Here is a 144,179-nt window from a genome sequence, read left to right on the forward strand (position 1 = left end):
CTATTCTCAACTCTGAGAGCTTATCCAACCTCTCTAAGTCTGGCAGTAGGCTAAAACACTTCGTGTTTTTTTCAACAAATTGCTTAATGTGTTTTCTTGAGGAAACACAAGAAGTTGCTGTTTTCAAATTTACCAATTATTTCTAAATTAAATTTGTCCTATTGCAACCATTAATATATATGTACAAATTTCTGTTTTCATTTTCTTTTTCTTCTTGACTGCCTATATACGATTTTCTCTTTTTGTACTGGGAGAGGACCTTAATTCTTTTTCTCACATGCATCCATTTTTTTTTCTGCAGATGCAGCATTTTATATATAAACAATATATTTTTTAAAATTACATTATTTGTATATTTATATTACAGGGGTTTTAGTTTTTAAATCCCTTTTGGTTCTTTTTCAGTTTCTTTTTTGGTTTGTGATAAGAAACTAATTAATTTCCCTCATTCCTGTATGCTTGAAATCTGCGTAGAGTTCTGTTTTTCTCTAAAAATAAAATGAGTTTTTATCTGATAACATTTCAAACACCCAAGTTTGTCATTAGGGAATTCTGCAGCTTTCAAGCCTTTCTAAAAGACCATTATTTTTCATTATAAATGAGAGTTAAAATCTTTTGTGCCTATGCTTGGATATAAGATATGAAGCTGTTACATCTGCTGCTAAGAATGATGTAACTGATCTGGTATTTAAAAATGCCAGAGTGAGTAGGTAGTTGTGGGAGATGATATGAACACTTTTAGCAGGTGCCTTGCTTTCCAGTAACCATGGACCTAAATGAATGTTTATAGATACTCGAATTTTTAGCATTTATAGGTTGTTTTTTTTCACCAGAGTCTTGTTTGAGTGTACACCTGTATGTGATGTACAAATATTCAAGGAAATAAACAATTACGTGTAAAAGTAGTTAGTTAACAGGCATATGAGGCATCAAGCCAAAGATAGAATTTGTAGTGAGTTAACATGGTACAGGAATAGCAATGTGAAGGTGGAGGAATCTATTTTGGAACAGGGAGTTGTTCTTGTGCTTTAAAAACCTTCAGGAACTTATAACAGGCTTTTTTGAGCTTCACAGCTAAAATTGCTTAGTAGATTTTACACCTTTCAGTATTCACTTTATTGAGATACTTTGTGTAAAAAGTTTTGTACCATAATACTACAAGACATTGCATTTGTTTTGCTTCACCACTTAATGAATTCTTTTGTTTGTTGGCTGCTATGATTTTGATAGTTGTCATCGACATGTGGGAGATACATACTGAAAAGAGAGTGTAAAGGTCCTTCTACCTTAAGGCTAATATTTGCTACTTTTACTGTACCCAAAGAAAAATATTCTATGAGAAAAAGTATTTTTGTGTTACTCTAGCATTAGTCATAAGAGCTAAAGCATTAACCAAAGGCTGCATGCTACACCTACAGTGTAGCATTTTGCTCTTCTGAGCTGGTACTGTTGGAGTCCTTTCCTCACAGCCTTGAATGCCTTGAATTCAGCACTGGATGCTGCAGTCTTCTATTGTGGTGCAGGTCACGTAGCAGTGAATGAACAAGGTTGCATGAATAATGTGCTTTTTATTCAGCGATTGGATAAAAATTAATGCCCTCAACACCTACGTACATCCAATCTCCACTGCTTCCTGTGTGCTTATTCTTCCAGAAGCTTTAATTATTTATCCTCAGAGAGAATTTGACAGTTACAAGTAGTCACGACTCAGCAGATTAACCATACAAACACCAGAACCCATCTCCATGTCAAGTACACTCAAATATCTCATGGAATCAAATGTTGATTTTGAAGTGATGTGACTCCTAATTAAGAGGGAAAAAAATGTCATCCCTAACTGCTGTGTATTTTTTAATCTAACATTGTCTTTAATTAAATTAAAGTTGGTTTAATATTCTTGCTAATTTCAAGAGGTAGTCTGAAGTGTGTGATATGCTCTAAATACTGACACAGGCATTCTGCAATGGAAGTATATTTTCAGGAGAGAATTGGGGGAAGCAACATTAATTAATAAGCCAAAATATGTGCATGGTTTCCCTTCATGCAGTATTGCATAGTGATGAGGAAAAAATTAATTACATAAGATACTTGCAGCATTTGCTACTTAATCTTTACCAAATATGTTCAAATTAAAGCAAAACTACAGGCATAGTAGGAGTCAGTATAGCTATGTACACTAAGAGGAGAAACAGCCTTGGAAATAAACTGTAACTTCTTTATACTATCTAGAGACAGAGAAAGGGAGAAAAGCATATGTTTGTGTATATATATATATATATATATATATATATATATATATATATATAAAATATAAATCTGTAAACGTGTTTTTTCTCCTTGCTCTGAGTGCAAGAAGATCACCAAAGAAACAGTAAGATGATTTCTCATGTGACTTTTTTAATGCTAAAAACATGATGTGGCTGTATTTTAGAAGGCAGTTCCAGAAAGGCCAATATTAGACCACCTTGCTGCAGCTTGTTGAATAATGCTAGTGTATTATCTGACTGGACTGCGTGAATCACAGCAGGTGGGAGCAAATCTGTCTGTATCGTCAGACTGCATAATGTAGGAGTATGCCCAGCACTGGTAGCTACTAATGATTGATTTAAGCCTTAAGAATTACCCAGAAAAACTATACCAAATACTGACCTTATCTCCCCATGCTAGGAACAGACTCAAAGGTGTAATGTGCAGTGGTTATCTTTTGTGCTTTTGCTTACAAACAGTAAGCAATTGGGTGACTGATTACAGCAGCAATTCACCCAGAGTTGTGACAGCCTCTATGAAGTTCTAATAAACACCAACTATTTTCCTTGAAAGTAACTGACTAGTTTAATGAAGAATTCACTCACAGAAGACATGTTCCTTGTGTTAAACAAAAGAATAGAGGAGATACTAACAGCAGCTCCTTTTTACCTTTTGTTCTAGGAATTGTTAACTGTTGAGCTTACTTCAAGCCAGTTGGTAAACTGCAAATTGCACAGTATCATATTTAGTTCTATTGAAATGAATGTGCAGCTGAACGTCTGGACCAGTGGTTGAGGTTTGCCTAACTAGTGAGAAATCATGTGATGTGTATTCTATCTAGGGACAATTATCATGATCATGATGAGATGAATGTCTGAAGGATTAACTGAACTGGTTCTAATTGCTTTTGTATGTGGAACTTGGCAAACTCAGATTTAAAATTTTTTGAGTGTTAGCTTGAGAGTTGCAAGATGAGATAACCATAATAAAAGCAAGTGTTCTGAAGTATGGTGATGTGCTGAGGTAATCTCAAGTGTCTCTTTTAAGAATTTGTAAGAGGTTTATCCCAGACTGCATGAAGATATGGGTGACAGGCAAGTTTGCATACTTTCTGAGATAGATCAGGGGCATTATAAACAGTCTTAGGATTTCAGAGAAAGGAAAATGTGTAAAATTTCAAACCTTTATTAGCAAATCATTAAACAGTTTATGATTCTTAATTGCAAAGGTAAACACTGCTCTGTGGTGTATCTTTTTCCTCCAGTCAAATGACAGTGAAACAACTCCTGCTCACCATATGGGTTGCCATTTATCTGTGAAGTTTTGTGATACTGGTAATACATCAGATAATATGTAAAGCATGTTTATTTAAAACATTAGACTTCAAGAAATACAGGCTAAATACTATGATGTCTCCCTCTCTGGAGACATTAGTATAATTTTACCTTTTCCTCTTCCTGCTTATCCCATGAGTGCATTGTTACTTAACATCTTCCAAACCTTTCCTGCTTTGTAGTTTTTGGCTGAATTGGTCAGTGGTTTCATTAGCTGTCCATCTAACAATGTTATGCAGGTAGAGGATACTAGCAGCTGCAGAGGTAACCAAGGAATGGAAAATAGGATAAAGGGTCATAAATCTCTTAGTCATGGTGTATATGTAAAGGAGGCTTTTATGATAGATGCTTTTTATGGTAGGAACTAATTTTAATTTTCTTTGGCCAAAGTTCTATTAAAAATGAACAAATTAATGACAGTTTATAAAATTAATATCTTTCTCAAAAAAAGCACTTAATAGCTGTGAAAAAGTATTTTCATTTGTTGAAGTTCAGGTACATCTCTAGTGATGCCAAATGAATATTCTGCTGGTTTAAACCAGTGCTTATTTATCAATAGGATTATGGGCATCTGTGGTACTGAGACGTTTCAATTATTTTTTAATCTTGAAGTAAAAATTTAATGATAAAATGGAAAACCTGAAACCGCCTCTTTATTTTTGATTATCTATGTTGCAGGAATTTGTCTTGGGGGGTTTTCAGTCATCCTTTTGATCTATTTGCAGTTTTCTGACTACGAGATGGTTTTTTAGCCATAATTACAGAAAGACCAGCCATATGATCCTCCCTACACTGCTGATATTTCATGTGCATCACCTTTCCTGGCAGTATATATCCCTTCTTTTCCTTAAGTGATGGAGAGATAATTTCTGCTTCAAAGGACCACCCCAAGGGTGAGCCAAGATGGTTTATCTGATTAAATTTTATAGGCTGCTTTTTTCATGAGCACAAAAAGCTGAAGCAGCAATAGAAATTGGGTTGCTGGTCATTACTCTGTGCTTCTGAACAGATGAAACAGGCAGGACATTTCTGCCCTTTGAAACTGTGGTCTTACTTTTTGATGAGATACCACACTCATTCTTGCTGCTGTAACATGGTGTTGTGGTTTAACCCCAGCCAGCTACACAGCTGCTCGCTCGCTCCCCCAGAAGTGGGATCAGGGAGAACTGGTAAGGCAAAAGGTAGGAAACTTGTGAATTGAGATACAGACTGTTAAATAGGGAAGGCAAGAACTGTGCACACAAGCAAAGCAAAACAAGCAATTAATTCAGTGCTTCCCATGGGCAGGCAGGTGTTCAGCCATCTCCAGCAGAGCAGGGCTCCATTACATTTAATGGTTACTTGGGAAGACAGACACCATCACTCCAAGCATCCCCGCCCTTTTCCCTTCTCTCCCGCTTTATATCTGGAGCATGATGCCATATGGTCTGGAGTATCCCTTTGATCACTTGGGGTCACCTGTCCTGGCTGTGTCTCCTCCCAGCCCCACATGTCTCCCCAGTCTCCTCAGCAGCATGGCTATAGGAAAAACAGAGAAGGTCTTGGCTCTGTGTAAACCCTGCTCAGCAACACCAAAACCATCTCTATATTATCAACCCTGTGTTCAACACAAATCTAAAACACAGCCTCATACTAGGCATTGTGGTGAAAATTAACTCTACCCCAGCCAAAACCAGCATGTGTGGCCTTGCAGGAACTTTTAAGTTTTTTATTCTCCTTACTCCATTTGTGAGTGTGATTTGCTGGGAGGTTGTGTAGCTACCTGTAGATACTATTGCTCTAGAGAGAATTAATGTGCTCTGTAAAAAGGAAGAGCTCCTTCCAGCTTTGTTTGCATCTTGGACAGCAGGGGGCAGGTGTTAGTTTTGTGTGACTGAAAGCTCGTGTGGAATGGTTGTGTGTACACATTTCCATCTGCATACTAGAAGGGGTTAGGAAGATGCAGTATAGAGCAATTAAATATAGATTATGCTTTTTTGTGTATGTAGGAAGTGGTTTTCTAGCAGAATATCCTTTTGCTTTTTCTTAAAAAAAAACCAAACTATTTTTTGGCAAAAAAAAAAAAGGTAAACACAAAATTAAAATGGTATTGGCAAAGCAAGAAAGAGTATCAGTCCAGGAACATTACCATTTATGCGTCACTATACTGAAACCTCCCAATATCCTTGTGTTCTCTCATTTGACTTTCATCACGGTGGTCTGTATATGTATTCCATTACAGAATACATAGGTATTCTGATACAAAATTTTATGTAGCAGACTTACTTTTGCCTTAATTGTTGAGTTTTCAATTTAATTGCACTTAAGGATTTTCTGCTTCATGAAGTCCTCATGGTTGTAGCTAAACAACAGATTTCTTCTGGTTTAGATATTCCAATCAAGCATATGTTGGTAAGGTGCTGTTCAAAAGCAGGCTTAGTATTTGCACACTGTTGGGTGCAAAACTGTGTTTTTACTGGTAAAGTTTCTTGCACTTGGTTAGAGGAGTAGCTTTAGTAGCACAAAGCATTGCTATGACACTGTCTTGGTAGTCCTAGACAGATAAAGTGCTTCTAGTTTTCAAAATAAAGTCTTAGTTTAAGGATAATTGCAGAATTGCAGTTCATTGTGGTCAGTAATAACTGTTAGAATAGACGTGTAACAGGTTACTTCAGTGGCACATGATAATTTCATAACAGTATGGATCCTTACTCTTTCATATCCTAGTCAAAGTGAATAATAACAGCAGACAATCAACATCCACGCAATGCTAACATTGACTGTAATGATAGAGTGCAGTCAGTCTCAGATGTGCTGTTGCTTTAACTTGAACTAACTGGAGACTACTAACAACGGCACTACTGTTGCTGCTGGGTAGTAAGGCTGATTGTTTTCAATGCACTCAGTAGGATTTTTCCTTCTGCTTTACTTGTTGTTATAGCAGACCTCAGGCTGTCTGGTGGCTTCAGCATCCCTTTTTCCTCTCTCTGTTCTGGAGCTGTGAGCTGTGTTTGTCTCTCTGCCAGTGGCATTTCTCCTCTACCTTTTCATCCTGGCACCAGGGCTTCATTGAAACCCAATTCAAAGTGAGCACTGGGCAGTTCTGAGATTGGGCTGTTGATGTAAGATTTCTCCACAGACCCTCATAGCTGACTATTTTTCCCCATTATGATATCTCCTCTGACCTGGATACCCATCAATTACCTTTTGCTTGGCCAGTGGGCTTTGGTTTCTGCTTGTCTGTACAAGCACTTGTCATGTTTTTGCTCCAGCCTTTCTGCTGTACGTCCTTGCTACATGTCTTTGGTGTTACTGAAATCTGGTCTTAGTGCATATGCGCAAAGTCCTTTGGAGAACTGCTGACCCTCAGAATACCAACAGTTTTCATGCTAACTCAGCCTTAATTGTACTGAAGCTTCTCCGGGGCTTGCCCTGCTTGAGTAAACAAAACACATTTTCTGAGGGTACCTAGAGAAAGTTACTATATATTTTTGCTACAACAAAGAAATATACAGGCTACTGTGTATGACAGTAGGGTGCTAAGCACATGTTTATCTCAATTTCTCTGCCATTCTAAACATTTTTTAATCTTGGAGACCCTTTAAGAGTACAGGCTGCTTGCCGCCGTCTGCTCTGCTTCAGATCATGGAGCTTAAAACAGAATTTCTCAGTCTTCACATCTGCAGCCATTTCACTGAATGCCTTTCCTTACATTACTAGCAGTGTAATTTGTAAACTTCAATCCATTTAAGTGAACATTTAAACAGATGTTTAAATCCCTCCATCCAGCCCTGCCTCATTATCTTGTCTTTCACAGATTTGCCATCCTGCTTTCCATATGTATTGTTGTGTCTAAGGTAGGCCAACTCAAATGCAAGGAAGAAAAGCAAGCCAACTAAGAAAAGAATTCATCCTTAATACATGCAGGCATGTGGGCATACCTGCACATATACACTTGTCTGCAGATGCCTCTTTCATTTGACTGTACCCAGAAAGAAGTGCGCCATTACTTCAGGTTGGATAACAAGTAATATGAGCATAAACTGGTATGGTGGTTCATATCATCTATGATATGCAGAAGTAGTCCTTATTTTTAATTCACTGGGAATGAGTGCTGTGAGTGCTGCTGTGAATAACCCTCCACTGGTGCTGTTATCCACTACTGCAGAACTGCCAGAATTTTTTAGTACTGAAGCTGATCAATAGCAGCTCTGTGTGTAGCTCCATGTTTGCCAAGAGCATCTGTATCGTTTGGTGACACAAATTAATGGGTTCTGTTTCAGGGTGAAGTGGATGCGAGTGGGTATTAGACACTTGTCCTGGCCTGTGCAATTCATTTCTTCTCCCTCTTCACTGTTCATGACTGAAGTGATTTGGAGTGTAGAACTGATCTAGCTGAAAGTAACCCCCAAAACCCCCTGAGAGTTTTTTCTGTGTTATTCTTCAGCCAGGTGCCACACACAGCATGCACTTTGTGGCAATGTGGCAAAGGTGATGCAGCCTGACCAGCTCTGCTGTCCCTTGATCTCTACACATGCTGCCAGAATTTTGGTCTGATGTGCCACCTAAGACAAAGATGGTAATTTATACTCTCTGTTGGTGTTTGGTTCATACAGTTTGGGTGACAACCTTTTAATTAGGGGAGGGGAAACGAATGTGTTTGGGAAAGTCTGCATTTTTTAATAGACTGTTGTCTGCTCAGACAAGGTATAGTTATCCCTTCCTGATGCCGAGAGTTGCAACAAAGTGCACTAGGCATTTTTTCATATATCCTTTTCATTAATGCTCTTCTTGCCAGTATTTAGCTATCCTAACAAATGAGTAGATACTAGAACATAAATTTTCTTATGGTGGTAAGGAACATATATATATATATATATATATATATATATGTATATACTGTATAAGCAATATTTTTTCACGGTTTTAAAAAGCAAAATATAAATAAAGCCATTTGCATTTTCATAAAAGTAAACATACTTTATGTGTGGCAAAAAACCTAAGAAATCTTGTACAAAAAGTCAGACACAATTAAAATTCCCAGACTTCCATTTGGATTTGGAAATGGAGAATGTAATTTGACTCCTCTTGGAATCAAAAGGAAATTTGTGAAGTCTGATTTCGTATACAGGGGGTTTTAAAAATCAGCTGTGCAAACTATCCTAGGAAAATAAGATATGAACAAAAGAAAAATAAAATACTCAAAAAACCTATCAAAACTAAAAAACAGACACCTTATTACAATGTAGAAAACTATTGAATTATTAAATACATTTAATGAATGAGAACCAAAAAGTTGCTAAGTTAAAAAATAACTAAATGACTGGCTTTCAGTATGAAGAAGAAAACAAAAAAAGTTGTTGCATAATTTGTCAGTGAACTAGAATATGCTAGTGAACTAGATTGCTGTTTGCTTTCTCCTCCAAATCACAGGTTTTTCTGATTGTTTAAAATAGAAACAGTTGGAGACACACGGACATTAATGCCTGTATGCCCAGAAGAAGCATAATTTCCATCAATATGAATGGATCATGGAACCATGTTATGGGCCTCTCATTACATTATTCACAATGCAGTACATTTTGTAGACCATGGGACGGTTTGTGGACAAAAAAGAAAATGTGACCGGGATGTATTTCTTAGGGCAGAGACCCTCTCTAGGGTGAGGCTCCAGCTAGAGTGAGACTCCTGGTGCAGAGGGTGGAAGTTTGGGACAGGGAAAAAGAGGAAAAGAAACATAGAAACAGGATCATTTAGGTTGGAAAAGACCTGTTATATACAAAGGTCTGTGGTAGGTGCAGGCAGCCAAACAGACGTGGCAGAGCTTTAGATTGTCTGTTTTTTAGGATATACAATTCTGTTACACTGCTGCTAACTATCTAGTTTCAATAGCTGAAAGAAAGAAAGAAATAATTAAAATCGGGCGGGTTTGTAAGAGTTGATTTAGTGTTTGTAGATTTTAATTCACATTAAAGTCTGATCCTTCCTCACAAAAACTCAGTGTCATGTTCAGATTTGGGTATTATCTCAGATCCATCTTTTCTGTGAACTTTTGTAGTGTGTTGACTTTTAAGAGTAGGCTCAGACACTACAAATGGAGCAGAAGAAATTACAAGTTTCATTTTCTTCCAAATATTTCATGTCATATTTCAATGGGTGAACATGTCTTAAGACAAAATTGTTTCAGTTTTTCCAACTAACAGAAGAAACAGCCTCCTGAGCATTGTTTAGGGTCTGCTTCTGGTTCAAAATATAAGCATCTGCTCAAAAATTTGTAGGCACATTTGAGACCTTGATTTTATACTTCACTGGTGTAATTTTAGTTGGAAGTTGATCATTAATGATTAATAATCACTGATCTTGAATAGTAATATTTTCAACAGTATGATTTTCCAGAGAAATAATTTGCAAAACCACAGATAATGCTCCCATTTCCTGGTGCAGCCCACCCTTAGCAATAATGTTGCCACGGAAACAGCAAAACTCTGATCCAGTGAAAGAACAGGGGGGAGGATGAAAGGGAGATGGGGACAATTTATAGTTTTTTGGTTTTTTTGAGTTTTTAAAATAAATTAACGAGAATTTGTTAGAATAGTTTTGGTTTCAGGTTGGGGTTTTTTTTGGGAAAGGCAACGTTCCTTGATTTTGGGTTGATTGGTTGGGTGGTTTTTCTGCAATGGGAAAATGGCACCCTTTAACTGCATGCCTTCAGGTTTTTTTTTTGCATAGGACAGTAAACTGAGGTTGAACTCAAACACCCATTATGGAAAAAAAAACCTAAGCGATGTGAACCCTGTCTATGTTTTGATTCCTGAAAAATGTTTTGAAGTAGAAGTATTTAGTCCTGCCACTGACAGGAAGTACAGTGCCTTTCAGTAATTCTTGCAGCTGTTGGATGAGCCCCCCCTTGAAACCACAGCAGGATGCAACTGAGCTCTATGTGCAGGTAGATCAGAGAAACAGAGGAGTACAGAATATGATATGTTAAGTGTGTACAAACAGAACATATAGAATTGTTTAGGAATTTAGTTTTTGAAATTAAAATAGCTACATCCTTCTTAAGAAGGTTAGATCATAATGCCTTTTAGCTTATCCTGCTGTTATCTTGCTTTTCTGTTAACTATGTCATTTGAGCCTGCCTCACAGAAAGAAAGCTGACTTAGGTTGATTAATAAATACATGGATAAGAGATTTCTGATATATGTCTATCTTGTGTTGTGGAAAGAATGCTGATATTTTTCCTTCTTAATTATCAAAAGAAGACATGTCCCCACAGGGTACTAGAAATCTTTGTATTATGGAAATGCTATCTTTTTATTTGAGGAATTGACAGTTCGTTGATATGGAAGATTCACCAAGAACATTTGCTAAAGCAGATCATTAACACTTATGTCCATCATATTGCAATGTAAGGAATAGCATCCTATTTGCTGATGGCTTGATGTTACATCACACTAACAGCAGTTGTTTAGGACTTGTCATAAGGAGGAATATTACGATGCCCTATGGCTACATTTTTTGAATTATTAAAACTCTTAGCAACCTCTATATTTATCTTTGTCTTATATAGTCAGCTTATAAGCTGACTTAGCTATATAATTTAGCTAACCCAAATTCCATTTGGAGGGTTTTTTTGGTCCATAGTTAAGGCCTATCTCATTTGTCTTAAATTCAGTTTAGTCTGCAAGCAATTTTACTGCTACCAGACAACAGCTCTGAAAATGCAAATATTTCAGCAGAATTTCCATGGTTTCTAGCACTTATTTGTTGTATAGAGTATGAACTTGACCACAGTGTGTTGCTGGAATGAGGTATTTTTGCCGACTGTGATTATATGATTAATATTTCTCTGAATATTTCTCTGAATATGATCACTGAAAGTCACATTTTTTGCATTCTGGAGAGTATTTTTACTATATGTCAGGGAACATAGTGATGTTTTGATGTGTTTCCCCTTTATGGTCACATCATCCTACCTGGTTTGGCTGGTATATTGGCAATGTCTCGTACATTTGCAGCAATTTAAAACCATTTCAAGCTCAGCAAAATGTACTTTCTTCCTCTAATCATGCCCCCAGCATAATTTCTTTTCTTACCCTTTGTAGTTAATAAAAATTAGTAGCTTCTGAAATACAGGCTGAAGAGGTAGTTTACATACAGAAGGAAAAAGGTGGCAGGTAAGAATAAGCCCCAAAGAACTGCTTGGCAGAAAAGGACATGAAACAAGAACTGAATTTGGGTAAGAAGATTATTCATGAGAAAATAAAGCTGAAAAAAACAACAGAAAAAGATTTCAAAAAAGAAAGAATGGTCTAAGAGCCAAAATTACCAGTAGTTTGTAAGAAATGCTGTATTTTGTCAGAGGCAGTGTACACCCCCTCACTGTGTATGTATTTCTAGGATAACATATTATTTTTCACTTACTGACATTGAATTTCCACCTGCCATTTTATAACTGGGTCGACAAAGGAGTAATTCTTCCGTGGCCATTTATTAATCATGTTGTAGTGTCTGGCTCACAGGTCTGCAAAAAGAAAAAAGAAAAAAAAAGGCTCATTTTCAATCTGGTTGAAATTCAACGTGCTGACTTAGCACAGGTTACTAAATAGAAGTAAGAAAAAAATAGTGCTCTGAATGTCTTGTTGTCTTGCAAGATAATAGCAGCAAAAAGCTTGTTTAAGGCAGGCATGGTAAAGTCAGTGTGCAAACTCCAGACACAGTGCTGGAAATGCAGAAGACATTATAAATGCTCTGGCAATAGCTAGAATGAACTAGATCCTAATTTAAATTGCAGTTTATGCCTATTACACAGTCTCCTAATTTCATTCATTATTTCCTGCAGTTGGATTTGAACCTGCTGCCTGCAGGGCAAAATTATGTACTGTTTCTAGTCCCTGGAACTATAAAAGTCAAGGTTTTGAAATGTTCAGTTCTCATACCCTAGGACTGGATTTGTAAGTGAGACAGTTTCCTGATCAGACACTGAAATAGGCACTGGATTTCAAGCACTGGGTAACTCAGTGGCCTCTACTTCTCTGCAATGTCTAATGTCAGATTTGCAGTAGAGCTCTGCATCCAGTGGATGCCTTGCAAGCATTTCTCTGTCCAGTGAAAGTTTCAAAATTAGACCTTTTGCTGGTGCTTGTGGAAGTTTTCATCCTCTAGCTTTCCCTTTGCCTACCATTCCCTGGAGTGATGATCATACTGCCTTTAAATAACTACTGTGCTAACAGAGTAAATAAGGGAGAAATAAGTATATGCAATTATTTTTCAAGGAGAGCTCTGGGTTTGTTTTTGTGGTTATTTTTATGGGGGGGTTGTTGATTGGGTAGGTTTTTGTTTGGGTTTTGTTTGTTTGTTATGAGTTTTTGTTTGTTTGTTTTGTTTTGATTTTGTCAGAGGTCTCTGAAGATAAACCTGTAAAATCTGTGAATCTGCAGGTGCACAGAGAGCAATCGAATATCAAACAAAATGTGCACATTCATGTTCCTATGCTGGATGTAAATGAATTGGCTGAATGAACACAGTCGGGGAGAAACCGAGATCTGACTCCACTGTTTTCCTCACCTGCTACTCCTGTGGACACCCCAGACATTTCTCTGGCAACACCCTGTCTTCCACAGGGGCTTCACAACCCACTCCCGTCTGCTGACACTCCGGCTTCATTTTCTGGTGTTGCCGCAAAAAAGGTACCGCCTGTGCTGGAAATGGGATCTTCCACTATTTAGCAAGGCTTTGCTGAATGAGTCATCAAAGCCGGCTGGTATTGGCTGGGCTGGTGAGCACCCAAGGGATTGCCTGGCAGAGGCTGCGAGGCCTCGCTTCATTCACAGAAATGTGGGGATGCTAGCCAGCCCTTTCATTCACTCGCGCAGCGTCTCATTCACATTTTGCATTCCTGCTGGCCGCTTCTAATGAAGAGAGCCGTTCGGGAGCAGTAGGGTTTTCTGGGCAGTAGAGACACGTAAAAATAGGCTATGGCGTGTATATTTGCTGTTGCTGTGCTAGGAGGATGACGAGAGGAGTGAATGCTGTGAGGATGCTGTAGCAGGTTTGCAGTGTGGTGCTGAAAGGCTCTTCTGCAGATCAGTAGAAAACTGCTTTACATTGACTAGGACATTGCCATTTTTCATTACTGCTGGGATAAGAGGTGCTGACTTAATTCAGTATGTTATGAATATACTAGTTAAATATCTGTATTTAAGCTGGCTGTTCCACTGTATTTGCAGTTTGTATACTGCAGCCTTTAGCTGTGGGAAAAGGAAGGAATTCCATAGGCTTTTTTCCTTTAAGTTGTGCTGCAGTTAGTAATTTATTTAAAAAATTTGCACTATGCAACTTCTCTGGTCTGAATTTGTTTATAATGCAGTGTGTTGTCCTACATCCAAAAAATGTTTTGCAAAGCAGATTGATTTATAGGAAAAAGCCATATGACTTGTGATGGGCATTGTGTATCACAATGCTGTACACATTTGGACTTCTAAAGAAATTGCAGGAGAAATGAAATACCTGTTTTCTGCATGTTTTGCTACTTCTTCAGATCAAGTGTTTGTGACTGACATTCATTCTTAATAAAGGCTTTTTTTTTTCTTTTTTTTTTTTTTCTCACTGCAGGGTGTCAGTTTGCTGCTACCTGGACTTTTTAATATTCTCTCAGGGTTTTTTCAGTTTTTCAGAATTGAACCAAACATTCCAGTGAATTGAAGACCCTCTTCATGTCTTTCTTCGGAGTGAAAATCAGTTGTGAAAGGAAAAACGTCTATTAAGCCTGGTTTTGGACATCAGAAAAATACTATTCTTCACACATAGGTACTTACATAATACCTGCATTAAAATAGAATGTTCTTGTGAAGTAAGAGGGAAAAAGGATTTCTTTCTCTGTCAAAATTTGAATGTTACAGTTTCTGTGAGGGACAGCATTCACAAAAAGGCACTGTTAGGCTGCTTTTGTGGAAAAAAATATATACATTCTTTTGTTCTGTTCATCTATTCTGAAAACCTTTAAGGTGTCTGTGTTCTGCTGCAGGGGCAGGAGAGGGGGATTATATATATGCAAATATTATCCAGATATTTGCTATCTAATTGTGATTTCTTTATAGATTCACAAATATGTGAGGTGGAAGAACATTTTAACAGATGAATAAAGTGTGGTGTTTCATAAAGGCTATTAATTCAGTTTTAAAGGTAATTGCCTTTGGTACTAAAAGGGTGGTGGGAGGGGATAGGAATTAAAGGTTGGGAGGAAGTATCTGTTTGAGAAGATAGGAAAAGGGAATTTGAGAATTGATTGGTGCTAGTGTGCTGTAAGTGGGTGGATGTGTTTTTTTTTTTCTTCTTCTCTCTCCTTTTTTTTTGGCTACAGGAAGTGATTTGCAGTGTTCACAGCCTTTTGTTGAAAAGGGTCCTTCTCATTTGTGTGAGTCATGCTTTTGCTGTGAGCGAGTTGGCAGCTCTAAGCAGGACTGAGATCTCAGTCACAGAAAACTGTTACTTCACCCAACCTTAACAAGGAACCAAAAGAAATTTCTTAAAATTATATATTTTTCATTTTTTCTTATACTCTTTTTCTTTTTTACCCTAAACTCTTGTTAACCATCCGTGCCGTTATGAATTGCTTGCTATGTTAGTACAGGCATCTCCTGCATTGGCATCAGATTTGCCAGAACATATGCAGGGAAGCAGATAGAAGGGCATGCTTCAACGTACCAAGTATAACCGCTTCAGGAATGATTCTGTGACATCTGTTGATGATCTTATTCACAATTTGCCCATGAACAGCAAGGTCTCAGCAGTTGCTACAACTTCAGCTTCACCTTCGTACCTGGGCTCACCAGAGGTTCTCCGCAAAGAGCAAGAAGATGGACCTACCACCCTGTGTACCCTCATCCATAAAGTGTCCCACTTGAAACTCTCTAGCACAGGCAGCCTTTTGGGTATCAAAAACCTCTCCTCTGCAGTAAAGGAGCTTGCTGTCTCCAAATTGCAGGGAAGCTCGAGTGCTTCTAGTTCAGCAGCAGGGGCTTCAGACAACACATGTAACCTTGTCTCTGCCACTTCGTGTTCTCAGCAGGACATGAGCAAGATGAGTATGGGGAAAAAAGCACGGTCAGAGGAAATGCACCTGGGAAGTGAAGATTGGAATCAAACTAGCAGTTTTGTCAATAAATCCTCTCGAGGATGGCTGCACTCGAGTGAGAAGATCCTGGGACCTGGTGTGACGTACATTGTGAAGGTTGGTCTGTTTTCTTTCATTCTCTGTTTTTATCAATGAAAAATTCTCTACTGGTTTTGCTGACAGGATAGTCAGGCTGAAAGGATCTCTATTTGTATTTTTTTTTGTGCATAATAAATTAAATGTAAATGCAGGAAGGAAGGGTTGGGAAGCTGTGTTAATCTGTTACATTAAAACAAACCTGCAAATATTGTTCTTCAGTCTTCAGCTGTATAAAAATCTTGTTCCTGAGCTAAAAGCTGATTTGATCAGGGTTTTTTAGCCTTCTTCTGAATTTAGGTTTTTAGTGTTATCTAGCATACTGTATATATCTTGGATACGTAGGCTTTCAATATGTCTGGTGCAATATACTGGAGGAAAGAAAGACTCCTTGATGTGAGGAGAGCTGTTAATCATGCATGAATTTTTCAGTTTTAAGAACCTCTAAGGGCAAGTGTTTTTTTAAAGTGAAATGATATTTGAAATCTTAGGGCAGTAAGGCAGAGAGCAGAATTCTTATTCTGTTTCACAATTAGCAATAATGTTGTGGGTAGAGCAGGAAAATGCAGCTTGTTTTACATAATGAGCATTCAGCCACTTTAAATGCTATTGCTCTTTTCAGTTCATTGATACAGCATGTCAAGAGCAGAGGATCTTAAGTTTACAGGGTAAACTTAATATTTCCATATGCTTTGAAAATATTTTGAGACCACCTGTTAAAGTAGACCCTCCAAGATAAGTGTATGTGCAATGTTTTTTGTACTTAGGTAAGAGTCTGGTTACACCTTTCAGCATAGTGTGCAGAAAGTGTAAAAAAGACATTATCGTCCAGAATTCATTCTTCAGTTGCCATATTTCATTTGCCAAGAGGCTTTTGTATCTTAAGTGTTAAACTGTTTTGCAGCAGGCTATTAATATTACAGGTCTATTTTTAGTGTCATCTTATTTTAGGTGTAAGAGTCACAGGTGACTTTATTTCAGGATGCTTTAAAACTGAGTGACACCCTTGTTACTTAACTCTCACTGCTTTTTCTCAAGTCTTATTATCAAAAGCAGAGTGCATATTTAGCTGTTGGGAGACTAGGAAGCAGTTTTCATTTCTTTGTGTTAGTGGTGATAATAGATTTAGCAGGTGGTGGTAGATTGAGTAAGTTGGCCAATTCAGAGCACTATTGAAATTGTACTGTCTTTTTTACTACTCTGAAATTTACTGGGACTACAAAGGAGTCAGTGTTACCTTTCAAGCCACAAACTGCTGTTCTGTTACTCTTCAAGAAGTGTCTCAACAAAAAAAAAAAAAAAACAAAAACAAAAAAAAAAAACCAAAAAAAAAACAAAAAAAAAAAACCCCACTGATGCTAGACATAGTGATCTTGAGACTCTGATATTCTTCTGCACAGAAATATTCTGGTTAACAGAAGGTCATTTACCATTTTCACATTAGCTCAGTCAACTCCACCATTTTCCTTTTCATTTTCCTTAGGATAGTATAAGCCCAATAATGACTGTGTGAATACACTGCTGCTGTTAGTGTTACCTGAAGTGATCATTATGGAAAAGAACAAACACATCATTCAATTTCTTAATCCTTCCAGTAGTTTACTAACTATGTGCTAAAGGAAGCTGATATCTTTGAATTGAAAAGAGAATTAAAGTTATACAGAAGTGAACTAACATTTACAGTTAGTAATTTACCCATACCTAACTGAGATAGGAGAACAAATATTTAATTAGTGCAATTGATGTTGGGTACATGAAAGTGTATTTATACACACTGTGTCTATCTGAATTTTCAAAATCAATCAAACAACTTACTTTTAGGTGTTTGTTTGTAGTTTATAAGTCATTAAAATGTATGAAATCTAGTTTATTGTTTCTGTTAAAAAAATACGGCGATTAACTTTATGGTTTCTGGCATAAGAAACACAGAACAGTGCTCTAAATGTAAAAACAAAAATTGAAAATAGATACCAAAATAAGTGGTTAATGAATGAATGAAAATAAACTGGTCCTGATGAGTTCCTAATTTGCCTGCTTAACTATCTCAGTTTTCCTTGGCAACTGCAGCATTCATATGGATAAGAATAGAAGTGCAGTTCCCAAATCCTTAAACATTGTTTGCTATCAAGGCTTTTATCCAATCAGACCATCAAATCAATACACAGATAATGTATACTGAGGGGAAACATTCCTAGGATACCTCATGGCTATACTTACTGTCTGGGGGACTCATACCATGTTTAATTAGTACCATATGCCTTTCAGAAAATTCCATATGCCATTTGTTAAATGAGACAAAAATTAGATTTGTTGTTAACCAGCAAAGCCTTTTATTTTTTTTTCTTTTGGGCAAATGTGCACTGGGTTACAATTTTCTCATTAATCCACATTTAAAAGAGGAAATTTGTCCTGGGACAGGGTTAGTTGTAACTACTGGGCAGTTTGATAGCTCACATTGGAATCTTCTGAAGTAAGAGAGACAAAATTCCTATGTGCAATGTATGAAAAAATCTGAAATTTCACTGCTGTTCCCACATTTTTGCATATTACTCATTTTTAAAATAGGCAGTGTAACTCTAATGCTTAAAAAGGATGCAGGTTTATGGTAAACTGTAGATATATTCTGATCTCCATGGTGTGCTGCAATGGAATTGTTTTCAACCATGAAACTGCTGCTACTTTCTCAATATTTTACTCCCTGTGGATTTCCTGTTGCATTTTTGTATATTATAACATAACATTTTTCACAAAAACAACCCCAAAAAACATTTTAGCAACAAATTCGACAATGACCATAACCATACTGGGGATATAAGGTAGTCAGATACTGATATCATACTTAATACTACTGCTAGACTGTTTAACAAAAAATGAATTAATGGAAAAAAAAGGCAGTAGTTTACTGTACTGGAAGCCTTTAAAGAGCTCAGTGTCCCTCCCTATAGAGGGACTGATTACTACAGGAAGAGATTAAAAATCTTCATGTTGTCAGAAAAACAAAGGCATAGAATAAAAACAGTATAAAAACCTGAGTAATGAAACAAAAGTTAAATGTTTCAATCTAATCTGTTATTTCAAATGATAAGTATCTACTGGTGAGTATCACTGGGTAATATTATAGACATTTTGGAGTTTGTTTTATTTAAGTAAGAGCACAAAAGTCAAGACGCAAATGCATTTTTGTCTTCAGGTAACTTGTGGCTGGATTTTGTAACAAGTGTCAATGAGTTTAAAATGCTGTTGTTCAGCAGTTCAAAAGCAAATAAACCAAAAATACTCTATAATTTTATATACCTATATGAAGTGTATCTGAAAAAGCCAATAAGATTTAAAGCCAACACAGTAGTATAGACCAGACCTGAGTAAATCTAGTGTTAAAAACCAGATAGAAATATAGTATCTAAGAGAGAGGAAGAAAGAACTGTTTCATCCAAAAGAATCACTGCAAGTCAGGCAAATAATATTTCAATAAAAATGTCATGAAATTATTATTATAATTATTATTATAGCAAAGTATTCAAAGAATATAATTCTAACTGATATTATTTCTTTAATATTCTAACACTTTCATTCTTTGTGAGGGAATAACAGCAGTTCATATCTGATGTGGAAAACAGACATCATTGTGAAGCTGTTCAAACACACCACCAAGTAAAGGCTACAGTTCTGCAAACATTCCTGCATGACACTGTTTACGAGAGCATTCTCGTTGAAATAATTGAGGCTACCTTTGTACACTGGAAGTTAAGTGTGTGCTTAGGGATGAACTGAATTGCTATGTCTCTTTAGTGGCTAACCCAGACTGCAAAGCACAGCCTTAAATGGAGCTAACAAAGTGGAAACTGCATCATATGTCGCCTTCTCCTAGAAGACTTCAGGGCTCTTTGGAAAAAATGTTTCTCTTTTGTTTTTTTTTCCCTTTCTGTTTTAGCTAGAATTTTTTTGCTCTTGCTAAAGAAGACCCCAAAAACATTACAGCTAAGCTTTTTCATTTCTCTTTTTGGTTAATTTTGTCTTCTTTATAGGAAAAATTTTTGCAAGTTTGTCTGGGTTTCTTTTAATCAGATTTAATTTCAACTTTTGTCAATCAAATTGAGGTAGTGGTGTTGGTTAATCACTGATCATTTGGCATGGCCTGACTAAAAACATACTCAGTAGGATTTTGTGCATATAATTCTAACAAAAAAAAAAAAAAAAACCCAAACCACAGTCCCAGAGCATCCTGTTTGTAATGAGGTTTACATGTTTAAGAAATGTGTTGTGTGTTTCAACCATATGGTAATAATAGGATAGAATACTGACTTTTTATTTCAGAGTCTGCTACACTCAACCTAGATACACAAACAGTGTTAAAAAAGACTAATGAACTGGCTTATCACTGTGGGTTTTAAAGATGCATGCATGCACATTAGGGGAGAGAGAAGTAAGTGACAAAGACAGCATTGGTTAAAGTAATCAATCCCTCCTATTGTACCATATTCCTGCGAGATCAGTTAGTATCCTCTCCATTTTACTTCACTGTTATTTGAATTATGAAAGAAGGGTATTGATGCCTGTTGCTCTGTTGAAAACCTTTCTTTTGATCTTCATGGACCTGAACTACTGTGGGTCTGTTTACAGTCCAATAATAGGAAAAGAGCATTTCTCACAGAAATTGGATCAGATTCTATGAACAGAAATAATATCATAGAGTCTTTAATTATAATATTATTCTAATTACATGAATCAGGTACTATTGCTGTACATTTGCACCCTTTTTTTTGTTTCTGAAGAAAGCCAAGCATGTATTGATTTCAGAGTTGAAGGATTCAGCTGTCAACATGAATGTATGTTCTCCAGTACATTTGGAGTGTTTGCATGGAGTATTTTTGTTTAAAAAAATTATACTCTTGCTAGTTATTTATCCTGCTAGTTATGTATGTCCTACAGTTTTAAAATCTCTAGATGAATTTAGCTGGTCAGTGTATGAGCTAACATTGCATTCAGGCAGAATTCCTTCTCTGTTTTTCCTTGGAAATTGGACTGTTGGTTTCTTTATTTGTCTTCCAACAGTGTTTACAGTAAGAATATCATGTGCCCAATGTAAATATCTGTCACTACAAACACAAAGAAAACACACAGATGAATCAAGATCTTCAGTGAAAACTCACGTCCTTCTGTGCTGCTGGAGACAAGGCACTCCTTTGTCCCAGTGACAGGGTGTTTTTCTCCCCTAGCCAAAGAGAGATCTTGTCTCCACTAAACCAACAGCTATACTTGTGCTGCAGCCTGGCATCATTTTACAGCTGAAAGTTCAAGTGAATGCACAAAGTATCAATCCTAAATTTTCTTGTTTACAGTGAGAAAAAGCTTGGATCTGCTTTGTTGTAGTGTCAGAGACAACGAGCCTTCCCACCTACTTATGCTCTTTCAAGGTGATTTACTCCCCCATGCAATGAAACAAATTTCATAGAGGAAGAGGGATTCAGTATTGCTTCTCTGCAATTCTGCATTGTCGTGCAATATTAATTTCATTTGAGCCTTTATATTTATGACAAAATGTATTGCAGCTCTACCTTTGTCAGCTGCAGGCAGGTCTGAGGCAAAACCTGTCCATTTGAGTTGTGTTGGGAGTAGTGATGGGACTTGGTGCAAGCATATTTCCAGTCATCCCTTGTTTTCTGGAGGGATTAGGCACAATTCAGTAAGGATAATCTAGAATGTTTACTTAATAAGTTAGATATTCCCCTTGATTTTTCAAATAAGTTTTTGCTGAGCCAGGTGAGATTTCAGTCTCAAAAGGCTGAACCAGACAATCCAAGTCATAGCTAAAAGTTCAAAGACTAAAAAAAACCATGTCTGAAGTTAGACAGAAATGGCAACCAAAGTCATAAAAAGTAAAAATAGACATGGTATAGGGTGACACAAAGAAAGAAATGTGAGGAAGACAGAAAAAGATAGGCTTTTTAGGCTTTTTTTTTTTCCTACAGCACCATCACATCGGATTTACTGATACAGGTATTTTTATCTTTTTTTTTTTCCTACCTCAGAATAAATCCTGAAATTAGAGACATAAGTTGAACAAATACCTTAAATAACAAAGACAAGACCTAAAGAGAGAGATTTTATCTTAAGATGTTGTCTAAGCTTGCTCAGCACCATTTTCATCCTTTGGATATGTTGTTATACTAAGATACCTTTATTTCTATTTTTGAGTCTTACTAATTTAGGAATGATACAAGGGAGAGAATGTCTCATGGGACAGTAACATCTTTCCTGACTGACATTTGACTGCTTACCTGTGATATTCACTTATACCTGTGACATTCACTGCTTACCTGTGATAAATTAATTAAGAAACATAATAAGAAACAGGATTGTCTCTTTTTTTATAGACAAACTGCTTTCATGAACCACAGGATATTTTAGAAACACCTGTAATTACAATTCCAAAGAATTTGAATGTCTCAGAAATACTGCCTTTGTCACCAAATGTAGGGGCCATATTTTGTGACCACATGTTGAATGCAGATGCTACACTTCTACTAACATTTTTGGTAAATTAATTGTGTAGAAAAGCTAAGCAGCAAGCACTAAGTAACTGGAAACATTTTATGAGCTCTCTCTTACAATATATTTACTTATGCTGAGGAAAGAAAAGATGGAAAACATGGGCAGGCAGGGCTGCTTGGTATTGGGCACCAACTGGCAGCTGCAGGTGCCAAATCTAAGCTGACCCTGGCCTTGGGAGTTTTAGGAGTGGTGGTAAAAAGGGGTCTCAAGTGAGCCTGCTTGGGGTCATTGGGGACCTGGTGGCACCCCTGCCCTCCCAGAGCTGCTCGGCCTCTTCATAGTCTTTATGCTGCAAGGAAACCTTCCAGAGATTTTTCATTATTTAAATCCAGCCTTGAAAATTTCTCCCCTTATCCCTGTTTTCTGCACAGGGGGTTTATCTTTTGGGCACCTTTTCTGACAAGACAAAAAACTATATCTTCAGCAGAGGAGAGTTAAATATTGATAGAGACTCAGAAAAAAAGATGTGGTTTAATTGCTGAACTATTTCGATGAAGACCAGAGGTACATATGGTATTCACATAAAAAAGTACTCCCTCTCCCTCCATGCATATTTTGGATTTTCAATTTTAACAGTGACAGGTCCTTCCTACATCACACCTCCAAATGCACAGTTTAGAAAGCAGAACAGTATATGCATTTCAGATGGCTTAACATGGGTTTGCGTTTGGCATACTGGAAAAGCACCTGTTAGATCTTTCGTCTTCTGAATCTGTGCTTTAATGATACTCCTCATCAAGGAGTTCTACTTGCTAATGACTCTCTTACTCTCTAATGACTGAGGAAGAACAAGTTCTTTAATAGAAAAATATATTTGCAGTGTCCATATTTACAGTTTCAAATGTCTAATTATGATTTTCAGCTATTGAAGCATATTGTTTTGCCTGCAGAAGCTTTTGTGTGTTTGTGTTCAAGGAATTCTGATGCAGAACATAAGCTGCTGGAACTAATCTGCATGGTGCTTTAAAGGGAAGTTTAGCTTAGTGGATATTCAAGGTAGCAGCAAAACAGTCTGGAAAGTGTTCACTGAATTAAAGTATGCAGCTGTGAAAATGAAGCAATTCATCTGTGCTACTGCAGTGCATACTCTAAGTAGTTCACACTGCAATAATTGCATTCACTGTTATTATGTATTTTTAAAATTAAAGATAAAATATATAGAACTAAACCTTGTGGGTTTTTTCCTCAAATGTAGCTTTTTCTAAGGGAAATTTATGACCCATACAAAAAAATTGAGGCTTAATATAGAATGTGTTTACACTTAGAATATATCACTGTCCAGTGTGAGCTTCTGATTCTAACATTCCTGAGGTTTTGCCTGCAAAAACATTTATCTGTAATATAAGAACATAAGAAGTATTGTTCATGCAAAACTACCGATATGGGATTTTCCTGAAATCTTGTGAAGGCTCTGTTCATTTAACATCTCTACTACATAAATATTTTTGGGCATGATGTTGGCAATCTTATTTCATCTACCTCCGAGTGAGAACTAAGAAAAAGGTATTTTATTTGAAGATGTTTTGTTTTCAACCCCATTTGAGATGGAGATTAGGAAATTGTCAAAAGCAAAATTTGTTTCTCAGTTATATCTTTCCCCTCTCTTGCAAGAAATGAGACCTCAGAGTTGACTTAAGAAATTGCTTTTCAAGATAAGATAAAATATCTTCTTCTTTTCCTAGCTGAATATTTTGCTTTTTAAAAGAAATTCTGAGTCCTTACTGTTGAGTTGATTGTGATATGCTGCCAGAATGATTTCACAGGGTAAGACAATTCACAGAAAGGGTTGGCTATCATTTGCCACTTAAGAATTGTTAGTCTGAATGTATAGAGACATATAATCTATTTTTGCTACAGAAACAAGTTAACATACGAGAGGAAACAGGAAGGTGTTGGCCAGAATTGGAGGTATTCTTGGGAGAACTGTGTTTTCATCCATTGCTGTAGAAGCAGACCACCTGTTTTCAAGAGTAATGCAATTGACAGTCATATCCATCATCATTTCTACTAGTATGAAAGCTCTGTTGGTTTACTTGTCTCATGGAAGATTTTGTTATGATAAATTTACACTGAGTGGTTGAGGCTTATCTCTAGTTGAAGCCCAAAGAAGATTTTCTTTTTCGTTTCCACTCAATCAATCCTCAGAGTTTTCCGTCTGGATTGGAACATGCATTCTTTAATGAGGAAAAAACCTTTGGGGGAATTATTGATTCACTGTAAAGCTCTCTACATGATTACTTACCAGTATAAAAATTACCAACTGCAAAAGTATGAAAGCATGGAAGAGAGCCTTTCTATTTTTCATGGCAGCATATGTTTATGACACATTTTTGGTGCCGGATTCTGATAGTGTCTAAATATAGGGCCTTTTCCTCATTCAGAACAAGGCTGCCAGAGCTTCTTTCATGCAAGATATCTGCTTCCACAACCAGGTTTGCTGTTCTACATACAGCAGGAAAGCACAGTGCCGAGGTACAGACTGGGAGCTTTGGCATGTACTGCTAGAGCACAGTCACCAGGTGCCCCCAGAGACCTGCATATATGTCTGAAGGTATGTCTTGCCCCAAGGGGAGGGAAGACAGGAGGCTGTGGCATGGCTGGGAGAGCATGTTGCAAGCACCATGTTAGCTAATCATTTTAATATGGTGTTACGTGATAGTTAAGCAGACGATTTACAGGCAAATATATTTATATTCCAAACTATTCATAGTTTTCAGAGAAACTGAAATTTCTAGCAACTCACTTAAAACTCTGTGACTAGTGCTTATGAAAATTTACTTCTCTCTGAATATCTAGCCTTGGTTCTGCCCACAGCTTTTTCTAATATTATAACTTACTCTACATTAGAAATGTCACAGAATAAATTTCCCATTCCATTCTTCTACTGAAAGTGCCCGGCATAAATGTGAATGGTTTTGTGCATGCAGGACCTTCTTTTAAGCATACTGCTAACTGTTCAGCTGATGGTAGCCAGCATTTTCAAAGGCTGCCTCTTCTGCTCATCAAGTGCTTTGTGTTTTTGACAGCACTTGAAGCGAGAGGGTGTCCAGCAGACTTCTGTGATGCCAGAGTTTGAGGGAAATATTTGCTGTGATAATGGCAGGACAGTGGTTCTCCACCTACCAGGAAAGAGTTTCCCTGACATTTGACAACACCCTTTTAGCAATGGGCAACTCTTAAGGTAAAAAAGAAGATGAACAAAGAAACAAACTCCCACAAAACAAAGAAGTGAAGCCCTACAAAGCAAGAAACAAACAAAAAAGCCCACAAAAACAAGGAATAAAGGTTTGTGCACATTGGAGTGCAGGTCTTGCAACCTGGAGTGCAGGTCTTGAGTCCAGAAAGATTTTCCAGATTCCCAGATCTATGTCTCTGTTGGGTAGCTGAGCCACATCCATGGGTTAATGATGAGTATGCTATTATAAAAGGCCTTTACATGCACATTTTTTCAGTATGAATGCAGTGCCTCTATATTTAAAAGATTTCAAGTGCTAATTCAATTAAATCATATAAATAATATACTTACAACTACCCTATGGTTTCCCTATGAAGTAAAGAAGCAAATGTATATTTTGGTAAGCTGTCTTCCCTTTTTGTACCCATATCTTGCTGATTAGCAGAGTTAAGTAATTTTGTAGTGCATGTCTCAGTCAAACTAGTCAGGTATTCAGGGTAATAAATGTTCTTGTAAAGCACAATTAAAAAATTAGGAGGCATTGTGGCACTTATTATTTTTCTTTAACTTAGTTTATTTTATCAAAGGGAACACTTTATGATTACAGCTTAAACTTGTAATTTTTTCTAGTTTTTAAGAAATTTTTTTAAAATTCTTTGGGTGGGTTTTTTTTCTCTACTTCAGTGGTTTAGAAAGTGGGTACTGTAAATTCAGTTAAGCTGGGAACTTAATCTAATATGATATAAAAAGGATTGAAGGATAGAGTTTCACATTAACTTGCTGAAATTCATTTTATAATATACTTTTTAATCTTGCAGTCTCTGGCTACAGCTTGGGCTGCTTTTTGCTTGGGCTGCTTTTGTGTTGGTTTTTTTCTTTTTTTTTTCCCTCTTCTCCTTTTCACACATCGATATTGCTACTAAAAATCCTGCCTGCATCCACAGTTACATGTGGACAAACTTACTATTTTGAAATCAAGTCCTGGGCTGTTACTATATTTGTATTATGGCTGCTTGTTAGTGGGCATCTGGATTTGAATCTTAATATGATTTAGGGTGGATAGCAAACCTGAAAGTAATTTTTCAGTTTTGTGGTACATTGGTGAACTCCCAGTGCACATTTCACAAGCTCCTTTAGCTGTTATTGGTGATACCTGAAATTAGAGGGAACTATCATTTTGATGAATGAATAAATGCATATTGCACTAGTAGCAATGCAATCTGAAATAAAAGCTCTTATTTTTAAATAAGGGAGTCCTCAACCATAGTTAACTAGCACTAGTCAATTCATACTAACTACTTATTTACTTCCATGGCATAATGTAATTCTGGACTAGCTCTTTAGTGAATGAGAATAAAATGTAAAACAATAAAACCCTCAAAACCAAGCAAACTAATTCCCCCATCCCTTAAGAAATGAAAAGAAAGAAAATGTAGGCGTATGACTTGAGATACACATAAGAACCAGATGTGGCAAGTAAAAAGATACTCACTTTTTCCCTTTTGCACATGCCAAGTAAAAGGACAGCCTAAACCCGTGGGTGAGAAAATTGCAGTGAATTGCCCAGCTTATTTTATTTCTATTTTTGAAACTTAGATCTCCATACAACACCCAGAACCTCAGGAATCAGAATCTAATTTTTGAGCCCCTAGGTTATTATCTGCAGCTGTGCAATGTTACAGCATACTTTGGATACATTAATATTTGAAGGCACAGGCTAATTTTCGTCTAGCAATGCAATTGTATGTCTGTTTGCTGATGTAACCCTGTTATCTCTCACGTGACTTGTACAAGGCAGGTACAAGCTGCAAAGTAGTGAACCACTCAGATCTGATGATGGTCATCTAGTTACATGGATTAAAACCAGTAAATCTCAATTTACTAAGAATACCCATGTAGTTTTGATGAGCTAATGATATGCAGGTAGTTTGGATTCAGAGGTTAGGAGTTCTTATTTTATTTGAGAGTAGGTGATGGGTAGATATGCTATGCACAAGGCAGACACTCATCTGCTAGACATGTATGTAGGTTGGACTGCTTCAGTGCTGTATGGAGCTACATCCTGATGGAATAATAAAATAAGTCTTGCTGCATCTTTATAAAAGTATTTCTTGCTATTGTTACTGCCAGCTTCTCAGTCCAACAACGAAGAATTTCTTGTCTTTTGAAGAGCTTGTTAGGAAGCACCAAACAAGGTTGTTCATATTTCTGGAGCAAAGGGCTTCTCTGACAGTGACTACTCTTTTTTCTTTCTTTTTTTCCTCTTGTTTTCTTTTCTTTTTTTTTTTTTTTTCTCTTGGCTTCAAGTACAGAAATGCACTCAGCCGGTGTTCATGTCTGTTTCTGAGAAGTGTTGAGAGATCTCAAAATCCTCTTTTACACAGGCTTCAGTTAAAAATTCTAGTTGCTCTACAGGAATTTTCTGAGTCATAAAGAATACAGGTACTTTAGGGAGTACACAACAAATCTTCGCATATGGGACAAACTAGAAATCTGAGACATATAGCCTTCTCTTACAGTAACCTGTCAAAATTGTAACTAATAAGGATATTGGAACCACATGGAATGAGAGCTACATGGTCTCACCGGTATGTGGCACTCTGCTTCCTGCAAGGTACTGTTTAGCATGCAAAGTACAAGTTATGAATCTAAAACCTCTGAATGGGAAGGTATTAATTCATATGAAAGTTTTTTTTTTTTTCCTTGGGACATAATACCCTTCAGTGTACACAAGCTGGAAACTCTTCAAATATTAGAAAGTCAACAGAAGGCAGAATGTTATCTGAGAAAGCTTGGAACTGGTAGTCCCAACTCCTCCTACTTCAAGGTGGGCTACATCTTGATATATTTGGTTCCTGAGCAATGAGAAGGAGGATGATAGCAGGAGCTCATAAATTTCACAGTGCACAGTAGCTGATTGGTTAGAATATACATTAAGTGCTAGGTGAAGAGGAGCTTTTTTTAGAAGTAGACTGTTTTATAACTATATTTTAAATGTTTCATGGAATGCCTAAAGCAAAAGATAGCATTTCTTTTTAATCAGGGTATTTATTTGTTGAAATAAATGAATAATTTATTTCCTTGCTATCTTGGTTGTATGTCTTCTTTCTGTGGATCCTTGTCAGGTTGTACTTCAAATGGATATTTTTAGACAGCAGTGTTGGTCTTGGGGAATAATTGAAGCATAGCAGTAGGTGAGTTATATGTCCCTGTAGTTGGCCTTTGGACCTTTTGAATGTCAGTTTTTATAGTAATTTCGTTACTTGAAAACATGCCATGGTGATTAAGTGTTCACATCTTTTATCCCAGCAAATCAGTTGCCATCTTTGCATTGATCAGTCAGGAACACTGCAAGCCTTACTATGTTGTGTTTAGCTGTCTTCGTGATATACATAAAACAAGTACAGGGTAATTTTTCCATCTGACCTTCCTTCAGTCTGATCTTGTCTCTATTTTTGTTAATGCAGATCAGGTAGTGTGATTCAAAGGGGTCTGAATGCATGTCTTCTAAGTATGTTTATGGGTTTTTGTCTACTTATTCGTCTGTTTATTTTGACAGTGGCTTGTGTGCACATGTTTTTGTGTATTTATTTGCACGCCTGCATGTACTTGTCAAAATACCTTCCAGAGTTTGCTTCCAAAATGCTGGACCTGGTTCTCAAACTCACGCAATTACTTTGTTTTAAAAGACTTGTGGCAAATATAGGTAAGTGAAGGAACAAGTGTAATCCAAGAGTGTTTTAGTATTGAGAGGTCTAAACTAACAGGTTGATGAAATAATGAAATTTCTTTAACAAAAAATCACAGGGATACCCTTGAATAGTCATACAATTTATAGCATATTTAATTACAAAAGCATCTCATATGAAATGGGCAAAATTAATCTATGAAAGCATCCTGGACTAAAACCAAAATGTCACAGAAAGAAAACAGGAAAATATTGATCATGGCTGTTTATTGGGATAAGTTAAATTATTTCAGCTGATTATCTCAAGGGATGCTAAAGAATTTAATATCCAAGAAAATGAAATCACCCTCTGAGATAATTAAAAATAGACTTAATGGCTTAACTTTCTTCATCAGAGCATGAAAATGTAGTTGTTTCTGTTTTAAGCACTCAGGAAGAAGTATATGTAAAAAAGGAATTTATTTCCAGTAAGGTACAAGGATTGCTTAATTTTGTACTGATAGATGACAGTTTGAGAGTATGATCTTTAGCTTGAAAGCTCCATATTCCAGGATCTCTTTAGACAAGAAAATTTTTCAAAAAACATAGATTTGCAGATTTCTAAAATATTCTAGGAAATGGATCTTGAGATAACCCTTCTCAGAAACTGTGTGCTATAATAATGCAAGTTCAAACAATTTTATGTATAAGAGCCAGTTGATGTTCTAGCTAATTTTATTCAATATTGTGATGACTTCGTAGCATTTGATAGAAATAAATTAAGTAATAGTGGATATGTGAAAACAAACTAGATATTCCCTCAGCCTGTAAACATTTTATGACATATATGTTTCTATGGAAAATCTTAATTGAAATTCTACATTTTACAGTTACTAATCAAGTCATTCTCTATTTAAAAGATTCTTTTTTCAGCAAAAATAAAATTCCCAAACAGGAAAAATGGAGGTCTCACTTGATTTTTGCACCAGTTTCATCCCAAATAGATTGTGTTGTGCTGTGCAGATAGAAAAACTGATATAAAACTGATATAAGAGATGATATAAAAACACAATGCTACAATAGCATTATGATCATCATTATCAGGCTCATGATATAAAGACTCCTCCACAATTCTCCAGACTTTCAAAAGTCCAGTATATGGCTAAATACTTAACCTACATGCAAAGATACTGCCATGGGTTATGCCAGTCATGAGGCAGTTTGTGCAAAGACACCATCCAAATATCTGACAAGAGCTTTAGCTCCAGTAGACTTAAGCATATGCAAGTTATGCCCATTTTTGGAAGCAAATCTAGAAGATTCCCCTGAGTTTTTTCCCACTCCCAGTGATAGATACTGTTGAATTTTAACATTTGTTGTAATGGTACTCTCTTTTTTCCACAGAGATGCAGGGCAGGAATCTTGGTCAAAAAGTCTGATCCTGTCTTAACATTAGATAACCTTTCTTGAATGACCCTGTTAAAGCCATTTCCCAACATGGGTTATTAGTATATTGTATTGGCCTTTTCCACCTTTTTGCTACTATAATAAATGAAAATACTAAATCACATCTATCCCTGAATGGTTTATTAAGAAATGTGGTTGCTGGTGTTCTTTTCAGTTTTCCCTGTTATAAGTTGCCTTTTTGTTCTAATGAGATTTAGTTCTCTCCTTTTCCAATAACTTTGTCCTATTAACCAGTACCAGATAAATTTCGTTTACCACACTTCCTTTCTCATTAACATTATTTTTAACTTTGATTGCATCTAAAGTGGACCAATTAAGATAGAAGAAAACAAAAAAGGAGCACATCAATGCATTATAAATTGAGTGTATTGCAGTGGCCAGGTTAAACATAAAACTATATGTTGAATGAAATGTGACACTTAAATAAAACAAAATGTTTATGGAACAAATCTTTGACATAGAACAGCATAATCACAACAACCTACTTTAGACATAGGATAAATGAAATGGAAAAATAAAATTGCACATTGTCTTTTAATGGTGAGTTGCACTTTCTCCCAGAACTCAAACCTAATTATAATACATTTTCCAACTGTTTCTTTTTCCTTACAGTACTTGGGCTGTATAGAAGTCTTACGGTCAATGAGATCTCTTGACTTCAGTACTAGAATGCAGGTTGCAAGGTAAGATTTTGTACAACTATGTTTTTTAAAGTAACTTCTGAATTGTGTCCCCCGAGTGAAAAGGCCAGAAACAAAATGGCAAAACACATGGTAAAGGATTTCTGGATACCATAAGTCCACTTTTAAATTTTGCTTTCACATGTAAATCCCTTATGGGGTATTAATACAGTTTCAGCAGGACTTAAAAGCTATTTTCTCTGTGGGTTTTTGATATGCCAGGAGCTACTTTAGAAAATTTTTTGCCTGTTCATTATGCCAGTAAGGCACTTATCTGGGTACCAATTAAATGGTATTTAAGCCAGTGAGAATTAGAATATGCTTGAAATCTATGATCTCAAAATAAATCTAGGGAGCTGGTTTGGAGCCCATGTTTATGGGTTTTATAGTAATTTCTTACGAAAAAATTTCAGATTATAAACTATCTGCACAAAGAATATAAAGGAAAATATATCACCACAATGATACCAGAACCAAAAAAAAAAAAAAAGAATTATTTCTTTTTCAGACTTTATGTAAGAAACAATAAGCTTGTATTAGGTTCTTATGACAGTTCCTTTAAATGTGTCATGCTATTAAATGTCTCATGTAAGAGCAGTATATAAGTACAAGAGTAAAGAAGTAGAAATGTCCATGATTTTTTTTTTTTCCTATGAAGACTATTTTCTGAGAACTACAGGAATGGTGTTTTGCAGGCATTTTCACTTGAAAAGCTGAGTCATTGATTTCAGAGGAATGTAGCATTGATGTCTTCTAGCAACTGGAGACCACTTTTTCAAATTCTGGAATTGAAATTATAAAAGAAATCCTTTTCAAAGAAACACATATAAAGTGATATGACTGGATTCAGTGCTTGAATTTCAACCCTTTGAGGCATCTTACAGTTAACAGTAAACAAATCTGTCATAAGCCATATATCATACTATAAACAGCTAAATATTTCTTTTATTAAATAAGAAAAATCACTTGTTTTTTTGGCTTGGATGCTAATCATATGGTCTATATGCATTGACTTTGAGTTACACCTGCATACAGCAGTTTTTGAATTGGGTCATGTAAGTCCTCACAAAAAGTCAACCATTAATTTGTCAAGATACTGCACTGATGAGAGGCACAGAAGGCAAACGACAGGTAAATGACAGAACCACGTTTTTCAAACAATGTAGACTATGGAGGCATTTGATAATTTTACTACTATACTTTTAAAAACGTATCATTTACATCTCTGGTGTATTTCAGCAGTGACCTTTGAAAATTATTTCATATCTAAGCAGACTTGTAGTTCTAATGCAGGTGGTACATTTATGTTTACCTCTTGGAAATTCAGTGATACTGGTTTATGAAACAGTTGTGATAATTATTTGGCTTGTTTTCTGTATCTGGAAGTGAATTAATCTTAATTTTTCTGCACAGTTTCCTTCACTGTATGCCTTCATTGTAATAGTGTTGGACTTTTCTTATTTTCTAGCTTAAAGGCACTACTCTGACATGAATACATAAGCATATTTGGTGATCTGAAGCAATATGGTCTACATAAAAAAAAAGTCTTTGCCTTGTAGTTCCGTCAATAAAAACCCAAAAAGTTTATTGGTTTTTACTGTGAAACAAACTTGGAATTGTATTTTTTTTCTGTTGAAGGTATAGCATATATCACTGCATGAAATCATTTTGTTATTTGACCTTCCTCTAATTATATCTAGAGCACAGAAATTTTTTTTCCAAGCAGGAAGCCATATCTTCCTGGTTCACTTTTTATTTTGCATTTATGGTTTTCTGTTTATCATTAAACAATGAAATCTCATCATTTTCGTAATGTAGTTCCTGATCTAAATTTTTTAGGTTTTTAGGTAGCTTTTGAATCGGGATCTTAATCTGCATTTCATTAATTCATCTGGCTCTAGAAATCCCCTTGTCATGTCCTAGGTTTCAATGCTCACGTGCTTTGCTATCTAGCATTTCACATACAAGCCTGTTGTTTATTAAGAAAATATTAAGGAATTGCTAGAATTCACACATGCTAGTTAATTTTCTGGTGTGTTTTAAGAAACTTAACGTAGGCCTCAATGTAAGTAAGACTGATGTTCTGATATTAGAGACTGATATTCCCTCTTAAGAAGACACCTGGTACCAAATCGTCTGTGCAGCCCTTTGATTACAAATAAAATAAAAGCACTTGAAAGTTACATTTATGTCTCCTACCTCACATATGTATTTTTAGGTATGTCCATTGCTGATTTCTCTGCAGCTTGCCACCAGTAAAAAACACCTGTCCTGGTAGCCTGATGGCTCCTGATGTGGTATGGCCAAGGCTTAGGTCTGTAGTGTTAGCTGTGACTGCATCAGCCAGGGAGCCAGGGTCCATAGCGGAACTAAAAGTTTCTCTGTGTAAACCTCTCTGTACTGTTTCCTCTAACCAGAGAAACAGATGTCACAGCAGCTGCAATCCATTTCTGACCCACAACTTTATAAATTAATCCTACTGCATGCATCACACCTGTTGGATCTGTTATTTTTTCAAGATCTTTCAAAACCAGTCATAGAAGAAAGTGATCTGTCTTGGAACGATATGACTTCTGGCATTATGCAGTATTTACTAAGTATGATTAAAAACCAGAAAAAAAAATGAGTCAGGTCACTTGATTTATTGTGAAAGCCTGGATGCATTTCTTCCTAATAAGTAGGCATCATGTTTGACACATAAAAAGTACTTACTCCCTTTCTAACACAGCATCACATGCCTGTCCCTGCCTCCTTTGTCAACCTTACTTTTTCTCCATGTTACATAGCTTAAATACAGGAAGTCAGTTATTAGAAATCCTAAATTTGCCTGTTTTCTGCCTTCAGGTTATTGCATATGTCACTTTATGTCTCTGTCAGCTTTGAGGATGAGCAAATCCCCAAAAGTAAAATAAGCAGCATCAATTCCTGGAAGAAAAAACTTGTGGGGCTCTGTAATGGGAGGGTAAGACGTGTAGTCATGCTCTGCTTGAAAACTCCTGGTGTTATTTTAGACAAACTGTTAGTCCCAGTCACAGACAACTCTGTGATTAAATGAATTAGTGCTTGTAAATGGCACTTAAATTGTTGAGTGAGCACTTAGAAATTACTTAAAAATTGGACTGAGATTTCCACTTATTTGGTGAATTAGAGGTAAGAAATTCATGTGAAAAGGTTGTGCAGATAATTTGAATGGCTTTGAAATCACAGCTGTTATAATGCGTTAGGAAAGTATATACATCAGTGTGCATGCATGGACATATCTGACAAATGAAGAACTTTGGCTTCAATTTCAGGAACTGCATCAAAGCCCCAGAGTAAATACTTTGGTCAGCAGCCTTTCCTTCCTTATTGCAGTCCTGTGAAATATTGACTTGTGCCATCTAATACTGTCTTACCTATCCTATCCTGTAACTTGTATTTGTTTTGCCTTTTCATTTTTTGTACAATATGATGTTAAAACTTGCAGCAATACATTTATCTTCATGTGAGATCAGTGAGAAAACATTTTCACTTGGTATACTCTTCATCAGATCTTAATAAACTTGGTGGAACCTTGCAGTGATATTACTGCCCTAATTTTGAGTTGAAAGAAAAATGAACAGTTATGTAAAATTTCTAACAGTTTTTGCCTTTATCATTGCACATATGAAGTCTCAAGATTCTCTCATTACGTGGGAAATAGAAGAACTAGAGTAGTATTAATCAGTTGTATTGTATTTATTCTTTCTTTTAATGAATGTAATGTCATGTGACTCTTTGAGCAAATAAGAGGATGTGCCAGACAACGGTCAGCCATTACACATAATGATAAATGAAAGCCAGCTGAATCCACGTGTTGCATCTTTAATTACCCAGTGGTAATTCTTGTAACACATGTGAAGTCAAGATGACTTTCTTGGGCAGCAAGACAAACAAAAGCATTTAATTTTCAACGTAGTGGAGGAACAGGAGGACTAGCAGACCAGACTACTGAGCTAACCACGAGTGGCAAGTGGTTAAAGTTCATCTGAAACCTACCATCATCGTCATAGAAAGGGGCCACTCTTAAGCTTCTGTGGCCAGGCCCTTTGTGCCTTCAGGCTTTTTGTAAAAAAAAAAATGTTAAGAATCAGGTAAAATTCTTTTGCAACATGTACAGTGTTTGCAGTTCATGTAATATATTTGTATGCTTATTGTTAAAGCTATAGTAGAATAATGAGTCCTCACTTTTGTGTTGTATGCATGAGTGACTTATGCTCTGGTTTGAATTAGATGTTGCATGCACTGTTTGTTGTACATCTGAGTCTGAACTACAAGGATGCATGTTCACTGGCATTTAATTGAACACAATCCATTTACTGCATGGAGCATCGTAAAGTTACACCTCCCCATGCCGAGTAAAATATTACATTGCATGTTATTTTAATAGCAATAGGTCAGAGGATGGAAATCCCTCATATCAGCAGTGGACCCAAATCCAAACTCTGATCCCAGTACTCCACATTAACTCTATTGGGATGAACAGCTTGAAAAGTATTCCTCTCCAAATTTGAGGTGTGAACTTTATTAATAGTATTATAAAACCAAATCCATTTATGCTAATATCCCTGGAGGAGAGATGGTGGAAATCCAAATGTTAGAGTTGTATTTGAGTCCAATGCTAAACAATATGAAACAGTTTAGTTGATGTAGTGTTTCACCTGTATCTGTGTTGTTTGCAGAAATTGTCAGTAAGAATCACTGAAAAAAAGGGTGGAAGACATTGAAAAGTAAGAACCCATCTCCTGTGATTCTTGAAGGCTGATAGGTAATCTGTTATCCACAGTGAATTCTGTATTCAGTGTCCTCCTTCACATGCTGTTGTGCTTAAAGGTGAGTGTGTTTTATCTCTGTCTTCTTCGATGAGAACTCCGCGTGTGGGGTGGCATTAGGAGATTGCAGAGCACATAGACCATCTGCAGTTGCAGGAAGAGGTGGGCACAGCTACTTCAGAGTCAAAGCTGTGGGAAGCATGAGGTGCTAGCTGCTGCTTGGTTCACCAGCAAGCAGGAGTCTCAAAAGTGGATGGAGACATCCCTGATAATTCATACAGCATACCTCTGAGTGGGACAATGAAAGCTATAGTGCCTCATAGCTTGAGAATAATTTATAATTGCCAGTTAAGCTGTTATTAGCACAGAAATGTGGTAGAATAAATAGGTTTTTCTATGCCTAAGACTGAAATCTTTCTTTTTCAGTGCAGTATTAATTGGAAATTTTTACCTAATATTTGGAATAATTTTACTAATATATGGTAATGCAAAGCCAGAATGAAAGCAATTAATTGAGCTCCCCCAGTCCATGTGCCTTTGTAAAAAACCAAAGAGACCCTTGGAGGATGGGGAAGGTAGAAAGTTGGAAGCCAAATAGTTAGGGAAGCATTTAGAGATATCATTGTATCCTAGATTTTCAGAAAGTTGGTGACTCCACATGCATGTGCAGAAGCACAGCCTTAAGCAGAGTGGTCTTAACACATTTAAAATGCAAATTGCAGTACAAAGTTAACAAGTGACAGCAATCTAGAAACCAAAACACTCTCAAGTTCTGCTATTTGATTACACAAATAATTGATGGCATAGGGAATTTGTGTGTTGTTCTCATGACATGTCCAGCCACACCAGACAGTTCGTCAACGCTGAACAGTCCTTTTTGGCAAACCCAGTCCAGATATTTATAAAGTGTCATCTATCTTAGACAGAGCTTTCATAATATACCTCTCCAAAGTCCTGCTTTGGACATGAAGTCAGTTAGGCATTAGAGAAAAATACTTGTAAGACTAAATGTTTTCACTCTACTTCTGTAAAGTTTCTTGTGTCTGCCTTTGAAATATATGCTAATATCTACTCTTTGAGAGAAAATACTTTAGTAAATGACCTGAGGCTTGGCCCAGTTTGGAGATAACTATGATTCTGATTTAGCAACAGAAAACAGTTTTAATTTCTCTCTCTGTTTCTCTGACCAGGACTCTGATAAGTAGTTAGAGACCAGGCTGATTGGAAAAAAGCCTGAAGGTCATAAAATACATTACGGGATTGAGCTACTTAGCAGATGTAAACTTTAAAGTACTTTTTTAAGATACTTTTGGTGTCATTGTCCATATTCTTGACAGTTAGAGGGTTGTCAATAAGGAAGGTTTTGTAGCTGTACATTCAAAACCAAGGTTTCATATACCCTTACTTTATGTTCATCAAAGCTGTGTATGCATGCAGAGTTAAGAGATGTAGTTAAGGTGTGCCAGTAGGATAAACAAGTTTCCCTCTACATTTCTTAAAATAAGACCATTGATCAGAACTGTTGTGTTGGAAGAAGTCATCAAGATCAGGTAGATTTCTATGTTACTGATGAATGAAACTGGGTTTTCTAAGACTTGCATGTCATAGAAGAAGGTATAAATTGTACAGAAATTGTATCAAATATTCCTTAAAAAGTTAGGTTGTCTGTAAATACTGAGAACAGAGCACTGAGCATACCAATGGATAAAGAGTTTCTTTGCCAATGAAACCAAAAGAGTCCTTCAAACTGCATTGGTTTCTCTTAGGAGATTAATGGAAGTCTCACACTGAAGATGCAGGAGCATAATATAACTATCATTAGATGGATTGCATACTGCATATCTAATGACATGTGGTATTCAAAGCCAACCACTTGAATGTGTAAAGTTTATTCAGCAAACCAAAAATTAACTTGGCCAGCTTCCTTTCGTTTTCTGCTTTTAGATTTTCTACATGTGAGAAAACTCCATTTGAAGAAACAGAATGGGGTGCTGATGAAAAAGAAGAGACGTCTCCTAGCTCTACAAGTGACATCAGCTTGTGCAACACATCTGCTTGACGTCACCTAATTCCACAAAAGTTTTCTTCCAGGTTTCCCATGAAGACAGGCTTCACTTTGGTCAGGATGGTAACAAATGGCATCGCTTGGTCTCTGCACTAGTTTCTGTGGAGGTTTCCCCACAGGGGTGCTGCGGCATGGTATGCTGGATTTGTGGCAGTAGGTGCATCTTCGCCGCAGTTAGCCTCCCCTTTCTTCCCATACTGTTGATTCATTCTCCTTAGCTACTTCTTCAGCTTTGCATCCTCCAGACATGGTCAATCTGCTGTCAAATACTGGTTTAGTCTTCAGAGGTTGTCAACGTCCCCTGTGCTACTTCAGACAGCGCATGCTCATTTTGCCTGTTTTGCAAATGAACAAAAAAATATTTCAGTTATTAAACAGACTTCTAAAAATGTATTTTTGGTCTCTGTTTCTTTTTTTAAAAATTATTTTCTCAGAAGCAAGTTGTTTTTAAATTTAGTACAGACTTTGTTTCTCCTCAGCAAATACTGGTACAATACTTGGTAATGATTAAAATTGACAGGAACTTAGTACTGTTAAGAAATAACTGTGAACCTTCTGCACAGTTTTTCCATTTAAAAAGTCAATCTGTTGCTGTCTGTTTTTCAACCTGTGAAGTCCTAAGCTTTTGAGGTGCGGAGAAGTAAACTTGGGAACTACAGGACACTAGAATATACTAAAAATAGAGTATTTGTAGGTTTTAAATATTTTGAAACAAAACATGTCAGACTAAAATATAGTCACATTTTCTTATCTCATTATTTGAGATGGTTTTACTTTTTCCCGATATGCTGAGAAAAATCTGTGCTTTCTATGTGCCTGTAATTTCCCTGAAAAATGAGTTCCAAAATTCTGGGGTTTAATCAATTAAATAATATTAATTAAGAACAGGAGAAGCACAATCAAAAAATGGAGAGTATTTTCATGTGATGATGTTTCATAGAGGAACACTTTTGAACTTCCTCAGTGGACTACTTTGTATAACAGAATAAAATATCACTAAAGCTATGAACAATACCAGGGCATTAGCCTTTTTAATGGAACTAAATTGCAATGTAAAATGTCCTTTTTTATTTCTCAGATGTCAAGCCACTTTAAAGCAGTATAGGTCAATCTAAGAAAATGAATATTGGTGATTTTTTACTGAATGCACTTGAATGCTGAAATTATATTCAAAACATGCAGCATGTTTTGTGCCAAGAAAATGACTCCACAGTATGACCATCTGCAAAACATAAAATATTCTTGGGCAGATTTGGAACTCAGCATGTGGTCCTTACTACAGACAGCACAATAACTAATTTTACAAGAGATCAGCATAACTCTACACTGATTTTTTTTCTCAGCCTTGCTAATGAAGCAGAATGTGGCTTAGAAAGGTGTAATGTCTGTCTATGTCAAATAATTTTCATATTAGAAGGGACGCAAATGTAATCACATTCAGCTTTTCCAAATTGTGCAATATTTAGCCATGCAGCTATATACAGAACTTTTGGGTTTGCCTTCCTTAGCAAGGGTTTACCTGGACAAGTCAGGTGATGGCATGCTCTGCCTAGTGGCAATACCTGTTCCTGGGCTTGATTTATATATCAGGTGTTTGTGCTGCTGAGGCATTTTCAAATTTGATTTGCTGAAAAACAAGTGGTCACATCTACCCTGTCCTTCCTAGCAGTGCAGGCCGAAAAGAAGTCTTTAGGCCATCCTTTCCACATCACTAGGCTATCTGGCTATCTGATCGGGGAACTGTCACAGAATTATAGAATGGTTTAGGTTGGAAGGGACCGTAAAGACCATTCAGTTCCAATCTGCTGCCATGGGCAGGGATACCTGTCACTGGACCAGGTTGTTCACAGGCCCATGCAACCTGGCCCTGAACACTTCCAGGGCTGGGGCACCCACTGTTTCTCTGGAAAAGCTGTTCCAGTGCCTCACCTCCCTCACAGTCGAGAATTTCTTCCTAATATCTTGTCTAAACCTACCATTTCAGTTTGAAGCCAGTCCCCCCATCTTATCACTAAATGCTCTTGTAAAAAGTCTCTCTTCACCTTTCTTGTAGGCTCCCTTCAGCTGCTGGAAGGCTGTGTTAGTTCTCCCTAAAGCCTTCACTTCTCAAGGCTGAGCAATCCCAATTCTCTCAGCCTCTCCTCACAGGAAAGGTGCTCCATCCCTCTAAGCATCTTGGTGGCCCTTGCATAAAATGCATATTCAGTGCAGTGACAGATGTTTAGTCATCCTTATTCTTATTTTCTTCAAATACTGCTTTTAGACTCCTTAACTCCCACGCAGGGAAAGTACTGTGCCTTCTGTTGTAGGCATGCAAAGAGTTGCTGCCAGGACACTTTGACCTTGATTACACAGAATTGCTCTATGAATATGTTTTCTGAAGTTCCCAGCATTTTCACTAAAAGCATTGTTAACTTGAACCCTGCAGTTGCTTGAATACATTTAGTATGCACAGAGGTTCAAAACCCAAAAACTCCCAGTCTTCCCACAGCGGTTGGGAACAATGAGTTTTGTAAAACCAAGATATTTTACCAAAAGGAAGACAGATAGCTGGAAACTGTATAGTGTTTTTTATGGAATGAGAGGACATGTAGCCCAGTTGAGGTTTTTTTTTTTCTTTTGTTAGTGGTTTGTTGTGTTTTTTGGGGGTTTTTGGGATTTTTTTTTTTGTTGGTTGGTTGTTTTTCTTCCTTTGTTAGGTTTTTTTTTAAATTCTTCTCTGCTCTGCCAAGACTGGGCATGCAAGGAGTAGTCAAGGCTGCCTTGTGAAGCCTCGCCCTGGATTTCAGCCTTTTCACCTATTTATTTCCTCTCCTATCTCAAGTGGCAGTTTTGATCAACAAGGTCCTTGAATCAGATTAATCTATTGAGTAACATGCTTAATGTCTGGTTATCAGTAGCTGACAGATAGGAGAGGTCTTGCTACAAGACCCAACCCTGCCCTAGAAAATGAAAAATATTGCACACATCTTTTGTTGCGGTGCGGTGGCCTGAAAATCTCTTTGTCTTTCTAAAAGTTCTGTGCTGCCACTAGAGAGAGAAGATAATGGGGACAAATAGGAAGAAAAAGGAAATGATAGACTAATTGATCCCTCAAGCACGTATCTCAGAAATCCAAGTCCTTTCTGTGAGAGGCAAAACCTATGAGGTATCTTAATGTACCAGCTGAACCACTGGAATAGACAAAGAGGTGGCAAGTGTTGGTGATGTCTCTGTTAGAGCAGCTTGCAGTCAAAATGCCTGGGAAACTAAGACACACCTGATGAAGCAAGAGGCACAGGTCTAAAAGACTGAAGTGGGCTAGAGACTGCCACTGGGCTGAACCTCCCATTCTATTACCTCCAAAGGATTTGCTTCAGCAGAAGAACGAGATGGGAAACCACAAGTTTTAGTTCAGTAGCCAGAGAGGATGACTCTGCAAAAGATGATGTCTGCTTGTTTTTCTTGAGTCAAAGAAAAGCATTTTTGGTGAATTTTTCTTTTGAGAGGTGTACTATTTACTTTTCCCTGGTTACATTTTCAGGAGTAACCTTTGTCTCAGTATTATGGTGATCACTGTGTGATGCTTGCTGTGCTTTATTTCTAAGATGCGTCAGACATGTTCTTTTAAACCAACTACTTTTTACTTGCTCTGTAAGAAAATCTAGTAATTACTTTAACTAAAACACTTGTTAAGAGTAAAAAAAAAAGTGGTGAAGCTGGGAACTAAATACAAGTGCTGAACCATGAAATGGGGTATTGTTGTAGCTATGGTGGTCTGGGTACATATGCAAGGCAGGGTTTGTAGTGAGAGGCAATTTTTCCTAGATAAACAGGTGTAAGTAGGGGAAAAAAAGGCATAAGACAAGTTATGGAATAAACCATCTCTCCTCTAGACCTGAAGAAAAGTTAGTGTTCTTGAAAGATTTTTTAACCATCTGTCACTATAAATCTCACATTTCTTCAGAATGGCTGGACTGTAAACCTGCTTCAAGGTGTGTTCCATTCCCCCAAACCACACATCTCCCCTGACCAATAAAATGGGATTTTTCCAGGTGATTCCAGCTTTGAATTGGGTCCAAGCTAAAAGTGCACAAGGCATGACTATATATCGGTTACTGATTGCCACCTGATATAATCTGTCACATTTGTAAGCCATTGTAAGTTGAATGCTAATGCACGTGTATGGCATTGTTCTCATGACTTACTTGTTGATCCTGTGCATAGTTGGAATATACAGCACACGGCATAAAGTTAATATCATTTATGTCTTTATCTAGATGATGTTTCAAGGTTTTGATTATTTTGGCTGTTCTTCATCTTGTAGTTCATTGTTTCCCATTCTTTTGTTTTCTGGTTTAGTTTTTTTGGTTGGTTGGTTGGATTGTCAGTTGGTTTGGTTTTGAGTTTTGGGGGTTTTTGCATAAAATATTTGTTATTTGCATGGTTTTGGCTCTAAATATAATGTGCTGTTAGTCTCAATACATATAAAAATAGTTAAACAAGGTTGGGAGTCACCTTTGCTCATTCCTGTGAAACCATTCTGTCTTGCAGTGGGACAAGCCCACTAAAACCTTGTACCCAGTGGTCAGAGGGAAGGCCTGTGTGTGTCCAGGAGCAAATTCTAAGCACTGACCAGATTGACCATTCAGATATAAAGTTGCTAAATACTGAAAGGAACTGTAAGATTTGTTTGGAGCAGTATGATTTAAAGAGTTTTTGTGATGTGGAGTTGCTCTTCTATGAAAAGATAAAGATTCAAATCCGTTTTGGACATACATTTCTTTAAGTCAACCTGAGTGCAATGGGAAGAATGAAGCAATGTTAAAAACTGAAACAAAATATTTCAGGCAATGATTTTCCCTATAATGTTAATTTAAGGTCACTAGTAAATGACTCAGACTGTATTGAAATAGTATAAATTAAAATATTGTAATCCCATGTACTGTATAGAATGTACACATTACCAAGAGTATTTTAGGGTTCTGATACTATCTAAATCCTGGTGGTTTTGCTCTGACTGGAAAAGCGCATAGTATAGTAGTAAGAAAAATCATGCTTTCTAACTCTCACATTAAAAGAAACATTTTTTTAAAAAGAAGGTGTTAAACAATGTACAAAAGTGAGACTGGAAAGATGGTATTATGAGCAATATCCTAATTTACAGTGAGAAAAGGTCTTTTTAATAGTGTGAGGAAACATTTTCTTTTTTAAAGGAAAGCTAACTGACCTGCTAACTAGCCTCACTTGTGCACAGAAATACAGTTGAAGCTGTTCTTCCCAGTGCAGTTCAAGCATAATGAAGAAACCCACACATTCTTTTGCCATAAAGCTTTTTTCTGTCTCTTCAGGGAAGCAATCAGTCGTGTTTGTGAAGCCATGCCTGGTGCCAAAAGAGCCTTCAAGAAACGAAAGGTATTTTTTTCCTTGTAGTGCAGTTGACTGTATTTTCTCTGTACAGCGCAGTGGAGACCAGGCATAGCAGGCAGGTGACTTTAAGGCAACTTTGAGAATTGCAGATGATTAATCATTTAAAGTGTTGGCTGTTTTTACTCACTGTATGTTGTCACTTGCCCTTTTGGTCAGAATCTGCTTTTGTATGCATCTGGAAATATAAGTACATCTATGATGAAGATTGTGCCTTTATGTTTCTTCCATAGAAACCTCCTCCTTTTACTTTCTTTTGTAGATTGTAGGTGGAAGAGTTACAACCAAAAAAATGGGATCCATTTCCATAAAATGCATGAGTAAATTATGAAAATAGGTCCTGGAAGATACAGCAGAAGCCCAAAACATATATAGTTTTGAAAGTGACTAGATTTGTTCTTGAAAGATAGATATACTGATGACATTTAAAGAGTTTGGTAATCACTGATTTCTGGAAATGGAAAGAGCATATGAGGTGATCCTTTGCTCCCTCTGCTTTTTCCATAAACACCTGTGGCTGATGCTCAGTGCCCAGTGCTGATGGTGAGTCCAGCGTGTACCTGAGGTCATTGCTACAGTGGTTTTATTTGTATTTGTGTGCTGGGAGTTAGAGCCTTCATACAGGGAGAGGAGGAAGCCTTGGCTCAGCTCCTGCACTGATGGCTCTCAACAGTCTCTTCCAGAGGCCTGCTAGCAAAGCTGGGATGTGATGCTATCTCTAAGGGAAGAAGCATAGAAAGTAGTTAATTATAGCCCTTGTGTGTGTTCTTGGGCACAGAAGGAGAATGTGCAGGTGAAGAAAAGGTCTGCCTGCTTCCCCAGCTGCTCCACCATCTAGGCAGAATCTCAGCAGAAAGGAACACAATGAAATGCCACTTGTTTACAATGGAGAATCATATCCTGGTAAAATCAATCATATGTGACAACATGTGTCACAGTGTAATTGGAAATTGTCTCAGAGATTATGGCTATGGTTTCACCTCCACCAAATTTATCTCATTGGCATTTCTTGGTTCTCTGGCTTTTCATTTTAAATTTGAAAGTAAAGACAAAAGATCTTTCTTCTTGGAAAACATAATCACACAAAATGTAGTTGAAAAAATAAGTTAAACAGAGTTCCAAGTGCCTAGTGAGACACCTTGCTGTATTACAGGTTTTAAAAGTGATGTTGCTTATAAGTTGTTGAAAAGAGCAACAGAATTTCAGATAAATGTCAAAGACATATGTCTTTTGCTGGTCTGTACATTCATCATGTTTCTACCAGTAGTGGCATATCAATTTGGTTAAGGTGACATGTACTTCCTGAAGCCAAATTTTCACACTTTACCTGCACTGTGGGTAGGTGATCCTTAGGCATGACTCAGGAATCATGAAGGATTAAGGAAAGAGGAGATACAAGGATATTCAAAAGAGTTTGTTCAAAAGAGAAGTTAATGAGTACTTGATCTGTAACATGAAAGGGTTGACATAGTGCAGCACGTTACATAGGAGCAGTATGTACGCAGTGTATTTTTAATCAGTTAAACAGAAGGAAAATAAGATAAAATTGAATGTATGTACATTTCCAGTGCTCAGAATCTCAAGTGTGTCCATCCTGCTAGGAACAAAACCATCCAAGCTTGCCAGCAGCTTAGGACAAGTGCAAACATAGTGGCAGAAGAGCATTGTCTCCTGTCATTTTGTGTTTATATCCTAATGACCAGCATGAATATTCCCCTGTGCAAGTAGAGCAAGTTAAAGGACTTAGTCTGTTACTGCTGGGCAGCCTTCTTTTTTTACAGGCTGTGGTTACTTGAATGTGGCTGGTCTCATGCAGGTATGTGGCTCCCCATAGCTGTCAAAAGTGAGAAATTTATGAGTTTTACTTTGACAGCATAATTTCTATTGCTGCAATATGTCCTAAGAGCTGGTGAAACGCCTATAAAAGTTATCAATACAATTACATTCCCTGTGTTACATTCTTAGACTAATTCTCTGATAATCTTTAGATGCATATTTTACCCCAGCATAAAGAGGTTTCATTTGTCTATATCTGGCTTTTACCTACTCTTAAGTCTACAAGCAAAGTCATAGAATGGTTGGGGTTGGAAGGGACCTTTAGAGGTCATCTAGTGCACAATATTCTGTACCCCATTTTGTGAGCATTTCACTGGTATCACTGGAGTGCCATTTTCCATGTGGCAAGGGGGTAGAACAGTCAGATGTAGAACAAACAGTAAATTTCAAGAGCTGAAGCTATTTTTATAGAACAAGCACATTGTTGTTTTAAGATACTGACTGAAGGCATTCATCTTAGTCTGCTTACTTGGTCCCTTGGTGAAGATGACACTGGTGCTCTCTCACAAAACCCCTATTTTTCTTGGGTGAAGAATAGATGAAGATCTTCTTGGCTATTATTATTATTAATATTATTATTATTATTATTATTAGTAGTAGTAGTAGTAGTAGTAGTGGTGGTGATGGTGGTAGTAGTAGTAAAAATGAGAAATAATCTCCAGAGGAAAACAGCTGTTGCAATTAAATGATCTTTGAAAAGTCATAGTCTTTTTAGAAGCCTTTAAAATCACCACTAACCCTGCATACAATGAAGGTCATTCAAAAAAAAAAATCAGAGAACAAAATTCTGCTTTTTCCCCCCTCCTCACAGCCACCGAGCAAAGTCCTTTCTAGCATCTTGGGAAAGAGCAATCTTCAGTTTGCAGGAATGAGCATAATGTTGAATATCTCCACCAGCAGCTTAAATCTAATGAATCCAGATACAAAACAGGTGAGTGTAACTTCTGTATTAACATGTGAGGCTTTTGATGAACAGCCTGCTGCACAATAATTTACTGTCTGCCAAATACTCAGTTGCTCAAAATTATTCCTCAATAATGTCATAAAATGAATTAACGCAAAACATAATCATAGTGGAAGTCAGCTTATTTCAGTATTCAACACAACTTTGATAAATTATTTCCTTCTTGCCATGTTTCAGGTAGATTGGTTTTGCTCTTAAAAGACCTATGATGGGAAATACCATTATCTGGTTGTGGGAGTTCTTATTGAATAAAATTACAAACTGTCAGAGTCATAAAAGGGGTGTGCTTGGAGCAACAACTAAAATACTGAATGTGCATCCACAATTTTGTTGTTTTCTTCCCATTTAGAGTCTTAAAGGGCAAACTGTTCCTGAGGCACTGCCAAAAATACAGCCTCAGGGATTTTGCAGTGCAGTGAAAGGCCAGTATTTTAGAGAGACAAGGCAGCCTTTTCAAAGTAGCTCATTTTTTGTTCTTCTTCACTGTGCTGAAGGTACAGACAGACTTTGGGGAATCACTGCAGTGGTTTGTGAATGATGTATGAGATGAGAAAAATCCTTGCTCAGGGTATATGTAAAAAGGAAGCAGACAGACATGCGTAGTCACTGCTGTGCTATTTGCTGTGAACCACATATTGTATTAGGGCATGCAACTTCCTGCCTAGATACAGAGAGAAAAAAAGTAAAATTCCTACTGTCCTTTGGGGCCTCAGGTTAAAAAATAAGAAAGAATATATATACCATTTGTTTAAAAGCTTGCTGTTCATTACTAAGTTTTCATTCGTATATCTTCATTCTTATCCTAATTTAGAAAACATCACAATCCTCTGCAGTGAGCACTGAGACTGGGGGAGCAGGGCTATGACTGGCAGTAGTCTGTAGCCTTACTATGGAATATACACAGCAGTGCTTTTCATAAAGACAGTTACTGCCCATGAGAAGCATAAGAAGGTGATGTTAATTAGCTCTACTAAGGAAGTGCCAGACCTTGAAAGTCATCAGCCAATGTCATCAGCCAATGCTAGGGCAGAAATGTAGTTAAACTCATTTATTTCAAAGAGTCATCCCCTACATGTTTTGCCTTTTCTCTGAATTGACAAAACTGTTCATCTTCCTCTTATATCATTCTTTTTGGGGTGGACACTTCTGGGTGCTGCAGGCCTGGGAAATGTCTGGTTCCTCAGAGATCCCTAGTCTGGCTGTGGCCTCCCCTGTTTCTTGCTTATGCCAAGGATTTGATTTGCAGATAAGCGTGGCCCAGCAGCTTTGCCCTTTGAGGCTCCACACAGAAGAATGGCTGCAAACTTCTGTAATAGTCTCTTTTTACTGGTGGTCTGAAAGCAAAGAAAAGACAAGCCAGGTTTGTTGGCCCTTGTGGTAGAAGGAAAGCAACTGCATGTACCCCTGCAGAGCAGTTCTGTGAACATATTAAGCAGGGATGAGCAGAACATGATTTTGTTTTGCTTATTTTTTTAGAATGAAGGTTGGCGTAGGTTAAAAGGTTTCTGAACTGTATGCCAACATTAGTGAATTGCTTTATTTTAAGCAATGCAAGGCATTGATAGTTTGCTCTTTCTCTTTTCAGTATTTTGATATTCATAGAGGTGAGGTGGGGAATACCCCTACTTCAAACTAAATTAGCTGTGGAATTCAAGAAAACACCGGACTTGAACTAATGGTTTCAAGCACTTTTCAACTTCCTTAAAATTTGGAAATAATTACCTTAGCAACAATCTGAAATAGTTTTTCTTTTCTTTTGCTGAAATCAAAGATTAAGTTACTTGCACAAGTCAAGATAATGATAATATGAAATTGCATTAAAGAACTTCACTACTTCAGTTCTATTGTTAGGATAATCTACATTCTATATGTATTTTATGTACTATATATTCTATTGTTACTTCTTTAAGAGAAGGAAATCCTCACTGCTGAGTAGCAGAACACTAATTTACAAGTGTACACTTAAAAACTAACCACATCATTGGAGGCTGTTGTGGGACAGGGCTATTGAAAATGAAGTGCTCTTTACATAAAAGAAACACTACAAATAGTAGTCTCATCTCTCTGACTTTGTGAAGCAACAAGATCCAGAAAAAGTTCTGTCAATTTTTTTTCTTTACAAGGAAGATAGTTGATAGTTCAGGTCTTTAAGAAGCAGGTTAGGGAAAACAGCACGGAGAATATTTTTCTAGCCTATTTTGTTTTTCCAGAATGGTTTTTTGTATGTGGTTCTCCCTCCAAAGTGAAGAATCAAGATCCTAATTCTTATTGTCAGATGCTCTGAGGCACTTAGCAGTAGTCTGTCCCATCGCAGATGAATTTCTAGAAATGGCTTATGTGACTCAAATATCAAGTGAAAATTTCTTTCAAATGGCCTTTTCTTTCTTGGTTGTTACATGATTTCATTATTAAAAGATTTTGTAAGTTGATTCTCAGAATAGCAGAGATGTTCTGCTTTTATTAGAGGTTCAGGACAAATTGTCTTTTCCCAGAGAAATATCATATTAGTTCAAATTGTACATAAGCAATTTGAATTTCAAATGCTCTGGAGTGTGCCTGTGAATTTTTCCACAATACTACACTGCAGCTAGATTCAAAATTTTGTTTGCATATTGTAAACATGTTGATGTTTGAAACATAAAATGACACAGTAGGTGTTGGATGCAATGTTAGGAATCTTAGCTGGTAGAGGTTGGCATGGTTTCATTGATTTCACCAGAGTGGCATCAGCAGAAAAATGGTTTGATGAATAGGACCTTTTGTTTAATTCATCATTATCTGTAATAAAGAAAGTGAGTTTTAGCAGATTAAAATTTCTCTAAAGACACTCTCCGACAGGTCTGTATGATTTACTAGAGTTCTGAGTACATTTAGCAATCTTGCAGTATCCTGATACAATTTAAAGAATACCAGAATAGAAACATTTATCCTTAAGTTTGTTTATATTATCATGCTACTCTTTGAAGTTTGTAGGTAATTTTGATCTTGATTTTGGATTTTCACCAGCATACAAGCAAAAGAACAGAGATCAGAATTGCAAACTGTAAGAAACCCATCTGACTCACACTTATTCTTTCTGATCCATACAGATCATAGCAAATCACCATATGCAATCTATCTCCTTTGCGTCTGGAGGTGATCCGGTAAGCATTTCTGTAAAGCCTTCTCCCACACAGAAACTGCTTTACGAGGGCTGTGTGACAAAATTTAAAGCACATCTTACCAAAAGAAAAATACAACCACAACAGCTCCTGTTTCTTCTTTTATAAATTTTTCTTGATTGTTGCCATCAAGCTCTGTTTGAAGGGAATGGCTGACAAGTGTTCATGGATGCTCCCCTTTGGACGACTGTAACTAAAGGTATCAAGGGGCTGCAAGCATTCATACAGTAACTGATAAGCAGGGCTTTGTTTTTCAGAGTAATGTAGAATAGTTATATGGGCATTGTATGGATTTTTATTTTGTAATATATCTTGCACTTTTTACAGTAATAGAATATGCTGCAGCTATATTTATAGTATTTATACTAATGCATGCTTTGCTTTTTTTTTTTTTTTTTCTCAACTGTAAGTGTGAATTGAGAAGACTGTGCTAAATTCTGCCCGCAGGTATATTTGCTACAGTCATGCAGGTTGAAGGCACGTTTTCATAAAAAGTACAGATCTTTTTCTCCTGTTTTGCAAAGCTTTTAGATACACCTACAAATTTTATTCATTTAGATCAAAGGGCAGATTCCTGCTTAGCGTGCTTTTCCTTATGTTTATAACCTGTTTATCCAAAGGTATATTAATAAATGGGCTTCAAAAGTATTTGTCATTCAGGCAGCAATGGGAAAAATATAAATTAGTGACAGTGCTCAACTCTTACCTAAGAGGTTTGAAAGCTTTTAAACTTAGATTAATTGAATGAGTGCCTTTTCTCCATCATGTGAGTATCTGTCATATATCCGTCATGTACTACAAGTAAGGCAATTTCTAGCCTGCTTTGTGAGTTAATTCTCTCAGTTCAACTCTGTTAAGCTGAAACTGCTTGGTGCTTTCTCCGTTCATTATGTTTTTGTCAGAAAACATAAAGACAAATTCTAGTCTTAGTATAGCTTCACTGAGCTCAGTACAATTGCAGAAGGGAAAAGGACACAATATCACAATAATTTGGGGAACAAAAAATGGATCAACAGCAGCTTGGAAACACAACAGATTGCAATGGATGCTGTAAATGAACAATTCCTGAAGTGGGCAGAGGAGTGATTAGCACAGTTCCCTGCCTCCGTAAGAAGATTCTTTGCTACCCATCTGCCGTCCCAACTGCTAGGCCCTGGAAACACCATTTCACACTGCCCACTGATGAAATGATTTACCAGGAAAGAGGAGAGGAACAAGAGTAGAGTTCTGGATTTGGAGTAAACAAGCTCTTCCAAATGTTTTAAAGAGATAAAAATCTCACTACTGAGTCCGTGAGCTACCAGAGAAATAAAATTGCAAGGGAGCCTACAAGGTACAGTGAAATTATGAATTTGTGTTCCCAATAAGACTACTGCATGAATGCATTCTGGTGTTGGGAGGAAGAAAGTAGGTATGAGTATCTAATGTTTTTCTACAAGTTTATCTCTGGTCTAGTAAGGAACAACTTTAACTCAAAAGCTTGTGCAAAAAGCAGCTAGTTCCTTTGCCCTGGGTGCATGTCAAAGATAACAAAATGCAAGGATGTGATTTAGCTCACAGATTTATTTACTCATCAGAGAGTCATCTAGACATAACTTTCATCAGCCCTTAATGATTTCTACTTCGTAGTGGACTGCCCCCACCAAACTGCATCTCCCAACCACAGCTGGCCTCCAGACCATAAATGTATCTCATTATATGACTTTTAAGCGGGTTGGAGAAAGGCTACAGTGACCTAGGAAGCTAGATATGTGCCCATGTTTCTTGAGGAAGTGATTCCCTTATTTTGAAGTTATTTTGGAGTTTGGTTTACTAGGAGGTGAGACTATTCTCACTTCTCTACCCCATCAACTTTTCTGCTCTGGGTACCTGCCTCCCATTTGTCATAGTAGTTAGCTTTTCAACATTCCTCCCACTCCCTTACCATGAATTATATTATTCAAAATATAACCCCTGGAGAAGTGTTCCACAGTCCTGGAGAAACGCTTGAATACATACTTTTGAAATATTCCCCTTTGCAATGAGTCAGTTTCTGGCTGTGTCAGAATATGGGAGCTTAATAACCTCTGTACCAAATCCTTTTATGTGCCATTTCAGAACCATTTTTATTTCACTTCCAAGGCTGTGCTCTCAATCTGCTTTAGCTCTCATCAGCCCCTCCTATGATACTCTAAACAATTTTGCTCCACAGCTATTTCAGGTGGCTGTTTCTAGGCTGCCAGAGAAGACATCTGTTTTTTGGAGATATCTGCTGAAATTTTAGAGTGGAGGATGTCATAAAGCCTAATAAGGCAGGTCTCTCAGAGGTCCCTGAAGGCAGTAGTTTTCCAGTTTCAGCAATACCTCCAAATTTTAACACTACAATGCAATGTCTTTAGGCTGAAAATTATAGCTCATTCATACTCGTTTACAGTTCTTGAATGTCAAGGATCACTTTGCTGAATCAGCCAAGTCCTGTATAGTTCTTGGATGAGGGTCTTCTAACTTAGCCACACTGAAATGTGCCCACCTTAGGTCCTTAATGGTTTGTCATAGTCAGCTTGAATCTCAGAGCTTTAAATGAAATAAGGAGTAGGTGTTTTCAGACTGTCACACTTACACTAGCTATGAGATAGATCTATGATTTACTCAGGCATAAATGTATCCATTAGCTATGCCTGAAGTAGTAAATAAATTATCTGTGGCCTATTTTTCTAGTATTTCTGGCCCTGAAATAAATAACACAGTGCAATTTGCACCCGCACATTCACTCTCTTCTCTTGTAGTGGTCTCTTGGGATCGATGCCAAGCATGTGCTGGTCCCTCAGAGAGATTCAGGGCATGCTGTGAGAAACTAGTACAGTAAGACAAGGGCTCTGTATTACTTGCTACTATAGACATAGTCACCTTTATTTTCCCCTTACTTGTTGATATACATCCTTATTTCCTCTGTAGTCACTGCTCAGACACTGTGCCACAGGATGCCGAAGAAATTACGAGACAAAATGGCAGGGCAATGTTTTTTAAACAGAGCAACCTCACTGCTGCTGTGTCTGAGTGCCTTCCAACGATGCATTAACTGACATGGTTACACATCTGTCACCAGAGCCCATGACTGTGCTTCATCATTTCCTTTGCTCTCTCCTTAGGAAGGAAATTGTGTAGACATTCAGTACTTTGATTTGTTTTGGGTGGCTGGTGGTGGTGTGTGCTTGCACTAGAAAAAGCTGTGCTGAAGAAGTCTATCTTTTAACTGAAGATTGATATTTATTATGGCATTTGATCTTGGCATAATTGGCAATGATCTTTGATCAGTCACCTTAAAAGGTTTTGGGTACACAGCTAGCTGTAATGTATCCTGTATATGCCTTGGGTTTAGCCTACCTGACTAGCCAGGCATGTCAGGAAAGATCTAACCAGGACTTCCTGATTGCATCAAGTCAATATGGCATTTTTCAGATATAGCAGCAGGCCTAAGTATTTCCCAGAAACCCATGCCCTTCTGTTTAATCTGCATAATAATAGAAGCCTGCACCATTTGTGCACAGGAGCTAGGAGTGGCAGGAGAGGAAGAAAACAATCCTGCAAGAAGATGTCTGCATGCTCTTGCCAGAAAATCCACCAGGCATGTGGCAACAGGTGTGGCAGAGAGCAGCCTAAGGGCTGGGGGAGGGTGTGCAGGGACACCTATTGTCAGAGCCAAGCAGTGGCTAAGAACCTCTGTGCCATATGGCACTGTAGTCAGTGAAGTAAACACCTGCTTGTCACACATGAATAAATGCCATTGCTCAGTATCTCTGAGGAGCAGCACTGTTACTCCCACTCTTTCTGCCACAGAACCAGATGATTATTCATGTTATGAACCAAAATCTCTGGGTAGTTTGAAGATAAGGACTTGTAATTCTATTCCCTCCTAAATGAGGCCTGGGCCAAATCCTGCTGAGTTTGTTTGATTGATAGAAGATATTTTAAAATTCTGCTAGATTAGATCATATTCTGTAAAAAGGAAAGTGGTGTAATGAGTCCCAAAAGCCATAAACTTTTATATAGGGTTTAAGTAGTATGCATCTGTAGAGCAAAAAAATATCATTTGGGGCACTGCCCAAAGGACTGTACATACTCTGGACTGTGATCTTTTGCTGTAATCAGTGCAAATATGGTTTTGCATTCATTGTTGGTATCTTAATTTTTTGACAGGATACTTCAGACTATATTGCATATGTAGCTAAGGATCCTGTTAATCGTAGAGGTAAGTTATAAATATCTATTTAATGTCTGTTTTTTCCTTTGAGAAACAGTAATTATTATGGTTTAGGTCAGATAACACTCCCCCCCCACCCCACTTCCCCCCCATGAAAAACATGAGTGTAGAATGTAGCCCAATCAAAGGATGGCCTTTGACAGAGCCATGGAAAGATTGTGTAGCAATAAGAAGCAGCAGTTTGTTTCTCAAGCTTGAAATGAATAGGTCTTGCAGCTAGTTCATACCCAAATACCGCTTTGATTCTCTTCATCTCTTAAATCAAACACTTGCCTTACTTGACTGCGTAAGCTTCTAGGCAACAGCCAAGTCTTACCTACACCCAGTCACTGTGCAAGAGCTAAGCAGTCTTCTGATTAAGTCATCTGATGAGGCAGCTGTATCTGTTAGGTCTTCCCAGTACATGCCTAAGTCTTCCTGGCAGAATCAGATTCTTTATCAAAACACTAGCTTTACAGACATCTTGCTACAGCAATTCTCTTTCTCAGTAAAGTTTTATTCAAGGTTGTGTTGCTTTAGTAGCAATACAACCTGCTTGTTGATTGTGTTCACTAGGTCTTAATGCAACATACAAAGTATTTTGTAATTTACATGAGAATCTATTTACTATTCATAGATCATAGAGAGAGAAGAACAGACTATCTCCAAAAAAAAAAAAAAAAAAAGGACATTAAGTACTTCCAACAGGATTTCTGGAGAATTCAGACACTTTTAACTCCAAAATGCCAATCTGAAAACCCTCAGCTGTCCCCTTACCATTGGCACAACTGACCCAGTAGCTTCCATACGTAGTCATCTTTAATGATACCTGAAGAATCTGCTGTGTCCATGTGCAGCGATGTCCAGACTTGAGGCTATTAGCTCATAAATAACACCTGCACTAAGCATACTAATATGCTAAGCATAAGTGAAATACCTAGAAAACTTGAAGGGAATGGGAGGTAGGAAATAGTCCAGTTCTTTACAATGTTTGCTCCATTACAATATCCTGTTGGAGAGGCTCCAGTGTCAGACTATGGAATGCATGGTGCAGAGCTGCTCTCCAGCCCACCTGCTTTAGCAGTAGCCTTCTGCTAATTTAGCTAAATTAGCCTTCTGCCTTATTTAGCTGTTCTGAGAGATCTCAGTCAATGTAGGGACTAGCACTGTAGACCAGATATTTGCTCTGTAGGGTTTGGAGGAGCCTGGTGCTCTGTCTTCTGTCATGTTCCTTCTGCACTATGCTCTTCCTGTACTATGTTCCTTCTATCTTCCATCTTTAGCTTCCTGTGACTGTTCCTTGTTGAGCTAGGCTATCCTTGACTGAGAAGTCATCTGAGCACCTGACATTGTCATCTTCCTTTGGTGTATTCAGGTCAAGTAATTTCTTAGTTTTCTTTATAACAAGATTGACTGTGTAGCATTCCGGCTGCAGTGCACATCCTCCATCCTTCAGATAATTTCTGTACCTCCTTTCTTCATTTTCCTGCAGCTCTTTTAAAAAGGTATATGATATCTGCATAACAGGGGCTGTTACTATAGCAGAGAATGCACCTTCCTATTTTTTCTTCCTTTTGTCCTCTTTGTCAGCTGGTTCCTTCTAAGCCTTTTTTTGCTGCAGTGAAGCACTGTTGTTACCTCATGTGAAATTCTTTCATGGTGTGACCTTTAAGCCTTCAGCATTATGGCTTTCCTATGGGTGCTTTCCCCACTTGTCTGTATACATCAGTGGTTTGCAGATCAGTGACTTTTTATGCCACCTGTATTAAAACACACCTGTATTAAAAATTTTTTAAAGGGTCTAATTTACCAAGGGACCTGAATTGTCCTCTTTTACCATCACTTGGCATTTGTCATTCTTTGTGTTGTCTGCAAATTACTTTAAAAGGGGATTTGTCTTTACATCTGTACCTAGTGAAAATGTTACTGCTGCTGTTACTGATGCTACCCTACCACCAATGCTGTAGTATAGCTTGCATATGAGACTCAGTTCTTCACAAGGATGGAAAAGCTATCTTTGTGCTTTGCATTCTGGATCTAGCAAGCTCAAGGCTGTTTATTTTCTGCTGTAACATTCGCAAGAAATCATCTCTGTGTGAGCCAAACCTTCTCATCCTTTTACAAGAAGCGTACCTCCTACCTGCTGAAAGTCCATTCACGTATCCAAGGAAACAGGTTACTCATTATGTCACCTACTGAAACTACTTAATGACTCATGCTTCATTTCAGCTCCAGAAAGGTTTAGCAGTGAGCAATATTGCCTCCTTAAATTCTCACTCTAGTTATGGAGTGCGAACATTTTAGCTTTGTTTGGTATAACTACTTTTGGTCCACGTTTTCAGACATAAATGTGCACCTTCCATAGGGGCTGATTGTTTAATGGCAATAGCAGTGTTGCAGAGGGCATAAAAAACCAAATGCCTCACTGCTAGCCAGGGATGTCTCTGCCTCTGTCTGTGGACACATGGAGGTCCTGTTTTTGTCTGTTGAATCCACTTTCAAAATGTAGCTAGGGGCATTTTCTCTGGATGAGGCATTTCAGCTTGCTGGTTGGCACAGCAGATGCTCTAAAGTGAGAAGAGAACACCACTGTACTGTATGACACTGTCACTGGTGGCATCTCATGCTGAATGAGGTCCTGCTTCTGCTGCTGCTGCTGAGGAAGAGACAGCAGACATTCCATACTAGCAACTGCAGGTTTCTTGGCCCTTTTTCTGGCCTCTCCAGAAGTCTATCCAATATTTCAGCCTCTGAAAAAGTAATATCTAAACCTACTTAGTCTCCCTGTATTACTTTAGCTAAATGTCATGATCAAACCTTATTTGTAGGACACTGGCATCCAGTGCACTTGGTTCAGTGAGCTGGACACTGGGCACGTACTAAAATGCAGTTTTTCAGCTGAGGAGTTTATATTCAGGTTATTAAAGCAGTTAGAGGTGAACAAATCAGTAGCTTTGAACAAGAACCCACTTTCCTGTGGCAGGACTTGGAGAAGAACCAGTTTGAAATCCAGTCCAGGCTATAGCCAGTGGACAATATGCTTATCCAACTCTGAGTATGGAAAACTAACTCACCTGGGCTTCTCTGGATATCACTGAGATGTTGTTCATTGAGATATTTAGCTTCCATCTCTTAGCACTCATCTATGTTCCCACAATGTTGAGCTGTGGGAACTTCACAGGTTCACCTCTTTATGTTTTCACATACGATGAGACCTCCAAGCTATTCTCTGATTTAAAACCAGGACAGATATATCTGCTCAGACAGCTGATAAAGGCTTCTCAGTCTTTATAGGAAGAGAGCTTGTGCTGCTGTCCTCCCCGTTTACTGCCACAGTGGGTTCAGAGAAGTTGAACATGGGGAAGTGCTGGAGCTAATCAGGTTGCTGGCTCTGCATTCCTCAGCAGCCCAGCAGTTTGCTCGGAGTGTCTCCATGCAAACAAGCAGGAAAAGGTACCAACCTCTGTATTCCTGGAATACAATCAGGGCTCATTATCTAGGAACTGGAACTCCTTATCTGTGGACACTGCTCCTCTCTCAGAATGCAATTTGGGAAAAGAGAGCAGCTTGTGAACTTGGGGTGATTAGACATAAAAGTAAAGAAATTAAACTGAGGAAAACAAAAAAAAAGCTTTTAATGTTATTACCATCTATTAATATTTGTGTGATTTCAATTTAAAGCTTAGAATTCTTACATAATCTATTGCATTCAGGTAAAAACAAGTAAAATTTTATGAGGTTTTTTCTGTTAGTGGACTTGTTAAAATAGCGAAACAGATTTGTGACTTTGTCTATTGCAGTTACACATCAGTCCAATTTTATGTAACCTTTAAAAAGTTGTGGTTGCCTGAAATTCACAGTATCAGAATTGGGTTTTATTGAAATGTGCACATCACTAATAGAGCAACTAAGCTTGACATGTAGGTGTTTTGTCATAGGTCATTGCATCCCACCATGACATAAACAGTGATTTGCATGTGTCAATCTTTTTCATTTAGCTTGTCATATACTGGAATGCTGTGATGGCCTGGCCCAGGATGTCATCAGCACCATAGGGCAAGCATTTGAGCTTCGATTTAAGCAGTACTTGCAATGCCCCTCTAAGACACCTACTTTATCTGATAGGTGAGTGCAATTGCAGAAGACAGCTAAAGGACCTTCTTTAGCTTTCAATTTACTTGATAAAATGTGGACAATGTTGCTGGGCACAGACAGGACTTGAATACTTAAAAAATATTTCTGCTGTATAAGTAAAACAGTGTTTACCTAATGAACATGGAAGAAGTACAGTCAGTTTAAGATAGGCTAAATATGGACTTCACAATGATGTTGAAATGATCGTGTGTTTTGCTCTGTAGTTAGTAGGCAGAGATGGATGGCCAAGAATGGTCATTATTTGTGGCATTTCCTCCCAAGAATGGTCATTATTTGTGGCATTTCCTCACTACTGTCACAGCAGCTGCGTCAGTTTAGATGGAGTAGGTCAGACTGCTGGGATTCCAAAATGACTAGTAATGTTTCAGCATTTCTCATATTAGGGTGATGTTTCTAAGAATGTGATGTATTGCAGGGAGGTTTGACTGTACTGGTATCTGGAGGATACAAACTCTCCTTGTATATGCTCCAAAGGCTGGGATACAGCATTTTGTCTTCCTTAGAGACATGGACTGCTATGTGCTTACTAACATTACTAGAAACCCTAGTGAACTTTTACCCTCTGTAATATCTTATATCAGAGCAAAACCAGGTATATAGAGAATATACAATGCTACTATCCTAATCTGGAAGCATGCTATATTCAGATCTCTTCACTTTGTGAGGTTCTTGCAGAATTACATTGGTGATAGATCAGTCATAAATAAAGACAAAGATTTAGAGCCAAGTCAGTCAATCAAGTCATAATATTACAAGTGCTATTTTAAGGTTAGATAAAGTTGTTTGTTAATGCAGTTTATAATGGTCTTTAAAGCCAAGTTCAAACATACTCTTCTCAGCATAAAGAATTTGGTCCATTGCAAAGGGGATTTATGTCAATTTGTCTAAATAGAGAAGATCTGATGCATGATCCATCATTGCTTCCTGACTTACAGTGGTAGCTGAAGTGTCCATACAATATGCAGTAGTGGTCCCCTGACAGGCAGTCTTAACCTGCTGAAAGTGTCTCTATGTGCTTTACAAGCGAGAGACAAAAGAAAGCCCTCCCTTCCTTATAGGATGCAGAGTTTTGAGGACCCATGGACGGAGGAAGATAACGAGGCAACAGAGCATCCCTATTACAACAACATCCCAAATAAAATACCTCCCCCTGGCGGATTCCTTGATGCCAGGCTCAAAACAAGGCTTCTCACTGCTGCAGACACAGCTCAGGTCAGTAAAATTTCATTTCTACTCTCCTGCTGATTGATCCAAAATTTTTAAAAGACATGTGTTTTATGGTGGATACCTTGGGATTGTCTATAATTCACAGCCCTTCCTGTGTGGCCAGTTTCCATCTGAATGGCCATTGCAGATTGAGGGGGCAACACGTTAGGCAGGTTCAGAACAAATTAAAGGAGGTGAAATCCTCATGATATTAAAAGATTAACTGAGTTCAAGGAACAGAAATCCACTGGGGGCTACTACATTTGCAGAAACCATGTCTGCTTCAGAGAGTATCAAACAGTGCACATTAACTGGGAATGATTTAAAGCAGAATCATTTAAACAATCTAGTGCAGCCATTACTGACAGTTCATTATGTTAATGACTTGGGAGTGATCAGTATTCAGCTAGGTTCCTAGGTAGGTTTTCCACCTCGTGTTGAACTAAGGTCAGCTTGAATATTTCTACCAGCACTCCTGTTGAAAGTTTGACTGCAGTATCAATGTAGCCCCCTAAGAGGTGTTTTCAGATCCAGCACAACTTTGCTTAAATCCAGAGGAGTCCTGTCTGTAGCCAGCATCCTCCCCTCAGTGCCCAAGTACATCCCCTGGTACCAATGTGAATCTTTCAGCTTGTGGTGTGAAGAGTGCTGGTGCTGTCTTCTGGCCCCATGTGTGTTTCTGTGGAACACCTTTCCCAGTAACAGGTTGCAAGACTCACTACCTGAGTACAAACTAAAGAAATTATGCATAATTTAGTATCATCGGGGATCACTAAAAGCAGAAACCAGGGAAGAACATCTGAAGGTCACTGGTAATATCTTACTCTTAAACAAATTATTTGGGATATATATATTCGGAAATTATGATGAATTCAAAAGGAAGAGTGAGGAAGAAATGTCCAAGGAAATTGGCAGAGCCACTTGTAATGTGTTTGAGCATTTCAAAGGCAGTTTAAAAATTCCTTGCACATGTGTTCATTCTAGTCTGCATCAGGACTGGAAGGAGAGCAAATTTATTATCAGAGCCATCATTTAGGAGAAAAATTCAGTGAAGAATGGCATCACGGCCCTGTTAAACAAGGTGAGTTTTCCTACTTTTAGCTGTAGTACTGCAGGTGGTCTTGAAGGGCAAAGCATGTGAAAGTCTGGTGCCTCAAAGCCTTAAGGCAATAAATGAAACTTCGTTGATAGGTTCCTTTTGTCTGAGTTTTAGTGTTGATACCAGAGAAAACCATTTCATAATTACCTCTGGATAAATTATTAAATGCAGACCTTCATGAAATATTTTCTTCTGTAGAGCAGTTCATAAATAGAATTACCCAGACTTTCTGCTTTCTAACTTTCTATATCTTAAAATCCTATGATATTTAAGGGTCTCCTGCATGATCTGTTCTGAAAATGTGACCCACTAGGGTTTGCAAAATAGAATTTTTAAATGAAAAGCCTAAAGTGAAAAGTTTAATTCAAAATGTGAAGCAATGTTCTGTACTCAACAAATAGCAAATAGTGCATAATGTTCCTTTTGTTGTCTTTGAATTTCAAGTAATTTCAAAACACATATAAAGATTTCACCCCATCCAGCTTTATGTGATAACTTTACTGTGTTTCTAAGGACATTTTTGTTCAAAGGTCAGAATATATTCCCTATTGTTAATCTGTAAACACTTGAGGATTTTATACCTTGTCCTCTTCTCATGACTCCCCCACAGAATATAGTTTTTGAAATTTACAATCTTTATTTACAAAGATTTCCTTTCCTCCGGGGAAATAGCCCCACCATACCCTCATTGAAACATGGCTCTGAATCCAGTAATTAACACTTTTTCTACTAGATCCAACAATTATTGACTTTATATCTCTCAATGCAGGAAATTTTAAACCTGTGGTTATGTGGTGTGATGATAATTGGTCAACACTGTTCTGTCAATTAAACAAAAAAAGTCTTGACTTTTCTAGGATCTCTGGATATTTGTAGTATGTCAGAAGAGAAATCAGAAGTAGCACCAACAGGAGAGCTGCCAATATATGTAAACACACAGCATATAAATAGAGAAGATCTATTGGCACTTCAGGCAGATGCAGAAAGTACCTTCAGTGGAGCAGCAGAGGATGCTGAAGCAAGCAGCCCAGGAAAAGATCTGTTTGACATGAGTGAGTTCCCTTCCTATTCACTTCCTTTCTAATAAGTGACCAAATATGTTTATACATTAATTCTGTATTTAGAAAAAAAGTAATTTTTCAGTTTTTGAAAAATTTAGTGTTTCTAGTGTAATTGTGGTGAATTTTAATATCCGTTGTGGTTTCATATTGGACTGAACTAAAATAAGAATGGCTGAAGACTTGGAGCTAGTCTGTATATCATCTGAGTTAAGGTTAGTTGCAGTCCATGTTATCCTTAATATCATAGGCAATTATGTCTGAAGAAAAATTAATCAGGAAGCTTGCCATACAGGAAAGTAAAGGAGGGTGAAGGGATGGATGGGTGGAGAATTGTCTTCAGCCTGTCCTGTGAGTATGTTATGAGGAAGTCAATGCATACACGAAAAGCTTTGTGCTGCAAGAAATCTAGCATGGAAACTAAAGTACTGACTTACCTCTTACTCTGGATAGGCCTACTGTCCTATCTGTTCCAACTTCAAAGGCAGCTTCTTCTAGATCAGAATCATCACTGTAGCTGCAAACCCACGGCTTAAGCATCAGACATAGTTTGGTATTGGTGCTACTAATACACATTGTTTTCAGCCTTGAGAAGACACATAAGGTGAAGAAATAGTGAAAGCATTTGATGCACAGAAAAAATTATTGGGTTTTTTTACTCTTCTTACCTCAAATAAATTGCTTATCCATGCTTTATTTAATTCAGTTTACATAATTAAAAGGCAGTGAGACAAAGCAGTTGGTGCCTAAAAATTATTTGTAAAATAAAGTATCTACATTTCTGTTATCTTAGTGTAGAGAAAACCCATTTTCCTGCATGTTTTTGCTGAGATATGGCTCTATTTACATAGCTTAATGAGATGTTCAGTTGAAAGAAAGGAGGAGGGAAGAAAGTTGAGAGAGTGTCTATCTGTGAATATAGATCTGAAAGGAGAAAAATCTGCTGTTTGAAATCAGGGATGTTAGCTGTTATCAGCCATTGGAACATCAGAGAAAAGTAATATTAGAAAATGTGCCAATTAGCCCTAAGATAGTGCTTTGTTGACTTAAACGTATGTTGGACTTCATACAGACTGTGGTATAGAGAAGACATTTATAAGCTACTTTTAGTAGCTGGCTGAGATATCAATAAACGGTGACAGCACAATATTTTTCCTATTTCTTTGACCTAAACTAGCCTTTCTGTGACCCCATGCAAACAGGACTTTTTACTCCTTGCATCTGAACAATCTGTTTAGAGCTGGTGTATTGCTTCACTGTGCTCTCCAGATGTCCTTTTGTAAGCCCAGGGGCACAGAACAACATTTCTTTTTGATATGTACTGGTGGGCCAGATGAAGGTCTTGCAAGAGCAAATAGCTTCCAAGAGGTCAGTACAACATGTAACAAAGCACCCTAGGCACCCTCTTTGCTATTTCTGTAAGACTGTTGGGATCCATAATGACACTTTCTACTCAACTCTACAGTTGCACTGAGTTCAGGACTTAGCTGAGGTTTAAAATATGCTTCCCCAAGGCTGGTTTTAACTAGGCAAATGGTGTTAAATGTGTTAACTTGTGTCTGTTTTGTGAAGTTCTCTTCCTAGATGGAGGCTAGGAGTAGGCTGAGTGGTGAAGGTGAATGTTCCCTACTAGACATAGCCTTGGGCTGGAGACTCAGTAATGGATAATTTTTAAATGAATAACTTGTTCGAACAGAGACCAGATATGAGTATAATGACATTAGGTACCCCTATTACGCAATTTATTTGAAATTAAACTGTCTGACATACCTAGAAAGACTGAAGAAAAGATTTGCCTGCTACCAGATCATATAAATACAGCTGTTGACAATAGCCACTACTGAAATAAACCAGTACCTTTCAAAAAATCCTGCCAAGGTTCAACCTGATCTTTATCAGTATCGTTCTGTGCATAGCATGCATTTTAAACACATTACATTTAAATACATTAAGACTCCTCAGTCTTAATATATTTTAAAAATCAGTTAGTCTAATAGAGTATCTTTCCTCATTTTTTTTCATAAAGATAAAGAGAAGTGGTTGTAATGCAAAACAAATCCAGTTTAAAATTACCAGAAAATCACCATTTGGCTACATGATTTACCTCTGAATGATCCTGGTCTTGTTTCTATTTCCATAACAAGAGCCATTTGAAGATGCTCTCAAGAATCAAACATCTGAGGCTATGTTGAAGAAATCCAACTCCACGGGATGCACCAGTCCTCCTTTTTCCAGAGTAGCTGTCCGAACTGAAGCTGAAGAGCTGAGTACAGAGCCATGGTATCAAGGAGAGATGAGCAGGAAAGAAGCAGAACAGCTATTAAAGAAATGTGGAGATTTTCTTGTGAGGAAGAGTACCACGAATCCTGGCTCATATGTGCTGACAGGCATGCACAAAGGACAAGCCAAGCATCTTCTTTTGGTGGACCCAGAAGGAACTGTAAGCACTGACTCCTCACCAATAGATGAGATTTCTGACTCTACTCATTTTCTCTAAATGCCTTTAATCTTCTTTACAGCTTATTCACAGCTTATCATAAGCACCACCTCATATCTCTAATGTGCCATCACATCTCTAATTCTCTCTTTGATGCCTAGCAGAAGACCCAGCACATTATTTCTGCACATTGCAGTAAGCCTTAGGGACCTGATTCCCAAGCAAGTTCATGCTTTGACCACTGCTGTGCAGTCTTGGTCAAAAGTGCAGCTAAGCCACTTCAGCATTCTTGCTAAAGGAAGGAGGTTTGGCTAGCCTGTTTGGCATCTCTATTACCTGGGATATGAACCAGGCCCTCTGTGTTTTCTAGCATGTATGCCCAGGGGTAAGCCTGTTCCATTTCTTTGTTGCAAAAAGACTCCCTCAGCTGATGAAGGGACCCTCCCCACAGCAGGATGGAGGGAGCAAGGGAGCTCTAGTTTTCTGTAGCTGTCCTGTCCTGCTTCTGCAGAGACATAAACTCTTCAGAGAGATTGAAATAATTGTCATGAGTTTTACTTTTGGCTCTTGAATGTAGGAAACTCCTTTTCCTCTATAAAGGACAGCTTTTGATAACCAGCCCTAAGGTAAGTGAGAAACTCCCATAAAGGATCATATAAATGATCCTGTTGGCATCTAAGCTGAGAAAGCTGTTGGCAGAGTTACACCAGTCCTGCAGAGTCTGTATTGCAGTGGTGAGGAGCGTCCATGGTACTTGTTGCAATTAGATACATTTGCCACATGTGGCCAGTCAAAGAATGATATTGCACTTTTGAGGCGCCAGCTGCCTAGTCCTGGGTTTGATGGGTACACCAGCCCAGGGTAGTGGCTTTACTCCTCTTGGGGGGCAGCCTCCTTTGCTAAAATTTGCCAACAGTTTTGTGACTCATGCAACAAGGTAGCCTAATTCTCTTTTCTGCATGAACCCAAAAATAACTGCTACAGGCTACTGCATGGGAAACACTGCTGTGTGACCTGGCAAGTGTAGGAATGCTGTGTCCCACTGGGAGCTCTGCTGCAGTGCAGAGCCATGCCTGAGTATTCCTGGCATGGAATACTCAGGTCCTGTATGACTTCTAGGACATTTTTTCCCCTGTAAAGGTTGGAGGGGCTTCCCCATATTTGCTGCTCTGCCTCTAGTGCATCTCTAATTTGCTGACCTCCTTGGTTAGTGACCTGCTTGTTATCTGCGCCTATCCTTCCCTCAGCCTGCTTGTATCATCATGGCCCAAATGGCTCTGAGATGCCTGGCTCAGGAGGCACTGTTCCAGAACAGTGATTTTATGCAACTGCGGTTAGTTACAGACAGCTGTGCTGTCTGTACAATTTGTGGGATCTTGACACAGCTTCTGAGCAGCCCTATTTGCAACTTGTTAAAGTGAAGAACCATCAATAACATGCCAGTCTGTGGCCAGCCACCACAGTGTGCCAGTGGCTTGCACTTCATCTGCATGGTCTCAGCAGGATTGTTCTTGAAGACTGATTCACACAAATGTTGCCTGAAAATTAATCTCACACAAAGTACCCAGTGACAGGTCTTAAGGGTGTGTTCTCAGAGCAGAGTTAACTGTCCAGTTGCTTCTGCTCTCATCTAGTTAACAAAAAGTAAAAAAAAAAGAAAAAGAGGTCCCTCATTCAGATAATGAATGCTTAAAATGGAGGACTGCAGGATTTTTCTACATTTAGAATTAGACCTCTGGTGATGGTAGAGTGTCTAACTTATGATAAGAACATCTCAGAATACAGATAAGTAAAGTTAGTGCTTTTTTAAAGATATCTCTTCATTTTGAAAATATAGTTTGATTTTAGAGACAGTGACATTTCAAACATTTCAAAGCAGAATGCTTCAGAAACTGGGAGAGCCTTTTGGTTTCCTTCAGTGATATAGCTAAGTGTAGACTGACCAGAAAGCATCACATGCCACCAAAGTTATTTGTTCCTTTTTTTTTTTTTTTTTAATCCTGTGACATACTGTGTTAAACTTCTAGCAATTTTTACAGAACTTAAATGTTGAAACTGAATTATTTCAGGACAGGTGTCTGCCACAGCATAAGATGACTTTTGAAAGTTTTAACACAAGTTTTTCTCTCTTCCTGAGAATAGATCAAGGTACTTGCTTGAGGTGGATCTGTGCTCTGCCTGTAGCAGTTGTATGCCTAACTCATTTGAAACATAGGAAAGAAATGTTTTGTGAACATGTGGCTAAATAATTAGAGATTGCTTTGTAATATAGATTAGTTTTTGGGTTCTGATAATTTTGACTGTTTTATCTTGCAATATCAGTTTCTTCCTGTCATGGGTAGAATATTGTATACTGGCAGGATGCTGCTACAGAGGCCTGGCATGTGGGCTAGAAAAATGATTTTTCCTGCCCCAAAGTGTTTCAGTTCCAAAGGCACGGGGATGTATTGTGCAGCATAGGACAAACCCAAGCTAAGTACATACGGTGAATGGATCACTTTCTAGGAAGGGAATTTTTGAGTAGCAGAAGAAAAGCACAGAAATGCTGAGGTGTACAAAGAAGCTGTTTTCTGACATATCTGGCATATTCTTTCTAATTAAAAAGGTACAAACATCTCAAAGAAGTAGGTGGTCCTTTGAAGAAGAAAAATGTGGCTTGCAGTGAAACAATAATGAACAGACATTTTCAAGCAGACCTATTCAGAAAGAGTAATGAAAGTAGGCTGGTCCATGGAATTCAAGGCAAAATATCTATTTGGTGAAAAGAGGGGGAGTGAGAGAGAAAACAAAAGCCACACTGGATAAGTGCCAAATTTCCACCAATTTTGATGGAAGAGGAACCAGTTTCTAAAATATGATTTTGTCAATTTATTCTTAGATAATTTTAGTGTTAAGCTAAGGGGAAAAGTACCTTACTCTTTAATCTATCTTCTTGCATCTTTCTTTTGAAGGTTCGTACAAAAGATCGTGTCTTTGACAGCATAAGTCATCTCATCAACTATCACCTTGAGAATAATTTGCCTATAGTTTCTTCAGTGAGTGAACTCTGCCTGCAACAGCCTGCTGAAAGAAAACACTGACTCCAGATAACTCCTTTAGTTATTGTAACTTGCAAGCTATAACTGGTAGAAATTCCAGATCTGAAAGGAAAATGAAAAAAAAAATTAAAAAACCACCACATATTCACATACATTTCACAAGTATGTTTTATTTTAGTTTAAGGAGCCCCATTTCATATGGCCCACTTGAACATTTTCAGTCCTTTATGTGACATGAAATCACATCAGAAGCCTTTCTTAAAAGTAATTTCAACAAAATTGTTCAGATTCTCTAATGTGAATGTTGATAATGTATATACACATTATATATAAAAATACAGTATATATTTATATTTTTCAAGTCAGTCTGTTAACAGTATAAACTATCTTCTGTGCCATGTGTTTTTACATAAAGAAAAATAACAAGTGTGATTGTTCAGATAAAAAAATAGAATTCAGCAGTCTCAATTTCTTGAGAAATTTAATATTACAAATCTTATTTCTGATTTTACCTAAGAAGCACAACTATGGGGATTACAGATGGATTATGCTAGTTAACCATGTAAGGAATCTGAATTCAGTAACTAGTATTCCAACTCAGAAATTTAGCATAAAATGTTTTTTAAAAGCATTATTTACTGTCAGTGATATCAAAAGGATTTTATCTTTCTGATGTCAAGTTTGAATTCTTATATGATGCTATTCAAAACATTTGTATCTTACTTTAGCAATGATTTGGTGTGATCTCTATGTGTACAAGGTGTGTGCTTTGATTTTTCTAATGATATTGTAACTATATACTGTAACTTCAATTTTTTAATTTCAGTGCTAAGGTTATTTAAAAGTAGTTCTCTGCTTATGGTGAAGATCTAGGTGTCCTTGAACGAACAGTCTCAAATGAGATTTTGCATACTGATTAGACAAGTTCAAAAAACTTGTGTTTAATAGGCTTAATACAAGTTGTACAGGACTGTTCAAAGACATATCTGAAAAATCTTTTCTTCTTGTAAGCAGTGAAAACTATCTGAACTCAGTGGTCAGTTTTACAAATGATGTCACTTGCATTTACTTGCCAAAGCATAACTTCATTTTGGCCTTCAGCAAGTGACAGGTATTGGAAATATATTGTTTTTCTCTAAATATCAAGTTTAAAAAATACACATACAATAAAAACACATTTCTGGCAGCAATGCCCTTGACTTTTGGTATTGGGAAATGCTTTAAGGGATGTTTGTATTGTTCACATTTAAACATTATATAAAGTTATTTTCCCATTCTATGAATCTTATTATGAGTCAAATTCAATAGACACAGTTCCTGTAAATGCAATGCTTGTGCCAGAGTCAAGATTTAGCCTTCAGCAATCCAAGGTCTTCGCTAGCACCAGTCTCTCAAATCAAATCTTCAGACTTGATTCATAAAAACTCAGCAGGGTAAGTCCAGGTTAAGTGCTTGCCTACCCCGCAGTATACTTAAAGTTACATTTAGTTCTAAGAATTTGCTAGGTTTAAAAATTTGTCACACCATAATCAAACTGACTGAAGGATTCACTTACAATATATTCAGCAGGACTATCATGTTAAAATTCTGAAATAACTTTCTTGTACTTTCTGCTTTAAAATATGAAGTTGCAACTTGAAAATTTGATTTTGAGTAATCTCAGAACTGAAAATGATTGAGACACCTAAGACTAATCATGCACCTATATAAAAATACACTTGATTCTGTAATTAGGGCATCCAGAAGCCAAACTAAGACATTAGTGAACAAAATGCTTGTAATTAATTTTACTAAAGATAGATATTATTGATATTTCTAGGTCTGAATGGGAGCTGAGAGCTAAGGAGACCAAGTAAATGCTGAATTCAACTCAGATCAGTATGGCACTGAGTTTAGTGGAATTCTTAAAATTTTGTTTTACTAGGCTGGGAGTGGCAAGGAAAGAGGAACAGATCTTATATGCCAAAGTAGTATCCAACAAAATTATTTTGTTCGAGAGTCTCACAAAATGACTTTACTTGCCCATGTCTCACCATATTCCAGTTTAATTTATCCCAGCTGCCACTTTTTTCGTATATAATGCTTGTTATTCCATGCTTTAACCTTCCTGTAGCCGTGTCCTGGAAAGTTTTTACTGTGATATCACTACCTATAAGAGAAGGTGTCTTTTTATCTTTGAATATTGCATATCATTTCAGTAAAATCTGCTGCATACTCTGCACACTCTTATATGTCTTCAAGCAGCCCACCTGCTCCCTATGTCCATTTTGGATTCCTAAGTATCCTGAGAAATTGTGACAAGATTTAGGTGTATGAATTTAAATCACTAAATATACACAAAAATAAATATCTTAATTTTTTTGCTACTGTCCTAGCTGTAGCTTTAATAACTTAGCAGCCACTTAGCTTCATGTTTTGGAAATTAAAGCTGATGCCAAGGAGACACAAAATGAAACTGTTTGACAGAAATACTGAATTTCCCAGACTATATTTCACAAACTGTGCCTCCAGGGGAATGTGGCTATTTTGAGTTGCTCTGTCAGCACAGCCAATTTGCGCAGCTCAGCACATCCTCTGATGATGCAAAGGTTACATACATTGTGCCTAGATGCAATGTGGTCCCAGACGGCAATAGTGTCACTGCATTGAGACAGAGCCCTGCTGACACGGTGGGCCAGCAGATCCTGCCTGGCCACGTGAGCACACAGAGGCTTTTCTACATCACTGGGAGACACACAGTCTCACAACTGTCCAGAAAGGAAGAGCATGTGTGCTGCTCCGTACTTTATTTGTGGATCCAGCCATGTTTTTTTACCTGTCACTCTTGTAGATTTGGCTTTCCCCTTTATGAAAAGGGCAAATAAACTGTAAAACTGTTTGGATAACAGCTCCAAACCAGTTGTCATTAGACCAATTTTAAGCTGATTTCAACAAGAACTAATTGAACCTGCTAGAGCGGCTGGGCTCACTTCTGTGAGGAGCCAACACTGCCACCAATTTAAGAGAAGTAAAAGTATACAATAGACTTAAATGCTGAGAAGTTAGCTGAAAACCTGACAACTGACAGCATAATAATGTGAGTCTTTTAATGTTCACCTTTGGTTTGGCGTACCTCACCTTTTTAATTATTTTTTAATGCAATCTCAAGGACTAGACATCTGCTTGTGGTAATTCAGTACCTGACTTCAAGAAGTGGAATTTTACTGAATGAAAAACATTTCTAGACTCAATAGAAATCACTGAAATTAGGTGATATTGTAGTACCTTTTGATGTTTTTCCAGCAAAAAGCTGAGAAGTCAGAACTGTAACTCTAAATATCCTGCAAGACTGTCTACATTGGTTTTGAGTCCTATCTGATTAACAGTTTTGATTTCAGTCATGTTGCAACTACAGGAACGAATGACAATGAAAACACATGCAATGACTTTAAACAAAGAACATTTATATGTGAACCAGATGATTTTGATTACTTTTATTGCAGATCTAGACTAATTATTAAGTTAAAAAAATTCATCCAGGGTTGCTGGCAGTGATAGGCTGCACATATAGGTACAATCATGTTCCCAAACTGTTCATTGTTTCAGATGCTTCAGAAGCAATGAAACCTGAAAATATGGTTTGAAAACTGAATTACCTTCAGACAAATGGGTGTTTGTTCAGAGTGAGAAGTTGCAGCTTCCCTTTCCTTAGTGCAAGAAGAGAATGTTGAAACTTACCCTGCCTGGCTGGTCACCATATGAGAAGATGCAATTTCCATGGCTTAATGCCTACCTTTTTGCCCAGTTATACACATGTTTCACTCCATTTCCTACAGGGTTCACAATGGGAAGTAACAGTGGTTCTGCCAAAACCTGTCTGCCAGACATTCAATAAAAGCTTGAACAAAGGACATGGTCCTGGGACCAAGACTTCAGTGCAAAATGTGCAAATGGAACAAAATGTTTAACAGTCTGGTAAATGTCACCTGCCAGCACTAAGTTTTCTATTGCCTATATTGTATTTCTATAGCCTATATATAGGCTAAGTTTTCTATAGCCTATATTCATACTTTTTCCACACTGTGGAATAATATACTCACATTTCTTATCACCATGGTCCCCAGGCATCATATGAAGTAAGATGAGGAGAATTTAAAAGAAATTATACTGTAGTGTGATTGCTGCTGGCACATCAATATCAGATACCAGATATAATGTATTAATAATAGAATTGATGCATATTTAGAAATTTGTCAGTAGACTTGAGCAAAGTCAAAACAGCAAGGTTTTGCACCTTCAAGGAAATTTGCAGTTATTAGAGGGATATTTGGAATTTGTGAATACTCTGAAAAAAGATTACAAATCCTGCTTTCAAAACTTTTTTCTTATCTTCCAATGTCTTATCCAAAGTAAGTGGTAGAACCAAGAATTTATATTAAGTAAATAATAATCCATATTTGCATAAATGAATTCTGAGCTGAAGTAAGAGACATACTTCCCTTTTTATCTGCCTGACAGTTTCAAAATATGTCTGCATAAAATCTAAATTCAGACATACCTTAGTGTACTGTCAAAACCGCTTTGACTTACTTGGTCTTTTTTGTACAAGCTGAGGTTTTCACTCTTCACACATTCATGTGTGTTCAAAGCTGTCAAAATAATTGGTGAATTTTCACTTAATGCTCTGTGATCTGCTGGACTTACTCTACTTACTCACATACAGGGTCTGTGGACCTTGGTCATATCTGCATTGGATGCAGCTGGAATGAGGGCACGGCCTTGGAAAAGATAACATGGACATACAATTCACCTGCAGTTAACCAAAGGCTTGGATAGAGAGTGAAAAGCTGTCTTGGGAGAGAAAACTTCAGGGATAAGAAATGTGAAGCCTGGAAACATGAGCCAGTAGGCATTTAAGCCACTAATGAGAATAGAGACTTGTTGCCAAATTATAAGCAAACTAATTGGTTGGTAGAGTTAAAGCAGAACCTCTGGGGATACAAAGCCTACTGCTCATCTCTTATTGAGACGTTTATTTTCAAAAGCCCTGATCTGTTCCTCTGCACACTCCAAAGTAAACATCTCCTAAGGCTTCCAGGGAGAAAATACAGGGCTTTTTTTTTTTTTTTTTTTTTTTTTTTTTTTTTTTTTGTCGCAGTAATGGGGATAAGATTTCAGAGCTACACATTTCTAGCAAAAGCACCATACAAAGAGAGAGTGTTTCAACCTTGTTTGACAACACAGCAGCACAACAGGTCATGGAAACCAAAGGAAGAAAGAAGCTAGAACTAGGTGACTCATTCTGCTACCCTACTGAGTAAGAGACAGTGCAGATGACTCAGAAAACAAAGGTAGCCTCAGAATTTGAGATTAAGATGCAGAGTTACACTTTATGCAGCTATCATGAAGATCAAATAAAGTCCAGGTCAAATGGAAGCTTTTTCCAGCAGTCCTCCTTTTTCTTCCGTGAGGAACAAGACATCAAACACACCCAGGCATACATTAATTCAAAATTAAGTGAAATTTTCTATTAAGTGAAGAATGTGAAGATTATATTTAGTATATATTTGTGTCCTTTTTGTCTGGATTGCTGTGATAACTGCTTCTTAGTAAAGTCCTGCAGAGTTAAAACTTGAAAGAAGCTAGGTTTCTTCTTTCGAAGTAAATGTTTTTCTTTGCATTGTGTGGGCAGCAACAAAAAAACTAAAAAGTGACTATTTTGCTGTAAAAAGAAGTTTTATTGTACAATTGTTATTTAATAATATTTATTACTTTTAGAAACATTTTTAACTGAGAGTTGCAGGAAAAAAATGTATGTGGAAATATTGTGATAATTTATATTCCTAACCACTTTTGTGAATCTCAAGTCTTTGCCTCTCTGCTGACTGTGATATTTTAGCTATGGAGACAAATTTTGTCTCTGAGGAAGTCCTTGAGCAATGTAGTTTGGAATATAAGTGTCATGCAACTGTTTTCTGATTATTCGGTTTGTATATGTTTAACCAAAGTAATAAAAGAGTGAGCACTATTACTAGATTGGAATGCATGTAAAGTGGGCTTGAGTCTATTCTCTTATGCTCAGGTTCCTTAATGAAGTTTATTTTCTGGGTTTGGGATTGGGCTTGGGAGCCCCATCTGTGTCTTGTGCCTCCCAACCTGAAGGGAGGCACATTTTCTAGCAGAATGTGTGCCATTCCAAAAGATTCACCTGGATACTGAATATTAGTAAGTCAATCAATTGCTCAGCCCAGTAGAATCAGGGATGAAAAATTTCAGAGGCCCAAATGACACACGAGGACTTGGACCTCAGCTACACTGACCTTACACCACCACAGGAGGTCCACGATCTTTGACAGAGAAAACACACGTGTTTGTTTTCAATGAATACTACTTTTGTGAGAACATGCAAGTGTTAACACATGACCTCCTTCTGAGCCAGATGATGCCCTGTCCTGTAAAGGTAGCTTTCCTACTTGGCACACTGAATAGGTGAGAATAGAAAAGGGTAGTCCACTCCATGATGTGTCCGTGGAGAGTGACTGCAAGGACAAGAGCAGCCACTTTGTGAGCTGTGGGGAGGAAAATGTCTCCACGTCAGCAGGAAACGTAGCTCTGCTGAGCTCTAACCCTTGTCTTCTTCCTCCACTGACCATGTCTTCTTACAAAGGCCCTTCCTTCTCTTTTAACCACTTGGACAAAAGCTGAGCCTAAGCATGCCTCAGGAAGTTATGCTGCTCTTGGGGAGAAGAAATGCAGCTCTGAATGCATCAGGGGCACCTGCAACTCTGCATGCCTCTGCACAGTGCCTCCAGCCTTCTTCAGGTTCTGGGGGGCCACAGGACAACAGCAGAAACCCCCAATCATTGCTGCTGTACCTGAGCCCCATGAGTCTGGCCACGAGAAGGAAGTTTCTCCAGGCCTAGTGTGGCCTAGGTTCCCAACTCCTGCTGGGAGTGTCCTTGTGTTGGCAGGTGAAATGGCACCAGCAGGTGAACACCAGCACATCTCCGCTCAGAAGGAGCTGACTGCCCACTTTCAGACGTTTAGGAACCAAGCTTTTTGGTGCCTGGCACTTTATCTACAGGTGTGTTTTCCATTTCTTTACTAGAGCAGTTAGAAACAAGCCTTGAAGGCAGCACAAAGCTTCACTACAGTCACTTCCTGCAAAATGTCCCTTTCCAGGGAGCAGCCATGCCTGGCATAACTGGAGCAGACAGCCCTCCAAGCAGATAGGCCAATGGACTGACCCTTCTCCCAGAAAGCAGAGACAAAGCCTTCCTCCAGCTCTGGGGATGGCAGATGCAGAGCCTGCCACCCTCAGCTCCATAGCATTCACAGAATATAATGTAATATCCTGAGCTGTAAAGGATCCATCAGGATCATCACGTTCAATACCTGGCGCTGCACAAACATCCCAAGAATCATACCTTGTGCCTGAGAGTCCAAATGTTTCTTTGTAATGAAAAGGCTTGGTGCTGTGGCCCCTTCTCTGGGGGGCCCGTTCCAGTGCCCTACCACCCTCTGGGTGAAAAGCCTTTCCTTAATATACAACTGAAACTTCCCCTGACTCAGCTTCATGCTGTTTCCTCAAGGTCTGTCGCTGGTCATGACAGTGAAGAGGTCCCCTCCCCTCATGACGATGTTATAGACCACAGTGACATCTTCCCTCGGTCTCCTCCAAGCTGAAAAGACAAGACACAACTGCTCCTCACACAGCTTCCCCTCCAAACACTTCACCATCCTCATCCTTCTATTGGACATTCTCCAATAGCTTAATATCTTTTATATTGTGGTGCCCAAACCAGCCCCCTGCACATAAAGTGAAGCTGGCCCAGTGCAGAGCAGAACAGGACAATCCTCTCCATTGCCTGGCTGGTGATGCTGTGCCTGATGCACCCCAGGACAGGGTTGGCCCTCCTGGCTGCCAGGGCACTGCTGACTCATATTCAGCTTGCCATCGAGCAGGATCCTCAAGTCTGTTTCCTCACTGCTGCTCTCCAGGGTCTTATTCTCCAGCCTCTCATTCCCCCCAGTCTACACACACAACCAGGGCTCAACTATCACAGGTGCAGAATCCAACACTTGCCCTTATTAAAATTCTTGTGGTTGGTGATTGCCCAGTCCTCAAATTTATTGAGGTCTCTGCAGGGCCTCTCTGCCTTTGAGGGAGATGGCAGCTTCCCCCAATGTAGTATCATCAGCTAAATTGCTTGGTATTCCACCAAGTCATCCAAGTCATTTCTGGAGATGTTGAAGAGCACAGGGCTGAGGACAGGGCCCTGAGGTTCCCTACCAGCGACAGGTCCCCAGTCTGATGTCAGCCCATTCACTGTAACCCTTTGTGTTTGACCCATGAGCCAGCTGCTCACCCATCACAGGATGTGTTCACCCAGCTGTGGGCTGGACATTTTGTCCAGAAGGATTCTGAAAGAGATATTACGAAAAGCTTTGCTGAAACCCTGAAAGATTACATCAACTGGCTTCCCTTAATCAACAAAGCGGGCTACCTTGTCACAGAATGAAATCATGTTTGACAAGCAGGACTCTACCCTCTCATGAAGCTGTGTGGGCTGTGACTGATGAATGCATTGTCTTCCAGGTTTTCAATACCTCTCAGAGTAATCTTGACCATGATTTCACTGGGCACTGAAACAAAAATGACAGGCCTGTAGTTTCCAGGGTCCTCCTTCCTACCACTTTTGAAATTTGAGACAACATTCTCCAGCTTTCGGTCAGCTGAGACCTCTCTGGATTCCCCAAACCCCATGAATATCATTGAGAGAGATTTTGCAACGATAACAATAGCTCTTCAAGGAGTCTTGAATAAATCCCAGTCAGGTCCCATAGATTTGTAAGGATCCAGCTCGAGCACCAGGTCCCACACAACTTCAGGGTCAACTGGGAGTTGAAAATTCTTGCAGTCATGGTTCTGGAAACTCAGGGCACAGAGCCTCCCTTGGTCTGTTATCCGCGTTGAAGACAGAGGCAAAGAATGCATTAAACACGTCTACCTAGTCCATGCCCCTGTTTGTGATGTGACCATCCTCACCTGTAATGGGCTGGCTTTATTTCTAAGACACCCTTTTGTCACTGATATTGAAGTAACTCTTTTTATTGTTCCCTACATTTCTGGCAGCTTCATCTGCAACTGAGATTTGACAACAAGAATTTTCTCCCTACACTGGCAAACAGCATCTCAATATTCTTTCCATGTCACCTGACCTTGCTTCCACTGGGCACAGACCTTCCATTTTAGTCTCATTTCCAAGAGAAGACCCCTGTTTAACCAAGCCAGCCTTCTGCCTCTGGAGTACTGCATTCAGGCACAACACCCAGAGACACAGAGTTTAAATGAATGTTTTCCATAGAAGGCCAAAACCTTTTCAAAATTCATAGAAAAATGACTGCTACTTGACACCTTTAGTTTAAAGGTTTGAGATTTTTTTAATTAGAAGGTTTCAAAATGTTTCTGGTACCTAGTGATTTGAAAACATTCACTAAGACTGTTGGCAATAAAAGACTCTTGGAAAGCAGATTGTGAAAACCTTTATTTTCTCCATAGGTGACTGGATTTGCATTTATTTAATAATCCATAATCAAAACAAATATTCCAATTCATTAAATAGTATGAATGAAAGGCTTCTTAGCCTTTGCTCCATGCAAAACCAATTGGAAAAGAAAACCAAATTCGGTTTCCTGTATGCTCAAATCAGCCTGGATGACAAAAGGTTAGATTCTGGGATGTGTTTGGAGGAATTTTTTATTATTTTAGGGTGAAAGAAGATATTCTCCATCTTTTTCCAGCTTCAAGGGTAAGTCATCTTCCTGGCTGTTCAAGGTCCACTGTTAAACTCTTGACTTGTCCTAATTTAAATTCTGCTCTGAAATCTATGCCTTATCTAGTACTTTCCAATGGGATGGACTCACTGAAGATTGTACTGACAATAGGTTTTTTTTCTCCAGTCATAAGTACTTTGTAAATTGTATTAGCAATGTTACATGTGAAGCCATGAATCTTAGAAACCTGCTTCAAGTACAGCAGGGTAGTGAACTAACAAAATATCCCCACAGCTCCTAAATAAGAGAAGGAAATCAAAGTAGAGTGAAATGGTTTTGTACTAACAAGCAATCACATGGCCTTTAACAGTGGAGTTCTTTGCATTACTTGTACCTTGCACCAATACTGACAATAGCTAAGTCTAGAAAGCAGATGTCAAACTTTTATTGTACATCTTTTCAGACTTTGGCCATCAAAATTTTTATTTATCACCTATATAGCAAGAATTATATAACATCCTTGACACGAGGGTTGGTGTGGGGTCAGTAACCATGTTTTCTCAAACCATTGTGTTCCTAAGGCCTATCTGCTCTACAATAGCAAGGAAGCTGCCATGTGCCACCACTCTGGCAACTAACACAAGTATACAAATATTTGAGCTTACAGTTTTAAAAGCCACAGCTTCAGGGGAGAACTTCCACAATACAGCCACAACAGCAATGTAAAATCTAAAAACCTAATCAAGCCATGGCAATGCAATGTCACCAGTTTTATTTCTCACAAACCTACAGATCCTGCAGGCTATATATACAATCCATATAGTTATATCATGCTTACCTTGGTTTAGCTTTTTCTTCTTCTCTAAGTGCACTGCTTTTCAACATTTTTGGTAGAAATTATTTCATATTTACTATTCTCTTTCACAGTTATTTCATTCAAATACAATTCTTCTTTGTTCTTATATACTTTTCTACATTTACAGACTATTAATTCGTAAAAGATAATCACAATGCAAACCTCTACATTTTAAAGGTTTTTGCTACATACAATACACAACTTACACACAATACATATTTGAGAAGAGTCTAATGCTGCTGCTTTAAATGATTAAGACCAGAGTAAAGCTAAGGATGAGCTCTTTCAGGCTGTGTATTAAAAAAGCCTCAACTGCTTCTGATTGTGCATAAGGCAAAGTGTATTTTGAGACATTAAACACAAATCTTTGAAAGAGCCCAATAAAGTTAGATGTATACATTCTTACTGAGACAATGGGAACTTGTCCCAGAATTTCCCATCAAACTCCACAGAAGCCTCCAGCCATAAAGTACAATTGATGGAAGTACCACAGGCCACTTCCATGGGGACCTGAAACCAGATGTCTGTGAAGTCTTTACCACTCCAGGACTCAGGAAACCGCTTTGACACTCAACATCAACCTGTACTCAGGCTGGTAAGGCAGTGATGAACTATAAAGTTGTTGTCAGGTTTCTCTGGAATGGGCTCTCAAAAGGTCAGGGCTGCTGGGGCTCCAGGTCTTCCAAACTAAATAAACCTTCCTTCCAGATCCAATGCAGGGTTGGTTATAAATGGAGATACGCCCTTCAGCATGACCCTGCTGTACTGCATCTTCTCTCTTGCATCTGCAGAAGTGTCCAGAAACAGTAGAAGCATAGGATCCCACTGACAGAAAATGGGATATTGTCCCACTTGCAGAACTTCCCAGGGAGAATTTCTAACACAATCCCACACTGCGGTAGGGCCTAGAAAGGAAAGAAAGAACTCCACAGGAACCCACTGTAGTTCACTGCTTTCTGAAATGATACGTCTCTCTTTCAGAACTGAAGGATCTCAGCTTAGGTAGTGCATTCACAATGTACACAGGTTTATATAGGTTGGACATACATTTTAAAATATATTGGAAATAGTAAGCAAAAATATATGCATTGAAACAGCACATACACTTGTTACACATGTATTGAGGGGGTCACATTTTAGCTACTTTAAATAGCAAATATATATCCTCTCTCAACGGTTTACTACTGCTCACTTAAAATATGTTGTGAAATGCCACAGTGACAACTGTCATGTTGTCTTTCACTAAACATGAAAAGTCTGAATAACAATGGAAAAATAAAAATACTGCATTGATATGACTTGTTAAAGTTTCTGACAGTTAAAAGCTACTACTTCATTTTAAATATCCCCATTGAAACGCATCTATTTGTACAATTAGTCACACTGTATACTGCAATACAATGTTTAGCATGTTGTAAACTTTTACCAACCAATGACTTTTTAATGAGAAATTGTACAAATATACAGCTATTTATACCACATACTTATAAGGCCATTAAAACAACAGCAAGACACATATAGAGAACTATAATCACCAACTTATGGAATGAGTTCTTCTCCCAGCTGGCAATAATTGGGCTCATCTTACAATCGTCAGCAGTCTTTAGTGAATGCTGAAGTATCTAACAGGTTTTAGTGATGTCTTCCAAGACCACGAGGTGCCAAATGAAGCCTTAGCATGCAATGCCACTGTGGCACTTGATGTCCTTAGCTGTGCATGGACTCTGTCCTGGCTGCTGCGTAGCATAAAAGGCTTTTTCTGAATCAGGTGCATCACTGAATGAACACCCAAAGCAAATGATTGTTGATAAATAAGTTCTCAAAGTCAAATAAATGGTTAGTGTTTTCCCCTGTGACTGAAGTGCATGAATATTTAAACTACACTTGTAGCTTAAACCTAAAAACCACAGAAAAGTACTTCTTTTGAGTAGTCCCTTACTTACAGAAGTTTCCATTGTGAAATGAAGATTCATTTTTCTCAGCAATACATGAGGGAACATTTATTGGTGGGAAATCTTCTTTTGGCTTCTGGGTATTGCTGCTGCTGGATTTACTTCGACTGTGATCTGGAGTGGGTTGAATAGGCAAAGATCTGGCCACTTTGGATTTCACCAGGCAGCCACAAACAAGGCGGAAGAAAGCCCGACGCATTTCCTTACTGGCCAGGGTGTAGATGATGGGGTTCATTGCAGAATTGATGACTGCCAAAGCAATAAACCAGTGCGCTTTGTACAAGATGGAGCACTCCTTGACTCTGCAGGCCACATCGATGAGGAACAGGATGAACAGTGGAGACCAGCATGCAATGAAGACACTAACGACAATCACAACAGTCCTAAGGAGTGCCATGGACCGCTCCGAGTTATTGTGGTTGGTGACATTACGACTGCTGGACTTAACCAGTATGTAGATACGGGCATAAAGGATGACAATGGCGACCAAAATGGCTATGAAGATACTAATGCAGAACACAACATAATTTTTGGAGTACAGAGGCAAAATTGTTGAGCAATCTGGTAAGTTGTTTATACAGTTCCAGCCAAGGATGGGGAGGGCACCCAAGGAAATTGAAATAAGCCAGCATGTACCAATGAGAAGGAACACTCTGTATTTTTTATTTGCGTCGTAAGGCCTCATTTTAATCATGGTCAAGTGCCGCTCAATAGCTATCGCTAGCAAGCTGAAAGTGGAAGCTCCCAGGGCAACAAACATGCTACCTTCCCTAATGAACCAGATTGTAGAGGACAAGCTCAGAGTTTTCTTCCCAGACATAAGAATGTTTACTTTGTAAACAATCCCAGCTAAAAGATCACAGAGAGCTAGATTGCCAATAAAGAAGTACATGCGGTTGTGAAATTTATTGTTTTTCCATATGGCAATCAACACCATCAAGTTTTCCAGGACTATGAAACTACATAGGATCAGAAATGAAATAGTGGGCAGGTCTATTTTATCAGTTGCCTTTTCCCTTAAAATAAGCTTTCCTGTGTAATTATAATGCAGTACAATGAGAGAGTCCACCTCTTCATTTCCTTGAGGGCTGACATGAGCATCAGGTGACATGGTAACTGCTGCCATCATTTGTTTCCTGATGGATGCTGGATTTTTTTTCTTCAGTATCACAAGAATATAGTTCCAATAATTTTCCACAAGAGGGAGATCAAGTCACGTTCCTTCCAATGCTCCTCTGGGTAGGCGTTGTGTCTATTCTCACCTCCAGCACATCTTGCAGATTAACTCAGGAGAGTGGCTCTCAAACCAGGCTCTGAAAATAAAATCAATAAATGCAACATAAATATCACTGTCTTCCCATGTCACCCAGTGCTTAAGCTGCAACATACATCCAGGAGCCAGGGGTGAGGGTCTGTGACTGACAGGGCACTATGGTCGAGCACTGCTGCATGCCTCTCACGGTAGCTGTAGGTAAGCTCAGACACAGCCTGGATGCAGAAATACAAGGGCAATGCCACTACAATGTCACAACTACTCAAAGGTGTTTTCCCCCTACAAAATTTCCATGCTGAAAAACACACAGAAGAGCCATGAGAAGGACTGGCAAACAGACCCAGTAAGCCGTAGTGTGCACAGTAAGTAGCTCACTTCCTCTCAAAAAGACCTAAGTGTACATTGCACTACCAAAAGACCACCCAGCCATCAGCAGGGCAAACTCTATGCTTTTAAAGCTTGTTCTTGTTTGCCATGCAGACTCAAGGTAGGAAGGATCTTGAGAAAGACAGCGTCAAGTCTTGATGACCGTGTGCATGTTGCCAGCACTTAAAATAACTTCCCCAGTTTATGGTATAAATTTCTGCTGTTTACAATAGAGAAGATGCACTGAAAGCCAGTCATCCTAAAGCCAACCTCCCACTCAAATTAGTTGGATTTTTGCTACCTTTTTAAAAATAAACACAGCAAATCATATTTTTATAAATGTTGTTTTTCTTTATAGCTAACTTTAGTGGTTTTTTTCCCTTTGTGTAGATATGCAGGACATATCTTTAATGTACTTGGGTTTTTTTAAAAGTAAAAAACAGTTACACTAAATTTGTCTTTCTCAGAAATTCTGATTTTCTTGGTTCACAATCAGTGCTCATGCCCCAAATGTATGCACTGAAGATGAGCAAATGGCCAAGTTTTTACTTTTCTAAGAAAACAAACATGGAGATGGATGGAGATGAGGACAGAAGAGGACAGAAGGACAGAACTTGTTTCATGTGAACAAAATTTGTAACTTTTTTTTTTTTTTTTAGGAAAGTTAAGAAAATCATTGTACTGGATGGAAGGACACTTCTCATGGGCCCAAAATTAAATTTAGGGAACTTTTTAAGAGCTGGAGCTCCTGACCATAGCATCATTTATTTACTCAAGAGTCATGAACATTTTCCAAACACATTAAAGACACTTTCAAAGGAGGTATCAAGGTAAGGAGGGATGGAAAAATATGATCTTTAAGGTCTCTTCCAACTCAATCCATTCTCTGATTTTATGATTCTGCATACAGGTTTCTGAAGATCAGAAACATGTTTGAGCCACTGCTGACCCAACAGACTGTTCTGGACACTTGAGAAGTCAGAGATGCATTTTCAAGTGCCTTCTAAGGATGAGGGGAGGAGCAAACCACATGCGAGATGAAAGTAAAGGTATCTAAATGGTGACCCACACCCTATTTACCCACCTTTCTTTTTCCTTGATTCCCTCCTTCAGAAAAAAAGTTATCTGATAAAAGCCTAGAGTGAACTGACTTGAATTCTTTAGTACATTCAGGATGTTCTAAAATTGCCTTCTGAGAAAATAATTTGGTCTTTTCCCACTGTTATTTCCCCATTTTAGTTCATAGGTCCAAATTGCTACAATTGAAGAGGCTCAGAGGAAAAGACATCCAAGAAACACAGCAGCTGCTTGGTGTCGTGGTCCTTTTCTACTCTGAAGATGATAGCAACCACCTCATTTCTTTCCCATGAGCTCTTGAGCTGTTAAATTCTTTTCTGAAGCATGGTAACAGTGAAGCTCTCAACAGAAAAACTTCACCTCAGCTAAGGTTCAGTGTAATTGTAATTCAGTTACAATCTGTGCACTGTTAACACATTAACTGTCACAGCCTTTCATTGTATTGGCTTATAACAAAATCCCACTGTGTCCATAAGAATTGCAACTGCTTTCCACTGTAAAATAAACAATTACATTTGACTAGAAAAGTATCTGTTAATAATACTTCAACCAGCAATACTCACCAGACTGGCTGATGACTGCCTGGGAGAATAATATTCCTATCATTTAAGAGCACCACATGCAACAAAAGAAATATTTCTTTAAGACATTTTCAAGTGAGTTATCACACTTGTCTATCAAAGTGCAAATACATTTCTTTCTGTGAAGAAAATTATATGCCAGACCTACGAGTTTATCAGCCACAACTCAGCAGATGTAAAGTGTCATGACTGTACTAAAGGTAATGGCACTATACCAGTTCCCCTGGCTGAAAGCAAGGATGATGCACTCAATCAGCAGAAATCGTACAGCCTCTGCCACTGTTAGTGATTACTTTTCTTAAAATTGTTGTAGCAAACTTAGTATCACTAAATTAAATCTTTGCCTCTGACAAGCTAGTAAGAAGACAAGGAAAGTTGTAACTTTATTATTTACCAGGACTCTCACTGACAGAGTACCACACACAAGACATTTGAAAGTTAATATAAATAATGTAATAAATTAGAATTTATTTCCAAGTAATATTCAGCCATAGTCTTCTTTGTTTACCTCCTGCTTTGTAGCCAGTAATTCAGAAAGCACATTCTTTCTTTAACAATTAGAAAAATTAATGCTGGATATGCATTATAATAACAAAAAAGTGACAAGGCAGGTTCAGGATAACATGTGTCACTGCTTTGTGACAGCTCAACGATTTACTCCTCAAAACAAGTTTGCCCCAGTCACATACTAGTTACAAAGTATGGACCTCAGTTCAAAATATTTAAAAAACAACCTGAAGAACCTGTCTGTGGCATGTTGCTTGCCCAGCACTGCCATGGTTAGGCACCTCAGCATCCCAGACTCTTGAAACCACTGGAAATGAGTTTTATTTCCTCTAAAGAAAAGCAGAGAATCCCTATTTCTACAGCAGCAGGTACCACTAGAAGGTTAAACCTCTTTGCAGTGCAGGGGCAATCTGACTGTACTTCCTCATGGATGTGCTGGCTAAAACAGCAATCGCTAAATTACCAAATTAAGGCAGTGGTACAATGTCAAGAACTACGGTCATGCTCAGGACAATTCAGTTGCCTTCTCCAGCTATTTGGCTGACCTTTGTTGTCCCAGCTCCGAGGATGGAGAGAGAAGCTGGGGTCCAAGCTGTGAGCACCAAGATATCCCCCCTTCTGTGCAATCTCCTCACCCACTCTTCATGCTTTGGAGTTTAACCACTGGAGAGAGGTTAATGTGGACTCCTGCAGAGGTCAAGGATCCCGGCAGGGTTAAGCACCCTTTCAAATTAGAGCAGGGGCTCTTTAACATGGATCACATCACTGGTGGATAGGGTCCACCAGCGTCTGTATGGTCCCTCTGCCCAACACACCATGAAAGAAGCAATGCTGTGTGGAAGGCCACAACCTCTTGACTTGCTCTATGGCAAGACACAACTCCTCTGTCTTCTCCAACTGAACCCCAAAGTGCTGCAGGTGGAAAGTCAGGGTCAAACCACTCACTGGCTCCCCTGGCCTGAAATTTTTCTCTGGGAACACTGGGAACACTAATTCCCAGTGCCAGAAGGCAACAGGAAACCTGTAGTAAAGGGGATGCTAAAATCCTTCAGCAACCATCTCCCTCCCATACATCTCGACTCTCTCTTTCCAGTGGGCTCTTTGGTCATGAGTCCTACAGGGAGCTGAGGGCTTTTACCCTCTCAAAAGTCACTGGGCACTTTATATCTAGAAGAAATAAGAAATTTCTGTATTTAAAGGCTGAACCAAACTGCTGTCAATTTTCCTGAAGTCAAAGCAGCAAGTGAGAATAAAGTGAGCACAGAACTTGACCTTCTGCTACATACTTTTGCCCGCAGAAGAACATATGATACCACGCATTCAGCAGACTTGTAATTTGGAATCATATTTTCCTGTTTTCCAAACAGCCACAAACAGACTTGACCAAAGAAACCTGATGCCCCTTTACCACCACCACCATCCGAGCTGCAGTTCTCCCTCCGCTTGCATGTACAGCACCACATTTTGGCCAAAAGACAGAATTTTAAAAACAGCAAAGGGAAAGACAAGAATGCAAATCTGAAGCCAAACCCTTTTATATTTTATGTATCTGTAAAGCCTTTCCAAATGTAAAGCCTTTCCAAATTTATCAGACACCCTTACCCTGGTAGTCTCATTAACAGAAAGGACATTCGAGAAGAGCAGTACATTTCAATACACATTTCCACTGAAATTAAGCTGTGCTAGTTGCAGATGAAGTTTAAACAACAAACATCTGCTACAGAAAAATGTCTTAGAGAACTCAAATAAACTTATAAAGATATTTTCTTAAGTGAATGTGCTGGCAATTTACAGTCTCAGAAAAACAAATAGTTACTTTTCTTGGCTTCTGGCTTTTAGACATCAGTTTGAATTTTGTAACACCGAGTAGCACATATGTACACCTCACAGGGGAGCTCCCGTGTGGTTCAACTCGTGATCGTTAAAGGGAAGGCATTTTGAGTTCCTCCTCCCTTCCCCAGCGCTCCCGACCCATTCCCTCCACTCCAAACTTCAGTAACTGTCCTCGAATTTCCATTAGCCCTGCGGCCTGAGCCTTCTGGGGTGACAAACGTCTCGTTTAAGTTACCCGACGTGTCCGCCGCGTGATGGTCTCACACGGAGAACATCGTTCTGCCCACGGGGCGTGAGGATCCCTAGACCAGGGGTTCCCACGCGGCTCGATGCCGCTCCGCGCCAGCCACCTCTCCTTTGTGCCACACTCCGAGCGGTGACTTCCCGCTCCGACAGGCGGAGCGGCACCGCACCTCGGCCGCGCCGCCGGCCGTGCGGGCAGCGGCGGGCGCATCCCGGGCAGGGGGCAGGGGCACGGGCAGGCAGGGCGCGGGAGCACAGGTACCTGCTGCGTCCGCGCCGCGTCCCACGGCGCTCGGCCCCGCCGCATCCGACCTCGCCGCCTGCGCGGCGCCGCTCGGGCCCCGGGGCTGCGCTGGGCAGGACCGGGCCGGGCCGGGCGGGGCTGGGATCGCCCCGGCCCTGCCCCGCCGCCGCCGCCAATCCCCGCGGCTCCGCACTCCCCGCCGCTGCCCGCAGCCGCCTCGCCCGGATACCCCCGACCGACCTCCCGACCGCCCCTCCGGGCTCTTCTCGGTCCCCGCGTCTGCCTGCCCTCGTCTCCTGCCTCTGGCACGCTGCTCCCGCGCCGCCGTCGCTGCCGGACAAGCTCCGCTCCCCGCTCCGGCGGCCTCTGCCTGCCCCCGTCCCGTCCCGCCACGCCTCACTCCGCCCCTTGGCCGCTCACCGTGCCCCGTGCCCGGGGAAGCGGCGGCCCAGGGCTGGATGCTGCTGGCAGGGCACGGCCGCGGGGGTACCAGCGCGTTTAATGCTTAAACGGCGTTTTGGGCAGCCGGCGTGAAAATGTGAGGCGGCAGAGCCCACCGCCGAGTATTTATAACGTCCAGAAGAATGCGAGGTGGAGGGTCACTCGGGTCGGGCGACTAGAATGTTCAAGTGAGATTGTACGTATTCTACCTCTGCTCCTCTGTTTCACTGTGTCCAGTAATGCAACCTTCAGAGCGCTTGAGTCGAGAGGCACAGGGTATTCATTCAGAATAACATAACAGAAAAACATAACATTCAGAAATTCTCGGCAAAAGTACTTTGTCGGTTTGACCCAGAAATGTCGATTACAGCACGCTCCTGGAAAGGTACCTCTTGACAGAGTTATTGAGTGAATAATAGCAACCCAAGGACAGCGACAGGCACGTGGATTGTGCCAGTGATGGGAGCAGCACTTTGAAAAAGAAGTTGGAACCGGATCCCACAAGTGTCTTATTTAAATTTACTTGTAAGATGCTTGTGGGTACAGCAAATCTTTCTGTCAGAAGTGTGTGTGATAAGCTGGCAAACAGAAGCACTACAGCAACCTTGCTAAGCAGAGGCAGACGTGTAGGGTTGCCTATCGTCTCGCAGCAGTCAGTGTTTTTCTTGGGAGCCTCCTGTCTGGACCTGAGCATCATCACACTTGGAGTCATGCCATGGGCCCGGCTGTTGGGTTGCCTGCACTGCTGTACGGCAGGGACGAAAAGTCCTGGAGAAAAGCAGAACTAGGCTTTTTATAGCCATAAGTTTAAACTGATGGAGCAAATGGTTGTTTCTGTCACTGCTTTTTATTTCCTGAGGGGGAGTAATAGAACTTTTCTGGTTTAGGACTTTGGTAGGAAATAAGGACTACACTGAGCAAAATGGAGGTAAAATTGCTTCCAAGCTGATGGACACAATGGATATGGCCTCACTTAGCTGTGGATAGGACTACAGTGCAATCTGTAGTGGTCTTAGCCTTACCTCCTGACCTCCCGTTTTGTGTGCTGTGTGAAAGCTTCTCTCTTCTGCAGAACAGAAGTAGAAAACTCTTTCCATGTCCCGTAAAGGTACTCACCACTTTTTGTCAAAGGGGACCTCAGGCCTGTGAATTACTACTCTCTCATTGCTCAGCAAATCCTTGTTCTACAGATTCCCTGAAAACCAGCCCAGGAAGCTCTGTAGTCCACTTGGCAGCCACTTGCTGCACACCAGCAAGATCCTGTTCATATAACATAGTGGATGTAAGTAGCCCCTATCCTGGCTCTGTGTTCTGCTGTTATTCCTTGTTATTTCCCCCTCTCTCCTTGTTTTTCCTTTACTACCTTTTGGTTACTTAGAGAGGGGAGCCAGAAGAAATACTCACTCTTACCAAACTGTCATGGATGAGGGCACAAGGTATTGCCACCACAAATATTTTTTGGCAATTGTTCCAGGAGGTGGCAAACTGTGTCCTGCTGCCCATAATGGTTTTAAATTGCCTTCAGTTGGGTTTACCACCTCCAGCAACCCACAGGAGCAGCTAGCAACAAGGCTCCACTACAGTACAAGGGAAGTGGTGTATGATGTTATTTCTGACTGAGACTTCTCATGGTGTCTGACGTGGTGGTGTCTGAAACCACCTTGGCAGCAAAGCACTGTGAGCAATGCAGTCCCACCAAGTGAGAACAGCAATCTCATGCCCCAGCTTTCCTATCCATCACGGAAAACTGACTTCACACACAGCTGTGCTGCAGGGGTGTCTGGCTCATCAGCAGGCAGTGGTTTCTCGCAGATGCCTCTTGACCCCTGTGGTTGCAGTGGCTGCTGATGTCATTGAAGGAGGTAGGTGGCAGGATATTGAAGGGCAAGCTGGAGAAGCTACCCAGGAACAGAGGGCAATAGAGAGTCCCTGTTCAGAGGCTGCAGGAGATTTCCTGGTGTGGCATCTCAGGCCAAAGCAAGAGTTGGCAAAAACCTTCTGAGAGCTCAGCCTCTTTGGCAATAGCTGATACAACCCCCCAGTTCAATTCCAAATGTCATGCAACAGCCAGTGAGGCACCCATGGAGAGCTTTCCACAACGATCTCAACCTTAAAACAAATTACTTTTTGTGGGGTAGAGAGATTAATGACTAAGAAAGACTTAGAAAGAGAAGGCCAGGAGCAGTGATGAATTTTCATAGCAACAGGAGGTTAACAGCTCAGTTTTCTGAGGATGATAAGTCCTTTCTGCCCTGGAAATTTCTGAGTGATTGGGCAAACAGGATTAATAACAGGAAAACACTATTTACTAATGTTATTGGGAGTATTTGACAGTGAAACTAAAACTGAAAATGAGATATTTCCAAGACCTGGAGGTCCTGGGTGACCTACTGATAAAATGCAGTATTCATTTTTCTGCTGCTAACCAAAGAAAACCAACTCTAGTAATACATGTACAAATTCATGTGGAGTGTTTATACTCAGAAGAGAGGTCTTCGTGGATTGTCCTTAAAAACCAACTGACATTCATTAACTGTCAAAGGGAAACTGAATTCTTGGAATGAGTAAGAAAGGAAAGAAGAACAAATTGGAAAACATGGTTGAGCTCTTCTGTGAGCTTGACACCTTGAGTACCATGAGTGTCTATGGTTACTTCATCTCCTGTTTTGTAAAACACAAAAAAGGGAAAAAAGGCAATGGAATATTTAGAAAAGTTATCTGTGCAGGGAAAATCCAGGTTGGCTCCGGCTAATCAATGGCCAAAAAAAAAGATGGAAAACCACAAGATAGGGTACTTTAAAACACAACACAAGGACACAAATTTCTAACAACGTACCATTGGAAACCAATAAACATGAGAGAAAAAGTGGTTAAACAAATTGATGAAACCACTTGGAGTAAAGGACTGCCCATAAGTAAAGGGCTGCCAATACGGTTAAGTACAGTCAGAAGGTAGTGCCGGGCAGTGGATTTGCTTTTCTGTCGTGGGTTTTACGTGGAGAATAACTGATTAAAGAAAGGGTAATTTTTTTCCGAATGCATTACTTGGTCCAGTGAATATAGTGCATGATGAGTGCCATTGATATGGATGGCTTTTCAATACATGCTTTAAAGTCAGAAAAGTGGTTAAAGTCACTTCTACTTACAGATAGATAAAATACACAAACATGCAATAAAATCTGAAGTTACTCTCTGATGAAAGATATTGTGGTTTCTCTACAGACAAAACAGATAAAGTTTCAAGATTAATATTGACTTTCTCATGTAGTAGTTCCATTTAAGTCCTTGAGGAATCTCTTTTTTGTGTTCACTGTTTAGGGCATGATAAAATCTTTGTAATATCTGTCTGTCAAGATTGTGCAAAGTTTTATTAATGCATTAGCTATAATTTCTTCATACTGACATTCATCCAATGCTTTAGAGGTCTGTCATTGATTTACTTGTCTGGAGTTCTTGAAGTAGTGCTTCATCATTTGGAAAATCAATGAATTTATTTTGAATGTTTTGTTATGAAAGCTAAACAGCAGTAAGACAATTTTAAAATTACAAATCAAAGCAATATGATATTCATCTGATTATGTGATAGCACATTTTAGCTCTCTACTTCTCTACTCCTGCTGAACTATCATCTTTATATTAACAGATGTATTATGCATTATTCTATCTAGAAGGTGAAATGGTGCAACATATTTTTTTTCTAAGACCATTTTTCTTATTTCTGTGACTCTAACTCAGTGTTAAGCCAGTATTAAATGTAGCACTGTTTAAATTAGAAATCATTGAAAGATAAGTACGATTAATTAATATTTCAATTGAATATAAAAAAGAAAACCAAAAATGGGAGAACATTTATTTGGAGTGTTTTTAAAGCATAATCTGCAGGGATTGAAATACACTTGGATACTACATCAAAGAAGAAATCTGTCAATAATTATAAAACAGAAGGAGAGGATATTTTGGAAACTTCAAAAACTGTGACTTTTCTTACCTCCTCATGCACTACCACGGCATATGGGTAAGTAAATATATGCTTATGGGACATATTTCAGTTGCAAGTTTTAGATTAACTACATGGATCATTGTGCTTAGAGGCTCTGTTTGCCTCTGCAACCGACACCTTCCTCTAGGGATAAAGGGGCAGATGCTCAGAGAATGGTCAGATATTTATTGGTGTTGTTAATGTTAAGACTGACTCAGCTCGACGTACATCACTGTGCAGACAACACATGTTAAAGGAAAGATAGCTGTTATCATAGCACTTCCAGCCAGACATGATGTAAAAAGTGAAATACAGAAAAAAAAAGGAAAAATTAGTTCAGTCAGACAGCTCCTTGGGTTTCCCCATCTGCATTCTGCAGCTCAACACTCCAGACATGAAGACATGAAGATGCCTACATCACTGTCTGAAGGCTTGTCCCTCCTTTCTTTTCTGCACATCATTCCCATCCTTCCCCAGTTGTTGCCATCTCTTCCTGTACAGCGAGCCTCAGGGTGCCAGAGGGAGATGTCCAGGGGACCTGGGCCAGCTCATGTGGATGCCACTGCTGCAGCATCACGCATCACACACAGGTCCTGCGGAGATCCTGCTGCCCAGGAGGCCTCCATGAGACCCAGTCCTGCCCCCGTGCGAAGGGTAGGCAGAGCGTGGCTGAGGCATGGTGCCCACTGCCAAATCCATGGGTGTAGCTGTACATACACTGTCCCTGGAGGAGTGCTACAGTTCCCTAACACAGCATCACATGGTGGGAATGTGTGCATGTCCTTTGGAGCACACTGACCCATTTTTTTTTCATGTTTTTTAAAGTGAAAACAAAAGGATGAGCTGAAAGAATGGAATAACTCAACTTGCAGCAAAAGTGGCAAAAAAGTGTGAAGAGAAAAATAATGAGCTGTAGGTCATCCGATTGAACTCCTTCTAGACTATCCAAGTACTACAGTATGACTAAAAAATCAAAATAAATTTGAGGGTTTTGTATAGAATTTACATTAAACAACCAAATTTTAGTTAATAGAAATGTTAAACATGCAGAGACTAAACATATGTTATCAAAGGACGATGCAGATGGAATCATGTGATGGTTTAATTTGGAAGAGACCTTAAATATCACTTAGTTCCACCTCCACTGCCACAGGTAGGTACATCTTCCAGGAGACAGGTTACTCAAAGCTACATCCAGCCTGGCCTTGAACACTTCTGGAGATGAGGCATCCACAAGTTCTCTGGGCATCTTTGGCTGCTCTCTCACCTCCAAGTAAAGAATTTCTTCCTGAATGTGCTGTAAATCTACAGTCTTTCAGTTTAAAGTCATTCCCCCTTGTCGTATCACTTCATGCCCTAGTAAAAAGTCTCTCTCCACCTTTCTTGTTGATGTAATGTAATCACGTAATGGAAGGCTGCAGTTAGGTCGCCCGGAAGCCTTCTCTTCTCCAGAACAATCCCAAATCTTGCCGCCTGTCCTTGTAGGAGACGGCCTGATCCAGGCCTCAGATCATCTTCATGGCCATCCTCTGGATTCTCTCCAACAGGTCCACATCTTTCTTTTCTTGGGGATCCCAGAGCTGGATGCAGGGTTCCAGGTAGGATCTCACCAGAGCACAGCAGAGCAGAGCATAGGGGCAGAATCCCCTCCCTTGCCCTGCTGCCCATGCTGCTTTGGATGCAGCCCAGGATACAATTGGCTTTTTGGGCTGCAAGCATGCAGTGCTGAGGAATACTGAGCTTCTTTTTCACCTACACACTTAAGTCCTTCTTGGAAGGATGCAACTGTTTTGGAGTCTTGAAGGCCTGGGACAGGCCAAAAAAAAAAGGCCATAAAAAGAAAAATTCAACAGCTGGGTTCTTGGGACATCTTGCTGAAAATGGACCCCTTTTGGGACAGCAAAAAAAGCACAAAGCAGGAAGGTTTTCCCCTGAGTTTGTACTGACACAATGCTTTTGTAATGCTGCAATATTGTACTTCATTTCATTGTGATGCTTGATGTGCTGTATTTAACTGTTGTAATAGTGGGGCATGGTTTTCTTGCCCTGCTGATAAGTTGAAACTTTTTGCTGTCTATAAGAGAGACAGCCTATATCTTGGTCTTGTTTCTTTAAACCACAGGCCACTGTGTTGTACTCTGGTCTGCAAAGTGCTGTGGGTTTAACATCATCCTTGCTGCCCCCGTTGAAAGGCACGCCATACCTCAGACAGGTATGGTGGGCTCTGATTATGAGATCTTTTGTGTCTGGGAGCCTGGAGAGGGGCCACCTCACATGTCCAGGCCCTCACCTATGGGTGTGAGAAAGGGGGGTCATGGGGTCAGCCAGCAAGGGCTGGTTATGGGGTCATGGCCACCCTTGGTACAGACAGGGAAACAGCAGGAGATGGGGCTAGAGATATGCCCCTCCAGTGAGTAGTGCCCCCAGGCCCCTGACAATGAATCACTTCTGCTGAACCTATGAGGAGTTGTGAGTTGGAATTCTGAGGTATGCCATTTAAAATGGTTTTAAAATGGTGTGGCTGTGCCCATATCAAATTTATTCAGTTAATGAGTTACCTTCCCTTTCAATGTCCCCAAATTCCCTCAAAGCCTATTCTGGAAATGCAATTCAAGTTGTGTTTGAGGCTCATTCACAATGTGCAAGGACTGTACGGCCGATTACATCTTGGCTACCACCAGCTTGGACAAGTCACTGCTGACAAGACACATCAGGAACCAAGGAGAAGACTCACAGTGGGTCTTATGGAAGTAAGCTGTGGAAACCTAGCATATTCCCTTTGCAGCAGAAATAAACAGATATCTAGACTAGGCCTAAGTTTTCCAGGTAGTAGAGTGATGGAAAGAAAGAAGCCTTTAAGTGTCTCTATGTCTGCAGAGCTTTGTAGCATATCTGTCTGCATGCAGCCTGGGTTAAGGCTACTTACACCACCACTAAAACTTGCTTGGGAAGACCAGAAACTCCTAGGAAACATATGTTCCCTCATAAGCCAGTTTCTATTCCACAGGGGCCATGTGACACAGCCACAGAGGAAGAGCACTTCAAACAGAAGACCTAATACTGTTTGTATTAGTAGCATACTAGGCTAAAATGTGTATCTACTCTGAGTGTAAAGGCATTACATTCTAGGCACTGGAATTCTAGCTGTCTCTGCCATGAGAAATTTATATGCTAGAAATAAAAGAGAAATGGAGGTGGGTAGGAAAATAATTAGCATGTTAGAAGAGATAATAGACCTGATTTTGAAAGCCATTGAGAAATCTGAGAAATTACTGGAGCTAAGAGGGGCTGAGAGTGCTCAGAAATGTTAAAAATCTGGCATATGTATTGACTTTACAATAATGACTCAACATTATTAGAAAAGTAGAAAACAAGCACTGTTCAGAAAAGAACCCTAGACTAGTCACAGCAGCCCCTTAATGTTCTTATGTCCTGCTCTCTTCGACATCTGTTTCCCTTTACACAGGAGATAAATTCCTCCCATACCACATAGCATTCCTTAAGAAGTGTTATTACTTGCTGAAACAAGAAGTTCCCCAGAAGCACTGCGTGCCATTGCTGTCAATCAGTCTTTAAGAGCTTTTTAGGAGCTAATGGATGGCGTGTTTGTTGCTGTTTCATGGAACATGATGGCTGAAGTGTCGCAGTAAGGGTCTGTGTAAATAATGCCCAGATGGCAATATGGCCTGCGGGCAAGACTGAGGATTGTGTCGCTGAACGCAGTAGGAGGATTGCTGGTGGAAGAAGACCTGAAAAAGAGTGAGCCTGCCAGATGCTTTCACACATGAATATGCTTTTCAGACATGATGCCATATGCCATCCATACCTGCACATAAAATAGCAGCAAGTTGTTTTAAAGTTTGGAGTGTGGTTTTCACTGTTCCTCTTGAGAGTGTCTGTGTGGTGTGAGGCAGTGCTGTGGGGTAACACCCACCTACAATGTCACCCAGACACTGGCAGCCTTATTGCTCCTCTGGCATGGGATGCTGCTCTGTCACTGGCTCTGCCAAGTAATGCATATTCTTGGTGACATTCTTGGTGACACCCTACTACCTCTGTAGTACTTAATACTAGTACCATACCAACCACTTAGTATTGTCTGTGGGATTCTCAGGGTTGTAACTCAGGCTCATGTCCTTACTGCATGCTATGCACTTAAGTTATTTATTTTATTAACTTCTTTTACACTAAGCCATTTTCTGCATGGCAGAAATAAGATGAAATATTGGCTTTTTTATGGCAACACAACACAAAGATCCCCACTGATATTAAACGTCCTCCTGTTTCTTAAGGTTCCTCTTTATTCATATCTTCTCATTTATGTTTTGTCTTACACTTTACCTTTTTATATGCCTTACCTTTTTTTAGAATGTGAGGGTCTCCAGCTACTACTACTACTATTCAGTTTCCCATACTAAGTTTTCCTATTTTCCTACATATTTCTATAACTCTAATTTCTTCTCTCAGGCTTGAAAGCTCTGACACAAATCTTCTTTTGCCAATATTCAAACCCTCCATGCCTTCTGCCTACTTCTTTCATATTCTTTTCTGCTCATTGCTACTTTTTTAAAAGTCTTCAAAGTACGGCAATATTTAAAATATCAGTGGTACCAAAAATTAGTTTCTTGCTGGTTTAGTGCTACAGTTCACATGCTCCCAGGTGTCTCCTGGTGCAAGAACAATTTGCTTAAGGATGATGGGGTCTATCAAACCTTGTCTCCAAAGTTTGTGGCAGAGCTGAAAGTAAATAGGTGTGGAACTAGATACAGTTAATGGGGCGCCTGATATCTGAGGTGGTGGATTTAGTGCCTGAGGAGAAGCATTGCTGATAATAACTTTTCCCACCTCCAGAGAAGAGTAGGAATGTGTGTCTCCAGGGCATGTTATTTTTTGGGATGTTTTCGGAATAGTGTTATTTATGCCCCACCCATTGGCAAGCCTGGGAAGAAAAGGCATAATCAAAGCCTTATTTAGCTTAAATACAGAGCTCTCTGGTTCTGGAACACAAATCCTTCATTTGCATCTGTGCAGATGGTCATGTAGCATGTATGAACACAGAATAGCTACCAGTGACATCCTTCCAATTGTTACTGGGTAACTGTACACGCACTGGGGAGGGCAATGAAAAGGGGAGATGAATACCCTCACTTCAGCAGCACCATCATTGCTGTAAGTTGCTGTAATATATTAGTGCAAAAGAGGCAAGTATATGTCTTAGCATCCATGGCTTTTGGCTGCATGCAATTTCAGATCTCCACCTTGTTTAGACAACTTCTCCACCCACCCCACTGGGATAGGCATCATAGGAAGTGGAACAGCCTAGGAAATGGAATGACCCTAAGGTGGAGGACTGCTTGCACATTTATACCTCAGCCCCAAGCAGCTGAAAGCCTCAGGAGTTCAGGTTATGGAGGGAAGACCAGAAAGCAGAATCCATAGTTCAATATGAAATGAAATTTAAAATCTGTCATATTTCTCTGTATTTTTTCAATGCTCTTTCTGTTTTCCTTGGAATTGCGTAAAAGCCTGTAAATCTGATACTTTCACTTTGTACAAATAATAGTCTCTTTGAAAGAAAATTGAGTGAGTTGTACATAGGAGAAAATTTTACATAATGAGATAAAGATGTAAGAAGCTGTTTACATCTCATTCTGAGCACTGTTTGATGCTTGTGGTATTTATTTTTTTTAAAGTACAGATATACACTTATAAGACTCTCTTATTTTACTATTTAATTGACAAAAATCAGTTCCTGCATCAAATTACTACTACTGTATCAATTTTCTGTGTATCTTTATGTTTGAGTATTTATTTTCAATAGCTAATGAATAAGCTGTCATTGCAAAAAAATTGAGGGTTTTGATGTTAGAGTACTCCCAAGGTCTGTGGGACCTGTACCAGCACAAATTTGTAGTCAAAGACCATTGTGTCTAGGAGTGGATGTCAACACACGTAGTTGCCATTTGGGCTGCGCACACATCAAAAATGTTGTTCTAGTAAGAACATATGAGGACATCTGCGATATGATATTTTATCTAACAGCAACATGGTCTTTTGGTCTACATGAGCACAGACTCTCTGTACCAGACACAAAGAGAGAGATCAGTAAATGAATGACTTTATTCTCTTCTCATTTAAAGCACCTCACCACTATTAATTTTGATGAAAACGATACGTGCCCATGCTCGCTTACATTGCACCTAGGGGACAGTGCCTGTGTGGCTAATCCTTGTGTCTGTTTCAATCACCTTTTATTTGTAAATGCTGGTTTTTATCCATTTCTTTTCTTATAGGTCATTGTCTCATGCTGCCTCCAGACAGTGCTGTCTTTGTGTTGGAAGACAAAGAAGTAACAGAGGATAGTGGCTGTGGAGCAAAATAATTTGCAGCATTCCTGTTTATTTTCAGACTTTGGAGATTTGTACAAGGAATTAATTCTGTGGGGTTTGCACTTTTAAATCAATATACAACTTTCACTTAATTTTCACAGTCACTTTGTGAAACAGCAAATGCAATGTTCTGAATCTCAACTATTAATTTGATTATGGTCCATAAATTATGCATTCCAGCTCTGACTTTCTGGTCAGCCTGAAGACACTGAAACTGAGACATTTTCCTGTTGACTGGGGCGCACATTATCTGACTTCAGCACCTAATGCTTTGAAACCTACTTACACAGAAATTATATTTTGTTAGTGGCTCTACCTGGATGTCCTATGAATCAGGATTTTGAGGTGCAGCAAAAAATGTAGAAGAGACTGAAAAAGGTCTGACACTTTTGTGATACCTTCCTTCGACACATTTCAGATTTCCAAGAACTCTGGGCAAGTAGAAATACCATTGAAAGGGTATTTTGCCCTAAGAGACCTCATCCATAATGTATACAACAATTTATAGATGAGCTTTGGAAACAAAATTTGCATTATTTTCAGTACTGTTTGGTGATTTCAAAATATGCTTTGTATTTTTGTGTTTACCAGCATTGATTTTGTAGCCTCAGTGAAAATAGCTATGTTACTGAATTTCTGTGTGTACATCTCATACCTTTTGCATTCCTTTCTTGGTTTTCTTTCACTTGTTTAGTTAGTGGGTTGCCTTCAGATGTATCTGAAAACATCAGCTGTTGTGTCACTAGAAAGTAGTTCATGTGTCCCCTTAGAGTAGTTTCATAAGGTCTCCATAAACACAAGTTTTCTATGTGAGCAATTTCTAATTCTTCTTTTAGGGTTCTGAGCAGAACTAGATCTTTGTATAGATGTGTTCATTTGAAATTATTTATTTTGGGGTTTTTGCTGATACTTTTTTCCTCAGCCGTTTAAATAGAAGAAATGAAAAATAGTTGCTTTTTTTGGAATTGAATCTGACAGATCTTGTGTCTCTTGCTTTAAGAAGATTTTGAGCAGTTTTGAGCATATTTTTGCAGTCCTCAAGAGATGTGCATATGATAAGAATGTGGACTGTAAAAACAGACCAGAGGGGTATGAGGTGAGACAGCTACCTACCACTGTAAGCGCTGAAGACACATATGATTTAATTTTGGAGAATTTCTGTGATCTGTATTTGCTATCCTTCACTAACTAATGGTCATGCTGACAGTGGCTGATACTTTTCCAGGCTTGTTTGGTGAGGTTTCTGTTGAGCCTTCGTTATTGTCCTATCAGTTAAAGCTCTCTAATATACGGCCAGCTTAAAATATTGTGGCTTAAAATAGTTTGTTTGATATGAATTGTTCCTGTTACAAGATTTGAGAATTGGGCATGATTCCCTATCACAGAAATAAAAGAAATTACACAGTGTCATAATAATTGTTGTTGAATGTGACATGATTCCAGGTATAGCCATGTGGCCACTAGTTAGAGATGAGAGAGTTGGGAAGCTTTCCTCACAAATGCTATGCTCTGGGTCACATGAGGCTACAAAGGTAAAGCATCTGCCCGTACTTTATAGAAGACTCTATTCCTTCTCTTTCTCTTCCCCAGGAGAGCTGGAGAGGTACCTCACTAATTTTATTTCATCAAATACTGTAGTCTCAGCAATATCCTTTTCAAGTGTCTTCTTACAGCAGTGAAGACATCCCCACTCAGCAAATGAGGACCAGAGTATTTGTGTAGATTAAATCTGCTTCAGAGAGGAGGAAGAGATGTGCCGACCCACTCAGCTGACTATTTTTAGCTGTCATGAATAATCACAGGATGCAAGGGGAAGCATATCTCAAGAGATCACCCACAAAAGGAGTGAATTAATAGCAGAAGTGCTATAAATATACAGGGGGTGGATGACTTGAGTGAGAGTAGCTACTTTAATGGATGAACTGTGGAGAATTGCAGGAGGGGGATGTGTGTGTGGCAAAGCAACAGGAGTTTTCATAAGCATATTGTCTCAGAAGGACTTATTGGTAGAAAATGTCTCTTCAAGGTATTGGGGCTTTTGCTCCCTTCTCTATAGCATATATTCTTAACTCTTGTGTTCCGCTTTTTCTTGAATTTTGTTGCTTACCTTTTCCACTATCTGTGGAGTATGTTCTTTATCAGAGTCATTCATTAATCTTTTCTGTCTTTCATTAAGAAAGCAGCACAAAGGCAAATGGATTCGAGTGGCCTGATAAAGGAGCTTGAAACCAAAGAGAAAGTTTTCCCAGGCTTTTCCCAGAGTTGTTGCACATTCTGAAGAAATACTTCTGTGTTTGATTGAAAAGAAATAGCATCTGTGGCAGAATGAAGCCAAAGACCTGTCACAGTGAGCAGGAACAGATCGATTCCTGGGCGTCAAAGGCCATGTTACTGGTGATGTGCAAGACTTCTTCCAGCATTGACACAACAGACACCTTCACAGGAGCCCAGCTGCCTGTGGAGTAAGGTGCAGTCATTGTTCAGAAATACCATCTCTGGTTAAAATTAGTTATGAACGCGTTTGGTGTGAGTAGTCAGCACCATGGTTCTGTGCAGCTTGGGTATGTATTTCTCCTTTTCTGTGTAAGGGTTCTAGTCTTTCACTCCAGGGCCTAAAGAGATTTTTACAGTGGGAAATTACTGAGTAGTGCATCCCAGGATATTGACACAAAATATATGGGTACTCTTTGCTGGGAAACATTTCTTTATATACTGAAAAGATTATTGCCTCTTCCTATTTTCAAGTGTGTTTGATTGCCTTGCCTAATATTTATGTTATGTTTATGTTTGTGTTATGTTTATGTCCTAGTGTTAGGATATCCTAAATGGTCTTATGACACCAGGAACTTTAAAATGTCTGAACTGCTTTTTTGGTTGCAAGAGGAAGACTTGTGCTCAGAAACATCTATGGCATTGAAATTCTTTCATTCCTTCTAGGGCAGTGGACTTGTATTTTATTTCTGCAGCTAATGAGTCATTTTACTGAGCACTCAGGTAAGGGAAAGGGACTAGTAATTCCCACCTGAGTAATGCAGAAATAAATGTGATTTTGGAAGATGGACAGGCATCCCTGCTTGTCTCTGTGCTGTTCAGGAATATCTGCCTACTGAGACTGCTGCTTGCCATAGTTTGCAAAACATATTTTTATGCAGAACACCTCAGACTGACCAGGCAACAAAGCCTAAATAAGCCTTAACTATAAAGTTTGTTTAAATTCCTCCTTGTCTACTGTGAATCAGAGGTGGTTCCTGTTTAGTTGTTAATCTGAGAACAAAATTAGCCGATGTTTTACAAACTAGTGCTTTATTCACTCTAAGTATTTTGTAAATTGTGTTGAACAGTGGAAAGGAGACAAGGTGTTTGTATTTGTGACATATTTTATTTTCTTTGTGATTTCCTGCATGAAGGTTAGGTTCCTATTGTTTCTAAAATAAAAGCACAGGCAGTTCCACTGGGCCCTTTTAGTTTTATTTTAAAAATTACCAGTGTGTTAGTATGCAAGGTGGCTGAGGTGGTATGGCAGAAGTTTTCATTACAATGTGATGCAAAAAATTGATTTACCTCAGCTCTCATAGAGCAGCTTTTGAACAAACAACATCAAACTACCACAATCAAGGTTAAACATCTAATGCATCTTTGGCAATTACAAGAAATGCTGCAAAAATAACTAGGATTAAGAGCAGCACAATTGGTGGCCTGGCACAGTGCCCTTGCAGGGAGCACTGCACACTGCTGTGGGAGAGGGAAGATTTTTGCTTCTTGGGTGTTGGAATTGTGGAGGGGAAGTGGATAAAGGATAACCCTGAGGTTTTTGGGGTGGAATAACATACCAGCAATGTTGCTTGGGCACCTTTCTTGGTCATCTTGAGAGGCTACAGTCGGGACTGGCTCTAAAGGGGCTGCCTGCCCAGCCCTCTATGCCTCATTATGCTGGGAGAGCCAGCGGCATCTTCACAGTCCAACAGGTATCAAATCTGACAGCATAACCCCATGTAAAGGGTGTGATAGGCAAAAAGCAATCAGCCAAGCAAATCTGTGTTAAGGCTCACTGTCAGGTTCCCTGCTTTGTACTGATATCTCTTTAATTCTGTCTACAACTGGCACAGAGGCAGCCTGTGAGAGGAGCCTGTGTGGACATGCAATATTACCATGTTGCTCATTGCTGTGATCCTTGGCACGGGAAGAAGTCTTGTCTGAAAAAGAATTTATGCTCCTTTTTCTTTATTGGGAGCTGTTTGATCACCAATTTTAAACAGGTTAAAGCATAAAAAGAGATAAAAATGAGCAGTCGTGAGGCTGTGAGGAGAAAGTACAACATATTTTTTCAGTTTCTTTGACATGCAAGTTTTCAGGTTGTGAAATACCTTTGTTATATTTTTGAGAAATAAATTTTGCTCTTGCAGTGGGTGTGCAGAGTATTATTAAATTTGAGCCAAACTTAAAAAAGACAGTCTGAGGTACCAGCTGGTAATAAATTTCAGGCAGAATTCAATTAAAACTGAGTCGCTTGATTCCTGGTAAGCTGCCTGAAATGAATATTTTAGGAATTTGATTTCAGCATGAACAGTTGTTGCAGGCTCACCCATTGTCCTGTAGTCAACTCCTGACACAGACAGCTTGGAGTAGCTCTCAAAAGGTCTTCAAGTGACAGGAGATAGTGGAAGGAGTATTGAGAAGGAGTACAAATTCCTAATGTTGCATGACTACTGTATGGAGTATACTTCACGGCTAGCAAGCAAATAATTAAGAAGAAACCCCAATATCTCTGTTCATGAGAAGAATTTCCTTTCATATTCTTGTAAGCTGGCCTGGCTCACACAGAAATAAAACCCCCAAGAGGCTTCCTTTCTTCTGTTTTGGGATTTCCACTGGGAAAAAATTGCAATTTTTGATCTAAATGTGATCTAAATGCAGCTACACATGCAACTGAAGCCTTCCAGCCCTGGGAGTGCAGTGAAGCTGTGATGTCTGGGCACATCTCTAGGATATGTTCGCACTAGCACGAGGCCATGCCATTCCAAAGCCACTCCTATCTCATTGTCCTGTTTTCAGCTAGGACAGAGTTAATTTCTGCTCAGCAGCTGTTACACTGCTGTGTTTTGTATTCAGAATGGAACAATGTTGATAACACTCTGATGTTTTGGGTTTTGCCAAGTTGTGTTTATCCTGAGTCAAGGACTTTTTTCTTCTCGCGTGCTCTGCCAGTGAGGTAGGATGCAAAAGCCTTTGAGGGAACATGGCTGGGACAGGTGACCTGAACTGACCAAAGAGATGTTCCACATCACAGAATGTCATGTCAGTATAAAAACTGGGGGGAGACTTATGGGGAAGGGAAGGGTCTGTCTGAGTTCAGGGTGGGGGGCATTGGCATTGGTCAGCTGGTGGTAAGAAATTGCATTTTGCACCACTTGTTTCCTTTTTATTGTCACTAATATAATAATTTACCATTGGTATTGTATTTTGCTTTATTTTTCATCATTAGACTGTTCTTATCTTAACCTATAAGTTTTACTTTGATTCTCCTTCCCTTCCACCACATCAGGGGGTGAGTAGAGAGGGGGTTTGAGTGAGTGGCTGCATGGTGTTTTCTTTTCCATTTGGGATTAAACCATCCTTTTGGATGTGCAATATTGAACACAGAATGTTGAGGTAATAACAGATCTGACCAGAGCATGTTAAAATAAAATTGTTACAAACATTCATTGTATTGGTTTAGCAGTTGTTAGTTACAATGCAGACATATTTTCTCTCATATTTGTTTAGTCTCTCTTATACGGATAATACCTTACTTGCAATTTGTGTTCTCTGTGGTATTTCACAGGGTTTATTCAGTGACAATGTCTCTCCTCATGACACCAATCTGGTGTCTGTATTCAGTATTGCAGACAGATCTATATTTTTGGAGTCATCTGGTGAGAGTGATTAATAATCGCATATTTGTTTTTTTCTTCTCAGAGGTACAAACTTTTTCTTTCCTTGTCCTCCAGGCTGATTACAGTAGTTGAGAATTTTAAAGATTTTGAATATCCTTTGACTACCCTTGAAACCAACCTGGTCCTTTTGTTAGGAGCCAACACATTATTGCATATGGTTCAGGTCTTGTTTAAAGTGAGACAAGTAATTCAGAATATTACCCAAAGATCTGCGTAAAGGTTGGATAGTTTGAAATGGCAAGGAGTGTGGGATTGTTTGAGCGAGTACTTGGGGCAGTGGACACTTCCAATGTGTTTGTACCTTACCCTTGAACAAATTCAGAATCCAGAAAAACTAGTAAAGTGTTTCTTTAAAAAGAGTGCTGGCGCTCCAGAGAGGACCCAAATCACTGCAAAGTGTTGGGGCCTGGCCAGCCTTATTGAGCCGTGTTCAACACTGCTCAGTGGCCTCAGGAGGGTCTGTGAAGCTGACAATGAGATGACAGCAGGGCCTGCAGCTGGTCCCACGACCGTGACAGACACTGAGGCTGCTCCAACGCCAGCGATGGGCACTGCCACCAAAACTGCTGAAACAAAATCTACAGGTGCGCTGGCAGCGGGGCCTGCAGAGACACAGAAAAGTACATGAAGGTCACCTGGTAAAAAAGCTTTCACAAAAACAGTCAAGGAGAAGAGGGAGAGCAAAGAGGAGGAAGAAGCAAAACCATCACAAGAGTGGTTTTCAGGGCCATCCTCAAGGCCATCAGTGGAACTGGAAGAGGAGACGGAAGAGACAACCACATCTCAATCCCTATCTCTGAGTGAGCTCTAGGAGCCAAGAAAATATTTCAGCCATCATTCATGTGAGCATTTTACTGCCTGTCCCCAGTGCTGGGACAATGGAGAGAAAAATGTGGCGTTAGAGGGTAAGGAAGCCAGGCAGCTGGGATCACTTGCTGAGGAACCAGGCACTGACAAAAATATAGGGAAAAAAAGACACAAGTCCTTAGTCACTGGAGGAGATTCTTATCAAGTGTGAGGGAAAGGTGTTCCTATACAGATGATGTTTCATGCAACTCAGGTAAATGGACCACAATAAAGACAGGGATTCAATAACTGAGGGAAATGAAATATGAGAAAGAACTTAATTTTTGACACAGAAAACATGCAGCTCCCCACAGATTCAGGTGACCTCTTCTATCAATGAACTTTGTGGAAGAAATTTGTAGAGTGCACCAGCAGTACATGCCAACCCCTTGGCAACAATTTTTTGGAAAGCTGATGCACCACCAACAGTCAGTGATGTGATTTGGCAATTCTGGGAATATGAAGAGAGTATTTCTGTCTCCATCATTGTGGCTGTGGGGAAATTGATAGATAAACTGACAGATAAACTGACTCATGAGTTCCAGCAATTCAGAGAGGATATGTCCTGCTCCCCACCAGTACGGGCCTATATTTCAACAACTGACAGCAGATGACCTTTGGCGCAAGAGAGAGGATATAGAAGATACACATCACAGGGTACCCTGTGGCTTTACTTGGGGGACCATGGAGAGGGTATGAGGAAGTGGGATGGACACCTTGATCCTAGGTGCACAAGTGCAGGAATTGTGGGGAAAAACAGATGGGTTTTTATCCAGGAAAGTTTCTGCTGTGTCCAGTGGGCAGTTCTCCAAGAAGAGGGGAAGCTTTTGAGACTTAGAATGATTGAGGCGTATTGTTCTTGCAGAACAGAAACCAAACAAAACTAAGCCAAACAACCAAACAAAACCCCTAAACATCATAATTAAATTGTTAACACGGGACATCTAATATCCTCTTACTTATTTTGTAGAAACTACAAGGAGGTTTTATGAAAATATAATGAATAGGTAATAAAACAGCAATTGTCCTTTTTCATAACAATTCATGGTCACTTGACATGAAGACAGTATATCACTTGATAAAGTGGAGTTATCTAGCACATTCTAGCAGTATCTTGCAAAAACAAAACCATAGAAACTTTCTACCATATCTAATCTAGTTCCTACTTCTAGTTGTAGTATTTTGTCTAACTGATTTGGCACAGCATCCAGCCACTTCTAATTCTCCTTGAGCAATCATGTGTTAGTCAAATGCTTATGGGGAATAGCACAGATGGATGCAAACTAATGATTAGATTTTGATTGCTGATTTTATGAAGAATCAAATCTTGTACTTCTAGCCATTATTTCACAGAAATGCCAAATAGGTTAGGCCAGAATGTTTGACTAGAGAAACAAGGCTCATCTTTTGTCACTCTGTTGTTTCTAAGAGCAAGACTGAAGTAAAACTCTGGCTACTTGCAAAATACATTGAGATGTTTGGGCAAATTTTCATCTCAAGACTCTTTGAGCTCATGCAATTTGTAACCATATGGAAGGGCTGTAAAGGGTCGTCTGGTAAGAAAAGAGGTCCCAGCGTTTTCATCTGGTAGTGGAATTAATATGTAAACTACATCGGCATCCTTCTGCAGACTCTTAGGAACTGCCAAGTACATAAATATAAATCCGGTACTTCACGTGATTCTTAGCCCTGTTGTGTGAGGAAAGACCCTGATAACTCATTGCTGAATTTGTGCCCCACCACAGTAGTCAGTTAGCTGAGGTGTTTGCTCTGGGAAGGCAGCCTTTTGGAGGAACACATGCACACAGACAGGTGTATGCACACACTCCTGTCCCAAGACCTGGTCAACAAGATTCCCTATAGGGCTTGTCTCTCTATCAATCATGGTAGGACAATCTCAGTTGAAGATGCATCTATGTTAGGTACCTCAGTTAATTGTAAAGTATTAGCTGGGTCATAATACTACGTCTTTTTTCCCTTGGTCTAAAATGTGCAAAATATGTTTCTCTGAGGTATTGAAAATCCCAACCTAAATCATGCAAAATACAAATTCTAGTTGAGCTGTTGGGCAATGGCTTCCTCTCCTGCTTCTCACTGAAGACCCCTTCCTCTGGCAGTAGATCAGGAGATTTTTATAAATAGGCTGGTTGCAAAGCAAACGCAGGTTGCCAGGACATAGCTACCCTTCTGAGATTTGCAAACATATAGTTATATGTACCTCTGTCCTCCTGGCATATAACCTCATGCAGTTTTCAAAGACAAAGTTAAAATTTTGTCAAGATGGAAAGAATATATGTATATAATTTCAGGTAAAGTAAATTATGGGAATCTTGCAGGTCAAGTAGTAATGCTTTGTATAGACAGGAAGTTTTCAGCTTATATAAAGTTTAATAGAAATCCAAGCAACTTTAATTCTTTCTTGTAGGTATACTTAATAGTGTCCATAAAATAATGTTTAGTTACTGATTTTTATTTTTTTTTAAGTACAGTGAGTCATATTGGGAGAAAAGGCAAGGTTGCTCCAAAATATTCTGAAATAAATATAAGGCATAACTCTTAGTCATTAGCAACTAATTTTTTTCTTGAGTGATTCAACATCCCCTGAACAACTGTGACTACATAAACCACTGCTTTGAAACTGGTCCCTCTGGAGTGATCTTCCTCCATTGATGGAGTTCTTTTTTCTAGAGAGGAGGACAGAATAGATGGATGCCAGGATTATTTACAAGCAGTCTAATCTCCCTAACAGCTCTCAGAAACTATTCATCTGGTTCAGAATATGAAGGATACTCAATTATTCAATGAAAAGGTTAAGCTTGCGGTAATTATGCACAGTCAGTAATGAAATGTACTTCCCCTGGGTGTTTTTTTAAAAGGATGCAGGCTGACAGATGTTTACCACATCCTTTCTGGCAATGTTTTCTGAGGTTTTAGTTTGCGACACTGTTTATACTTATTTTCAAAATGCAGTTCATTTTCTTTAATGCTTTACTGAAGTTGTAACTGGGTGACAGTGAAGTAAGTCAGCCACAAAAATCTATGCATCCAAGCCATGACAATGCTACTCCTACCATTTTTGTGTAAGTGTGAATATTCTGCTGCATAAGAAGAGTCAGAGCCACCTTACTGCTGGCTCCACACTTTCATCCTTTCTTACATCTATCCTTCTCTTTGCTTTCAATGTAACACTTTACTTGTTAAGTATTTTGTACATAGCCATAAATTATGGTACATATGTAGGAGCTTGTAACTGTACTGCTGGTGGCATATTTGGCTGTGGTACTTGGATGTGAGCTGGCTTTTGTCTTCAGTAATTGTTGAAGGCTTATTTTGTTAATAAATCTTATTGATAAAGCAGTGGGACTCTAAAATGATAAATAGCTTTGCTCTGCCTTTAATCAAAGCTATTTCTACCAACATCTTGCCTTGAGTATCAATACTTTGATGAATAAATACTAACACATCATACTGTGCCCACATGAAGAGGCCACACAGAGGCCTCTGCACGAGGCCTTTCTGCAGTTCCCTGCAGGACTGAGCTTCATGCACACCACCCATGGCATTGAGGTCTCTGCTGGGGAGAAGCGTTATGTCCCAGTGCCCTCATTGCCAGGGGCAGGGGACACAAAGAGATCTAACTCAGAGTGTCAGAGCACTACTGTGGGCTCTCTGCCAAGAGCAAAAATTATTTGTGAAGCTTGATCCTTTGGGCAGCGCTGTTTCAGTTATTTGTATCTAGAGGCCGCACCTGTGCTCTTTTCTCCAGGCTGCAGGTCTGTGTATCAGGCTGATCCCAATTCATTGGGTGGCTGAGGGCATTAACACCACAGTGGAAATCAACTGAGTAGAAAAAGAAGGTGGCAAAGAGTTGTATTTAATGCAAATGTTTTCAGAGACAGTGCCCAGAGAACTTCTTTGTGCTTCACAGTTTCCCTCTGAATCAGAAGGCCATCATTTGGGTAGGAGATGGCTTTCCCCACATGTTTTTTGAATAAATGTCCCCAAGGTTTTTTGAATAAATGTCATGGATAAAGAAAGGTTTTTAGCCAGAAGCAAAAGGTTAAGATTATACTTTTACTAAAATATGGATCATTCACTGATAGGAAGGACAGATTTAAAGAAGAATCCAACACCAGTTTGCATAACAGTTAAATGTTCCCTGTAACTGATTAGTCTCTTTAAAGGCACAGAGAATAAGAGTGTGCAAAAAGTAAGTTCTAAATTCAGGTAAGTGCTTAATGGGCGGAGAGTTGAAGTCTTCTGAAGCTGATATGAACTATAGAAACATATAATTATGCTTTTATTGCTTCTTACTGATCTTTGACACTTTTGTAACTGTTGTCTATATTTTGACTGTGCATTTTTCACTTCATCTATGGTAATGCTGGTTTCTAAGTGGCTGGGCTACCTGTCTGCTTTCCAGTGCACCTGTATTTTTTTATTTGTCCCTTAAACCAATTACAACATTCCTTCATTAGCTGCACAAAAGCTGTCAATGGACAGAAGCTGTGCTGCAAGCATTTTGGGGTAACTGCTGTTATCTGGAGGTACCATGACTACAACAGGACACTGGGCAGTGTGGCCAAAGCCTAAGGGCTCTGAAAATAAAACCCTACTCTATCTGTCTGCTCTCCTGAGCTTTCATTGACTGAGAGCAAATCTGCAATATCGTGTCTGATTGCCAGTACACACAGGGCCAATCAGAGTCTGGAGTTAGTGGGAATGGATATAAGATCTCTAATGTTCACAGAAATCTACAAAGAAGAAAAGAAAAAGATTTGTAATGAATTCAAGGTAATCCCTGGACTGTGGGTTTGGAATGTTGGGTGGTTTAAGAGATTATTTAGAGTGCCTTCCTTTAAGTAACACCACTTGTGCTGCCTTAATATTTGCAGGTATTTGCTCTGAGGGCTGGTCACAAAGGTCCTTGGTGTCATCTGTTGCAGACTAACAAAACAAATTGTTTAAATACTCATTGAACTCCCACACAAAAAGAAAAGAGTTCAGTTAGACCATCACGTCAAACTGCTGATGGTTTTTCTTATTTCCTGTGGAATCTTTCAGTGGGAAAATGTCTTATGGTGTTTCAAGGATATTTATTGTGGAGGGACGAACTTACTATGTGTGATTGGTCTTCTATTCTTCCATTATGTCCTTTTCCTCACTTAATGTTTATGCTGCAGTAATGCCCATACCCTCCATGCAAACTGAGGATGGCACTGCAATAGGAAAAAACAAGGAGCCAACCTTTGGCCTGAAAGATTGGTACACCAGTTTTTGTTTGCTTTTTTTCCATCTTATTAAAAAAAAAGATTTTGGGAGGTCAGATGACAAATGCAGCAAATGTTTCTACACAAAGGTGCATTGTGTTTCAGCTGTGGGACAGTCAAGGAAGGCCAGAATACAAGTATAACTAGAACTTCCTAAAGATCTACTGGGCAATATAGATGCCCAGCCATTATAATAAGTATATAATGAGCACATACCTAGGAGAAGAGATAAACCAAGAGAGGTATTTAAATGAATGTTATTGTTTAGGTTCTTTTCATGAAAACTATGAAATATAAAATTGGACTCTATTTTACAATAAGGCTGAGGTCAAGGGAATTATGCTGTTGCAAAACAGCAGGATGTGGTTCACAGGCAAAGGAAGAAATCTCTGGAAATGGAGTACTATGAAAATGAGAGAGAGAAGGATGAGCTATGTGTCTGAAATTTACCATGATCTTAATCTCTCTTTAATTGATTATATGCCGTGCCATCTCAGTTCTGGAGAAGCATACAAGTGGATGTTTTCATATAACCAGTGCTGCTGCATTGTGGGGTTTCACCCCCGGATTGGGGTGACCCCAAAAGATGGGGTGACCCCAAAAGATGGAAAAGTCCCTCCTCCAACCCGTGCCTTCGAAGAAAGACTCAGTAGTCTTCTGTTGTCTGTTCTCAAGGTTGTTTATTGTTGGTTATCTAAAAGATTCTTCTCCTGAACTGCTGTGGCCTGTTCAGCAGGTCAGACAAAGGCACACTGCCCTCCCAGGGGACTGGTGCCATCTTTTATATCATATATTACGTACTACATGTTTATACCTTTTCCCCAATACCTACTATCTATATAGAATGGTGACTTTCTACTCTAGACCAATCTGTGAGTGCCAACATCACCAAAGACATGGAGGCTAGGAAGGAGAAAGAAAGAGGACAGGGCGCACCCAGATCCCTCCATCTTAGAATCCCTGACTCCCATGTACAAAACTTGGACCCCTGCGTACAAGGCTTAAAACCCCCCCTGTACAGCACTCAGAAATCCTACCCTTTACTTCGTGACTACTTCTACTACAATATCTAAACTTTTGTGACTTCTTGTTCTTCCTGCAAAGTTGGTAAACTGTTCCATGGGTCAGATTCAAAGCTACCGGGGTCTCTGGCTGCATGCCAGGGTCTCAGATGCTTTTGACCTGGGTCTGGAACGTCCGAGAATGTCTGTGGGACATTCTGAGTTCCGACACTGCATGCGAGGTTAAAACAGCCTTGCAGTTGCAGCAGCGGAAAGCACCGTCATAATGCATCAAAGATGAGAGGAAGTAGTTTTCTGAGTGGACCCTGACCTAAACATGAACTTGATAGCTTCCTTTACCTTGCAGCACATTGGAAAGAAGCAGGACTCCCATTGATAGATATTGCAAGCTGGCAGTGGAAGAGATTTGAGTGTAAAAAAAAAAAAGTTAATCCAAAGTTTCTTGAAAGAGTGGAGTGTTGCATCATTACATATCGAAATGTATAATAGAGAACAACATACTAGAGAACAAAGCAGTGCTCAGCTGGAAACTCTATTTGCAGTTCATGCACACTAGCTGCACCTTCACAGATATAATAATCCTGTGTCGTGACTCGGATGCCAGATTTGAAAGTCTGAGGATCAAATTTGAGGTATCACTAATAAAAGATTAGCTCAAACTCTCACCCAGAGGTTTAAGAAAATTAAACTAAACTACTTGCTGCCTAGGTAATTAATTTTCCCCATTTACAAAGACCCCACTCAGTTACTTTAGTAGTGTCTTTTTTCTCCAACTCTTTAATTTCCTTCTGAAAACTTCCTATAGCACCACATCCCTTTCTCTATTAAGTCCTCTAAATACTTTAAAATGTATTTTCTTTTTGTTTGGTTGATTTTCTCTTTCTTTTCAGGCCTCAAGGCAAGGAGCTTTTCCCCAGACAGAGCACTACTAATGCAGGGCACATATGCACATCCGCTGGTGTCCCAGCTTTCTAACCATGGCTGCTGTAAACTTCCCACTGCTCCTGATGTACCTCCATGCTTTTCCTTTCTTAGAACCAGCTCAGCAGCTTCTGAAAAATAAACAAGGTTTGGGTCTGGCTGTTGGTTCCTTTTCAGCTGTGTCTTTCTCTCTGCCAGGTGTGGACAGAGGGCCTCTCCTACAGGGCGAGCTGGTGGGGAGAGGAGGAGGAGGGTGTGAGAGAATGAGCTCTTTTCTCTTTGAGCCCCACATAGGTATCTTTTTTTGGCTGCATATTTACAGAGATTTACAGAGTCTGAAATATTTTAAAAGTTTAAAATTTTTTTGAACATTTCCTCTTCTTTTGATTATGCAACATATGTATATTATCTAAGTTCAGAATGCAAAGTCATATGAGCTGGGATTTTCAGGCACAGATAAAGAGACTTCAGACAAAGCACCATGCACAGCCCGGAGTAGCAGAAACTTCCATTCAGTCGCTTTGGCTCAGATTAAATCTTTACAAAACAAACTTTGCAAACATGCATGCAACCGCAGCCTTACTACCAGTTTGGCTAGAAATCTCTTATATTCCCGGGAGCATTAGCAGAGGAAGTTTCCCTGGGACCAACTGACAAGGCAGCACTGCAAAGTAAGTGCAAGGAAAGCAGAGGTGGGAGGATGGAAATACAGGGGTATGTCTCAACTTTTAAAAGAAAACAGAAAATGAGGACCTCCAGGATTGCTACTTTTAAGAGAGCCTGGGAGAGCTGGATTTTGTTTAAAAACATGTGAAATTTAAAAAAGTGGTTTTTTTTGGTTGGAGCCCCATTATGTCAGACCACAAATGGCTGGGATGCCAGCTATTTTATGGCTGCCGGAGGGGAATAAGTTGCTGTATCTAATTTCACTGTATCTATGCTGACTGTAGGGGGGCCACAACACTTCAAGGGCTATCCAACTTTTCCTTGTATTCAGATTTCATCAGTGGAGTGGCAATAGGGAATACAGTGACTATATAGATCTTTACTTAAGTTTCAGCTTTCTTAGCTTAGCTCTGGAACTGACACCCACAAAAAAAAAATGAGACCCAAGCAGTGGAGCCATGCGTTAAAAGCATGTGCTTTATTTATGTCACTGAAACTATCAAGAGAATTGGGATAGGAAGATTGAAAAGTCCAGGCTGGTGTTTCTTAAAAAGCCAAGGACACGAGAACATCCAGCCCTATTTTAAGATAAAGGGGAAAAGGCTGCCAGGAGGAGAAAGGTTCTTTTCAAGTTGTTGACATGTTAGATGATGCTGTGCTGCAGGGAGGTAACTGTAACATAGTGACTTTTCTATGGATATTTACTCTGACTTCAAGTCAGTGAGGCTGTTATTGTCATCTCCATTAAATGTGAGCTTGGGGGCATTTTAATGCTACCAGCCTGTGCAATTGTACTGAAGTTTCCCCTGCTAGTACTGCTTGGTTTTGGTAAAAGTCTCAGCCCAATCAGTAACGCTATTATAGGGTCTTTACAGATCTAGCTTTTTTTAAAAAAGTCACAGTTTTAGCCTGTATGGTTACTTGGAATTCAATCAAAGTCCATGTGAAATGTTAAAAAATGGCAGGAAAAGAAAAGCAGCACAACATCACAACTGCTTTTCAAATGCTTTTCAAACCCCACGGTTACTCTGGGCATGACTCATGATTTCTGTATGTCTGGTTAGCTGTAGCTCATCTTTATTTACTGCTTTCTCTAATCTGTGTATCTACACTGGGATACATCTAGGCCATCTGGCTAACATCATGGTGGGAAGAGTACCCACGCCTATATAATTTTGTGGGTCTGTGCTCTGCTCCTCAGTGTGCTCCCTAGACTCTGTGAGCTCAGCATTTTGCATGGACATCCAGAGCACCTCACAAGGGCCAAAATAAGAATAAGGACTATGATATTTACTGCTAATGCATTGTCTTACATTGAGCATCTGGGATAGAATGGATTATTGTACGCCTGGTTGCACTTGTGCAACACAGGAGCCATTTTTTCAAAATCTCCATGGCATCAGGGAAACACTTGTTTCCTTGCCTGTCAGTATTCTCCCCCGCTCTGTGCTGACCCAGGCTCAGTATCTTCCCTGGGGCAAGAGCTCTGCCTCTCTGGTGGCCTTTCTCCTCCCTACCACAGTAGTTCATGTAGCAGGTAAACTTGGCCGACATTTCAGTAGCCAACATGTCTGTAAAAATGCAGTCACTCCTTCTGGGGCAGCTGCACCAGGAAGGCAGCTGAATAGGGGAATCAGGCACTAACTTCATCCTGCCTGCACATTGTTGTGGTGCTGCTCTATTCTTCTCTTATGTAGAGCGCAAAACACTTCAGTTTCCCCTGGGTAAAATGTCACTACTTAAACATTGGCTATAGCCTCCGGGAAAACAAAATAAACACTAGCACCTGCTGATTCCAGGAGTCAGGTCCATCCTAAGAGCAGATACTGCCCACAGTCCCAAGAGCAGAGGGATAAGTGTCCCACAATAGCTGGGTGTCAGGAGCACACCACGCTGTCCCACACTGCACTGAGGATGGGGTCTTCCATTAAAATGCCTGATATTCCAAGAAAAAGCAAGGCAAAAATAAAGCTGCATGCTCTGTGCCATGTTTCACACAGTAGCCTGCCTTGGCTGCTGCCCATGCTGGCCATGAACACATGCAGTGGGCATGGCCCGGGGCGGTGTAACAATGATGAAAGCAGAAGTAGGTCTTGGATCTTTGGGTGACGTCAGACTCATGTGTAGGAGCCACAGCAGGGCAAAATGTCTGGTTTTCTAGGACTGGAGAGGAAAATCGCTTAGGACTGCAACTGTGTTTTTTCAGAGGGAGTCAAGTTACAATGTAGGTGTGTCAATAAAGTATTGAAAGGCTAGGTTCAAGTCCTAATTATTAAAGAAAACAGTTTCTCTTGATGATTGAGTACCTTAACACATAGTCATGTGATTTGGGGATACTTTGTTGTGGGTTCCTGAAGTAAAGGTGTAATTTCACAATACAGACATTGGACAGAGGCAGAGAGCTACGAAGACCTCTAGTGTGTATTGAGGTCAAGAAGAGATATGAAGAGCTGTTGCCCTCTGGATCTAGGCTGAGTGAGGAGAGAGTGGGTTCCCTCATGCCTACAACAGTAGCCCCTAGGTGGGTTCAAAAGAACAGTTGGTGGCAGAGCCCCAGTGTCTTCAGCATCCAGTATTTTCTGCTCCAAGGAGGTTATTGCCTGAAACAGACATTAACAAGGTATGTTACCTTTTACCTTCTACAAGTCCCTCAGCATTCATTTTTCTGTCCTTCATAAAGAATTACTCTTTAATTTATGACCCTGAGTACAGATTATTACTTGGTGGGTTTTTTTTTTTCTCTAATGTTCCTTATGATTCCTGCTGAGGAAAGTTTTTGCTTTGGAGGCATATAATTGTGTATTGCAAAGCCCAGTTGTCCCAAGAAGACACACAGATCAGCCACCTGGCGTCAGCGGAAACATCCAGAATAAAAGTAAGATGTGTCTAGGGACTTGTGAGAGCTGGAGAGAGGCCAATTGCAGACAGAGGGACTGTGTGAACTTGAACATCAAACCATGTTCTTATTTTATTTTTTTCTTTCTTCAGCTAATTTTAAGGAAATATGGCTGAGGCTTCAAAATAGAAGATGCTCTTTGTTCTGAAGTAGAAGGGTCTTGAGAATAACTGAGTATGTTGAATATATTATGAAGTGCTAAGTTTCTTTTTGTTTACTGTATTTCATGGAGCCATAAGAAAGAACAAAATATGCAATTTCAAGCAAGACAAAAGTTGAATAGAAAGCTGTTCACAAATTCAGATGGCCTGGGCAGAAAGGATTGGACAGGGCATTTTGAAGAAGAAAGAAAGAGTGAAAGATGTACAAAGTTTCAAAGACAGGGAAAAATTTTCAAGGCTTCTGGAAAAACACAAGTTTGGCACTACATAACAAAGGGCTTTCGGGTCATATTTCTCTGAAGGCGGCAGAAAGCCATCCACTGGAAAGCTGTTCCTGGATGTTGGGTCCCCTCTGTGTCCTGGAAAACATGACCTTGTTTATTCATGTAAAAAGAGGGATTTTTTTAGTGCCCAAAAAATCCTGTGTCCTTTCACTGATTATTCTTTTTAATTGAAATAAGTTCCAAACCTCTAAATGCTGAGCTAGTTAGGAAAGTCAAAAAAGCAACATTGATGTTTCACAATTATCATACTGCAGTTAAGAGGGAAAAAACCCCAAAAATTATTGAATGTATGACAGTAGGGAAAAAAGCATGTGTAGGTAAGTGATGCTTTGGATACCTCCTCTCTTTCTCTACATATTTGGATGCAAATGTCCTGTGCCAAGGACAGGCAGTCCAGGCTGCCAGTTTTGCTGTGACAAGGCAAGGTTAACTAAGATAGACATGCTGAGCAATGAGGATATTTTGGCTGAGGAATACAAATAGAGGAAGCAGTCACTGGTTACACCAGTTCGCTACTTCTCTCTGTTCTCCTGGGAAATTTGAAAACCAGATTTCCTTACTTACCTTACTGCTCAAATTGCACCATTTCCCAAGGCAGGGTTTATCCATGCGTGTCTGGCTGGCTGCTGGCAATGGTTTGCCTCAATCATTGCTGACTTGGATAATTCCAGCCTTGGGTCAGGGAAATCAGTTTATAACCATGTTCAAACGGTAATGTTACATACCTTTTTCCAGATCTTACTATCTCCCTTTTAGCCTCAACCGCCTAACACTTTATGAAAGACCTTGGTTTTAATAATTCCATTTTAATTTCAGGTTCACTTTAGCATCTGGTACCATTTTTTGATGGCAGCTCTTCTCTCATTTAGGCGAGTGAAAATTTGTGAGTCTCTAGTTCCAAGTAAAGAGAGGAATGCATTAACTTGGTTCCTCTGGATACATTTTTTTTTCTAAAATGCTATTCTACTTCCTTCATATCCACATACTTCCATATTATTCTATTTCATTTGCTATTTAGTCACTTTAACTTTCTCTGTCATGCAGTCTTGTTTGGGAGGTTTTCTTGTGCAAGACCGGTGTGATGAAGGTAGAAAATTCTTGTGCAGGTTCCATTAATGTATATTTTAAAATGTTGTCAATGTGAGACATGAAATGCTGCATTTAGTTTTCATGACAGCTAAGAACGAAGAAAACATCATGAGGCAGAACAACGGTAGATGCACTAACTCATGGCAGAGATAAGATACATAAAGTGTTTGACACTGCTGATCCATAGTGCTTGAGCCTGTGTATTGGTCTCTATAGAAAGGATGGGGAAAGGTGGAAGAAATACAGTCTCATGACTTTAAAACAATTGCAAACCATTTTCAGAAAGGCATAGCAAAAAATGTCAGCTTGTGGAAATCTGTGCTACATTGTATTTTTTTGAAAGCCATCAGAAGGAGGTGTTTTTGCAGCAGGATGAGGATGGTGGAAGGTACTGATATTTACTACTTAAACTGGTATCGGTTTAAAAGAAACCAAATGAAAGTGAATGATCCACTTTTTAAATATGTTGAATGTTTTGTGCCTCAAGATCTGTGCAAGGTTTTTGCCTGTTGGAAGCCTTTGTGAGAATTTCTCATTCTGGGATCTTTGACTGAGAGTTTAATGCAGAAAATTGCTTCCTCCTACACACTAACAAAAACACAGTAAGAATTTTACAAAGGAAAATGAATGTTGTTAGCAACAGAGGGCTCGGCCATCCAGTTCTCTTCACTTTATGCAATTGTCCAGACTGCTGCAAAAATGATGTACTGTTGTTCTTACTGGCCTTGATGTATGCAAGCTCAGCACTGGTGAATTTAGCGTGCAGTGATCCAAAATAATATGAGAGGAGTATGCAGGTATTTGCTGGTTTGTAAACAAAGCTGGTAGTTTAGTCTTCACATGGTGTCTAGACAGCAACAATTAGTAGTAATTAGTAAGTACATCTGCTGTCTGCTTAGTCCACTGCAGCTCACGTGCTGTGGAAGTAAGGGATCAAAGAGTTTTACTTCAACATCAATACCCCATAAAATAGAGCCTTGCATTAGATTCCCATATGTTGAGCCCTGCTTTGCTCTGATGATCTGGTTTAGAGGTTTTGGGGTGCTTGTTTCCCTGCTCAGGAGCCAGCCTGCCAGATAAAAATGATGGACTAATAGTAAACACTTAGCCTTGTAGTAATAATAATAAACAAAAAACAAAACAAAACAAAAATCTTGAAGTGGATTCCTGTCATGTAAAGAAAATTCTGCTTCTAGGTAAGACTCAATTCAGTAGGTCAGAACTTCACAAAACATACTCCAAGGTGCAAATTCATGCCTCTGCTAGGTACTTGAATCTGGCTTTTACTGGGCTTGACTTATTAGAAGGCAGCTTTTGTCATGCCTTCTTGCCACCATGTAGGTGTTAACTGTGCCTCTGCCTTGTCTCAAGGCAGAAGGAAGGTGGCAATATTGCAATAGGTTCTGTGTCAGAAACAGAGCAATTAAACACTGAACTCTCTGCTGTGGCTATTGTAGGTTCCCCGACACCTGAGAACAGCCCAGTGTGTGACTCTCCAAGTGGAAAACCACAGCTAAACTGTTGAGGAAAATGCTGCTGTCTACTGTTCATGTGAAGAGAGGAGTGTAAACAGAAAATATTGTTGGTTGGGTTGGTTGCTTTTTTCCACTATTTGCTTTCAGATGTCTATGTAACACCCACACAGGCACTGCTGCTGGTGGCTCACATACTTCTAATAGCATCAACTTGTAATATGGTTGCTGCCAACTATACCAAGCAGTTGCAAGATTAAATCAGCCTTAGACACAAAGCCTGTCAGCTGTGCCACATATGATGAGCAGCATCACAGTGGTGGGAGAGGGGTGGCCAAGAGCCTTAGAAAACCTCCTGGATTTTAATTTGACACACCTATCTCTTCATTTCTCTCCCCTAAGACAAGAGCTTGTGCTTCAGGGATCTCCTAGAATACCTGCCTGTTGTCAGCCCTAGCAAGTATTGTTTCTTTTGTGTATAAGAGGCAGAAGACCTGAGAGTGTTTTAAAACCAAATAATTTTACAGTCAGTAATTCATTCACAAAAAAGCCAGGACTTCTCTATTCGGGGAAAGCACCTGCCTGCTAGGCTACAGAATGTTGTTTCTCAGACTTTCCTAATAAATCCTATAAGAGGACAAGCAGAGTATGGCTGTCCCAGGATTTCCCTGAGATGAATGCCTTGGATATGTTGTAGGATGAGGAGCTGTAGCTACCATATCACAGACTTTGTCTCTCTGTGTTCCTGACACATTGCAGCTCTTCGATGATGAGCATTTAGTGGAATTTTAGCAAAGACTTCTGCTAGCTCTGTCTTCTCTCTGACAAATTACTGTGGCCTAAGAAACTTTTGCAGAGTTTAGGAAAATGAGTCCTCTTGAGACTGAGTGTCTCCTTGCAGGAAACTTCATCCTATTAGGAGATTGCTCTGGAAAACCCAGAAAGCTGTAGTGCTAGGTATAAGACTGCTTTTTGAAAGCAGACAGAGGAAAAAGATAAAGAAGACTGGGTGAGGCTTTGCCAAGCAATGAAGGTCTGGCATTTGCTGATGTTTGGGTCAGTTGGTCTAATTGGCCAAAGGGAGTATATTTCTAAACCAGCTACAGTCCATAATGTAAATCAATATTTTAACATCACAGTTAAAGGACCTCTATTGCATTAAATCTGCAACAAATTGTTATACACCTTTGGGGATTCCCAAAGTGTCCAGAATGGATTTTCTGTTCTTCAGATAAACATCAAGCCAAATCTGTGACTGTTTTGTTGCTCTTTTAAGAGAGCTAACCCACAATAGATTGATGAATCCCATTAAAAACAAAACCAAACAAAGCAAAACAAAACAAAACACAAAACAAAACAAACAAACAAACAAAACCCAAAAAAAGCCACACCAGATTTTTGTATGATATACAAGCTTCAGTATCCTAGCTGATTTCATGGCTAGGCTAATTCAGGTTGTAGAGCAGTGATGCAGTCTCAAACTGAGACATGGGTCATGTGAAGCTATCAAAGTCTTTCAGTCTGACAGAGATTAAAACCCACTCACACTGATTTTTGTTGCAATATGAATATCTAAAGATATTTTTGCATCCCAGAGTATTACCAGAAAGTGAAAACCTCTGAATGATAAATGAATATATTTCCTCAGTCAAGGAGGCAGAGACAGTCTTCAGAAGCATGTTCTCTGGGCTTTATACTTTTCCTCTGGTTTATATGCACAGGGATCTGACACTGTGTGATGAAGCTGAGTTTACTTTCATTTACTTGCTGAACATGAGAAAAGCTTGTATTTTTAAGACTGAAAAAGCTATGTGAGATGAACTTCCAATATAAAATGGGAATTTTACCCAAATAAAAGGCAGTTTTACCCAAGACTTGAAAGTTCAGATGCAAAAAAGCTTTGGAATCATCAATGCCATTTAAAGAAGCAAGCACTACAGAGACGTACTTGATCTAAACTAATGATTGTAAGTTTTTACCAGGTGTTGCTCAGAAAATTTACATAAAACCCATCAGTAAATTCTGCACAAAATTCCTTGTTCAAGTGGTAAACATAAACAAATTTTTCAAAATTAAAAGGAAAAGGGCATTCTTCAATATTTTGTCCTATAACAGAGTAGCACTGGCGACACAAGCATCTACAGGCTGGAAAATGCATTGAGTGGGAGCATTATTTTGAGATGTGTGAAATATTCTGTATAATTGGTTTAATACTCATCACTGTCTTTTTGGCTAATGCGAGATTATGACTCCCAATATCTCATTAAATTTAACCTTACTAGAGAATTTAGCTTTAAACACAATTTGGCAGATTCCCCATTTTCTTACCATCTTACTCTCCTTTTTTCCAAAGACATTCATTATCTACTCAAAGGCCTCTAACTCCTTCTGTAGGACTGGCATACTTGTAGCTGGCACCTCTGCTAAGCAGATGAAAGCATTTCTATCGTTCTTCCTTAATACTTGAAGAAAGTTAATTCCACTTCTGGTTGTTTTTAGTTTTTTCCCCTTTGTGTTACTCTTTTACTCTAGATAGTGAGGATGCAGTTCTTTGCATCTCCTGATCTGGTCAATTTGGAGACAGCTGAAGCTGTGGACACAATGCTTTGATGCAGATCTTCAGTGGCTGAAAATACACTGCCTTTCTCTCAGTCAATAAATACATAATGATTTTAGCTGTTAACAAGACAAGCTTTGCTCTGGTCTCCTGCAGAGAAGTATTCCTGGGGCTCCTTAATGGGTAGATGTGGATGATATTCTTCATTCTGTATACTTATGTTCTACTGTTTCCTTCCAAGAAGAATTGACCCCACATCCTTATCACCTGGTGTACTTCAGTCCAGTATTCTTCTCTCCCATCACTTCCAGCATCTCTCTATTTTCTGTCCCGTGTTCTAGAATCTTGACATGAGGCAAAATAAGTGACTGGTCCAAATGACTGCTTTGTGGCTTCCATCTTTGTGAAGACTAACCATGGGCTGAGGCTTACATTTCAGCAGATGCAGGTGCAGCTGGAGGTGGTATTCCCTTCCCGCACTGGCCATTGCATGGCCCGTGCCACCCCATGTCCTGAGTGGCTGTAAGTGGTCACAGCTGCTTTTGCAAGGATTTTTGTCTTCTTATAGCTGATAAAAAAAATCTCTGGCTGTTAATGAGAAACTTAGGTTTTCTCTTTACTCCTTTCATCATTTAGCTTTATGAGGCTATTCTTTGTTGGACTCAGGGGGTTCTGAATCTTATCATTCCATAAAAGAGCAGTAACTGTTTTTACAGCATGTATAAGTTAGCACTTCAATGTGACACTGAAGTCTGTAGTATCTATAAATTATGTTTCCCATGAGCATCACTGTTGCTGCAAGGCTGAAAAGGGAGATGTATAGCAACATTAATTCCTTGATAAGGCCCCACTTATGGGCTGTGAAATATTCACATAGTGAAGGTTGGTATTTGATTTATACCATACGACATCACAGTTCATATTGCTCCAGAAGAAGTAAGGATAATGATTTTCTCTTCTAATTTTAGAAAGTTGGAACAAAAATCCCTATGTCCATAAATATTCCAAGGCCAGCCCTTCCCTCAAATTTGATCTACGTAGCAGAAAAACAGCCCCAGAGGATCTGGGGCTAACTTAAAGGTGGTGATCTGACGCCAGTTCACAGTTCATATTTAGCAGTCCTAGGAAATTTTGGAAGAGATTCCTAGAAATATGGAATTGCTACAGTTCAAATTACTTAAGTAGATTAAGTCCTTAGCAGATGTCAAGGATGATCACCTGCTGTAAGGAGGCTGTAAACAACAACACTGTCGTTTTTGTCTGGTCTCTGACTGCGCAGCTGTTTTTTAAAAAGTAAATGCTGCAAAAGTCTGGGATCCAGTTTTCATGGGTTCAGGACTGATCGCTTAATTTATAAAAGAAAGTAAATAGAACAAAAGAATTAGTACCCCTCTTAAGGCAAGGGGGAACCCCCAAATATTCCTATCCATCCATGGAAACACTCTGTTTTATGACCTTTTGCTTTCTCAGCTATTTACCCATCCCAGCATCTCCTCCAATTCAAAGTGATACACAAGGAATAGGACGAGGGAATAATATACTGCACTCTCTTACACCAAATGTCTCATCAAATTATTTCTGCCATCTGACCTGTGTATTAGGGAGATAACAGCCCCCTGCTCTGCCTATTTCTCAGGTCTACTACTATGTACATAGGAAACAGTGCCTTTTGACTAGTCCCCTGTCCACTTAATCTTTTCATTGCTCACTATTAAGCTGAAATTAAAAATCTAATTATTTTCATCTTGTTCTGTGGTTCCCCCCCACCCCCCCTCCCGCCCAGGCTTTAGATACTTGTTTGCTGCAACTTTTTCAGGTTTTTGCCCTTGTTTTGACAAATTTTCCGAGACTAGAAATTCCCATTTCCATGCAGGATCTATAGTTTCTATGGACTAGCTTTAACAAAAATATCCCTGTTAAAAAAGATGTTGAAGATTTTATTCAGTGATTAAAGAATCGGATGCAGTTTCCCAGGTTTTCAGTACAGTAGTCTTTCTTAAATGTAAGAAATTAACCTTGGTTCAATTTGGTGTTATGCAATTGGTGTTAATTTAATTTACTCCAGAACTGCTTTGTTTCTGTCTTGCTCACATTTTTACTTCCACTTCTCCTGTTGCAAAAACCTGGTCCAAAAGCACCACAGTTATGCTTATCTAACTTACTTCTGTCTTACATGTCTTTTAATTCATGAATATTTGTGAAATATCTCCAAAACTCTCTGGATATCAGACTTGATAGAAGCATCACATATTGAAAGATTGACTTTTTAATGAAGTTACTCAAGTGACTGTTGAAATAAGGATGGGATTATGGAAGCAGAAACCAAATGAAATAATTTTTAAATAAAACCTATGCTTCTCATGTTTCACGGAAACGCTATGAAAATCCTGATAATGAATGCCTCTTTGCAAAAAAACCCCGTATGTGAACACAACAGTAATTAGGACATCTGAGAAAGTGCAGAAAAGTGATTAAAAATCCAAGGTCAACACAAAGGAAAACAAATGCAAAGTTTAACCCGGGACTTCAGTGATGAGTAGGAGTGCATCCATCTTAGTACTAAGTGCTGCTACTGTTTCCTTTGTGGCCTTTTCTTCTTGTTGTCATGACTGCATTAGCTGCGTTTTTATTGAAGTGTTTATATTCCAAATACAAACACTGCAGTTCTCATTTAGCATTCATTTCTGTGAGTCAGGACCAAAGCTTTATGCCTCTTTATAACCCTTCTGTGAGTTCTGACTCAAGCCCAATGTGCTTAATACATCTACATCTCTTCCTGATGTATACCTTTATGAGCAACGATAGTTATCTTATGCTCACTAAGAGTTTCCCTGAAAGCATAACTTCCTCTGTGAGTTGGAAATTACTAAGAGCAGAATGACTTTGCATCTGAGAAATTAAAATATATCCTTAATGCATCTGAGCAGGATCCTGGATAGGTAAAATGTGCTGTATGTGATGGATGGATTTTTAATCTACCTTCTCTGTCTATTTTGTGGGCACCTTATCCAGCAGGGATGCCGCTGAGCAAACTGGCTTTCATCCACCAAACCACTTAAGCTCATGCTCATCTTGGGACACTTGAATCTTTCCACTGAGATTTCTGAATAACAAAGGATCATTGCTCTTTGGAACCACCAGTCCTGAAACCCTCAAGAGAAGAACACAGGACCAGTTCTGGAAAAACAATCAAAAGTAATATTCCATCTTGTTACTTCAATATTCAGTACTGAAGAACTTCTCTCACTAGCTCCTGCTGGAGCCAGCAAGATTTTAGGGAGCTGTTCCAGGGCAGCCCAGCACCCCAAAGAGTTAGGAATGGGGAGGAATTAAATGTTTATTACTGAGTGGAAGCTGTTGCTGTCAGTGTAAATGGCCCCAAATACACCTTACCCTCAAAATCACGGTTTCCAGAGAGGACAATCACTGCTCCTTGGGTCAGCTGCACTGGGCTCTGCCTCAGAGAAAAAGCCCCATTAACAAGCATCACTATCTGTAGTGTACCTCATTCCAAAACACTGATTCAAGCAAAACTGCCATAAGTCTGAGGGAAGCCTTCTCCACATGGAGAGTCAAGCTCAGGAGCAAGCTCTTGGTAAGTGTAGCAAGGACTTTGCCGTAAGGAGGGAAAGGACACTGTCATACTCCTCATGTTTCTGCTCAGTCCCATTTCCTCCATGCTTGGTTAACGAATGTGCATTTTGTTATGCTGAATTAATGATGTCCTGGCTTTGCCTGAGCAGCATCAAAAAGCTGCCATCTCCAATGATCCTGTAACCACTCATGGCTCTATTTGTTCCTAGAGCACTTGTGCTGACAAGGACCATTTATCAAAATTATTTTGGGAAGCAGCTGCACCTAAGCATTTCTATGTAAGCAACAGTCTCCAGAGATTGGGCAGCAAATGAGGTGGAAGGAAGGGTGGAAACCCAGGAAGATGATCAGAGCCCGCCTTGACTTGCAATGATTTAGTCTTCAAGTGCTTGGCCATATTCTGGAAGGCTGTAGAACAAAAGCAATTCTGTTTTTACCTGGAGCTCTGAAAAACGGAAGAAATAAAGGTGTGTCTTGGAAAAGAGCTTTTAAAATATTGAGGAAAACTGCTTTAAGCGAAAAGTTTGTACCTCTAGGGACTCTATCTGCAGGTGGGTCATAGTATTCTGTAACATTACAGCAAGTCAGACAATGAGAATTTGTCATATTAACTACCAAATAGACAGTAACACTGTCTTATGAACAGGAATTTTACTCAGCTGAAAACTACTGTTTTAAACAGGGTGTTTTTACTTTTACTGATCTGTGAGGAAAATGTATTTTATGTCAATATAATCTAAAACTTATTGATGCTAATCATCAGAAAGATTACTTCTGTCCAGGTCCTCCTGAGATTATTACTCACAGTTTTTGTTCCATTATGATCTCAATCAATTTTATTGATGTTTCTCCTTGATCTATGGGATCATTTTCTACTCCAGTCTGACCAGATCTTACTACTGGTAACCTTTTTGTGATTTTGAAACTCAGTATTCCGTTGTCTTTTCCATTAAATTAATCTTACTAACTATGACAGCAAAAAAGTGGGATCTCAGTTGATGAGCTTAGTTTTAGTCACAACACAGAAGTAGGATGAATCATATCCACTAATGCTTCTCTGATAATCTCTGAAAAATAATCAGTGCTGTTTTTCTTTTTTTAAGGGGTGTAAGATAGGTGGGAAGACCCCCAGCCTGTGCTGGCCTGTGTGATGGGGTCAAGAACAAGGACGGGAGAGGTCCTGACATCTCTTTTTCTATGGTGCTGGGAATGGATTTGTTCTCAGGGTTGCAGCTTGACAGGAAGAGACAGGGAAAATCTGCTATCCTGACAAAACTTCAGGAAAAAAATAACATCCTTTTTTTTTGTCACAGTGCCAAGATGGCCCCTGTGCTCTGGGACTATCAAGCCAAGCTGGACATCTGGTGTGGGGATTCATCTGATGGAATGAGGATGACTACATCAGAGTTAGTCACCCCAGGCTTGCTGCAGAGTCCACAGGGAGAAATGGGTACTTCCAAGGGCATGATTTGCCTTGTTCTAAAGAAGATATCCAAACCCATATTACATGAATTATGCTCCAGATATTCCCAGGTTTCTCTGCTGAACCAGTTAGCTCATTCTGTTTTTCTGACACTGAAAAGAAATGTAACATCTATTATAAATCTCTACTGTAACTATTCAAACTTACTTCTTGCCTTCCCCTATGGTCATAAAAGAGCAGTAGGTCACCAGATTCTCAAAAACAAAGCTTTATGTACCAGAAACTGTTATCATGTCCCTATGTCTTCTATATTAAATAAATGTTTTTTTCTCCTCAACATTTCCTTGCTGAACATCTTTCTTCCTTTCTTATCACTTCCACTGTTTTGACTGGACTTTCTCCAGCTTGCCTTCAACATTTAATATGTTCTATAATGATTCAATAGCTCAAGCTAAATAATATCTCCTGTTGTTCACACCATAGCCTCTAATTCAGTTATCTCCTTTTATTCTCATACTATAAACATTGCATCTTTATCTATATTGAGTCCCACAATAGATTTGAGATATACCTATCTCTGGTCTTTCCTCCTGAATCCATGTTTGGTACAAACTTTGAACATGAAGACATACAGAAAAACTCAGTTATTCCTTCCAGTGCTTGGCAGAGTTGCCGTGCTGACACTGCCAGCCCAGCAAAGAGGAGGAAAAATAAGATTAGCAGCAGTGACTTTGACTCCAAATGCCTTCCAGGGAGCTGGCTGCGTTTAGGTTTGAATTTACATCTCAGCAGTAGACAGATTTACATCTCAACCATTAGATCTCTGTGAGAAACTTCTACTCCCTGTGCATCTGTGATTTTTCTAGTTCTTAGTTAATGAATACACATAGATGTAATAGTAGTGAAAATGAAGACACAGGGATAGGAGAATGGGAAGCAGGAAGCAGTTTCACACAGTTTCTGTGAATGAAAAATGTATGTGGGTGTTCATAGTACTCAGATGGAGCAGAAAACTATGGAGCTCAATAAAAATAGATGCTGTTGGATTATCCCTCCTAAAAAAAACCCTCCTGAGAACAAATGCTAGCTAGAAAACCCCTGAAAAAAAATCCAGCCATAGATTTTTTCAAAACTTATTTTTTAATGTTATTTTGGTCTTCTGCTCTGCATAGCCATGCTATTGATTTAAATAGACCAAGGCTCTGAATGTGCTTTAGATATGCAGACAGACAGAAGGGTGACCCATGTGCTGCACATTACTTTCCCACCTTTCTGTGTGTGGCTACAAAGAGGAGAAAAGCATTTAATAATTTCTGTAAAATTTTCCCGAATTATGAGTAGTTCTTCACTTTATTTTAAAATGAGGCCCTATTTTTTTAATTGAGCATGTGTAATTTTTTTTTTTTTTTTGTGGTCTAATTTTAGTGTTTTTTCTTAAGTGCTGTTCACCAGTCTAAATCCAGTCTTGTTTTTAGCTGTCACTGTTCAGAATAAGTACACTCTGTGGACTGGTGCATCATATGGCATCAAAATTCAATGCAAGAAAATAAGTTAGCTTTTAATTTTTGTGTCTGTGGCCCTTAAAGAATACGTGTGCAGTGAGAAACATTAACCAGCAAGAACTTGTATGGGCAAGGCTGAAACATCAAAAGCGGCAGTCAGATGGTGCCCAGACCTTTCTGGGCTTGTCTCAGCTCCCGCTATTTAATGTAAATGAGGTAATTTCACATATGCAGATAGTGGTGGGATCCTACCTCACATCTTAGTCTTCCTTCAGGGAGTCAAAAGCAGCCAAATATTTTGAGGAACCCAGTTCCCTGAAGGCAACCATTAAGTGTCATGGTGCAGCACTTACCAAGTAGTCACTCACATGTACAGGCCTGGGCTAAGTAATCGTTTCTGTCTTTGTAAGGAATAGAGCACAGCCAGCAAAAAGGAATGAGGTGAAGTGTGATACTCAAGAAACAAGCTCTCTCCTCCTCCCTGGGGAAAGAGAAAGGACATCTAGAAAGAGAAGATTCCAAACCAAAAAAATAAGTGAAATTGAAAAAAGTTAAACTGAAATGCCTGCAGCAACAAAGCCCTATTCCCTTTTCCACTCCCCAGCAACAGCAGCAAATAAACAAATTCAGCTGGAAGCAGAGACACACAGAACAGATGCTTTGCTCTAGATTTCTCCTTGCAAATGTGGTACTCAAAGGATAGTGCCCAGTCTTTAAATCTATGTTCTCACTGATCCTTTTTACATCACTTTTTCCATTCAATCTGTTTCTTATTCATTACTCTTAAGACCCAAGCCATGTCTTTTCTTCCCAAGTAAATGATTCATATTATCTTTTCTTTCCTAACTCCTTGCTTTACTTCTTCTTGGTGTTGACAAAATGTACTGTGATGTCTTCACACAGCTGACACATAATAGGGAGTCAGGTTTCCCTATGATGCCCAAGCAGACATTTTCAGGGTGTCAGATGGAACCAATATAGTTAAAGAATAACAGAAAAGTTTGAGGATTATTTATATTTTTATGGCCTTTAGCCATGTCTCCATATGTTTCAACATCTGTTGTTTAGCAGACATTAAATGCTGCTTGAGCAGTGAGATAAATTCATGAGTTATATTTGTACTTTAACCAAAGGGCAATGTGCTTTTATATGTGTTTTAGAATTCATGGGTGCACTTAGTCAATAACAGATCATGTTGGACCATCTGCTATTTAAAAGCTCTACAACTTCTTACAGTGAGGTTTTTATCAGTCTTATCATGTCATTTAGAAAAAAAAATCATCTGCCTAAAGAGACAGCTTCTTCAATAAAGATTCCTGAAGCTTTCCTTAAGTGCTGCTTTAAACACAGGGACATATGGTTGCCATCATAATGGCAATCAATGATTGCTGACTAGTAGGACAGTGGTGAGATGAGCTACTAAAATTTGCTAAAAGAGCCCAGCTTCCTAAGGCTTTTTTTCCACCTGGTAAACGTGAAACTATTCAATCATTTCCATGCCATTGAATTTGTATCTGTAACACAAACGTGTCTCAGAAATAAATTACAAGATCTCAGATTCAGGCACCTATTGTGAAGTACACTATGTAAGCATAATTTCAGAACAAAAATTTACAAGGATTTATAGATACACAACATCATGATGATAAATGACCAAATGAGCACTGAATTGAACCAACCTTAGTAACAGCTGCTGTTGATAGCTGGTAGTCATCCTTAAACAGTACAACTTACTATGATGACTGTCACCAAATCTTCAGAAAAACATTCATCTCCGTGAGGTTTGTAAAATTAACAGAATTGATTCTCACACAATTTTAACATCCCTTTTTAAAAGTATGTCTTTGCAATTTTTAAAATGTCTGTGATTCTCTCTGATTTCTCTTTAGAACTGGAAATATTACTTCTGTGAAAAAGATGAAATAAACTTCTTTTTCATCTCAAAGAAACATCACTTCTCTAAGAGAAACTCCAGAAAAGATAGGGAAAGGATTTTTTTTTCCTTTTTCTTTTTTCAGAGTATCATTTTCCACATTGTATGCATACTTCCACATCTCTTAGAGAGTGCACTGAAGGTATGCTTCAATTACAGGAGTAGTGTCTAAAAAGAACACTTGCCACTTTTTCCTCTTGAAGTTCTTATGCTTTTGAAACCTAGTGCTTTTTGAAACTTACCTTAGAAAAAGGTAGCTCATGTTCTCTGTTTGCTCTCTATGCATCTGTGCAAGAAGCAGGAATAAAGCCAATGGTTAGACCTGATTACTTACATGCATATAGATCCACAATCTGTGTAGCTTGTGCTGCTCTGGGGATTAAGTTGGGATTCTTTCTGTACTTGTCTGTGCATAACCTCTAATCTCAGTCTAACTTTAAAAGACATCTGATTTCATCAACCAAAATAAAATGTTCTTTCCAGAAGCCTAGTTGACTGCATTTTTTTCTTTACTTTTATATAATATACAATAAAACATATATACTTGAAATTTCAAACACGGTTTTTAATATAACTTTGGAAAATTAACATCTTTTGTTTGCAGCATCCACCCCCTACTCTTTTTTTTTTTTTTTTTTTGGTCTGAGAAAGAAGAGATTTACAGATTTTCAAACTGGGACAGAACCTGGAAACTGTGTGTGAGGTATTTGGTAAAAATAGTTCCTGTAATTTCCCAAGATGGAGAGAAAACTCCAGGAAATCAAACAGGCAAGCATAAGCAGAAATGCAGTGCAGCCTGCAAAGAGAGAGATTTTGGGATGAAAAACTGGCACAATGAATTCTGAAGCACTGTGAACTTATTGTCACAATTGCTGTAGATTCATTAGAAAGCCGATGGTGTGTATGTGTGAGAAGAACTGGAAGACCATGGCTACTGAATCCCCTGAGGTGGGGATGGCCTATCCAGAGCACTTGAGCAAGAGTCTAGTTTTCCTTACAGTAGAGTTGATTTCCCTTCTTCTTGTAGGGGCTTCTGATGATGGGAGATGTTTGGTGCATTGTTTCCCCATCCAATGGAGCTGGCAGCTTTACAAGGGTCACTGTTAACTAAAATGGTTTACACTGACTGGTGCCTACAGGAGAGCAGCCAGACTTCCTTCACGGAGCCAGGGTGACCAGAGACAGCCAAGGCAGCCAGAATATCTCTGCATTACAAGGCACGATTCACAAATACTGAGGTCCAGCATCAGGAGAAGTTTTTACCCCACAGCTCATCAGTCAGAGAAGTGACTCCAGAGCCTTCTGGCATATTTATGGGTGTAGGGAGGACTTTTATCATTCTAAATAACTGCCTATGCCTCATGTTCACAGCACACCTTGAGGTTTTGTCGAAAAGCATACTTGTATCAAAAGTCCCACACATGGCCCATTAATTAGAATGTCTAGAAAGATTTTCACATTTTTCTGAAATTTAAGGAAATTCAATAAATAATAATTTGCAATACAATTTTGTGTTTTCAAAAACGGTGAAGGTGAATGAATGGGCAACTACGAAGTAGTTTTTGAACTTGACAAAGTTGGGATGGCAATCTGCCCTATCATAGGACTTACCTCCCTATTTTTTCCAGTCAATTTTTTTCTAAATAAGTCACATTGCTATGCCTCAAACGTTTTGATGCAAGATGGCATCCCTCCTAGCCAAGCAGTCTTTTAATGCAAGGCCAGCTGTTGCTTCTGGGGCTTTTTGTGTTTGTGGCATTTTTGCTACCTTCATTGAGGACAGAATCAGACCCTTTAGGGCATCTTTGCAAGATTTAAAGCTGAAGCTAATGAAATACTGTCTGATGCAAAGCAGAGTTTGAAAGACACTGTAAACTGTCAGAAGGATATTTGACGTCCAATCATTAGTAGATTGCATTTTGAGCAGTAGATTCTGTAATGCTAGCTGTTAAGAAGATATACAAGAGTCAAACATACAAATGTAGTATAAAATTCAAGAACTGTTGCTAGTTATTTATTGGATTACCTACATAAATATACATTTGTGCTACTTTATATAAACCTAAATATAAATTTTGACTGATCATAAAAGTTAAAAAAATTAACCTTATTCTTGAAAGATTTTTACAATCACTGGAGACATATTTTTAAGTGTTTACAACAAAGCTAGCCTAGTTATTAATTGGAAGTATTGAAATCTGACAACTGTCCTTGATCTTCTGTAATATGTGTGTAGACTGTGCACCTTCTTCAAAACATTTGAATAGACAACTTCTGGGTCTCAGATAATCAGCATAAGAACAAGACTCTGAAAAAGGACAACCATGGGCTTGGGTTCCTGTCTTGTATTTCATGAAATGGTGGTTATTTTGTTTTAAACAAGCTCATTATAAGATATAATTGTATTTTAGGTGAGATATAATTATCTAACATTTAGAGATAAAGAGTCTCAGTGTTCAACCTTCCAATAAAAAGATTTACTTTTTTTCAGTCATCAGTTGTCAGCTCTCAAAAGGACTGAAATCACTTTGTCTAAATATTTTGGAAATTATTAATGTCCTACAATTTAAGATTCAGTTTTACTTTTACAGCTCTGATCATTCAGTATCTCACCATTGTGACTCTGTTAATCAAAAATCAACATTTAACTAATTTTTGTACTTTGCTTTACTAATTCCTTTGGAGGAATGAGCTTAAAGTGAAATGAGAATTCTGTTTTCTGCTGAATTATCTTTACAGGTGCCAGAACATGAAGGCATTCTGAAGTGCTTTAGATAATGAAACGAAGGAAGGGGCTTGGCAGGGAAGGGCTATGTGAAAAAGTTTTCAGTGTAAAGGTCCAGGAAAAGGAATGAGCACTAAGAACTTGATATGGTGGCTTAAGGAAGACTTAGAGAAAGCATCTGGAAGTCTGGAGAATATCAGAGGACAGTTTGGTTAAGGACCAGGAAGAGTTGGGGCAAGGAGCAGCCAACTCACAGATGTTTCAGATATATTTCAGCTAAGTCGAGGTGTTCAGATATATTTCAGCTAAGTCGAGGTGAAGAAAGACTCCACACTTTGACAACAGCCTCTACAATGATGCTGCTTGGTAAGAGTGTCTCGGAAGAATAGTTCTTGCTGCTATTGCAGGGGTATTTCAGCACATAACTACACATCCTAGTGCAAACCACTAGGACCTACCTGATACTGGTTGGTATTGTGCATGTAGGTTATGAAGGCTGCTTACTTCTCATTACTTTGCTTTTCCAGAGACTGTGTGCATCCAAAGCCATTAAGACCCAATAAAGGCCTTAATTTTCTATGGGAAATGCATCACCACTGAAACAAAGATCAACATAACAAACGCACGGTGTTTGAAGTCCTGCAGATCCATTGAGGCAATATTTAATTTTTAGTCAGATGTCACTGTGAGTCCAAGATATATATATATATATAGTGTGTGTGTGTGTGAGAAATAACAATTTTCCCAGAAGGCAACACAATGAAGAGCTCACCATTATGATTAGAGAATTGCCTAAGAGGCAGAGGACTTTTTGTCCTCTAATAACCACACAGCTTATTTCTGTGTTGGTGGGAACTGGGACATACAGTTTCTTGTACAGCTTGAGCTGAAAACAAATTTGTCAAGATTTAGGTGTCAGCTGATATGTGTGACTTGTCATTCAGGAGTGCATTCTTTACTAACACCTTATGAAAGACTGGAAGAAATGACAATATTTAGAACATTGATATTAAAGTATGTAGAACTTTCAGAGGGAAATGAAGGAAACTAAACAAATACACTTCACTGTCACCATAATTAAGTGAGAAAGAATACTTTCCTGTTTTGAATAACTTCTTCCCATGAATGCAGGACATGCTGAGAATTGAAGCACAAACTCTTTGGTAACAGAATTTAGCAAATGCTAGAACCTGCTTTTAATTGTTTCCCTGGTAAGCAATGGCATTTATGCAGCTTTGATTGATTTGTGTTTACCAATCATCTCAGGGTATTTAAATGAAAAATATGAATCACCTGATTTTCTGACTCAGCTTGCAAATTTTTACAATTTACAGCAGTTTACATATGCTTTCCAGATGTTGCATTTCTATCAGCGAAAACAAGGCCAGAGTTTGCGACAGTGAAAAGACTTATCTTGATTTCCGCAGGCTTTGAATGATTCTCTTTGAGACCATGGATCTATGTTAGGAGCAGACAGGGACCCATCAGCCACAGAAATGTATCATTTATCACTGAAAACCTCACACCAAGGAACTTTATGATTCTCTTAGTCAAGCTAAGACAGTAGGGTTTTATTATTTTGTATTCTCCATGTCAGATCAATTTTTAAAATTCAGTAAGATAATTCAGTTTGGTGTTTCTCAGCTAATGAGACTGGCATGTATGACCTGGGACTTACAACACCCCTCCATATTGATAGGTCTGCCCCCACTCCATTGAGAAGAATTTTTACATAGATAAAAACAAATCCTGAGAGTTTTCAACTACCAGCCATTGTGTTGAAAATATCTACTTCTGCCAAATACCATAAGAGTACCAGTAAACAAAACTTGCATTATTTTGGGGGGGAAAGCATAAAAGAAATGAGGCAAGAAGATTTGTGGGGTTTTTGTAGAATTTATAATTCGATCTGTCCAGTGTGATGGGAGAACTTTCAACACATTTTTTTCTCATTTTTTAACTCAAAGCACACATCTCCTTCTGGCTCTTCTCAGTTCTGCTGTAAATTAAATATAAGGGATCCCTGCTTCTATGTTCTAGACTGTCCTTCTATATTTTCCCCATTAACACCCATGTTTTTCACTTTCTTTCTTTCTTTGAATTGGTTGGTCCACTTTTATAATTAACTAGTGAGTATCAATCACAAGTGATTCCCAAGTACTCTCTTTTTCCTTAATTCATAGCCCTTGATATCATTCCTGCATTTGGTGTCTCTGTCTTACATGATGCACAAATATCAGATTTTATTTTGCATGGCTTGGATGAAACTGATATTTTCCTGAGGTTTTGCTTCCGCCCATCGATTCTGAGATTTGATATTAAGATAATATTCATAAGATTTTATGTTAGGATAATATTGGTACTGCTGGACATGTGGGTCACTTTATCTCCTGTTACTGTCCATATTTATTTTAAAACGTCTGATCTTGCCTTTTAGACAATACACCTGTAAGTCTCAACCAGAGCTCTATCATTCCATATTCTTTCATCTCTTACTTCTAATTTGTTTCCTCTGTAAGTGCAGCAACAAAATTATCTTTGCAGCAAATATTATGTGTATTTTTTCTGCCTATGCCTTCATTTATATCAGATCCTAGAATGTAGAGAGAGGCTGCTCCAAGAGGCAAAGAGAAATTAGGTGTTGAAATCCTGTATTTTGCCCTTCTTAAAATAGGAAAAGGGAGAAAGAGCAGGGAAAATAACAGTGTGAACAGCTCACAAAACATCCCCTAGAACTCATCAATGATGGCTCACAGGGCAAATCACTGGTTTTGACTGTATTCTTGGGGAAACAGAGCCACAGTTTCACTTCCTACTTGTTTCCTTCTTTGCAAGTTGCTCATATACTCAGGTGGTCTTACATCCACTTGTGCCCACTGGTCTTGTGCTACCACTGGTGTGTATGGCATGACCCACAAAGCTCATTTGTGGAAGTTTAAAAATAATCCATGAAAGGAACAGTTCAAAGAAGAGACAGAAGGACTTAATTAAAATTGTGACTGACTAATCAGACTGTATTTGAACAGACCCATATTCTTCACAGAGACTGGCAGTTTTCTGGATTTACAGCCTTTCAGAGGAATGTTCCATGACACAGTGTTGGAAGATTTTGTGGTTTATTGCTTGCACCTCCCTGTCCCCAGAGAGAGCAGAAGAGATTCACAAGCATAATGGTAATGGAGGAGGGCATGTGTCATTACACAGTCAGCAGTCCTGTCTAGAAACTAACCAGAGACAGGCAATAGAAAACAGTCAGGCTGTGTGAAGAGAATACTGTGCTGATCACATATTACATTACTCTGAAATTGAAAAATTACTTCTTCTGAAAGTATAACTTGTGAAAGTTTTGATTGCCACACACAATACCTGAATGGGAATGCATCTGTTTGAAGGCTGCTGGAGAATACAGAATATACAGTTAATTGTTTCATGGATTTCAACACACTAACATTAGTAAACTAAATTAATTTCTCCAAGAGGTGAGTGTGGCCTTCAAGAGAACCTCTAGACATTATCCTAATTCCTTTACCAACGCACTTACTGCTAATGTGAAAGCTGCCTTGTAGATAAACAAAACAGCTTAACTCCAAAGTGTAACTTTTGAGAGAAGAACTTTGAAAAACTTCTGGCATTTTGACTTTAATAAAACTTCTCTGGATTTAAACATGTGAAACCCATATTGAATCTGATCTTGTAATTAAGAAACAAGTAAAATTAATGCTATTTACGCCATTATTGTTTATACTTTTATTTTCTTTTTATATTAAATCTTGCCTGAATTCCACTTTCAAAGCTATCTGATTTGAATTTGTCTCTTATTATACTTGAATTATAACAGCAAGCAAGCTAGAAGACAATAGTCTGATTTATTTTTAATGAGATTCATCAAACTGATTTAAGTAGAACATACACAATTATAGGTGTACACACAGGAAAGGAATGAAGTAACATAGGTAGACTGCATGCATACCACAGAACATTCAGCACAAGTTAGCTGAGTTTAAGAACACATGTGAGAACAGTGTTAAAAGCACTAAAAAGTACTTATGAGGTACTGTATCTCCATAAATAGGTAGTGAGCAGCCTCTATCATCTGGAAACTGAAGGATATGCTGCCTCTCTATAACAGATTCAATATTTAAGGTACAATGAGTAGGTTCTAGTGGGGTCAACCAAGTGATGTCTTTTGGTCAACTGCCACTGTGAACCTTGAAAATGTGTGTTGCAGCATTAGGGTCTCTACAGTGAATCACAGGTGAAGGACACTGCCATGAACAAGCTTCAGAGCACAGACACTTGTTATACTCTTTGATGGGTTTATATGAAGCTTACTTCTTGTTAGAGGCTTTGAGAAATCCAATAAATCTGTACTAAGTTTCAGGAACAACTGATTTATTTTGAAGTTTTATAACTGATGTTACTGAAGGTAAGATAAAATATTTACAAAGGCTGTGATTTTTCATCAGAAGGGAAGTTATTAACAATTGAAGCATCCATAGCATGTCTATAAATACAGATATGTATATTTTTATTCACTTCCCTCTGTCAGGCCCCATCAAAGATAGCAGTTGGCCAAAGCCCCCTTTCATATAATTCTACTGCCTTTTCTGTCTTACTAATATGTGACAGTGTGAAGGTGGTCAGAGAGTCTCTGTCATCCCTTTCATTTTTCACTTCAGAAACTTTTATAACAAAAAATAAAGCAAGGAGGTTCAGATTTTCCAAAAGTAGCCCTTCATTTTGGGTACCTCAGTGCTTACATCATTTTTCATAGGTATGTGTGATACTTTGAGAATCTTCACCATCAAATTACAGCTCATTCTGGAATACCTAGCTGCAATACTTGAAATCTCACCTACTGCCCTGTGACAAAGCTTTTTTTCCTTTTGTTATTTTGCTGTAGGGAATTCAGAATATGAAACACATTCTGAGTTTTAGTTTTGTTAGCTCAAAGCTGTACATCATTTCACCAAAGTACAACATTTGTTGTATTTCCCAAAAAAACATTTGAAGTATTTGCCGAAAGGTGAGATAAAACCCCAGTATTTTATACTTAAGCAAATCCCACATTTATCTCATATTTAAATGTAAAGTGAAATATGGTAAAAGACTTCCGTGCCCTTCCAACTCTTCTGTGACACATTCAATTTATATGGAGCCAATTAGAAACTCTGCATGGCAAATGTGTTGTTCTAGCAGATAGAGCTGTGCTAGTCAAAGAAGTCTATGTTAATGGCTTTTGCAGAAGTTGGAACACACTATGGGAATGTTATCCTAGTCAATGAGGAGTTCAAGACTTCCTCAAAAAATATTAATGAAAATTGTTGTCCGGAGATTTCCCAAAAGATTTGAAGACTTTTCCCCTCCTCTACTAAAACAGTTGCTGAAAAACTGCAGACCTTGCAGTGTTCAGAATCAAGAAAATACGCAGCAGATGCTGTTTCTGTCCCAAAGTGAGAAGTTCATGTTTTGTTTCTTTTTTTGGCCGCCCCCATCCTGTGTTCATGGAGTTCACACAGCCTTCCTGAAAGGGTGATCGGAGGTGGAGGGGGTGCCGTGGGGGACGACACACGCCAGCCCTGAGAGAAAGCTCAACTTGCCCTGCTCCTCAATGCTTCCCACCAGTCAACACACTCAGCACTGCTGTGCTGGAACTCTAAAGAAATGCTCATTTGTTCTATGGCAAACCTTGCTGTCAGTAAAAATTAAAGCAAAGCTTTGGGTGAAATAATGACAATGCCTGGTGTTGCACTCCAAGCACCTATTTCACGCCTCCCCTCAGCATAAAAAGTTTGGCCAGAGCTTTGTAGTATAGCAATTTCAGTGCAAATATTTAGGCATAAGTATGGATTGGGTTTGAGCACATAGGTAAAGGCTGGGTAGTGACACAATACTCCCAGGAAGGAGACTAACAGTCTTGGTTTGGGGGCAGAAACGATGCAGAATAGGTCCTCTTCTGTTATACCAGTCAGTCCAGCAGCCTCAGTTTTGCTGTGATCTTCACAAGAATTTATTTTCTGATTCCTCAGCTATCCAAATAATTGTGGCATATCCTGTGATGTGTGTGCATTCCTATAAGACCTTGTACTGTGTTGTAAAGACATATCACTCAAGCTCAAGATTTCTACATCATGTGGGATAGACACACAGAGAAATAAGCTGGAGAACAACCTTAATATCCAGTGTCCTAAGTGGTTACCTGGTTTGTCACATCACAGTATGGTAACCTTTAGCCATTTTGGCAGCTGCTTCTTTTCTGAAAATTACTTTAAATTCTCTCTAATTACAATTTGAGGTGAGAATGTGGAACCACTGCCATGGACCTTCATATTTAAGAGCTTAGATTTCTTCCTGTACAATGACATAAAAAACCTTACACTCTAGTAAGTGCTGTAACAAGCATAATTTGCCTTGCATATCTACACAGAGACACAGTTTTTTTTGGTTTTTTGTTTTTTGATAGATGTCAAAGTAAGTCTGGGATGGTATAAATGTGATCAGAAATTTCCCCTTTGAGTTTTCCTTTCTGTCATATGACGTCTCTGGGAAGTTCTTGGACTACTGATCAAAATAAAATTCCTAACACTTACCTGTGGCATGATATTTGTTTTCCAGCTTTTTTTTTCCCAAATTATATTTTAGCAGTTATTATTATTTTTGCATCTCTGTATCATCTGCATGCAGAAATACAAAAGATACCCTGCAGTGTTTTCTCTGCTCAAAGTGATCTAGGACTGCTTAGGAGCAGTAACTAGCTCCAGTTTAGTCCAATAGAGTACTACTTGGTAGTGAATTCATTCAGCACAAAATAAATTAAAGCCTTGCATTACAGTCGTGAAGCCAAAGATAAGCTGCACAACATATCTCGCAGAAATTCACATATGCACAAGGACACACATATGCAGGGAGTAAATTCCTGTGGTGCTACTTCTGATCTATATGTGGACTTTAAAAGATCTATGCTGCTTCTGAAAATTTTACCTAAGTTTTCTTTCAAGATAAAGACGTAATCTTATCAAAAACACTGACTGATCTTCTATTAAGAAAAAAATCAAAGTGGCAACAGTCATGGCATTTATCAGAATCATGATTTTCTTGATGATGATACTTCTGTGATAGTAACACTTCCATCTGACTGTAAAAATCCTGAAGCTTTTGCTTCATATTTTGAAATAAGACTTCCTGCATAATCTGATTTCTTTTTTTTTTGCCTTCAGTATTTCCAACTATCTTTTTAGAAGGAATATATTATGTAAAAACTAAGCTATTTTGAAGTAAATCAAGTGACAAAAAATTATAGCAAACTTCTGTTGAAGACAGAGAATTAAATGGGTAACTCAAATGATCTGGTCTTTTTCGTCCTACACTATATCAGCCACTGAGACAGTTCAAGTACACTCTGTAATTCCCAGTTTAAGTGGAGACGGTGAGTTCAGAACTGTATTATTTAGCAAGAAGAAAATGGCCAGTCATATACTGCAGTCTGGTATATGTTGTCTCTAAAGCTGCTTACAAATCATACATTTCCAAATAGTCATCTGCTGTCCTTTAGTGGCTTATGTGGCCTGAATTTAAAAGAAATTGCTTGCATATGCATTTTATCAGATCTTTTTAATCTTCCAACAGGCATGGACAACAACAAAAAACTTGTGAACTTCAGATTGCAATGGGAGAAACACACACCGTATCCGTAAATATAGTGTGATACACTTTTGATTTACTGACATGGTTCTCCAGGCTCAGTTTCCACTAAAGGAAAAACCTATAAGAATAAATATTTTTTCATTTTGACATATGAAGCTTAGTTGCCATAGAAAACAGAATCCAAAAGATGTAGAAATAGAGTGAGTTCTAGCTTTTCCTTCAACAGTTTTATTACACTTCTCACTGATTCAAAAACCACAGAGACATTCATCACACCATTAAAAAGATGTGTTATTTTTGCACTACTTTCTACTTTCCTTCTTAACAAAGGAAGAGTTTAAATTCACCGAAACACTTCTGCTGCACTTGCACAATGAAGCAAGCACCATAGCCAATAAAAAATTCAGGTTTTACCTGTGACATTTTCAGTCTAATGCAGGTTTGAAACCTTTGAGACCCAGTAAGGAAAGGTGGAGGGTGACTGTAAGGGAACCACGGGTGTCACTGCCCAAGGAAGTGATGCTTCATGTCCTCTCACATGTGAAGGGAGAGAGAGGACATGCCAGTCACTGTGATGCCTCTAAGCAAGATTGACTGCTGCTGAGGTATTTCCAGCTTACGTTCCAACAAATCACTATTTTCCTAACCATCTCACAATTAGCTATGAAAAAACCATAGTAAGTACTTTATCTCTACATAGTGTCAGGAAAAGAAATGTGATCTTAAATTGTTTCAGTCATTGCATAGAAACAGGTCCATCAACAGCAGAGTCAGCCTGTGAAACATAACCAGCACAGGACCCAGATGCTCTGCTGAAGGTCATAGCCTGAGCAAATATCATCCAGGACAAGGCAGACATCCTTCCATAACCCTGTTTTTCTTCTCATTTTTCTTGATTTTTCCAGACTGTTCCTTAGCTGTGGCCGTAAACTGATGGGTGACCTACAACTGGGGATATGTTGAGTCAGAATGACATATTTCCTTCTCACTTACCTTGGGCTGAGGTCAGAGGATCTGTATGTCTCATACCACACATGCAGTGTGCATTAAGATATGACATATACCCAAATAAATATGTTATTCTCTGGTCCCCTGTTCACGCTCCTATGGATAAGGAGTAGCACAGCTCAGCTATGTGCAGCAGTCAGGAATTCACTTCTCCGGAAATGCCTCATGCCTTTTCTTTTACACTTTCTCATGCAGAGCAGGAATTTCTTTCATGTCCCTTTTATGTCCTTGTCCCTTAACTACAACACTATTCAACTAAGACATCTGGCACCCTGTTTACCCTGGGGAACTTTGCAGTGTTATCTTTTAATGTGCTTTTTTTTTAGTAGAAACAGTGGCTGATTACATGTATGTCGTTTCCACATGTTAAACCTACTTTTTAGTGACTATTGCTTCATTAATATTTCTAGTCCCATTGAATGCAATATTATGACATCATCCTTGCCTCTTCTCATGGGCTGGTTTAATTAAGGCATTTGTTTGCTTTACGGTTATTACTTCCTGTACCAGGAAACCAAGCACACTCTAAAGAGGTTAACAATGGATTCAAAGTTGTCCATATGCAGCCTGAGGGAATAATTTTTAAAAGTCTATTAAAGGGATAGGAGTAGTTTCCTATATATTTCTTCTATTCCCTGGAAGGTAGTAATTCAATTGCCTGGCTTTATCTGCTGCATATTTGTTTACACTGGCTGTTTGCCTAAACAGCTCAATTTCTTAGATTTCCAGCTCAAGAATAAACCTAATGATACTCTATAGTGTGCCCCACTGCAGCCAAAGAAATATCTCAATTACTGAATTCAGCTGGAGAAATTCCAGCAAAAAAAAAAAAATCCTCTTTAAACCTTAAAGAGTGCAGTTACAGACCCACGACTGTGCAGGAAATTCCCCTGCATGCAGTTCCCACTGAAAACACCTGGCACCCAGCAGTCAGAGAGGTTTTGGAATGATGAACTTTTTTGCATACCCTTGCCAAGGGAAGACATTGTCCCAGCTCTGAGGGGCCGCCAGTGGTTGTGCCTGTGGCTGATCATCAGAGAATTTAGGGCAGGGTTTAAGGTCACACAGCCCCTTACAGAATAAGCAGGCACTAAGAAAGCCAGGGGATTTGCCCTTGCCTTGTCCTTTTCTGGGATCTTGATGGCTGCAGGGGATCATTGTAAACTTCACTTTGTCTCTCCATAGCTGCCTACATGGAGGTTACACTCCTCAGAGAGCAAAGACCAGGACATATGTTCTTCCAACTCCACCAGAACAGGCACTGGCACAGAAAAAACATTAGGATAAAAGGCCAGTGCTCTCCTCCTCACAAGAAAATAACTGTGGGAGAGACAGCCCAGTGACTCTCACGCGAACATCAGTGGAAAGCTTCTGTTTCAGGGCATAACTCACATCAAGATACCATGGACTGTGCACCCATACCAAGACATTTGACTGCTGTTACTGGCTGGTCCATATGTCCTACCTGAACATGCCACTGGGATTTATTTTCACGAAGATGAGCTGATCAGCTATGAGGGGTTGAACAAAAATGAAATGCAGCCTTCAGCCAAGATCCTAATGAGCCACAGCTGGCTGCTGGTCTGAAGGGCTAGTATGTGCACTAATTACATCATGATGAAACACCCTTGCTGACATGTCACCATGCTGCTATTAGTACACAGAGCACAACTAGGAAAAAATAAATCTGATAACCCACTAATTCATCACAATAAAGTAAATTACAGAAGCACCAATTACTCTCACAACACACAGAGATGTCCCTGAGCTCCAGCCGAACTGATATAATCATCTGATATAATCATCTGCCGAACTGAGTCAGCTAAGGAGACCTAAGAATCTACTGCTGGGGAAAAAGAGTACAGGGCATCAATTGTCTCTCCCATGTACAAGGGCAATGACCAGAGAAAAAGGACCCCAGTGATCTTGACTCTGGAAGCTGTGGCCATGTCTCCAAGCCAAACCTAAACTTCCATCCTCTCCCAGCCTGTGGCCTCCAAAGAGATAGTTTCACTGCACCTTTTATTTTTTAATAGACTTGTGTAAGACCTGGATTGAGAGATAGGAAAAGACAGTGGTCCAGAAAAGCTGCCACTAAAAAACACAGTAACACTGGCAGTTAATACTGGAGCACCATCTGCTCTCTACTAAATATCTATTAACACAAGTGTTTAAGCACCTGTCCTGCATGCACACCAAAACCTCTCTCTGACCACCTTCCTCTGATCTGACTTTTCTGCCTGCCTCCTAGGTCTTGTCTCAGGTAGGAAGGATGGCTGTCTTCTTAGATCAGGCACATATGTGTGCGCCTCTGGCTGAGGACTAGGAGAAAGCAAGGTAGAGATGAGCTGCATTTATTTGATAAGTAGAGAATGAAGCTGGACAGGACAGAAGCAAGGCAATCAAACACAATAGGTGTCTGATCAGAAACAACAGCCCCACATATACAAGGACAAGGGTATCGATCTCTCACCAAGACAGACTAACATAAAAGCAAACATTTTCCAAAATTCTCTGTGAGAAAAAGCAGCAGTATTTCTCCTCATCTTTCTGCAGGGCAATGCAGACACAAGACAAGGAACAAAAGAAAGTCTTCCAGACCAGTGTTTCAGACTTCCCAAAAGTTCTGGCAAATATTGTAACACCAATTAAGCTGGTTGCATCCATTAAAACTGTTGTAGTAATTACAGCAATACTCCACAACTCAAGTCTTTTGGCAATGACAGTGGTAGAAGTTCAGGACTGTAAAATAAAAGTTTAATCTAAAGTGCCATGACCTGTGGTCCTAAATGTCAGCCTGTAATGCTTATCTTTCACCTTCTGATTACAGGAAAATAGAGAGGGGTGACAATGAGGCTATGGAGAGAGACAAAAAAAAAGATCAAAAGAAATTGTGGCTAAGTAATTGTGGCTAAAAGGTGAATAAAAAGAAGCAAAACCATAATAAAAGTAGTAAAACTGACAAAAAGTATGACTTTTGACTGCATACTACTACATAATATAGAGAAAAGTGTCAAAAGAAATCTATAGCGGCAAGAGGGGGTGAAAGAATGATTTGTGAGAAAAAAAGTATGGGAGAAGATGAACGAGGGAGAAAAATAAATAATGAACATACAAAATGTGTTAGAAGAAAAAATGCAAAAAAGAAAAACCTAATTTGTGTAATATAGAAACAAATTGCAAGTATTTACAATGGAGAATTCTGCTACTCCATTAGATCAGAAATGTACGCATTCAAATTCAGGTAGAACAGAAATCTAAAGTTTACTGTCTCAAACATACATTTCACTGCCTTCTTTAGCCACCTTCAGATAAAAATTTTAAAAACCCACAAAACTTGTTCTTGAAGTTGTTTGGGGTTCTTTTAACAGAGTTGCATCCGCACGTATGAAGCTGTGAAATGACTGAGGTTATCATTCTGGGTTATTACAGTGTGGACTCTCCAGGAGAACTCTAAAATATTTCCTGTAATATCTACCTTCAGCAGAAGTATTACTGTCTAGAATTCTGGATGCAAGAGTCAAGAAACAGGCAGATTTTTTTTTCCCAACACTTCTAGAGAGACAGAGTTCCTGGCCCATCTCTGTCCAGAAGATCTGAGAAGATCTGTGAAGAAGAGAAGATCTGTGCACACTCAGTGGGACAGTAACTCCTCTGTTTCACATTTTAAAAGTTTAGGCTGTTCTTACAATTTCTATTTTGTTTTGTAAAACAGTTGGTTACTGTTGAAACAAGTGAATGTTTTATAATTGCCTTCTGTGGATTTGACCCTTGGAGTGTATTTTCAAAACAAGATGTTCCAGACTTGCTGTAGAAGAGAGTTGCACCAAACAGCCACTCTCCAAGATTTTCCAAACAAAAAAAAGTGTTTACAATTTTATTGGAAAAAGAAGGCATTTTGCTGCTTCTCCAGTTTTTCCCCTTGTATTTCTAAAGACCTTCCTCTTAAATGCCATCAATGGCCTACTGGTACTTGTGCTTTTTTGATTGCTGGTCCAGAAACATCACAGGAATTTGTTGGGCTGTCTCTGAAAGTGCTGGCAGAAGGCAGGGATGGGAGGGGTAGAGGATGGCTGCAGGAAGTTGAGGTCTAGGACAAAAAGCCTGATCTCTCTCTATCAGATGAAGGCAGAAGAGTAATGCAGCAATTTGGCATTAATTCAATGTGGCTGAGAGCTCCTGCTGGGAAACCCTCTGAGATCAGAGCTATGTGGTACTTGACACAGTTTTTTCCTAAATGTATTTTATCATGCTCTAAATGTAATCTATTTAGTTTGGAAATATAACTATACTGCATAATCTTCCAAATAAATGCAATGGATTTTCTTTCTTTGGGAACTAAAAAGAGACATTTTTAAAGCTCTGAGTATGTCTTGGTTCTCTCTCACTGTCTCTTGAAAACACTGATGCTGTGCCTCTCCAGAGAGTACTTTTTTGTGTAAAGCAGCACCAGAAAATAATCTTACCAGATAAAGGATGTAGAGGTTTAGACAAGATCTATTTGGGGGCTTAACTCCTTGTCAGCAGCAGCAGCAACACAAAATGCAAAACCTCTTGTCAAAGAAAGGTTATCTGAGGTGGCTGAATTTAGAGAAGAACATGTCTCTCTCTTCTTCAGCCACCCTCACACACCACTCTGGCATGTACTGTTGTAGATAGATGTTGGCTTCTTCAGATAACACATCTATCATCATGCAAATCAGAGCAATCAGTGACACCTTAGTTCCCAATAATTCTGTTATTCAGGGCAAAACACATGCAGTTTCATCTGCTTTGGATCAAGAAGTGGCAGCAAAAATATGCCTTGGATCAAAAAATTGTTTGGGGATGGTGAAATGCAAGAACATGATCACCTTCTCCTAGTATATCATGCATCTGAGTATGATGAACTGCTATTTGATTGACATAATTCCATAGGATTATTGCTCATAGTGACACAAAAAAATTTGGAAATAATGTAGTTTTCCAACTAATAAACTAGGATTTTTAA

General features: G+C 39.0%; 2 protein-coding genes across 14 annotated transcripts; one reads left to right on the forward strand and one right to left on the reverse strand.

Moving 5' to 3' along the window:
• Positions 1-13,356: 13,356 nt before the first annotated feature.
• Positions 13,357-72,951, forward strand: SHC3 (SHC adaptor protein 3). 7 transcript variants are annotated; one of them, XM_038124608.1, is made up of 15 exons: positions 13,357-13,710; positions 14,175-14,369; positions 14,660-14,744; positions 15,628-15,792; positions 31,245-31,315; positions 43,498-43,561; positions 46,221-46,340; positions 49,463-49,516; positions 53,711-53,762; positions 57,752-57,878; positions 58,967-59,120; positions 60,099-60,195; positions 61,071-61,265; positions 63,416-63,711; positions 66,660-72,951. In XM_038124608.1, exons 3-15 carry the CDS (start codon positions 14,697-14,699, stop codon positions 66,786-66,788), a joined length of 1,572 nt encoding a protein of 523 aa, XP_037980536.1. In that variant the 5' UTR covers positions 13,357-13,710; positions 14,175-14,369; positions 14,660-14,696; the 3' UTR covers positions 66,789-72,951. The 7 variants fall into 7 exon arrangements, with proteins under 7 accessions (XP_037980536.1, XP_037980537.1, XP_037980539.1 ...); XM_038124609.1 differs by having other exon boundaries at positions 15,631-15,792; XM_038124611.1 differs by lacking the exon at positions 14,660-14,744.
• Positions 72,952-76,255: 3,304 nt separating this feature from the next.
• On the reverse strand, positions 76,256-86,669 carry S1PR3 (sphingosine-1-phosphate receptor 3). 7 transcript variants are annotated; one of them, XM_038125354.1, is made up of 3 exons: positions 85,855-86,076; positions 82,590-82,625; positions 76,256-80,623 (listed from the first exon to the last, which is right to left on the reverse strand). In XM_038125354.1, the coding sequence occupies exon 3, from the start codon at positions 80,437-80,439 to the stop codon at positions 79,294-79,296; it is 1,146 nt and encodes a 381-aa protein (XP_037981282.1). In that variant the 5' UTR covers positions 80,440-80,623; positions 82,590-82,625; positions 85,855-86,076; the 3' UTR covers positions 76,256-79,293. The 7 variants fall into 7 exon arrangements, with proteins under 7 accessions (XP_037981282.1, XP_037981281.1, XP_037981283.1 ...); XM_038125353.1 differs by lacking the exon at positions 85,855-86,076 and adding an exon at positions 85,453-85,657; XM_038125355.1 differs by lacking the exons at positions 82,590-82,625; positions 85,855-86,076 and adding an exon at positions 86,085-86,669.
• Positions 86,670-144,179: the final 57,510 nt, after the last annotated feature.

This window comes from Motacilla alba, chromosome Z (assembly GCF_015832195.1).
Source record: "Motacilla alba alba isolate MOTALB_02 chromosome Z, Motacilla_alba_V1.0_pri, whole genome shotgun sequence".
NCBI classification, from domain to species: Eukaryota; Metazoa; Chordata; class Aves; order Passeriformes; family Motacillidae; genus Motacilla; species Motacilla alba.

Excerpts from the sequence above, each read along its gene's own strand:
- SHC3 (XM_038124606.1), top strand. The coding sequence starts at position 15,253 with ATGCTTCAACGTACCAAGTATAACCGCTTCAGGAATGATTCTGTGACA. Across the intron at positions 53,763-57,751 it reads GGATCCTGTTAATCGTAGAG|CTTGTCATATACTGGAATGC; the intron begins GTAAGTTATAAA and ends TTTTTCATTTAG. Across the intron at positions 57,879-58,966 it reads ACACCTACTTTATCTGATAG|GATGCAGAGTTTTGAGGACC; the intron begins GTGAGTGCAATT and ends CCTTCCTTATAG.
- S1PR3 (XM_038125355.1), bottom strand. The coding sequence starts at position 80,439 with ATGATGGCAGCAGTTACCATGTCACCTGATGCTCATGTCAGCCCTCAA.